The following is a 121896-nucleotide window of genomic DNA, read 5'->3' as shown; positions in this document are numbered from 1 at the left end:
GAGTAAATGAATAAGTCTGGGCATGACTTCAGCCCACTTTCTACCCCAGGTGCAGAGGAAAGAAAATAGGATTTTCTCATATTATTGGATAAGATGTCTGTCATTTGGAAACATTGTGGTCCATGGACTAAGACACAAATAAGAAGAAAAGGGCTAGGAATCTTAGCTAAGTTATTTTGAATAAGCAACAATATACACAATGATATACAATCATTTGAAAAAACTATTGTTTATTTAGAAAAAAAGGTTACATGGGTAGAATTAGATAGATAAAAAAATTTCCTTTTAAAAATGTCACTGTGAAACTTTTCCAGATGAAAGTTCAGCAATACAAAGCTTCTCTAACTGTAGAATTAAAACACATTTTTATTCCCCCCAACCCCTTGGTTTTTCTAACATAATTACAAGAAAAAATGGCAAGGGACAAGTGAGTGCTGGTACCATTTTTTTTTCAAACATGTTTTAATGTCGTACACGAACTATATAAAATGATTCCTAGGCATTGCATAAGACACTGCTCCCACTTTGTTTTTTTACTGACTAAATATAAAACAGGCCAAATAATAAGTTAAAATTGAGTTTTTAAATGAGGTAAATTCAAAATGGTTCAATAATTGTTTATTTTCCATTTCAAACAATAAAAAGGAAGCATCTCATATTGAAAAAAAAAAATAAACCCAGGCAATATTTAGTTACTCTAAAGTGAAATTCTGTACATATGTAACCTTATTTGCTTGTTGGAAACTGTATGCAGCACATTGTGCTAAAAATATGAAACAGTTAACACTTTCAGCCATTTACTGAAAATAAACATGTAGAAACTAAGCAACAAGTTAAATACAGTAATGCACAACTCAACAATTTTAAGTTTTCAGCATGGAGCAATAAAGCAGATAACTGAATAATTTAAGGAGATGCAAATGGGCCCTCTTCATTCATAATTCTTGGCAATCTACTCAGGAAAATAAATTTCTGGTCACAGCTGAACAATTCATTCCAATCTCACCTGAAAGAAACAAAGTGATTATATTGATAGATAAGAAAGGAAGCAGGGTGAGAGAAGTGACGGATGGAAGGCAGAGGAAGGACAGACCAAAGGAGAAGGGAGGAGAGAAGGAAGAAGGAAGAAAAAAGAGAAGGAAGATTTAAGAAAGAAAATCAATGAGTTCTGTGAATAACCAATGCTTGAATTAAGTTCCTAGATAAGGATAAAATATTTGTGTATTTCTTATTGCCTACTTGGCATACTATGATAACTTGTATTTTATCTGAGAGAGAGGAAAGAGGGGAATGGGGGAAGGGAGGAAGGAAAAAATGAAATAGAAACAAGTAAAACATTCCACTGGGACAAGCAATAGCTTGTCAAAAGTAAACAACACATAGCAATGAAAAGGAACCAATTTTACATGATCAATAAAAAGAAAAATGACATCACATTTTTTCATAAGGACATGATTTTAATAGTTACTTATATTAAGATGCAATGTCTGCTAAATTATAAAAATTGCTTTAAAAATATATTGACTTAATTATACTCGTTTCCTTTATGTATTGACATTTTTCAAATACTGCATATTTGAAATAAATCAAAACATGATTATTACAACATGTGGCAAATAAGTTATCTGCCTAACATTGTTCTCATTCAAATTTTAAATTAATGCTTAAGGCATTAAATTTTACTGATGAAATACTACATTCACACATTTCATAAAATCAGAGCTAGAAGGGTCTTAGAAAATAATCACACTTGCATGAAATGCTGACAATAATTTACATATCATTTCTATACAGCATTCTGTTCACATCATGTATAATCTTGACATTACCAATTATAATTATAGATACACATATGTTGAACTTACAATTAATTTTAATACTTAAAAATCATTGTTCCTGTTCATCACTGATGAATGGATAAACAAAATGTGGTACACATTCATACAATGGAATAATATTCACTTATAAAAAGAAAAAAAGCTCTTATACATGCTACAACATGGATGAATCTTGAAAACATGATGCTAAGTAGAAGAAGCTAGACACAAGAGGCCACATATAGAATGATTTCATTTTTATGAAATGTCCAAAATAGGCAAATCCAAAAAGAAAATACTTTAGTTACTTCCAGGGGGAGGGGAAAGAGAGAACTGGGAGTGACTCTAACAGGTATGGGGTCTCTTTTGGGGAAGATGCAGATGTTCTGGAATTAATGGTGATAGTTACAACATAGTGATATATTAAAAACCACGTTGGCAAATTTTATTTTATGTGAATTTAACTCACTTTTTTAACTGCCAAAAAAGTTCATGTTACAATAAAGAGTATTGTATAATAAATGGTATCAGTATAAGAAATGGGTTCTCAATCATGCTGCTGCTGCTGCTAAGTCGCTTTAGTCGTGTCCGACTCTGTGCGACCCCAGAGACGGCAGCCCACCAGGCTCCACCGCCCCTGGGATTCTCCAGGTAAGAACACTGGAGTGGGTGGCCATTTTCTTCTCCAATGCATGAAAGTGAAAAGTGAAAGTGAAGTCACTCAGTCGTGTCCGACTCTTAGCGACCCCATGGACTGCAGCCCACCAGGCTCCTCCATCCATGGGATTTTCCAGACAAGAGTACTGGAGTGGGTTGCCACTGCCTTCTCCATCTCAATCATGAAGCTGTCATAATTACTGGGCAAGGGAAATTTTGATGACACATTTAGGGATACATTAAAACATAAAATTGGTATCACTGTTAGAACATGTGAAGATGATCTTTCCCAGGAACTGAAATTAAAATTTTTACAAGAGCCAAAATCCTCAAGCAATATAATCATACCAATATTGTAAAATTCATAAAAGTTAGCACACAAATACAGCCTATCTACAAAATTAAGAGACTTGTTCCAGGACGTGATTTCCTCTCCTTTCTGAGAAAGAAGGATGACCTAAACAGTGACATTTTTATTAGATGCTGCTTCTGGATGGCAAATCTCAGGTAAAAATTGTATACACAGGGACCTTGCTGCAAGAAACTGCCTGGAGGTGAAAATAATGTTCTGAAAACCAGTGACTTTGGAATGTCTCGTCAAGAGGATGGTGGTGTGTATTCATCTTCTGATTTAAAGCAGATTCCCATTAAATGGACAGCACCAGAAGCTCTCAATTATGGGAGATATCGTTCTGAGAGTGACGCATGGAGCTTTGGCATCCTCCTCTGGGAGACCTTCAGCTTAGGGGTCTGTCCACACCCTGGAATGACAAATCAGCAAGCACAAGAGCAAGTGGAAAGAAGATACTGGATGTCAGTCTCTCAGCAGTGTCCAGAATGTATTTACAAAATAATGCTGAAGTCTTGGAATTACAAACTTGAAAACCACCCCAAGTTCAGGGAACTTGAGAAAGAAATGTCATCAAGAAGAAAGTCACACAGTGATGAAACACTGCTAAACTCAGACTTTAGGACTCTATCTTCCAGCAGAGTAATATTTTCTTCTCATTAACAAGTCTATAAGGTTATTTTTTTTTCAACTATTTTTAAGAAATGTGTACAGCTTTAACCACTGTAATAAGAAAGCACAGGTTCTAAATGCAAGAAATCCCACAGATCTTTTCACATCGAGGACTGCTGATATTTCTCAAAGAGTTTCTACTTTAGGCTCAGTTCAGAGTTGGCTGTCCTTGACCCTAGACAGCTTTCCTCTCCCAGTACTATAAACTGCATTGGTAATACCATCTTTGCAGGACACATTTCCAAAAAAGGTGGCCTTTCACTGTGCTAAGACAAGATTACATTTGTAAACATCATTTTCCATTGGGAATTATTTGGACATCCTGGGGTTTTTTCTTCTTTGCTTTTGCCAGAAATAGGCCTTGCTGTTTTAGTAAGGTTGTCATTTCCCTATGTTCCACCACACCCTTCTCCTTTGTCTGGGTATCAGAAAACTATGTATGAAATGCCTTCAGAGAGTACCCTTTCAGAGCTGAGGTAGCTGATTTTCAATGCAGTTACTTTATAGAGAGCTGTGGCAGCAAGAAGGAAGTCTGAAACATAGGTCTGGGTGAAAGAGCAGCTAAACTGTTGATCAAAGTAGAGAACAAAGACAAACAGAATATCAGCCTTGTTATCAGAGCTACCCCTTTATAAACACATACACACACTAATTTTATGATTAAATTCACCAAAAAGTCCTAAGAAATGTTTCAGTAGTTCTTCATAAAAGAGCCCTCTGGATGGCAACAAAAGTTATGAGGAGAAACTACATAATACAAGCCCAGCAAATTAAAAGCTTATTCCTGGTTAATCCTAGTACCTGTACATACACATACACACACACACACACACACACACACACACACACACACAGAGAGGCACCCACAAGCCAAGTAGAAAGGCACACATGGATAAAATTGACAGTTAAAAAGTCCAATGAACATTTACAAGGAAGAAAGAAGCTATAGGAGAAAGACAAAAGGACAGCCATCCTAAGCCCACTTTACTCCTTCACCTACCCTTAAACTGCTCCCTAGCAATTTTTATCATCACAAACACACTTCCTGAGGTATTCCAACTGGATAAAATGAATAGTTAAAACTAGGATTCTGTTGAACTGAATCTCAGCACATCCTGGGGTACCTCTCAAGATAAATGTGTGTATGGGGAGTAGCCACTCAGGGGTAAATGCGGCATTGGAGTCTTTGGGAAGTGCTCATGCCTGTGTACAGAGAAAGAACAGCACAGCACCTGAGTGAATATTTTGTCTGCCTTAAGTGGAAGAAAGGAAATGGAAAATCCCTCCTGTTCTCTCCAACTGTTTAGTGCCTATGAATATCAGTGCACAGAATTCAGTGATACTTTAAAGGATAAAAATGAAAAGAAAAATAGTTTGGGTCTATCATTTCAATCTCCTAACAAAACTTTTGTATACCTTTAGTGGCAGCTACACACAGACCCAGATGAAAGCATAATAAACATGCCCTCAAAAAATATGTTGCAGCGCATAAAGCAACTTCTTAAACAGTATACTATCAAATGTTATGAATAAACTGAACCTTCTATTGAGGGGAAAAAAAAGTCAATGATGTTTCTCAATTCCAAAAAGATACAGTTAACACTCTGAGTACATAATTCTTCATGTAAAGTTAAGAGTATCTGAAGCAGGTGGCTCAGTGGCAAAGAATCCACCTGCCAAGCAGGAGATGAGGGTTCCATCTCTGGGTTAGGAGGATCTCTTGGAGAAGGAAATGGCAACCCTCTCCAGTATTTTTGCCTGGAAAATCTCATGGACAGAGGAGCCTGGCGGGCTATAGTCCATGGGGTCGCAAAGAGTCAGACACAACTTAGCAACTAAACCAACACCCCTTGAAACATAGTAGGTAATAAAGAAAAATACTTGGTTGTCTGATTAGAAGGAACTGCCTTCAACAAGATCAACATCTAAGGAAAGGGATATGCAACACACTCATATATACATAGGAATCAGTGACTAGGATTCTAGGCAAGCTGATATACGCTTGTAAGCAGCGGGAAACTACTGAGAAAGTTAACTGAACACTCCCTACTCTACATATTCCTAAAATAAGCAATCTTTGAGCACTTAGGAGGTCAGTTTCTAAGTATGGACTGAAGAAGACTCAGAATGGGGATTACAAAATCAGTTGTTTATAGGGGCTACTATAAAGTGGAAACAAATGCAAGTGCCTGGGGCCTGATTGAGGCAAACTACAAAAAAAGACCCATTCTATTTAAGGGGGACAAGCACCTAGGCAGGTCCAGCTGATTGCTGCCATGCAGAAATGAGAACACAATGTTGCCAGGTGTGCCGGTTCTTCAATAGAAAGTAACATTTGGATTTTGTGTAACTATTCTGAAAATGTTAAATAACTATGCAAGGCCAAGAAGCTGCTGCTGCTGCTGCTGCTGCTAAGTCGCTTCAGTCGTGTCCGACTCTGTGCGACCCCATAGACGGCAGCCCACCAGGCTCCCCCGTCCCTGGGATTCTCCAGGCAAGAACACTGGAGTGGGTTGCCATTTCCTTCTCCAATGCATGAAAGTGAAAAGTGAGAGTGAAGTCGCTCAGTCGTGTCCCACTCTTCGTGACTACATGGACTGCAGCCTACCAGGCTCCTCCATCCACGGGATTTTCCACCCAGGCAAGAGTACTGGAGTGGGGTGCCATTGCCATCTCCAAGGCCAAGAAGGTATGTCTAATAATCCACATTCTGCCTAAGGGCTGAAAATTTGCAACCTTGGGTTTAAATGTTAAGAGTTAGGTTACACATAAGAGACAGAGATGACAGACAGACCTGAAAATATATTAGGCCTCGCTGGAGTGGAGTATTAGAATAGGAATGTAGTATACTACAAATACAGATGGGTAGCAGAGAGTTAATTGTTAATATTCTTTGAAATCAAGAATCCAGGATCGAAGTGCAAGTAGATTGAGTTTCTCAAAACATAGAAGCAAGTCTCAATTTAGCAATGTCTGGCTCACTAAAGGACTCTCAAAAGATAGCTGAACTCAATATTAATGAATTGAAGACCATATATATCAATTTAAAACTGAGACTCTAAAGAATGGTTCTAAGTGGAAATTTTTCATAGACAGGAATTTTTAAAGATTAAACTAGGGGAAAAGGTTAAAAGCAAAGAAGTTAGTTGTGTTCCAGAGACCAAATGAAAGAGAGGTAAGATGAATTTGGACAAAGACGTTAGCAAAAACAAGTAACAGGAAATACAGAGAACAGGCAAAAAGGATTTTGCAACTAAAAATTATGAAACAGGAAAAGAAGACTTTGGAAGGAATTTAATCTGGGTCACATTCATATATTGTATTTTCTTAACTCTAACATGATCATTTTAATGTTTCTGAAATCAGGGTGATACTTACAAATCAATGTCATTTCTCTATGTACTTTTCTCAAAAAAAAATAAACAAAAAACAGTTCTAGAAAGCAACAATGAATCTTACAATTAACGACATCTCTGAATCATGGAAATGTGACATATGTAGCAGTTCTCCTTTCTGTATAATATAAATTAAAAAGGGAGCAAGGAGCAGCAGATTTGAAGTGGCCTAAAGGTAAGAGATCAGTCCTGGGTGTTCATTGGAAGGACTGATGCTAAAACTGAAACTCCAGTACTTTGGCCACCTCATGCGAAGAGTTGACTCATTGGAAAAGACCCTGATGCTGGGAAGGATTGGGGGCAGGAGGAAAAGGGGACGACAGAGGATGAGATAGCTGAATGGCATCACCTACTCGATGGACATAAGTGTGAGTAGACTCCGGGAGCTGGTGATGGACAGGGAGGCCTGGCGTGCTGCAATTCATGGGGTCACAAGGAGTCGGACACGACTGAGTGACTGAACTGATACTGATACTGAAAGGTAAATGATGCCAATCAGAAATGATGAGAACTCTAAATGAAAAGGAACAGCATAAAGACTTGACCAACCCTAGAAGGTATCCAACAGAAGACAGCCAGAATAGCTTAAAAAAAAGGAAAAGTCTACCAGTGCTTCACAAAGAGTCTATGCAAGAAGAGAGATGTATAAAACCACAGTGACAGCTGTCAATGACAGTGACTGGCCCATTCCTAGTGAAGATACAAGAGGTAGAGCTTTTTTTTTTTTTTTTTTAAGTAAGGGGACCAGGTGACAGCAAGAAGTTAAAAGCAAAAAGCAAAATGCCAACTAAAAGGAAGGTTATGGTGAAGAATAAAAAAAAGATTAAGAGTTTATCGTTCATCAGGGAAGACAGCTAGTTGTTAGGTAAAGGGATAGCTAGAATTAAAGAATAGGTAATATTTCTTTTATAATCTTCCTAATTTAAAAAAATCTACTAAATTCTTAAAAGCTCTCTCACAACTCTCATCTTCCCTTCTATGCTACTACGTAGAAAACAAGCACAAACTAACAAAACAGAAAAAGCACATAATCTGTCAGGAAATTACCTACCTGGCAACCTCAAATCCCTGCTTTGTAGCCAAAATAAACAGAGGACAAAATCCATACTCTAAAGTTCACTGCTTTATATGGAACAGGCTCTCAGACATTTCTCACTCAAACTGTAAACAGCCTTGGTTATCTATCCAGTTTCATAAAAGATTAGAAGCAGCAAATAATATTAGGAGGAAGGTAGAGAATGTAAGTACACTTGATGTCATTAAGAAGTGACAGCTAATACAGAAACAAGAAAATTGGCTATAAAAGATTCAAAAACTTCAATACTGCCATCTCAAACCATTAGCTGTAGAGGGCAAATCATGCTACATACCTCAATAATCCTAAGGCATCAGCAAACAATAACTTTTCAAATGATGATCTGAGTGCTCAAAAAAGATCATATTAAGTGTTCTGAACACTCTGTCCACTTAGATGGATAAAACATTTTTTAAAATTCATATAAGGTATAACTACTTTGAAAACAAAATTGCCTATTTTAAATTCCAAAACTAAAAGCACAGACCATATTTTTGGCTTTGAAAAACATGGGCAGTGATAGAGAAGCAAGAAACTTTAAGACAAAAAAAATCTCTGAACAACATGTCGGCATGAAAGGCAAAAAGATGAGAGAACACTAGCAGGCAAAAAGATCTACGTTTATGTATTGGCCATGTCAGGTAATATCTCTGTCACCCCCTTCATCTTAACCTCTAAAGAGTCTCAGTTTCTTCCCCTGTAAAATGCAGATACCACCACCACCTATAAGGTACTTTAAAAAAGTGATTAATTATCCAGAGAAGATGGGAATGAGTGGTGAAGAGAAAGCCAGATGTTTTTAAACACATCTTGATGCTTTAAAAAAGAAAAAAAAAAGGCATGACTAATCAGCAAGCTTAAAATGAAAACAGCTTAAAAATAACCATGAATCTTGTTTCACATCTTTACCCAAAGACCTGAGCATTATATTTAGGTGAAAAACTATAGTTGTGTCTTGCAAAAATGGATCTAGTTTCTTCAACATTATCATATCTCATTTTATATTTCTATCTTTAAATGAAAAAGAGGTGAGAGAACACTCACCTTGATTGAAAGTCTTCATTATCTGTGCTTGTCCGAGGACTTATGAGTAGATGACAAATTAAGGGAAAACAACTTTTCGGGGGGGCGGCGGGGGGGATTGTGTCTCGTCTTTTAGTCCAATCCCTCAGCCTACAGGCCTAACTGACTCTTACCAGCCTGGCACTCTCAGACTCTCCCAGCTCTGCTCACCTGCAGCATCATCTTGCCCTGCCATTCCCCATGCCCCCAGCCCAAGGGACTCTGTTTCCTTTCTTCCTCTTGGTGACAGAGCCAGAGGGACTTTAAATCCCTTGGTGGCATAAAACCACCTCAGTTACCAAAGAAGTTTAAAAAAACAATCAAGTCTCCCATTTCCATGTTTTATACATTTGAGAGGGTTAACTAGAGAGACTATTTAAAAGGTAGACCATTTTAAAAAGTCCTTAAGCATTTAGACACATATTACAAGGGTACAATTCTAAATAAGATCAGTATCAAAGTTTTCCATTATACTGATTAAAAAGATCTATAAGATGAAAAGGATATTGTTTCTTCTCTTCCTTTCCTCCTGAACTGTCCCGTTTCTCTTTCTTTTCTATCTTTTCTTTATCATGCCTGGACTCCTATAACGAATGGTAAATTAGTTGAGGAAGGGAAAACCAAATATAAAAATCAGCTTAAAATCCCTTTTCATCACCCACCAGCCATAAATTTTTCTTCAGACTTATTTAATATAACACCAAACGCACAAGCAAAACAAAACTGGACTTCATCAAAAGTAAAAACTTGTATACATCAAAGAACACTATCAAGAAAGTGAAAAGACAACCTACAGGACAAAATATTTGTATATACGTATCTCATAAGTGTCTAATATCAAGACTACATAAAGAATTCTTACAACTGGGCAAGAAAAAGACAAACAATACAATTTTTAAAATGGCCAAAGCATCTAAATAGATTTTTTCAAAAGATATACAAATGACCAACAAGTACATGAAAAGGTGCTCAACATCATTAGTCATTAAGAAAACACAAAAACAAAATGATAGTGAGATACTAATTCACACCCACTAGGATGGCTACAGTAAAAACAAATAGAACAGAAACGGAAAATAACAAGTGTTGGCAAGGATGTAGGGAAACTGGCACTCTCCTATATCGCTGGGAGAAATGTAAGCTGTGCAGCCACTATGGAAAACGGTTTGGTGGGCCCTCAAAAAGCTAAACATAGCATTACCATATAACCCAGATATTTCATTCCAGGGTATATACACAAGATCACTGAAAAAAGACATTCAAACAAACAATTCATAGTAGCACATAAATGTTCATAGCAGCACAATTGACAACAGCCAAAAAGTGGAAAACAGGACAAAAGTCCATCAAGTGATGAATGGATAAACAAGTATCATATATTCAAACAACGGAATGTTATTTAGCCATGAAAGGAAATGAAGTACTGATACATACACCACCATGAATAATCTCAAGAACATTACACTAAGTGAAGAAGTTAGAGACAAAAGGCCACATTATTATATAGTTCCACTTATAGGAAACAGCCAGAGTTTTTGATAAGCTCATAAAGAGTTCATAGAGATAGTAAGCAGATTCAGAGTTGTGAAAGGCTAAAAGGAGGGGGAAATGGGGAACGACTTGATGAGTATGTGGTTTCCCTTTGGGGTGATGAAAATGTTCTGGAACTAGACAGACGATGAGTGCAAAACACTGTAAATATATTAAATGCCACTGAATGATATACTTTAAAATGGTTAATTTTATGTTATATGAAATTTTACCTCAGTTTAAAATACTTATTTAAAAGGAGCAGCCTCCCTTTAAAAACCATCACCTTATAATTTTCAAAAACTGCTTTGAAGAACTATGAATATATGGCATATATGTTGATTAAATATAATGATGCTTTGTAAACACCTTAGTAATGACTTGCTTACTTTACGACAGATGCATGGGATATATTCTGAGTATTCTCCATTAGTATCTAAGAGAATGCACACTACACTTAATTTTAAAATCAAATATAAGATGTAAACATAAGTTTACTAGGAGAAAATGTTATAAAAGTGTGTTGAAAAATGAGAAAGACTTTATAACAGTGTAATGATCAGGGAGAATACATGTGACCATATTTTAATCTCATGACTAAAGAGAAACTGTAATAATTGTTGTCAGAGAAAAAAGAAAACACACTGAAACTCAATGATAAGAAGTAAGTGTGAGTGGAATGGAGAAGAAAGGAAATTCAGAAGTAATCTAATTCTACCCTCCCAGCAATTTGGGACTAAACTGCTTCAAGTTCTCCAAGAAAACCTGCCCTCCTCCAAAACCTCCTCTTCCCACCCCCAAATAATTAACAGAAAACTATTTGACTACCAAAAAAAAAAAACAAACCTCAATATTGGTTAAATTTTCTAATGGGAGATTTTCTAAGAAAATGTTTCATTGTTCCTTTTGTTCTCATAATTTACCTTTTTGCCACCAGAGGAGATTTTATCCATCTTTTCAGATTTAAATGAGTCGCCGCCTTTTTCTTTGCCTGAAGATTTTGACTTATTTTTTTCCTTGTCTTTCTCATTTGGATAAGGAGACTCACATGGACTTTCACTTTTGTGTTTTGAAACCCCCACTAAAATGATAAAAGAGAATCATGAAAGCCTTTTTCAATTCAGTTTGATGACTACTCGGAAAGTATTAATAAGTCTACCTACTTGTTCCATTTTCCTCTTTCCGCCTCTTGGTTAAGTCCGGTGGCACTTCTCGGTCATTGTTTGAGTGATCCTAGAACCAAGAATTGTGAACTACGTTGATTGAGAGTTTTTATTTTAAAGTACTACTTTTCTACAAGAAGAGCATAGCTAACTAGCATTGGAGAATATCTGCAGTAGTTTCACATACTTGGTAAAATGACATGATAGGCAAGAAGAGCTGGTAGAGATTATTAGGCTGAAGATCCTTATACTGTAGAAGATTCAAACACACTTTAGGGTGAAAATACCAGTTAAACACCAAATAATAGACTGTCATGCAACAAACCAGTACTTTAAATAAGACAACAGACACACTACCGTACATGATAATGAACTTTCCAAACTAGTTTTTAAAAAATTACAAACCCTTTTCCGCTCTTTCCTGTCCTTTTCATCTTTTTTTTCTCTTTCTCTGGATCTTTCCCTTGACTTGTCCAAATCTTTCTTGTCCATTTCTCTCTCCTTACTCTTGGACAGTGGTGGAGGAGTATGATTAATGTAGAGCTGTTAAATTAAGGCAATATTACTAAAGATTATTAGTTTTCCAGTATTGACATTTGCTCGATTGTTTATTTAACGAAAGACATTTGGTAGTAGACCCAAAGTCAAAATTGGTCAGCTGTATGGACTATGAGAGTTAAAATAAAAGGGCATGGCACAAATTATGCAAAGACTTCAATTCTTGACCTGGTAAATGTTTATCATTTAAACTCAACCAGTTCACTCCTCCCTCAACTGAGATTTTTATTAGTAAATTCACAAGCTACAGGTCCTTATATAGTTCTACTGTGAAGACCTATAGCCACCATCATTACAAGGGTTCATGTGTGAAAAATAGTTACTGGGCTTTCTCTACTATTAAAAAAAAAAAAAAAAAAAAAACTCTACACAATCATGGGAATTTTAAAAAGTTTTACCATTCACTGATAAGCAATTGATGACAGTGAGGAAAATATAATATAAAACCTAGCTATGACTTTACTAATAAGTCTTTTCTGCCTCAGTATAAATCATAAATAGATTATTCCTTAATCACCGTTAAAGGCTGCATATTCTCTACTTCTGAAAGCACTCCAGTTTCTGTCAAGTAATCACAATTGACTGTAAAATTTGTCTTGCGCTGAGCTGTGTTTAGTCGTTCAGTCGTCTCCGACTCTTTGTGACCCCATGGGTTGTAGTCCGCCAAGCTCTTCTGATCATGGGATTCTCCAGGCAAGAATACTGGAGTGGGTTGCCATGCCCTCCTCCAGGGGATGTTCCTGAGCCAGGGATCGAACCCAGGTCTCCCACATTGCAGGTGGATTCTTTACCATTTGAGCCACCAGGGAAGCTCAAAACTTGTCTTACTGGCTCTAAAAAGCTCAGAAAGCCATATTGTCCATTGAGGTTGATGAAACAGACTGAAAAATAATGAACCAATGTTCTCTTTTGCCTATTCTTTCTCCAGTGAAAGGCCCATAGGCCATAAAATAGCCAAAGATCAAGGATGTGTTAATTCTAAAGAAGAGGTAATCTTACTTATACAAGTTGTAAATATGGAAATCTATTAAAAAAGAAAATATTAAGGAAATAATCAGACACCTAACCTTGTAGCATTTATAACTGTGCTATAAGCTTACATTTAACTTAAGACATTAAAAATGATTAGGCAGGGTACTGAACATAACTCATTACATAACTACACAATTCTAGATATACCTTGAGAATGAAAAGAACAGTGAGTCAAAAGTCAGATATTTTTACACAAATCCTTTGGTATTCAAAGGAATACACAAAAAAAGACGGCCAACAGTTTGAGAATTAACACTTGTTTTTTAACACCACCAAATATTTTCAATTCAATTTGCTCAGAAATACTGCGATAGCAATGCATAAGTAGATTCTTTAAAAATTCAATGTATAAAAGTTGATGATCAACTGAAATAGACAAAATGTTTATTAATAACAAAGAGCAAGAGAATGAGAAACAATCATAAAAGTGCTTGTCCAAAAGGTACTCTTGCCAGGTACGTGCCCTAAATGACACTAAGATTTTCTAACTGAGGAGTTTATTCACACCTTAAGTCAATATTACTCATGAAACTGACAAGACAAAGAAAGCAATGTTATTGCAATACTCTTAGTGTAGTACTGCTTAGTTCTTCCAGTAAAATTTCTGTTTGTGATTATAAGTAAGTATGTGCACGCATGCACACGTGTGCACGCAGGCATGCACACACGCACACTCCTCCACAAGAATGAAATGTACCTAACTTGAATTCTGTATTGCAAGGAATTGGGAAACCTAGAAACTCTTAGTTTAGAAATGTACCAGTTCTATTCCTTCTTTCTATCCTTCTAAGAATAGTTGTGATGACAATACTCTTTTCTACAAAAACAGTCTCTCATTGCCTACAGAATAAAATGCATATTCCTTAGCTTGAGCAGTCCAAGCTCTTCACAAGCTTTGCACAATTCTATTCTACTATGGAGTAATCCAATGTACTCTAGGCTGTGGCTGCTGCTGCTCCCTAACACCCTGTACTTCCCAGCAGGTCTCTTCACTGGAACAGGTGTTCATTTTTATCTTAATCTCTTAAACTACTTTGACTTCAAAAGCCATCAGCACTTCAACATGCCCTCAACTCCACAAATCACTGTCCAGTGAACTCTTATTTTATATTAGCCTTTTTAGTGGCATGTATTCCTAATTAATATCATGTCATTTACTTTTGTCCATAACACAGTTTACAGGACAGCAGGGAAGCTAATTTCCCTTTTTCTACTTTGACATACTTCCCAGTGCCCTGGACACACAGTGAGTACTCAATACATATGACGATGGCCTGACATGTAGGCTCAGGTTTGGTTGTAGACCCTTGTTTTAAGATGATGAACAGAATTAAAAGCTGAAGTTTATTTTTTGAGGGGGGTTACTGCTCCACTCTGAAATTACAGAGAAGCTTGGTTTAAAGGAGCCTGCTATGCATACTTTATCCAATGTAAGTGCTAAGATTGCTAAATAAAAACACAATGGACCAAAACTAGAAACATGCCAACTGGAAACTGGGGGTAGAAGGTGAACTGACAGAAAAGATTTGGATACTAATTCATCTTGAAAAGCCAGGTCCATGTATTACTTTCACTATGGATTGAAAAATGAAAATAGCAACTATTTTTTAAAAAAAGAGGACCCTGGACAAAGTATAACTAAAAGATGAAACTAAAGCAGGGCAACATTTGTACATGTACAATAACAAAGTGACCTGAAAATATAGACACACATCTTTCAAATCCTCTATAAAGTAAAAGCTACCACAGGAACAGTGAGTTTATTTATAGATCATTCATATTAGAAAGCACTCAAAATCCAGAAAAAAAAAATTTTCTAAGACATTTATATGCTAGTAAACTTTCCTAGACACACAAAAAGCAACATCAACTACCATTCAGACTAGTGAACTTTGGATGCTTTAATATGTCCAAAGGCATAGAAGTTCATTTTAAATATTTACTGAACATCTAATCATACTGTCAGGCACTAAGGATCTGAAAAGTGGTATGTATGAGTCACAATTTTTACAAGTATATTCATATGCCATTTCTAAATGTTCCAACTGAATATGGAATAAATCTATGAGTTTTAAATGCCCACAAAATCACTATCTTTTTTTTAAGGGGAACAGGATCACCCTTGAATCACTGTAATTTAAAAAATAAGACAAACACACAAAAGAAGTTAAGAACGCTTTCAACTACTATTGAAATATGGGTGCTAGGAATCAAGGAACTATTTTTTTGCAACTTTATTTTCATGGTGGTAAGAATACTTGAGGAACCTTAATTTTAGTACAAGTTCTGGTACTAACAAGTTATATGCCACTGGGAAAAGATCAGAAACTTTAGGCTGTTATTTGTTAAAAAAAGACACTGCTACTTGCCCTTCCTGCCTCACAACATCTATGATGAGTATGAAATGAGATAACATATGCTTATCTCATATGTTTTATTTTCAAAAGGCTTTCACAAAATGCAAGGAACCATAATCTTCATCATTGATTTAAAAATCCAGTTAAGTGTAACAGCAGGTTTCCAACTGCTTCAAAATATGTTCCAGGAAATATTCACAAGGTAACATTGTAAACCCATGAATTTAAAACAGCCCACACAAGCCACTGACGGTTAAGACTGACATACATACACAATCCCACTCTGGTTATAAAAATCTACTATACTGGAATACATAATCGATATAGCAAAATTTTTACTTTAAAAGAAACCATTCACATTTGATTAATACAGTATATTCTAAAAACAATGCTACAATTTCAGGACAGGCATATTGGCTAATCTAAGCTGTTAAAAATTAGTGCTTACTTGCCCAATATCCACAGACATTTCAATTTAAAGCTATAGTTCTAAAAGTGGTTAGTACTGTCAACTGGCTTTGTTCCCAAGATATAATTTTTTTTACTGGTCCACCAGTAAGGAATCATACTTAGCAGATATAAGAGGAGGCAAAGTAGAAAACCAAAGTGAAACAGGGTACAAATTTTATAATAATAAAGACAAAATAACATGAACATTGGACAATTCAACTATAATCATGAAATGAATGAACTCTGTAATAAGATACACAAACTGCACATTATTTTTAGTAGCAGAATATTCAAGAATAGGCAAGAATTAATACTGACATGTAAACACAACCATTGAGTTGAATATTCCCCTCCAAGAGAATGATTAGCTTACATTAACCATATTTTTTGATAATATGCCACAACTACCAAAAAGGTAGCTCGGCAGAAGTGACATAAAATGGGTTGACGTTTATGGGTTGAGATGGGCTCGGTTTTTAGAAGAGTTATGTGAATGCATCAGATATATCTTTTGGTCTTCTGGGTTATCTAAAAAAATTAGAAAACAGTCTGACAGATTTGTTTTGAGAAATTAAATAAGCCTACTCCCCCTTAAAAAAACCAACTCCCTCCGCATTATCTTAAACTTATTTTCAGATTTTGAAGCATAAAAGGATAAGGCATTAACAGCAAGCAAGGAGAGATTATAGGAAGGTTGCCACATTACATACATTTTGTAACAATTTCACTTAAAGGGATCATCCCCATTGTCATCCACTGTTTCAGTTTGTGATAGGTATTTTTAAAGGTTATTCCACTAGCTTACTGAATTTATTAGAGTGAGGGTATACTAAACAAATGAAGTAACGAATTTTTCTTTGTTTTACTTAGGCATGATGATTTTAAAAGACTCAAACCTTTGCTGAAGACTCCTTGAGTTCGATGAGACTGTCCTGTAGAAAATGAATGGAGATGACAGGTGAGCTGGCATAGTTCTCAGAACCCAGAGGAACTTTGGGAAGTATGGCTGTAACCTGGAAATAAACCATCTACTTCTTGTGAGGATAAATCTCGTGATGTCATTATTATATGAATATCAACAGTTAAAAAAAAAACTATGTAATGGAATTGTAATGTTTAAAAAAAACTCAATTATATGTACTCATTGTAACAAATAAAAATCTTTTTCTGCTCAGAATTTAAAAATAAATGTCAATGCCACATTTTTTTCAGAATACTGTATTTAAGCTACAGGTAACATTAAGCTTAAGAAAGCAAAATATTTTTTCCCCATAAAAAAGTTTAAGATAGTGGAGATCACAACATTGTCTTATATTTTCATACTTTTTCTTTAATAGAGAGGTTTCAATCTTTACTTGTGACTCTATCATAAACATACACAAATTTTATTCTAGGCAGAAAACTCAGTGGCATTACATTAACAAGAAAACAAAATATATTCTATAAAAGAGTAATTAACTCTTTTCTTTTTGCAAAGTGCCTCTAATTGTAAATCTCATACCTCCCACAAAAAAAAAAAAAAAAAAAAGACGTTAAAAAAAAAAAAGAAAATGAAATTACGGTATTCAACCACAGTGCTCTTGATGAAGAATTAGTTAACTTACAGGTTTAAAAGTTCAACGTACTGCAAATTCAAAGATTCCATGAAATTAGATGACTTTAGAATTAAAATTAAATATGGAGCAAGGAATGGCTACCCTGAGTCTTCAAGAAGGCTACACCCACGATTTTGTGCTGCAGTTGAATGCCTGGGGTTTCTCTTTGCTGGGTGGTAGGATTGGATGCCACATCTGCAAGGTTCAACTTGTTGGGAACCCAATGGGTATAAACAAACCTCCAAGGGAAGATACAACAGAAGCTGCATGCTCACTGAATATACACAACTACAGGAGAACTGATCACCAAGGAGACTTTAAAATGGAACTCCTTTCAAGACTCCTTCTTAGAAGGCACACATCGGTGTGATGCTCATCAAGAAGCTTGATGAATTCAGAGGTATCTTGTTTATCTTGTATCATCCAGGAAGTCTTCAGTGATATATATTCTTCAATATTTATGCCGGAAAATAGGCTTCATTCTGCTGCAAAGATTCATTTGCTTGTAGCTACCATTGCACTCCAAAAAAAGACTGCTTAAAGCAGTGAGGCACTTCTGGGAAAAATTTCTCTTGCACTTTGAAACACTACAAAATTAGTGCTAGGTCCTTGAAGTTTTAATATTCTTATAAGAAAAATACTTGATAGGAAAAAAATATCAGTCCATCAATATGTAAAAAAAAAATCATTTTCTAATGCAATATAAAACCTCCAGTGGCTCCAGTGAATACTTGGCACAAGACTTGAAGGAAGTCAGGACATGTATTCCAAACAGGTGAGCCTAACATGGACGCTGCCTTCCTCAGGCTATACTAACCTTTACTGTTGAGGAATGTGATGGAGAAGGATGGGTATCAATTTTGCGACGTTTCTGTTCTGTTGGGATGAAAAGAAATAGTCACAATTAAGGTATGTTTCCACTTTTCCCAAACACTTAAAAAAAAAACACCAACTTCTAAGATTCTTAAGTATTAGTTTCTCCCTTTAAATTACACCAAAGGTAAACAAGTAAAAAGAAAGACAAACTTAAACTTGCCCCTTTCAGGCTCTGTAATATCTGATCGGGGAACAGGTGATTTCAAGGACCCAGAAACTGGTGTTTTCTCTCCTCCTTTAACATTTTCCTTTGATTTCATTTCCTTTGCTATATCTCGTTCTCTGGATGGCTCCTTCTCTCTTTCCTTTTCTTGAGTTGACTTTGATTCTACATTCGGGACAGTGGTCTTGAATTTCTCATCTTTAGCTTTTTCTTCCTTCTTGAATTTTTCTTTCTCTTTGTCAGATTTAGGTGTTCTTTCCTTTGTCTCTCTTGCTTTTTCATCTTTATTTGGCCGTTCTTCCTTTGGTTTTTCTTTACCATCTTTACCAAGTACTCGGGCCTCTGGAGTAGTAGCTGGAGTCTTTTCTTTTTTCTCTTTTTCTTTCTCTTTTCCTTTTTCTTTGTCGTTTTCTTTAACAGTTTTGCTGCTTAAGAAGGAAAACATGAGATTTTAAGACAAAATGGCCATAAAATATATTCAGTTATAAATCATAAAGCCTTTTTTTTTTTTTTTTACTAACTTCAAAAATTTCAGAACTAAGAGTAACCCTTTGAAAACTAAAGGACAACTTTAAGACAAAAGGGAAGTACTTCTTTATCCAATAAATAATAACCAAATTCACAAACAGTAGATTAAGAAAGAGTAATTAAAGTGATGCTGGGCCTTTTTGTATATGTTCATAACCTTTGAGAATTAAAAGTAACAAAAACTATCCCATAAGACAACCCAGGGTGCTATGATCAGGAACTGGATCACTTAGTTGGATGGATCATTGGTCTAAATCAGTGTATGCTTCTCTCATATTAATTATTCTTACCTAGACTGTCCACAGCAAACACCCAATCATAAAAAAATTTTTTCAACTTCAACACATACATTCCCCTGCATATTCCAGTAGAGGAAACAAAGGCAGTTTCAACATTATAAAAAATGTGAGGAAGGTAAGCATATCATCAAATAGCAGTATATAGAAAATTTTTAAGTTCAACATAAATGAGTTTAATAGTATTCAACTATCATCCTCTTTCATTCATGTCTAGTGAGGTTGGTTAATCATATAAGAATTCAGAATTTTGGTCCAGAGCACAGTGTTCCTACCTGTTAGAGCCACTATTTCCATTACTTGAATTCCCTTTTGGTGTGGCACTAGAAGCTTTATTAACAGCTTTCACACCACACTGAGATCTCTCCCTTGATTTATCTGAAATAAAGGTAAAGCTTTATTTGACAAGCCCCAAGATGTAAATAAGTTACAATTTCACAGCAAAATGATTAAAGACTAGATAGAAAGAAACAAAGGAATGATCACTTCTTGGCAGTAACATACTCCTACTCAGGAAACAAAAAAGTAACACTAAGCCAGCATTTTACTTGTCATGGGATACAAAACATATCAGTTTCCTGGAGCAAAATGTATTACTTATAAATTCATACAAATAATAAGCATACCAGTGTCCTCGGTACTGCTTTCGTCTGACTTAGATACACTTCCGATCGACGATGAAGAAGGCCCACCACCAGGCCCATTTTGTACACTGGCAACTGCATTCCTCGGAGGGGGGTCTTTGTGATGAAACTCATTTTCAGGTATCATGTATGACTTTCTACTTTTCAACTGCCCAGAGTAGCTGAAAGTCGCACAAAGTGTTTAAATATACAAATACAAATCAAAAGGCACAAACATGGGGTTTAAAAGAATAAAATTAGCAAGTTATTCACTCTGATACTTGGTTCCAAAGAATAAAATAATATTAACTTTCAGTAAGTTCCTAAAGGTCTTTATGGAGAGCCTAGATGCTTTCTTAAAAATAAAAACCTCAATGTAAACTAATCCTTCAACTAAAATGCCTTTTTTCCACGACTGAAGAGCTGATAATTCAACTAATGATAAAACTGCATTTCCTTCAAGCCAAAATATGTTATGTATGACTTTTGAAACTATCATCCAGTACAGACCGGAAGCTAGTAATCAGAAGTGACAACTCTCACCAGCCTGTGGGAACATGATCGCATAATCTCCCATAATCTCCTGAAGTAAGGCAGAAGATAAACTTCAACACTGTAAAACATTTTAGAGTCTTCAGAATCCTTCTGTAATCTAGTCTCATAAATCACATTAAAGTATAATTCTGTTACCCCATAGCCAATGCATATAGATCTGGCCTCTTCTCTTTTTCCTCTTGGCAGATTTTATGCACTCTTCTTTCCAATGCCTGACCCAGATTCAAAACTTTTGGGTACCAAGGAAGTATTTTTGTTAGCACAATCAAGATATTCCTGATGTGAGTATATTCGCCTGTTTCAAGGCAATGTACCGAGGCCTACAACAAACATTTTAAGATCTGTTGTTATAAAAGCGTCAGGATGAAGGAGGAAAAAACACCTTTGAGAAGTACACATTTTTTCTTACCTTGGTTAGTTTGTAATGCCATTTGTGTACAACATGTCGAAAATTTTCATAGTCTAATTGATCAGCTTTATTTCCACCATCAAATCCAGTTGCTCGTAATATAGTAAGGAATCCTGGATAATTTCCACATTCCTAAGGGAGAAAATAGGCTGTCACTTTTAAAGAAAGATTCTGTCCTCCAAAACAGCAGAAGCTGAAACTGAAGTAGACTAGATTAATGATTCCATGGGAAAATATGACGTGTATCTAAATTATAGGTAGTTTTCACAGAAAGATTGTTGATTCAGTGACATTAACTTGAAATATTAGTTTGAGATAGGATAAAAATATAGCACTTTTTAATAATGAATGAACTGTGCTTAAATTTTAAACATTGTTTTACAACTGTATCTTGAACTCAGCTTCCCTTTTAAAACCAAACAACCCAGAACTTACTGGAAGTGGTCATTATATACATGGTAAATGGGTAAAATTTAATAGTCTTTGTTTCTCATACCTTTTCATATGTGGCTCTATCACTGTGCCACCTGGTCACAGTCTCTAACATGCAGCAAAGGAATCTCCCATATCGACTAGCTTCATTTTCAGTACAGCTTGCGACTGTGTAAATTATATCAGAGAAAACCTACAGAAAACAATGTGTGAAATGTGAAGACAGATCAAGTTCAAAATATTAAAAGACCATGTAATACCAATCATAATAAACTAAACAGGTAGGTTTAGTCTAAATGCATCATCCCCTCTTATCACAATTCCAAGACCTTTAAAGATTTTGGCTTTTGTGAAAAAATAGTACATTTATAAAGCAACAATAACAACAACAACAAAAACCCACTTTTATGAAGAAAGCTGATTTACAATGACAAAAGAAAAAAAATATCATTGTTATTACATCATAACTTTTTAACAGACTTAGCCATAGATATTAATGGGGTTACAGGGAGCAGTTAAGCAGGGTTAAGCAGAAGCAAGGCTGACAGAAACTAGAAATAGGCAGCTAAGAGGCTGTAACATAAATCAGATTTTTAAACCATAAAATGCAGTAATTTATTATTAAGAAAAAAGCCAGATGCAAAAATCTGTGAATGTGACCATACTAAAAAGTGTCCCGGCTTTTATATACGTGCAAAAGTGTAAGCTTTTTTGTTGTTTTTTGAGGGGTGAAGGTTAAGAATGCATAAACTCAAATGTAGAGTTAATGGATTAACAAGGGGGTGCTTATTATATATACCAGGCACTAATCAAAGTGCTTTTGTGTGTAATGACTCATTTAATCCTCACAACAATCTTATGAATCAGGTACTATTATCCCGTTTTACAGATAGAAAACTGAGGCACAGAGAGATTAAAAAACTTGCCAAAGATCATATAGCTAGAAAGGAGCAGAGCTAGGATTCAAGTTCAGGCACTTGGCTCTTGAGCTCATACTTTTAACTACACACAAATAATACCTCCACAGATTATAATGTTTAGCTATCTTTGTGTGAGACTTTTTTTAAAGGTTGCAATAAAAAGAACTTACTCGATCATAGCAAAGAAGTGTGGAAAAATTTGGAGTTTTCTGTTGATGTACCAATTCAACAAAACGAGCACAGTAAACAGCATCAATTGCTGAAAAAATACATCGAGGAAATATACACAGCTGTAGAAATTTTGTGATGGTCTCATTTTTGGTAGATTCTAAAAATAAGGGAAGAATATATTAAGTGGTAAACTTCTTCCTCAAGTGCCTCAAGGTCACTAAACATGACAACATTAACTTTAGTGTAGAGAATGCTATAAAACCACAAACTATTTATAGTTTGTAACCAAAAGGTCATGCCTGGGATAAGACTTTCATTTTCACTCTGTGGACATTTTTCTACCTATAATTTCTCCAGAAATAAGATTTTATACATACGAATTGAATGATAAGCTGCCAATATGATCAATTAATTTCATCACAAACTAAATCTGTTCTTTCAGTGAACATGTGAAGTCAACTCTGCATTAATGAATAACCAAAGAATGGGATGGGCTTCCCTTGTAGCTCAGTTGGTAAGGAATCTGTCTGCAATGCAGGAGACTCGAATTTGATCCCTGGGTCAGGAAGATCCCCTGGAGAAGAAAATGGCAACCCACTCAGTGTTCTTGCCTGGAGATTCCCATGGACAGAAGAGCATGGTGGGCTACAGTCCATGGGCTCGCAGAGTCGGAGACAACTTAGCAACTAAACCAAACAATGGGATAGTGAACACTGAGTTGAAATACAAACATAATACACTTCAGTACCTCCAAAGTTATAAACCTCTGCTTTTTTAATGTTAAGTGGCAGAAATGTAACAATTCCAACAACTTACTTGCTAAAAGCCAGTTGTCCTTTTCCAGTTTCAGTCTCTGCAGAACTCGCTGTACATGTTCCATCTGTTTCTTTTCTTCTTCAAGAAGCTTGTCCTGAAGGGCAGTACATCGCTCCTTCTCTTTTTTCTTTTTATTTGGAGGCTACAAAGTATAAGTTAGATACTTTTCTAACTATAGGCACATTACTTCTCCTTCTTTTAATTAAAAAATGTAAGGAGATAAATGCCAGTGTTTTATACTAATTACTTCAACAGGGATGTTTAGGAGTCCACTTGGATGTGCTTTCACCTCCAATCAATAAAGTCAGTCTTTGTACCCTACCAAAATAGGCTACCTTCTCAACAGGGGTACTTTTAGTCTGAGTCATAGAGTCATCTTGGATCCCTCCTTCTCTGTTTCAACATTCTAATTGCTTACAAGTCCCTTGCATTCCCACTACCTCCATCATAGTCTATGCTCTCAGTACCTCATAATGAATTACCCAAAAGCCACCTAGGTGGTCTACTGCCCCATGCCAATCCCTTGGCCTACCAAATGAATCCTTCATACCACTGTTATGAGCAAGCTTTTTAAAGTACCATTTTTACCATTATTGCTTCCCTGCTCAGGAATCTAAAATAGCTCTGAATTTGATCAAGCCTTCCTTTCTAACTTTCATTGCTCTACAGCACTGGGCACCATCCTAATCATTCAAATTTATCACTATAGTACAAATGGTCTCTTTAAACCTTAGATTACTTCACACCTTCGCTGAAGCTCTAGAGTCGCCAATTTGCCTCCATATTTCTAAATCTAACCTATCTTCAAGGCCTATTCAGTTTAAGACTCACCTCTTCAATAAAGTTTTCTCCTAAAGAATTCTCCTCTGGGGAATTCCCATTCTTCATGCAATTAGTAACACAGACCATTTTAAGTTGCTAGCACAGCATTCAGTAGAAACGCAAACTTGAATACCTTATGATTGATCATAACCTCCATGCACTCACCAAACCCCTGCCCCCACTCATGGAGAGATCATTTCTAAACCCACTTAGAAAAACATTATAAAATAACAAGATAGAAACCTGAGCTACTATAATTCCAAGATACAGAAAGTGTTGAATTAATACCATGAAGTTATTCTTCTTGAGCTACTAGAACAAAAACCTACCATTTCCTGATTGTCATCAATTGCTTTCATCTGGATTTTAAGTTTATTGACTTCCCGTTCATAGCTGGTATGTGGAACTGCAAGGTCATACATTGTCAATGACCAGAATGTAGCATAGAATTGAGGACTGATGTCATCCCAGACTTTGGAAACGTGTAAGGAAACCACTGCTTCATGAACAGGAGCCATCACCATTTCACATGATGTGATGTACTTATGGACTTTATGCTGCTGTTTACTTCCCTTCTCTGATTTTTTAAGTTCGTCATACTTTGACTGGAGATAAAAAAGTAAAAACACATACATACAATATTTATACCAATGACTTTCATAGTATAAAAACCTAGGTTCCCTTGAATGGATACACATATATATCTATGGCTGAATCCCTTCACTGTCCACCTGAAACTATCACAACATTGTTAACTGGCCATACTCCAGTAAAAAATAAAAAGTTACCAAAAAAAAACCTAGGTCCCCTTTTCAAGAATCAGAAAATAACCAATCAAAAATGTTGCAGGAAATCTAATTTCTTACCAACAACATTAAAGATAAATCATCCCTGGAAGCTGTTTCAATATTTAGTCCTATGATCTTACTAGGAGCTTTTCAGAAGATTCCTATTGCACAAGTTCCTGCTGAGTAAGTGAATAGGGTATGTGAGCCCCTTGACCGTTTCCTCCACTATACTCTTGCTGCTGCATCAAGGACTGAACAGGTGGGGTTTCCACTCCTGCTTTTGAAATATTCAAGGGAACCAAGTAGATGGTCTTAACACTAGGAACTAAGCAGGACAGCAAACCAAGACAGAATGTTTTATCACTACATGTAGCCCCTGTCATCTGTTATGATCTGTCAATTAAGAAGCTGGATTAACACAAAGAAAGGTTATGAGAACATTACCATAAGACTGCTAAGTAGGAGAACCAACTGTCCAGATCTCCCTGTGATTGAGAGGTTTCCAAGGATGCAAGACTGTAGTGCTGAAACTGGGAAAGTCTTGAGCAAACAAGGACCTACGGGTAATCCTATTGCTAAGCCAAATAAGATTTTCTCTGAATGACTACGGTATACTGAAGTTTAAAGCATATGGGAACTGACTTCCTAAAGCTTATTTTTTGGCTTGATTGGTTTGGGGGAGAGTCGGGATTAATTGTATGAAAAAAAGAATCTGTTAGTACAACAGAAGGGACCACATATTATCAATAGTTCATAAAATATATGCCAAGCATAAAAAAGAAAACAATACAAAGTAGAGTTGTTGCTACTGTCTCATGTCCTTCAGTTTAAGACGAAAGAGCTCTCATCCAGAAAACTGTCTGGGTTAGGCATCATCCCTGAAGATGAACCTAAGATGACATCTAAAACTAGCTGCTTCTTTATGCTAGAAAAGCACCTAAATCATTCAGTTTTTGCTAAACATGGAACCCAGAACTAGAAGGTCAGAAGTCAAAGGTCCTACTTCCAATTCTGCATCATGACAAGCAGAGTCTTGGCTCCTTACAATCCGGCTGCTGTTCCCACTGAGTGCTGCCATACTCTAGGCTCATTGGCTTGAAGGCACACCAAGTGCTCTTTGTTTCACAGGATATCTCAAGCAGAATAGAGAATCATACAATTATTTTAGAAGTGGGAAAAATTATCTCTTGTTATCCCCATTTTAGAGAGCACACTGATAACTACTGAGGCTACACATGACAAACCTATAAATAAAAAGAACATTACTTAGGAGAGAGGTCCCAATTACACCAGAAACCTGAGAGAATAGCAGCTGTGATAAGAAAGACTTTAAAATTTTTGATCCTACTGAAGTCCTATTGAAGTTAACTAATATGAACCTATGTGTGCAGAATGATATCTGCTGAGGTTCTAACAAAACAGAATAAAACAGTGCTGAAATTACCTGCATAAGATAGCTTATCTACCTGATTTGGTCATATTTAGAATATGAACTAGAGGGAAAGCCTTTCCTTGAGACCAGTGTTGCAAGGTGGGTCTCAACGATTAAAACCAGTATTCTTGCCTGGGAAATCCCATGGACAGAGGACCCTGGCATGCTGCAGTCCAAGGGGTGGCAAAGAGTCAGACAAGACTTAGTGAATAAACAATAACAACATGAGAATGTTATATGGTAGCCCTAGTCTCCCTAATCCTTTCATTCTGAATCTGTGACTTCTATTGCCAGGCACCCTCCTGGTTCCTATCTAGCTGAAAATAAAACAGGCTCAATCAGAAAAGATGGCTATACTTCATATTTGTTGAGGACAAATACTTCCTTGCCTAAAGTCAGTCTAACCCCTCTTCAAGCTCATATCTTCAGTCAAATTGATAAGTTTAACAGTTCTACAAAGTCACCTGAGGAACTAGACCTACGGAATAGAACTGATACTCACTGTTATTGCTGTTTTTTCTGGCTGTGCCTCATGGCATATGGGATCTTAGTTCCCCAACCAGCAACTGAATCCATGCCCCCTGCACTGCAAGCAGAGCCCTAACCACTGGACTGCCAGGAAGTCTCTGCTGTACCTCTAATTACTCTTTAACACTCTAACAATCTGAGCAGTATTTGGTTGGCTTAATTATTCCCAGGAGAGTCTGCAAGTAATCACTTTATGGAAGGGACCCAGCTGCCCTCTAATACTCATACTCTCTCATCAAAGGTTCTTCAAGGGGCTTCTCTGGCAGTCCAGTGGTTGGGACTTCACCTTTCCAATACAGAGCATGCAGGTATGGTCCCTGGTTTGGGAACGAAGATCCCACATGCTTCTCGGCATGGCCAAAAAACAAAATAGGTATTTTTAAGAGTGAGGGGTGGGGGGCGGTTCTCCAAGAGGGGCTTTTGCAAGAGGCAAAGTAAGGATCCCAAGGGAAGCTTGGCTGCCCAATCCTGTGCAACCAAGGTTGCCGAGGAATTCCCTTTCCAGGGGGTGGTATGTGGCCTACCTCTGACTTGGTTGTACAGCCACCTCTGTAGTTCTGAACTGTTTTCCTCTCAACCCTGAGAGGGGAATGACATTTCTTTGTTTAGATATTTTTATCTCTTAAGCAATATTTTCTACAGACTATGGAAAAAGTAGCTGTTGGTATGAATGATCTGCTCCATTTTCTGACCTGGAAATGCTTAGCCAACATCAAGCAACCAAGTTTTCCTCTTTGCTAGGGTTCAATATCACTGATTAGTGTGTTCACTTCTCAGTATAGTACACAGTAGGTCAGAACTTCTGAGATGAAGCAATTCTACCACCTCAGTCCCTCAAGAAATCAGGTCCTCTGTTGTATAGCTGAGACTGATATACTGGGGGTGGAGCAACAACACAAAATATACCTACACAAAGACAATATAAATTTTCTGGATTGAGAAGAGTCTGAAGGAGAAGCAACAACCCAATCTTACTCCCTTATTGTCTTTTTCCCTCTAGAGAGTAAAGCACAGTATTGCAAGCAATAGTTGAATCAATTAACATTTAGTTAGTTGTTAGAAGTTAAGTGTGAGACTGTAGCAGTTGATATGTAAACACTAATAGCTAGGTTTACAACTAAATAGGTTGATCAAATGATCAGTTAGATCCCAAATTTCTCAGCATGTTTTGCCAAACTCTAATATACAGCCCTGTATCCCTACTGGAACAAAGAAGGGATCCTAGTTAAAGAGAGGGGAACCAAGATCTTGCCTCAAATATGTAATGAAAGCCTTGCATAGTACAGACTTAAAAACAACAGATAAACAGAAGGGCCAGAATCCAAGCCTACACAAAAATGAAGAACATGCTTAGACTCTAGTCAGAGTGGAGAAGACCACAGTTTCCAAACAGAGGACTGACCATGGCCATGAGGAAAAAGGACAAGTAAATTCCTATTAGAGGTAATGGCTTTGAAGGGAAGAGTCCAGGTGGCAGATAGACAAGAAGAGGAAGGGCTTTCTCCTCTTACCCCACATCCTTACTTGATTTTCAGTACAGTCACTAAAGAGAGAACCTACTTGGGGGGACTCTAGTTTGCTTTTTGTTGTTGTTTGTTTTCATTTGTTTTTTATGTAGGTGGAGAGAAATAAAACAGGAACCATGAATATACCTTTCCTAGAAGTTACACAACAGAGAGTGCAGGAGTATTTACAATGTTTGGGGGTGGTTAAGTCTTTCAGTCTTTTCTTCCAAGGCAGTATGTGTAATAGCAAGTCAACTATCTGACAAGGATAACTGTCACTAAGGAAACTCACTAGGGGTGTTTCTCAGAATGATATGCCACATTCATCTGCATCAGAATCATCTAGTCTTATTTAAAAAAAAAAAAGCAAAAATTCTCTGGTAGCATTCAAATTTCTAAATCAGAATTTATGGACATGGGGTTAAGTTTTTAAGATGCTTCCCTGGTGGTTCTCTAATAATTTCCTGATGATCTGCACTAATGTTTAAAAACTATAGTTCTAGAGGATCTATAAGATATCAACTTGGACAACTGGTAGTGTAGTAACAGTAAAATTATAGAAGTAGAAGGACTTTCCTTTTTAAAAGGGTTATGTTCATTGACCACTGCTCAGAGCTGAATACTAACAAAAGAGCAACTCTCTAATAACCTATGTCAAACTACGCACTTACAAATAAAACAGTTAAGAAGTAATGTGGAATCATTCTTGAAATGGCAGCAAAAATACTTATACTTACCGAAATATGGTGTGCATACATTGGCCTAGACAGGAAAAATGCTGCATCATGAGGTGTGTGAAATTCATTACAGAGCACATCAATTGAAGGCACTCGCTTTATATAATCTTCTGTGCTTAGATTAGATGCTAAAAACCCACCAAACTGTACCAGGGTATCATGACACTAAATTTAAAAAATAAGACAAAAAACACAAATGTGCTAACATTTTATTAAACCAACGTAATGTTTTCCAAAATGACTAAGATGTTCTTTTTAACAATATTTTGATTAACAATTAAGAATTCAAATATTACTACTTGAAAGAACTTTGGAGATAATCCACAAACTTAATCATATAACCATATTACAAAAAATACACTCAGGTCCTGAAAAGTTGACTAATTTGAGAATTTTTTTAATATAAATTTATTTATTTTAATTGGAGGCTAATTACTTTACAATATTGTATTGGTTTTGCCATACATCGACATGAATCCGCCACAGGTGTTTTGATAGTCGACCAGGGTCTCAAGTTCACCACTTTTAGTGGTAAAATATATTTACCTAAATTTTATAGAACAATATTATGTATATACAAGTCAATTCTCTTGGCCCTTAAAAGTAGAAAATTTTATAAAACACGTGTGATTTTTTTATTACCTTGTAATATGGTGATAGTTAAACACATTTTTTAGGTTAGCCATAGGTTTTGGTGCTTAACGCATTATTGACTAGAGACGTATTACTACGTCTTTTGTCACCTGAATGTTATCGACCAGGAACACATCAATACATTCTTAGAGAGTGCTACAATTAACATCACTATGTAAAGTTGTTAAAGCTTAAAACTGATCAAGGGTTCATTGTACAATCTATGATTATCATTATTCACATTTTGTTAGGGTTTTGTTCTAAACTTGTGTATATTATAAATACAAGTTTATTACCATAAAATTTCCAAAAATGACAGAAAACCTTATACTATTATATCCCCTAGAGCCATCTCTTAAATATCATAATTTGCACAGAAATTGTCCCTATTTCTAGAATGTCTATTTTATATATACATCATATGCCATAATATATATCATATATAATATATACCATAATATATATATAAAATATATATACCATGGTATATATAATATATATGATGAGCAAAATGACATTTTTCAAATTACATAACATTCTATATTTTCCATTATCAAGATTTAAAAACCCACAGAAACACAAAGGCCACTTTAACTTGCCTGATCATAGAGTTTTCCCACAAGTTTCAAATGTTTCTCTCCACCTTCCTGAAAGATTACCCCATTCCTCTGCTGAGCCATAAGCAAGCAGAGAGGAAGAGCAAGATCATGGTCTAATAGTGCATCCTTTAATCTCTGGGAGGATTTTTTCGTGTTTCTTATCTGGCCAAAATAACCACCCTGCAAAAGAGAAGACATACATTTTACTAGCGTACCAGTACATAACACATACCATCTGATTTGAAAAAAGAAAACAGGAAAGGTTTGGTTACAATCCTGAAGATAAAAAATCTCACACACCTTACAATCCTTCCCTCTCCTGACAAATTTATTTTATTGACACTATTACTGCCACTGGCTTTAGTCACTGGCTTAAAGATAACTGCCAATTGTCTTTAAACTTCTACATATTTTCCACTTTCTACCATGTGGTTCCTTATAAAGGATTATTCTTTAGTCAGTTCGGAGCAGATTCAACAACAGAGTAACTATGCTCAGATTTATGCCAGCTGGAGTATCAAGGACCACAGAAGATTTGATATTTATTTCCTTTTAGATGTATTACTATCTTTTATACTTTGTTTCAGCTTTTTTAAAAGGTTTAAATAACTAGAACATTGCCATTTTTAAAAAGGAGGTGGGGACGATTATAAGAGAAGGGTATGGCTTTGACATTTAGCTTTATGTACTTATTTGATGTTTAAATTCTTTATTATGCACAAGCATACATTTTTATTACTGTAGCTTTGTAGTACTGTCTGAAGTCTGGGAGGGTTATGCCTCCAGCTTTGTTTTTTTCCCTCAAAATTGCTTTGGCAATTCTGGGTCTTTTATGGTTCCATATAAATTCTAGGATTATCTGTTCTAGTTCTGTAAAAAAAAAAAAAAAAAGTCCTAGATATTTTGACAGGGATGACATTAACTGTAGATTGCTTTGGGTAGTATGGCCATTTTAACAATGTTAATTCTTCCAATCCAAGAGCATGGAATATCTTTCCATTTCTTTGAATCATCTTCAATTTCCTTTATTAATGTTTTATAGTTCTCAGCATAATAAGTCTTTCATTTCCTTGGTGAGGTATATTTCCAAGTACTTTTTTTAATGTGAATTTAAAAGGTAGCATGCACCCAGTTTGAATTTTAAGTCACTAAACAAAAAGAGCAACTCTCACCTCAGCTTTTAGTTGCTCTCCACCAGTCATGGCTTCTAGTTGCTCCATTGTCATTTCTTCTGTAATTTCTATTCCTGCCATTTTTTGTACCACTTCTTTCAGTATAAGCAGGTCAAAACTATTTAGGAAAAATAAGAAACAGTCTACAGTTGAAACTTCAAATGTAAATCAGTTGTAATTAATACACTAAGAAGGAGGAATGGAGGCAGGGAGAGGAGAAAGGGAAAAAAGGAAGGAAATCCAAGTTCAAAGTTGCAATATTTGAGCCTAAGATGACAGTTTGGAGGTCTGCCTTAAGCATATTTATTACTGTGCCAACAGTCATTCATTTGAATTCTCTAAGTTTATGACTACTGATGAAAATGACACCTTATGACTTCTAAGATCTTCCTTAATTTGTTGAGTAATGAAGTAAAAACATACTTTTCTACAAAATAGATGCAGATGTGTTTCCAAAGAAAGGTAAACCTAAGCATACCCAAGATACAAGTTAACAGACAAAGGAACAGTGGTTTTTCTAAGACTCCTTTTTTCTTAGAAAGAAGAATGGTGGTTTTTCCAAGAGAGGAAGTGCTTACTCTCTCAACTTGCCTTGCTTCTCTAAACATAGTTTTTGAAAACAAGAGGGCCCTCATGCAAATTAGTATGCAACAAGTACCAATAAAATCTTTCCATTAGATGGTCACAAAAACTATATCACAGTACAGAAGACTGAACTAGAGATTTTAAAGTAACATGATTATTTTCCTGGCCTAAATAGTCACAGAAGAGTGAAATGTATGGGAATGGCCAACAGATCCTTAACATAGTTTTGTTTTTCTTTTTTAAATTTTTCCCTAAACCAAAACAATCTGTCAAGAATTACTTAGATAATACTTGTTTGAAGCACCAGAGAGCTTTACAGATTTGTTTGCTTTCTACCAGAAAGCTTTTGAAAATATTTTTCAATTCTTAGTCTAGTCAGTCTATTGCTGATGGGGTTTAATCTACATTCTAATTCAAACTCTAAGCACTGATATTAGTCCAGAATAAAATAATAAAACTGTTTATACAGAAAAGAGGACAGTGTCCAAAGATACATTAATGTTACCTATCTCTAAAGTTTAAATTCAAAAAATAGTTGTTTTAAAGATAGTACATACACCTTCAAAATAAACACATTCCTACCAAATGCTCAATGTAAAGGCTAATTCCTGCCCAGTAGCATAATCAATAGTGCAATATGTTTTGCCATAAGAGGATTTAAAATATATCAATCATTTATTCAAAAGTCTAATGCATAGTCAATATGAATTTTTTAATGAGTTACATATATAGCCAAATATTATAAAATTATAAAATTGTTTATATATGTAAGTTATAATTTCTTTAATTTCTTTTAATTAAAGAATTCCATGTAAATAAGTGAACAACTATTATTCTTAAGTCTACAACCAACAAATAGTTTTTCAAGATACTAGCAACCTCAATATCCCAATACCAGCAGAAGCAAATTAATTATTGAATTTCATTTACATATAATTTGCTATGAATACCTTTTGCCTGCCTTTAGCTGATTAGCCACATACTGAAGAAGACCAGCAAGATCAATTGGATATTTACGAAAAACTGCACCACAGAAACTAGCCAGACCTATATGAAAAAAAAAAAAAAAAGAAACAGGGCTTTTAAAAAAAACAGTTCGTAAAACAAAGAGCACAATATTAAGTGTCATTTCAACTAACTCAATTTCCAAAACAAAATGAGCTGGGAAAAACTGTTGCTGATGCCACTGAATAGAATTTTATAATTAATAATATTAAGGTTGGTACAAAAGCAACTGCGGTTTCAGACAGTGAAATTTTAAATCATTATAACTAGGCTCAAACACATCTTTATTAATCAAAATAGGAACCACTACAATCAACACATTTTTGCCAATGAGAAATAAGTTTGTTTATTCCTAAAGCATAAAATATCCATGCTTCAGGATTTGGCGAACTTCTGGAAAGCATTTTCTGCATCCTGCTGATTATGGAAGCATTTACCCTGCAAAAAGTTGTCAAGATGCTTGAAGAAGTGGTAGTCAGCTGGCGACAGGTCAGGTGAACATGGCAGATGAGGTGAAACTTTGTAACCCAATTCATTCAACTTTTGAAGTGTTGGTTGTGTGCCATGCAGTCAGGCATTGTCATGGAGAAAAACCGGGCCCTTTCTGTTGATCAATGCCGGATGCAAGCACTGCAGTTTTCAGTGCACATCATCAATTTGCTGAGCATAATTCTCAGATGCAATGGTTTCACCAGGATTCAGAAAGCTGTAGTGGATCACACCAACAGCAGACCACCAAACAGTGACCATGACCTTTTTTGGTGCAAGTTTGGCTTTGGGAAGTGCTTTGGAGCGTCTAGGTTCAACCACTGAGCTGGTCATCCCCAGTTGTCTTACACAATCCACTTTTTGTCACAGGTCACAATCCAATCAAGAAATGGGTTTTTGTTGTTATGTAGAGAAAGAGAAGACAACACTTCAAAATGATGATTTTTTGATTTGCCGTGAGCTCATGAGGCACCCACTATCAAGCTTTTTCATCTTTCCAATTTGCTTCAAATGCCAAACAACCACAGAATGGTTGACAGAGTTCTTGGGAAACTTCTTGTGTAGCTGTTAGAGGATCAACTTTGATAATCCTCTCAGTTGGTCACTGTCAACTAGATGGCCCGGCAGTGTGCTCCTTATCTTCAAGGCTCTTGTCTCCTTTCCAAAACTTCTTGAACTACCACTGCACTGTACATTCATTAGCAGTTCCTGGGCCAAATGCATTGTTGATGTTGCAAGTTGTCTCTGCTGCTTTACAATCCATTTTGAACTCAAATAAGAAAATCACTTGAATTTGTTTTTTGTCTAACATCATTTCCCTAGTCTAAAATAAATATAAACAGCAAGTAGTAAGTCATAAGCAAAAAAATAATAAAGTGAGAAATGCACATTAAAATGTTATATAACATCATTTTATACAAGTGTATAACCACATTTAAGAATGTATTTCAATATCAAATGGCAAAGTTCAACAATGCACAACTGCAATTACTTTTGCACCAACCTAATAGCTAATATTCATTGATCATACATATGCCAAGTAACTACTAAGCTCTTTATGTAATTATCTCATTTAATCTTTGCAATAATCATCTCAAGTTAGTATAAACCTATCAATAAGGAAAAGTCTGGAACAGTTATGTCATGAAACTAGCTAAGGGTCACAGAGTTGGGTATGAGGTAGAACAGTGATTCAAATATTTAGGCCTGATTCCACAACCTGTGACATGAATTAGGACACAACGGAATCTTTCATATAACTCAGACTTGAATGATCAACAAAACACTTGCCCCTCAAAAGTCTGAGTCACAAAAAAAATCTCACTTTATCTAGGAATGTGCCACCAGTTGTGGAGGTGCAAGGAAACATCACCAGACCAAGAAGCAAACAAAAGACCAATGTAGCCAATAGTCTTTATCACATTAGTAGGGAGAAAATCCCAGTCAAGACAAGAGGAGGATACCCTAGTGAAGTCAAGTGATCTGCATCCTTTTCAATAATTATTTGCTGAGCACCTAAAGGATAATGCACAAAACACAGGTCCTGGTCTCAAGGAGCTTACATTACAGAAAGATACAGAAAAGTAAACTAAAATAACTATGATGAATCAAAAGCTACACAACAGTACCAAAGAGGGACATTTTATTCCGACGTTTCGGGTGGGAGGTGTTAACAGGGAAAGCTTCCCAAAGAAAGTGACCTGAAATCTACTGAATAAGTAGAAGTGTGCTGGAAGAGATGAGTGGGCATGGATGTGTACCCCCAAGAAGAGGGAACAATATGTGCAAAAGGGCCATGGAAAGTGCAAGAAGTTCACTTTCCATGTGAACTAGAATATTAGGGAGGGGCAAAAGATGAGGCTAGTATAGAAAGAGGACCTGATTCCAAAAGAACTTACTTGTATGATATAGTACAGATTGCAGACTTCAAAGGGCAATGGAGAGTTACTGAAGATTCAGCTATTAGAGACACAACTGGTTGAAAGAAAATGTAAATGGCTGCTAGAAATCAAAGGCACAAGGGGAAAAAACCCAATGCTAGGGCTTTTTATGAAACAACCAAGTTTTTGTTCTTTTAAGGTAACTGGAACCTCAGGATAGAAAGGAGAGATGGAAGAAGAGTTCCCTTAAGATTAATTCTTCTAAAATAATAGAATGGATGGGAACTTTCATCTCCCAAGTAATGTTTCTCCAAATTCTATCACAGCCAATACTGATCTCTTGAGTTAGAAAAGGAATAAATACCATATGCACCTCCTTACACAACCGAGGACTTGAACCCTCTGTAGAACAAGCTGAGTGGTTAGACAGTCTCAAAAGCTCTTGACAAATAGATTCTTCTTAGCATAAGTAACAGAATACATAGCACGGCAGTTAACAACGGATGGAAATTTCATCCTTGGAAAAATAAAAATACTTACTCTGAAGCCAACTTGAGATGGTTGTGTCGTCATGTTTCATTTTCTCCTTTTCTGGATTAGCTAAAGCTTCAATGATACAATCTTTCATAAATTAAGAAAAAATTTTAAGTCATTACATCTCTAACAATGACTTTTAGCTAAGAGAACAATAAAATGCCACCCTTTGGAAAAAAAGTTAATTGTTAGCTTCAATTTATTACAAATTATTGAAAAATACACTCATTATAGTACCAACTTTTCTTTTTAGCAGCCTCTTTTCCATCTTTTAGCATGCAAGATAGAATCTAACTATATCAAAGATTTTTGGTCATCTTAACATTATCTTTCCCAATATACAACCCAGACACAAACTCCAGACTGGCCAATCTTCCAATCAGCCATCTGAATCAACCTCAGATGGTTAGGAAAGGAACTTAGAATGAAAAAAAAAAAACATTCACCACTACAACCTATGAAATGTAAAACCTATGAATTACTTCATTTGAAAGGATACAGGCCAAGACGTCATAATTCAACGAAGTGAGGTATTTCAATGAATCTACTACAGGTGTTATCAAGTTATCATACTTCTGTATTTGTGACAAGATCTGGAAGATGGCAACAAAGAATAAAAGGCATTAACTAATCAAAAGAGAACTTTTACTGTGCTAACTAAATAATGGCTAGTCTTTTTTATTTTTCAAAAGAAATAATACTTAGTTTCCTTCCATTGTTTTATTATATAAAACCTACTATTTTATCATTTCCTAAGAAAATATTTTCTTAGGACACATTTTCCAATTAGGAAATAATTCCAGGACATCCGAACTTGAATTTTGGAATTATAGAGGCTAGACTGACGTCAAATGTGTTTTAGAAATCACATTCTAAATATGAAAGTGTTACATCTGAATCGCAATGAAATGCTGTTCAAGTGTTTCTAAAAACTAAATCAACAAATAATGTATTAATGTATTTATTAATGTTTTTGTAACTCAAAATGTGATACATGAGACAATGTCAGAGAATCTGTTTATAGCAACAGCATTGTCACATATTACTAGAAAAGTAGATCAATGTGTTAAGTATATAGCATACTAAATTTTACTTTTAGAATAACCATACAATGGTTCATTTGCTAAAGATTTTTCCCCTAAAACTATCATTTTTTAAGCTACATCATTCTATTTCCACTTGTGCTAATTTAAAGACAACAAAAAGAAAAATCCCTGAAAATAATATTAACCTCAAAACATACATAATCAAACAAAATGGTTGGATTGCTGTGGCTCAACTTCCCAATTTGTCTTCCAGAAGGCTTCACATTTTCCTTGGTTAGACGCCTACAAGAGGAGAAAAAGGTGGCAGGGATCATCTTAAGTAATTTCCCTTGTAATGTTGGTAGCTTTGTTACACATGAAAAAAAATTTATTTCCCATATATCCAAAATGGATCCATGTAAACCACCACCCTCATCATATGCTTTACTGCAGGACTTGAGCTATTTTGATTAGGCATTCTCCAAGAGGGTATTAAACTTTTGTATTAATGCTTAACACTTATAATATACACATTTTCATTTTACAGTAATAGTCTAATAAGCATTAAAACTCTTAACGTACTCTGCTGCTGCTGCTGCTAAGTCGCTTCAGTTGTGTCTGACTCTGTGCGACCCCAGAGACGGCAGCCCATCAGGCTCCCCCGTCCCTGGGATTCTCCAGGCAAGAACACTGGAGTGGGTTGCCATTTCCTTCTCCAATGCATGAAAGTGAAAAGTGAAAGTGAAGTCGCTCAGTCGTGTCCGACTCTTAGTGACCCCATGGACTGGAACCTACCAGGCTCCTCCATCCATGGGACTTTCCAGGCAAGAGTACTGGAGTGGGGTGCCGTTACCTTCTCCGTACTCTACAAGTACATAAAACTCTTCTTACAGAGAATAATTATTTCAGATTTAGAAGGGCTCACGATCAGTTTAGGGATTAAGATAACAAATTTGGTGTAATACATTGAAATGCCTCATGTCATCTGTCTTAGTGACCCTAAAAGAGTGATAGCCAAGATTGCACTTGATACAGGAAGTTCTCTGATTTTCATATTCAAAGTAATCAAGTCCTGAAAAATTAATTCTACTCTTTCCTTTCTCTTTAATTCACCCTCTACTAAGTATTCTTTTACTAACATTTTGGAAATTTATATCTATGAAATGCTTACAAATTCAAAACAATTATTACACAGGATCTTAAACTCTTCTGATAAGACTATTACATAATAAATCTAGAAACTTGAAAAAATAACAAGTGACAGCTTTCTAGAATGAAAATATAATGAAGCAAATAATGAATGTAGTTGACAGTTCAAGGAATGTGACCATTCTGGAAGTGACAAACTATAATTATCTTTAAAAACTTAAGACAAAACTGATACATTAATCAAAATTATTTTATCAACTGCTTCCCTTTCCCATTCTCTATGCCCAGTTTCTTTTTTTCCCATAGAAAAGAATGACTCATCAGTTTTAAACTTTGGCTATACTCTGTTCCACTTTCAAGCTTACCACCACCTGCCCTTACTTCTAACCCTACTATTTCAGGTAGCCCTCCTACTTGACAAAAACAGCCATTTCTTTCCCATTTTTTTATTTCATTTCTTTCTGCTTCCTCCCTCCACCAAAAAAAAAAAAATTATAATAAAAGGAATATTCTCTTGATTATGTCTTCCCCTCAAGCAACTATGGTGCTTGGCATATGGAACACAATCAATGAGCATCTGTGGAATGAATTACTGGATGTCCTATAGAAAATTCATGTTTTAAACAGTAATCAAAACTGGTGAAATTCTCAAGTAATAAATTAATGATTTCATTCTCAAAAAATTCAATGAATACTAAAATCATACTGTTCAAGGCTAGTGTAACAGTTACAGCTAACAAAAAAAATCCAAATACATGAAAAATTCTGCACATATTGTTCTGTGATAAACATGTATATTAATTTACTTATTCATTAATTCATATTAATGTCTTCTATGATGGGCAGAGTGCTAATCACTAGAAATACAAAGATGTGTAACAGTTCCTGCTCTCAAGCTCAGTTCAGCTGGGGAGGTAGATTTAAAACAATTAAAAAAAAAGTTTTTTTCATAAACAATTAGAGCAACTTATAGAACATTACTTATTATACACTATCAATAGTATAAAAAGAGAGGGAATAATATATTTGTATCTATTTGCATATACATAAAAATATCAAATGATAAATAAGAAAGTAAACAGTGGCCACATTTTTTCCCTTGGGGGAACTGAGTGGACAGGGTGAGAGACTTTTTACTGTCTACTTTTTCATATCTACTAAAATTTAAAACATGTGAATGTATAAACTAGTAAAAAAAAATTAGATAATTTTAAAAAGAAAAATAATCATAGCAATATACATAAGCAGTATGATAGTATTTATATGCATATTTAATAGTGGCGGCACAAATAAAGAACAATCATCGGACTTCCCTGGTGGTCCAGTTGTTAAGAATCCGCCTGCCAATGCAGGGGACACGGTTCGATCCCTGCTCCGGGAAGATTCCACATGCCGAGGGGCAACTAAGCCCATGCACCACAACTACTGAGCCTGCACACCCTAGAGCCCGTGCTCTGCAACAAGAGAAGCCACTGCAATGAGAAGCCCGCGCACCGCACTAGAGAAAGCCCACACGCAGCAATAAAGACCCGGCGCCCCAAAAACTAATTAATTAAATTTTTAAAAAATCTATTTTGCTTGGTGGTATATGCAATGGAAGGCTTCACAGAGGTGACACTGGAGCCCACCATCCAAGGGTGAGGTCACCAGATGGAGAGAGGAAAAGAGGTAAGGGAAAATCTGTATGAACAAAAAAAATATATGCAAAGAAAAAGGAGACCATAGCACATTCAGGGAAACATACGTGGGGCTCAGTACAGCTAGAGGTAAAAGTGACAGGAAATGAGGATGGAAATAGTGAGAGACAGATCATGGAGGTGCTCTTATATCACCATGCCATGAAGTTTGACATATAACCTGCAGGCAATGGTTAGTCACCAAAGGATTTTGAAGAAAGAGAATAATACAAGGCACTATAATACTCCAGCTGAAAGAACTAAGTAAGCGGGGGTAGAGAGTGGAAGAGACAGATTCAGTATTTAATACATCATTAAATAATCCATATAAAGCACTTAGTTCAGTGTCCATCACATATAGTAATGGCTTCATAAATATTAGCTATTATTAAGCTAGAAACCCTACTTGGGGAATTCTTAAAAGTGGAACTCTTTCGGAAGGAGCAGTTCTTATATCACCTCTTAACATGCCTTCCTTTCCTAACTTCCATGAGGTGGAATAATTTGTTCTCTTCTCAATTGTCCCAGAGAACTTTATACATGCTGTGTAACAGCCATCTATTAAACCAGACTGTGATTGTGCACACACGTGTTTCCCTAGTAGACTGCAACCTAGGATAATATCACTAGGCAAAGAAAGTCTCACTGCATACTGTTTAATCTAGTTAAACTAAAATGCACTACTTCTAATTAGAATAACCATACCACTGCTCTAATGTAAAAGAAATGACAAAAAACAGCCTTGCTGAAAATCCTTGCAATGCAGCAGTGTAATTAGTATCTAAACCAGTACTGATTTGAAGTATACAATTTTCATAATTAAACTTCAGTTTACTAGGAACTAGGAATAACATCACTCATGTTTTTAGTGACATGAAAATAAAGCACACAAATTTAAAAAATGGAAATGTTTCAAAAGTTGAGTCCCTAAGGAGATAGTTCTGCATGACTCTACTAGATCTTCCAAAAAGGGGGGAAAAATGCTAGCAGAAATTCCTAGAACTTTTGACTATCTTGTATAAGCCATTGGATGTATTACCCAAATTGAGCAAAGGCCACAGTATGCCCTCCTTTAAAAAAAAATCCTATAATTCATCCTATAAAGGATTTTTATAGAGTTTGTAGCTTTGCAAAATGACACCTACAAAAGCTAATATTATAGTCAAAACAAGCTAAAAACCACAAAAATTGGTAGTCTATGGGAAGTATATAATCAGCTATACCATTAGTAAATACTCCTGGGCATCCTCAAAACTGAAACTCAGACAAGCTGGCTGAAAGAAAGTAAATCAGATCCAGATATTAAGAAGAAAAATAAATTAAAACTTACTTCATGATATATTTGGCTCTGTCTATTGTTTGAGCTTTAACTTTTACTAAAAGTGGATGACTGTTGTAAGTTTCATTCTTCCACTGGCCATACAGACGATATCTTTAAAAATGATGAGATGAAGAATTATGAAAAGTTAAACATTTCAAGGTTAGTGCACTAGAACTGTTTAACTAAAAATACAAAATATTATATATTTACCTATGCTGATATGGAAATGTTTTAAACATTCCCCATAGTTCCTCAGACATACAAGCATTGCAGTCCATCAAAGAAAGAGATGGAAGTAATACCTGGTCAGTAATGCTAAGCAAACAGCTAAGGATAACTTCCTAAGAAGAAGGGAAGAAAAGTTATTTCAGTAAGAGGTGCATACTAATCCCTCCCCCCAAAACAAATTTATGTGAGCCTTGGAAAAATTGCCATTCTTTGATTTCATAACACACCATATCTAATTCCCCACATTATCACTGTACTTTTCACAATGTATTTGTGTTTCTCTATCTAAGAAAGCAAATGAGGTGAGGGAAGGAAAGGTGTAGCAAGAATAAGGGACTTTTTATCCCTTTTCCTTTCTTGAACAAGGCAATCCTCAAAAACAGGAAGCTGTCAATCTTAAAAGATACTTTGTATGATAAGCCAAAAGCTATATTCAACATGTACAAGTATAAAATAGTTATTCGCATAGGTGATTAAAGCTTGTTCACAGTAAAATTCACTGTATGCTGTACCTAGACAAACATTAGACACATTGGACTTTTCTAGTCTCTTACCGTTTTTTCTTTATCTTCTTGTTTGCTTCCATCAGACTGAAACTAAAATTAAAAAAAAAAAAAAACTATAAATAAAATGCAAAAAGATTAAGATTATGCTGTTGCAACTTCATTTCTAATTCAAAAAACAATCAACTTGCATGTGGTTTTGAATTCTTTCCTAACTTGTTACACACATGTAGATTTTACATATAGCCATTATTACAAATTAACATTTTAAATTCTTATCTATATTTCTAACTTTCAAATAATTTGTAACATTCATGAATTTTAAATGCCAGATTTATAAGCCAATTTTTTCCTCAACCTCATTATCACAGACCTACCACATCCTAAAACTGATCTGAATATTTATTATAAAATTGTAGCAAGCTCAATTTGGTTATAATGCATTTACAATTCTCCCTCCAGACATTCTAGTTTTCTCCCTCAGAATTGGTAAAATCTAACACCAAAGCAATAACAACAAAAACTAAACGCAAAGAAAATTTAAAGCTACATTTTAATTCACCACTACTTAATCCTCACCAAGAAATAAGCCCAAAAATATTACTAACATTGCTGACAAAGACCAAACCACTTCCTAACTTAAACAGACTTGAACAAAATGGCCTGGGTCCTTATTTTATCAGGGATTTGCAGGTGGGCTGCTGAAGTGCCATGTCTGACAATGCTGCCTATTCATTCAAAATGAAATCATAACATTTGTGTGTGAATATTCAGATGGAGTGTTGTGGGGAGTGTGCAAAGGCCAAACGGACAGCTGAAGAACTGATACTCAAGGACAATCGAGATTTCTGGAAAGGATTTAGCTCAATATCCAGTGTGAGAAGGGGGAAAGCAAATAAGCAGCTCACATACTTTATTGGTAGATAAGTATATTTTGTGCATGTGTGTTTTCATGATTGAGTAATTTAATGGGTGTTACTACAGGGAAATCTAACTTCCATGCAACATTTTCACATAAGACTAACTCAGGGACAGTCATATTACTTTAACAGGAAAACAAACAATCACATTTTTTTAAATTGGCAGGGTAAAAAATATGGCTCCCTTTCACAGAAACAATTTAGGCATCAACATATATCCTGGTCAGCAAATAAGGAGTCTGGTTATGAAGAAGTGGCTTGGCAGAAAACAAACTAGACAGTTGCTTTTATTTTGTTGGGAGGAGGGGGGTAATCTTCATGGCATACTGGGTGTACCCTGGGAGGCAGAAATAAGGGTATGTCATAATTGGAAGAATTAGGTTTACAGTGTATTGTGTTGGGGATAAAGGCAGTTAAGTTACTCTTTTCCTAGCATCAGTTCAGTTCAGTATACTACAATTCAAATGAACCTAAAAAAGCTACATGCAGTTTTCTCCATACTAATAAGACATTTTCCTAGTTATTAAGCTGTCCTAATTCCCTTACTAGATACTTTCATTAGTTTTTAATGTTTATGTATCAATTCTCTGGATTTCACAAACAGGAAAATTTGAAAGAGAGAAAGAAATATGGAAAGCACAATGAAACTATCTACAAGAACAGTAAGAAAATGTTTCTATCAAAGGCTAGTTATAATAAAGATGAACAAAAAAATATCAAGATAGACACACAGGTAAAAGTGATTTTCTTTACACATTCCACTTCCTTGTTTCCTTTAGTTTAACTTAATATGCTTTTTAATTCAGAGCACATACAAAACTCTCCATTCCCACAAAAGAATACTAAAAGCTTTATTGAATGGTCAGGCAGAAGTGGGAGAAAGGATGGGGGTGGACAAAAGATAATCCATTCTTGCGTTTGTTTACTATGTTCCAGGCACTGGGAATTCAAAGACGAGCAGGAGAATGTTTCTATCTTTGAGGAACTGACAAAGATAGTTCTTTGAAGATCTCTTTAAGACCAAAACTAGGCTTACCAATGTACTATTAGGAACTGAATTTTTAAGTCTGAATAAAATTGAGCACACACAATTATGTCTACACAGACCATCAGCTATGAATGACCCCAAGCAGGTTTCATTCTTGCCCTACAACGACAGAGTAGCGGTCAGGGCTACATAACAGCACTGAGCACACAGCCCCCCACATACAAAACAATAGGTTCATCAAGAAGCGGCTTTTGGAGAGTTGAAAAATAAAGGTTGGGGAAAGTCGTAGATATAACTAGATAAATTACTTTTTTTATTACTAATGTACTATTTTTAGTACTTTTTACTCATGAATGTTTCAAATACTAAAGTAGTAGCATACTGGAGTATACTTTATCTCAAAAAAGGGAAAAAATGAAAAATACTTAAATTTAAGCCTAGATTAGAATTCAAAGCTACATTTAAATAAGTCATGGCATTATTTTCAACATCCTTATTTTTCTTGTTCTTATTAGCTATCATTCACTGAGTACTATGTTCCATGGAATGGGCTAAGAACTTCAGATTTGTCTTAAAACTACTCTATGAGAAAACCTTTTGATAGAGACTCATCACAGTAACTTAAAATAGGAAAATATAACCTATAAATTAAAAGTAATGGGAACCTGAGTTTATCAAGCCTGGAGAAGAGATAACTGAATCGTCTTTCAGTGTTTTGGTTCAAAGTCTTTTTAACTTTCAATCAGAAATTCTTAAAGACTTTACAAAACACTTAGTTAGAAATAATCCCTTAACTTTGATACTACATCATTTATGAAATCACAGGGTAGGATACTAAATGAAAAGTACTATCTTCCACCACATTTCTTTTTCAGTCAAGACAAACCTCTACGAAGATGCCGAACAATGTCTAATATGGTCACCCACACACAAGATGACGTAAGTGCTGGCTCAGTTTTTATCCCAGGGTAATTTTTAAATGTTAGCTCTCTTTTACACACTTTGAATTATCTTTTCTGAAACTAAACACTGAGGTTCAATTTCAGGAAACAGAGCGGAGTTACAAGAGTTAAATCAAGTGTTTGTTTACTGCATGCATGTGGTCCACACTAAAAATTCTACTTTCTTTTCTTGTATAAAACATAGTTTTTAAAATTACACTGTTTGTACATAAGAGTCTCCATTTGCCTACTAATAGATTTAAATGTCTGCCTCTCCTTGTATGTTTACATACCCCTCCCAGGTAAAAAACATAACTAATGGGAAAAATTAAGATCCTATTTGTAATTTGTTACATAGTAATTTATTACTATGATTCTATACCTTGTTTAGAATTGCCACAGATATTAATACCTAAAATGACTTCAGTTCAAACTAATTATTATAGGGGATAATACATATATAAACATTCTAACAGTTTTTCCCTGCTCAGACTCATTAAACAGCAAGGGTATTGTAGATCAAACTTATGCTCCAATTCTAGATTGCCAATGAGAGCAGTGTCTGTGTCCATTTGGACAATAAGAATTATAATGAAAAGTTCTGATTGTTTTTAAAATAGTTTACAAAATTTGTTTCTATTTTTAAATGGACACACGTCCATAACTACCCTTAACAAGTTCATTAAAACCCAGCAACAAAAATGTCCTTTATTTGAAAAAAATTCTTTGATTATTTATAACAAATCAACAATGAGGGGGGAAAAACATTTAATACTACAATGTAAAGAAGCTAAAAGCATTCCCATATAAAATCTGCTGAGGGAAATGAAACTGCTACTTTAAAGTGGCATCTTATATTTAAAGACAGAAATAGATTAAACTATATTTAACACTTTCAAAATTCACCAAAGACAGTGTAGCAATAGCTGACATAAGTGATAACTTATTATGATCTTAAAAATTCATGACAACTATTTTTAACTCTAAAATTGAATACCTAATTATTAGAATCTAATTAATGTTTCAGTTCAGTTCACTTCAGTTGCTCAGTCGTGTCCAACTCTTTGCGACCCCATGAACCGCAGCACAGTCCTCCCTGTTCATCACCAACTCCCGGAGTCCACCCAAACCCCTGTCCATTGAGCTGGTGATGCTATCCAACCATCTCATCCTCTGTCGTCCCCTTCTCCTCCTGCCCTCAATCTTTCCCAGCATCAGGGTCTTTTCCAATGAGTCAGCTCTTTGCATCAGGTGGCCAAAGAATTGAGTTTCAGCTTCAACATCAGTCCTTCCAATGAACACCCAGGACTGATCTCCTTTAGCATGAAATGACTGGATCTCCTTGAAGTCCAAGGGACTCTCAAGAGTCTTCTCCAACACCACAGTTCAAAAGCATCAATTCTTCAGCGCTCAGCCTTCTTCACAGTCCAACTCTCACATCCATACATGACTACTGGAAAAACCATAGCCTTGACTAGACTTTGTTGGCAAAGTAATATCTCTGCTTCTTAATATGCTGTATAGGTTGGTCATAACTTTCCTTCCAAGGAGTAAGCATCTTTTAATTCCATGGCTGCAGTCACCATCTGCAGTGATTTTGGAGCCCAGGAAAATAAAGTCTGCCACTGTTTCCACTGTTTCCCCATCTATTTCCCATGAAGTGATGGGACCGGATGCCATGATCTTCGTTTTCTGAATGTTGAGCTTTAAGCCAACTTTTTCACATTCATGTTCATCAAGAGGCTCTTTAGGTTCTTCTTCACTTTCTGCCATAAGGGTGGTGTCATCTGCATATCTGATGTTATTGATATTTCTCCCAGAAATCTTGATTCCAGCTTGTGCTTCTTCCAGCCCAGTGTTTCTCATGATGTACTCTGCATATAAGTTAAATAATTAGGGTGACAATATACAGCCTTGACATACTCCTTTTCCTATTTGGAACCACTCTGTTGTTCCATGTCTAGTTCCAACTGTTGCTTCCTGACCTGCACACAGATTTCTCAAGAGGCAGGTCATATGGTCTGGTATTCCCATCTCTTGAAGAATTTTCCACCGTTTATTGTGATCCACACAGTCAAAGGCTTTGGCATAGTCAATAAAGCAGAAATAGATGTTTTTCTGGAACTCTCTTGCTTTTTCCATGATCCAGCGGATGTTGGCAATTTGATCTCTGCTTCCTCTGCCTTTTCTAAAACCAGCTTGAACATGTGGAAGTTCACGGTTCACGTATTGCTGAAGCCTGGCTTGGAGAATTTTGAGCATTACTTTACTAGCGTGTGAGATGACATATCTCATTTGATTCACACTGCAACCCCAGGAGCTAGACAAGACAAATATAATTACCACCCATCTCTGGCTTAGAAAAATGACTCTCCCTCCCCTAATAGCTAACAAAAAACAATAAATATCAAGTCAAGATTCTAAAGTAGCTGCTTCATAAACTAGAACCAGTTTAAGGATGAATGGTATTAAGGTACAGTCTCCCCCTAGTAACCCAAATTTTTATTATGAAAACGTCTAAGCTTACATAAAAGTTGAATCAATGTATGCTATCCATGAACATCTATATAGCTCCTATGTACATTCAACAATTAACATTTGCCTTTTTTTCTCTTGACCAAAAAAGTTGCAGACATGATCTCAAAAAACTTCAGTGTGCATCTCCTAAGAATAAGGACATTCTTCCACATTACCCCAATTATCATTATCACAACTTCCTACTATCACCTACTGGGTTAGCCAAAAGGTTCATTTGGGTTTTTCTAGAACATCTCACTGAAAAACTGAAACAAACTTCTTGGCCAACCCAATAGTACCCAACCTGACCCTTTGACTCCAGGTTTCTCTATAAACTTTATCTGTGAATCAATTTAGAGCATTTTGGAGAAGGAAATGGCAACCCACTCCAGTACTCTTGCCTGGAAAATCCCATGGACAGAGGAGTCTGGTAGGCTACAGTCCATGGGGTCGCAGAGTCAGACACAACTGAGCGACCTCATTTTCCTTTCCTTTGGCTTTTTTTTTACCAAAGTCCAACATAAGAAACAGTCAAATAAAGAAACTAGTCAGACAACTGAATTAAGATAACAGAGTGAAACATAAACAGAACTTCTCTTCCCCGATCCCTAATGCAATAAACAAAGTATAGTTTACTTTTTTTTTAATGTCCCCAAATCACCACCAACCAAGCAAGAAAAGAGCAAATTATGCTGTTAATTTTAAGGGGATGCAAACACAAACACACACAAAGATTCTAAAGTACAGTCAATGTGGTATGGTGCCTGCCCTTAACCCAATCCCCAGAAACAGTACTGAGCAAGGAAGGTAAGTAAATAAAATCCTTTAGGCAACAAGACCTACAAGGTAAGTAACTAGCCTGAGGAAAAACCCTTCTGAGTAGCAGCCCAGCAGGACTCTGGGTGCTAAGGCTTGCTGTCTCTCAAAGGAACTGAGCTCAGACTAGGGAATCAAAGTCCAAGGGAGCTGGATACCCACTTGGCTGTGCATGCCTAGTATACAATGTGTAATCTGTCTCAGAAGACAAAACAGAGGTCCCCTATATGATGGCTGTACTCAGCCTCACGGAGCTCATTCACTCCCTATTCCAGACTACAGACAAGTCGCTCAGTCATGTCACTCTTTGTGACTCCATGGACTGTAGCCAGCCAGGCTCCTCTATCCATGGGGATTCTCTGGGCAAGAATACTGGAGTGGGTTGCCATGCCCTCCTCTAGGGGATCTTCCCAACCCAGGGATCAAACCCAGGTCTCCCACATTGCAGGCAGATTCTTTACTGTCTGAGCCACCAGGGAAGCCCAAGAATACTGGACTGGGTAGCCTATCACTTCTCCAGGGGAACTTCCTGACCCAGGAATTGAACCAGAATCTCCTGCATTGCAGGCAGATTCTTTACCAGCTGAGCTACCTGGGAAGCCCCATATTCCCCCTTTAGAAGGAACATTAAAAAAAAAGAAGAAAAAAACACCATGGTTAAATTTCAAGCTAGGCAACTAAAGTCTTTTAAACCTATAAACACATAATGATTTGTTATAGTGAAATATTTTTAGGGTAAAAAAATGAACCAAAATGCTAAGTCAGATCATTGGAAAGATGCACTTTTCCTACCACAACCTTAGAAATGAGAGAAGATAGATTTCTTTCCACACTGGGATCAAAATAAACTTTTTCACCTTCCCTTCTGCCTTTCTACCTCTGCAAAAATAGAGACTGGAGTTAGGGGCCAGGCACCAGGCACAACTGTGATAGAATGAAGACAAATGAGGGCTACAATGGAGACGGCGGAGAGGAAGAGTTTTAGCACCTGTGTATCTTAACAATATTGTATCTATATATGTTTATACATATGTCTACATATGGGACTTCCGAAAGTTTGATGTTTGAGCTCCTGCTTACAAGTTTATGATACTCATAGCCAGAGAAAGAATTTCAGAACAAGACATCTGAACATTAAGATTTTCAATGAAAAAGAATAACATTAGTGGGTGAAAGTAAGATGAGAAAGAGGCTGTCTACATTGTCTCAGAGGCTGTCTACATTGTCTCAAAGTATCTCCCCACAGGATACATATTAACAACAAAGGGAAAAAGAGTAACTATACACTGGAGAAACCTGGCAGCCATCACCTTAACCAAGTGATTAATGCTAACATCACCAGTAATGGGACAAATTGACTTTACATGCTTCTCAGTATTACACACTGGGGAAACACAACCCGTGTTCTTTGAACAAGCACTAGTTAACATGTCTCATCCTTTTCAGACTATAAGATCAACATAATGAAACACTGTTATAGTTCTCTTATATGAATATATGCTATATAATAAATATCATGTATAGTAATGAACTACTTAGCAGATTTCTTTAGCATACCTTTGTACAATATAAATTTGTTAATATTTAAAAAAATTATCTACCAGCTAAGTATCTAAAGCTAAATGAAATAGGTGTCAAGTGATTAAAACACAAGAGTTGTTAATTTTCTATGCAGTTACTGTTGTCAAAAATTAAAAATTAGGTGCAATCACCAAACACTGGAGAAAACCACATTTATGCTTGTAACAACTTCCAGATTTCTACAGTTTTTTGGTTACACTGCTTTACAACTGAAAAGAAATCACGCATTCTTTAAGACCTTGGTTAGGCAAAGACCTCTTAGAACACAAAGCACAAACTATAAAAGAGAAGTGCTACTAAATTGGAATTAATCAAAATTTTAAACTTTTGCTTTTCAAAAGACAGTAAACAAAATGACAAGGCAAATCGGACTGAGAATAAAGGACAACTGAATTTAAAATGGGCAAGAGATTTGAATAGACATTTCATTAAAGGTGATTATAAATGGCAAGTATGAACATAAGAAGATGCTCAACATCACTGATCATCAGTGAAACATAAATTACAACACAAAAGATAGCACTACACACCCATTAGAATGACTAGTATTTAAAAGACTGACAATACCAAATGTTGATGAGGATGTGGAGCATTAGGAAGTCATATACAATGTTCCCAGGAGTGCAAAATGGTACACACGTGTTGGAAAAGTTTGACAAAAAGTTAAACATACACTTACCCATATGGCCCAGCAATCCCAATCCTGGGGAAACAAAAACATACACTCCCCCAGAAAAAAGACTTATAGAAGAATATCCATAGCAGCTTTATTTACAATAGCCTCTAATTAGAAACAACTCAAATGCTCATCAACTAGCAAACAAATAAACTCTCGTATGTGTATATAATGAAATGTTACACAGCAATAAAGAACTACTGACACATACAACAACTGAGATGAATCTCAGAAGCACTAAAGGTGGAGGAAACCAGACAGAAAAGAGTACATTCTATACAAGTCCGTTTATGTCAAACTCTAGAAAAAGCAAAAGCACAGTGACAGAAAGCCTACCAGCGGTTGTCAGGAACCAGCAATGAAGGGAGGGAAATGATGGCAAAGAGGCAAGAGGAACTTGCTGGGATGATGAAAATATCCTATATTGTGATTGTGGTGGTAGACATACAACTATATACATCTGTCAAAATTCATCAAATTGCATACTTAAAGTTGGTGAGGTTTACTGTATATAAATTATAACTCAAAGCTAACTTTAAAATATAATAATAAGCCAAGACACAGAAGCAACCTAAGTGTTCATCAAGAACGAATGGAGAAAAATATGTGGGTCTGTGTATCTGTGTATGTACATGGACACATACAGACACACACACACACACACACACACACAATGGAATATTACTCAGCCATAAAAAAGAATGAAACAATGCCATCTGCCACAAAATGGATGGACCTTGAGATTACCATACAAAGTGAAGTAAGTCAGAGGAAGACAAATATAGATCACTTTATGAGGAATCTGAAAAGATGATATAAATGAACTTATTTACAAAACAGAAATAGACTCACAGACATAAAATAAATTGGGAGCAAAGGATGAACAGATGCACACTACCATATATAAAATAGATAAGGATTTACTGTATCTGACAGGGAACTATATTCAGTATCTTTTTAATAAACTATAATGGGAAAGAATAAAAAAATGGTATAAAGATATATACATACATATGTATAGCCAAACCACTTTGCTATACATCTGAAATTAATATAATATTGTAAACCAACTCTACATCAATAAAATAATAACAGTTTCCCTTGGAGTAGTGATTAGGAGAGCATCTAAGGAAAACTCTCAAGTGTTAGTACTGTTCTATCTCTTGATCTAAGTGGTAGACACATGGCTATTTAGTTTGGAAAAAGCCACTGAGCTATACAATTATGGTTTGTGTGCTTTCTGTACCATGTTTTACTTCAATAAAAAGTTTACTAAAAAAAAAAGAATGGATCCTGAACAGTCTGAAGTCTGAGGCTAAAGGGACTTCACACAAATAATGGCAATGATTCAAAACTGCAGCCAATAAAGTAAATGAGCAGAAGAAAAGCAAGAGGAAAGAATGTTCAAATAACCACAATTATAAGAGGATTCAAAAAGCAATCACATGTCCAAACCGTATTTTTCTATCTGGAGGGCTTGACTGGATTTAAGTTTTTATATATAAATGGTTGGGACACATTGACTTTGTCCAAATCTTACTCAGCATAACATTTTCTTAAGTTTACTTTCTTTGTATTTCTAGAGATACACATAACACAAATATACTCAGAACATTTTCATTCTATAATTTAGCTTTCTGCTCAAAAGAAAAAAAACTTACTAACCTCCTTCATAAATGACTTGCCTATCCGCACCACTTTTGCGAATAAAATGGGATCGTGAGAAAGGTGGGGACCAAGGTAACAGAACATATTGAAGACGTCTCTCCTCAAATCTTCAAAGCTCTCTGCTTGTTTTGGTGCTCTCTTATTTTGCAAAGCACTAACAGGTGAGCCTTTAGCACCTTTAGGAACGCCAACTCTACAAAAAGAAGAAAAATGTATATATACTATGCAATGCTCCATTTTAAGTTAACACAGTCATATTATAAAACTTTTCTTACTCATATTTGCTTCTTCTATTTCATTTGTGCTTAACTTCATTATACCACATAATTTAATTGGTAGAAAAAGACAAAAACAATACTCATTTGAAAAAACTCAAGAGCTTAGGAGACCGTTTCAAATTAAATGCATAAGAAAAGGAAATTAGAGTAGTGTAGGTTCCATGTAACAGGTAACATATTCATACATCACATGAACTTGGTTTTTAATTAAATTTGGTCAGGATCAGGAATTTGGATATGGGAATGGGGAACAAGGGATGGACCTCAGAGACACAAAGATGAAAGAGAAAAATATGGAGATAACATCACTGATTCAAGTCAATAAACATTTCTCAACCTGACTTCCACTACCTAGACTGAGTGTGAGGTAGGTGAGCAGCATCATGAAAGAGGGTATGTCACGCTAAAAGGACAGCATGCCCAGAGTTCTCACCTGCTGAGCAGGTGTCCCGCTGTGGAGTCACAGGGGTCACTCTCTGAAGAAGAGCCTTCACGGTCCACAGCCCAGCTGGCACTCAAGGCAGCAGCCAGCAGCTATGCACGAGTCACAAAGCTGGGGCTTTGGGGGCAGGCTCTGATCTGTGGGGCTGAAGCCAGCACTGCTGCCAGTACTGCTCCTAAGTATCCTACAAGTAGGTTGAGGGCTAGAGGACTGGTTGACACAGTAACCAGGGATGATGAGAGAGGCTGCACTAGCAATTTCCAGAAGAGCAGCCTATATGCCAGAAGAGACAAGGCAAGCAGAGTGGCACAGACCTCACTCAGAGCCACTCAACCCAAGATAGAGGAAAATTACACTAGGTAAAAACTTGAGGAATTTTCTCCTCCCCGAGAGAGAAGGAAAAGTCAAAAACAGAAGAATGGAGTTTTCACTCTCAGCGGAGCAAATCCAAACTAGAAATCTAACATGTAGTTTTTAGACTACACTGCAGCACAAATTTTGCCTGGTGTAGGTGACAGGAGACAAGTCACTGATTAATACCTGCCAGAAGGATACGCTCTGTGAACATCTCTTATCTTCTGATAAAACAATTTAAAATATATGCTTGATTGAAAAAAAAATAAATAAATAAAATAAAATATATGCTTGATTGAATTAAAATATATGCTTGATTGAAGGAGACAAGGTAAATATGCAGATTTTATTTTGTAGTCCTAAACTCTTTCTACCTCAATTAGTAAACCATATGGTAACATACCTTCGATAGAGAGGCTCAATAGTTATATGAATCAGCTTGCAAATAGCAAGGGCTATTAGTTTATGTGAAGCTGCATAGTATGGAGGCATCTGATCCATAATGCTCTGCGCATGCTGCCAATCACCAATCTTTAACAAGGCTTCCAACAAACCAAGTTTTTGGTTGTCAGGTGGCTAAAATGGAACAATTATAGCAAAAATACTCAGAATACAGACACCAATAAATATTTAAATATTTTTCATTTAAAAAACTAAGCCAAATAATACAATGTATGTCAACAACAGTTTCCATTCATGGCAAATTCAACAGTATTTTCTGGAAAGCACAATCAAGTTTTTTAGTGACTGAAAAAAGGAATAACAGGATCTGCTTTTTCATTTAGCAGACAAAACAACAGTTTACAGACTTAGAATTAAATTCAGTTCTACTTAAGGTTCTACTGTGCCACAGGAAACTAGAATTCATCTTTGAGAATCCCTTCAGGACTTGAGAGACACTATACACAGAGCACAAATATAGTCAATACATGTGTGATATTATCTAGAATACATTCTGCAATTTATATAGGAAAAAACATGACAGCCTCATTTGGGAGGTGCCAAAACCATGTTTGCAAATTAGTATTCCACAAACTAGCTTTCATCACAATCAAAACTAAGAAATTATTCTTCCACAAGTTGATTAACCATCACAAGTTGAATTTCATAATTCTAAATCCAGAAGACAACATTTACCAGAATAAATTATATACCTTCTCCACTTTCTCCTCTTCTTTTTCCTTTTCTTTCTCTCGCTCGTCAATTTTATCAGAAGACAATACAACCATTGTAAGTTTTCTAACGATCTGCTTAGCTTCTACAATTTCTCGTTTGTGTTCATCCATAATGCAATTATCAGCTGGAAGAAGCTAAAAATGGTTCATTAAAATTTCATAAAATAGCTAATACTATTTGCACATATAAAAAGCAAACACTACTCTCAATTGATAAAACTGTACATAAGAAGTCTGGTCTATTTATGACTATAATTTCCCTTCAAAATAGGTTTCCCCCTAATTTTCATATTAACCTGACAAGGTTAAATACCTGAATTTTGTACACTTTTTAAACTCAGGTAGCAATTCAAAGTTTCATCTCTTCTGTTAGAGGTCCTAAATTAATATAATACTACAACAGTAGTGCCTACCATTGGATTTATTAGTTTATCCAAGAAAATGCGTACCTGTTCAATTAAAAATGTCAGAGATTTCCCCTTTAAAGGCCAAACTCCAAATTAAATAAAATACTATATACAGATCCAATCTGGGAGAGGTAAACTACTGATTTACATAATGGGGCAAATTTGATTCCTCTAAATGAAAAATCTTAAGTCAAAAAATTATGAACAGCTTGACATCTCACTTTTCATTTTCTAGACACCTATTTGACTTAAGTCACAAACTAGTTTTTAGTTTATTACAAAAGAAAAAGTATCAAGTGGATAGTTGACCCTCCATTATGAAAAAAAGGATCAACTATCTCAAGTACAGCCATCTTGTATGAGTGGAAGATGGTTAATATGGACATTTCATAAATAGACACATATCCAACTAACCATTATTGAGTCATTTTTGCTAGGCACTATGATGATAGCTCACTATTCCTGCCCCTAGAAATGCAAAATCTATTTCAATAGATAAATCTAACACTAACTAAAAAATTAGTAAATAATAAAAGGAGACACAATGAGGGGCTTCCCAGGTGGAGTGGTGGTAAAGAATCTGCTTGCCAATGCAGGAGACACAAGAGATGCAGGTTCAATCCCTGGGTCAGGAAGATCCCCTGGAGTAGGAAATGGCAACCCTCTCCAGTATCCTTGTCAGGAAAATGTCATGGACAGAGGAGCCTGGTGGGCTATAGTCCATGGAGCCGCAAAGAGTTGGACACGACTGAGCACATGCACAAGGAGACATAGTGAAATATTAAACTACATACTATAGACTTTATCCCATCAGTCAAAAAAGGGGAGTGGAAGAAAACTCATTATGGACTGGTGCAAGGAGGTAAGCCAGACTTTTTCTCATTCCTTATTCTCTCCACTGCCAATCAAACCCATTTTTATTGCTCTACTTATATACCTATCATATATCTACCACAGATTCTCATCTTTTACCTAGTCTACTTCAATTGCCTCTGAAATCTCCCATTACAGTGGGTTAACTCTAAGTTTTTAATTATAGTTCTCTCCATTTCTAGTCTTGTGTATTTTGAAAATATGGTATTAGCTATATATAAAGGTTATAATGATTATGTCTTTCTAGTAAAAACAACTTTATTATTATAAAGTGATTCTCTCTTCTGTCTGACAAGAATAATTTCCCTGGTATATTTTCCCACCCTTTTACTTTCAACCTTTCTTTGCCCTTAGGTTTTAGAAGTCTCATGTAAACAATAAACTGGTTTTTAATCCCATCTGAAAATCCCTGTCACTTTAACAGGAATACTTTTAAACTCTGCTTATACTTACAATTAAGCTGAAAATATCAGTAATAAATCTATCATCACTTTTGTACTTTCCATTTGTTCTAAAGTCTACATTTGCCTGTATAAACTCATACTTATGTCTTCAGATTCTTCTTTTTCTAGCCAGTTTTTCATGTTTTCAGTTTGTACATCCTTGTCTACACTAAATCTTGAATGGCTGTCTACTATCAACAAGAAAAAAATCCAAACTCCTTACCATGGCCCCTAACAGCCCTTCACAGTTTGGCCTCCAGTCTACTTCTCCATCCTCATTTCCCCTACATATCATCCTAGGCTCCAACCACTGTGAGCGTCTCAGTGTTCCCCTAAGGGGATAATTAAATCTTTTCAAACCTCTTGCCTTTATATTCAGTTAATTCTACCGACAATGCTTTCCACCTATTTAAGCCTGGCCAACACCTACTCATCTATCAAGTTCCCAGTTGAATGTCAGTAGTTTGGAGAAGCCTTTCAAAATCCCTCAATGACAGAGATGGTCACTACCTATTTTGAGCCCTCAAAGCACTATGTGACTATTTCCAATAAAGTACTTATAGAATGCAAAATGTTTTCTCCCTTGCTAGACTATGACTGCTTCCAAGAGACTGATGAAATTTCATTCAGCTCTGTAACCATAATATGTAATGACAGGCAAGGAAGTTAGAAGTTAGAAAATGATTTCAAAGGCAGTGAAGATGATGTCAGTTTTGAACAGTTCATAGATATCCTAACGCACAACCTAATAAAACAAGAAATTCTATACTACAAACCTAGTGTTTTCAAACTGACAGGCTAAGCTGTTGCTAAACTAGAGGTCATCTATCACAACCACCTACACATTCCTCTAGATCCTGCAATAAAAGCACAATATTAGTCATCTATTATCCAGCAGTAAAAACACCAGAGAAGCTATCTTTTAAAAGTACATGAAAAGTACCAAATTCATCCTGAATCCTCAAAATTAACATTTAGAGGAAAAGGAAGAACTATTTAGTTAATCCCATATTTCCCATAATCCGTGTATAATATAGAAGTCTAAAACCACATTGATTAGAACTTGGCCTCTCTCTCCATGACATATGCCTTGATGACAATTAAGAACTTTAACTTCACAGTCCACCTTGAATTCTGTAGCAATGACAAAAGGTATTTCATTTCCATGGTTCCAATAAACTAAATTCATTCACTTTAAAAAGCAAACACAAAGCAATAATGTAATAGGGCTTCAAAAATTAAGACTTGAGAGTCTAGAACCAATCTTGGAGTGCTATATGGCTACCTCCTCCTCTTCCCCACCCCTGGGATGAATAACCAAATATTCTTAGCAACCCACTTAACTTACATGTACATAAAGATCATCTAAATCAATAAGGTTAAATTGTAGAAGTACGGCTGCAACTCTGTATAAAGATGAAGGAGTCTCTCCATTTGGTTCCTTGAAAAACAAAAGAAAAGTTTCTATTTAGTGCAAAAAGTACAACTAAAATCTATCTTTTTAATCTACCAATAATTAAGAACAATTAGACCAAATAACTCTAGGGCAAAAATAAGCTTCATTGCTCTTCCTGAACATGAATAACATCCGAATTCAGGACAAATATAATCATGTGACTATCTCTTTTCACATTGGTACAACTGATGAACACAAGAAACACAGTTTCAAAAATGGACACACGCTAATATTTGAATAAAATCTGAAACTTGTGAGATTTTATACTGCATAATACTTTGGGTTTCTGTTTATATGTGGGTTTTCTTAACTTGCTTTTTCAAGTACTTCTCAGTGGAGTTGCAGATAGACAAGACTGACAAATTTGGAAGTGTGGAACCATCTGTGTCTGCTTTATACTCTTCTCCCAGTTCTTGTATTTCTTGGGTTCTGTGCTAAGTATATCTGCTTGTCAGCTGACTTCCCCTTCAAAACGGGTGTCTGTACTTCTTCCCTGGTAGCTCAGACAGTAAAGAATCTGCCAATAATGCAGGAGACCTAGGTTTCATTCCTGGGCTGAGAAGAGCCCCTGGAGGAGGAAATGACAATCCACTCTGGTATTCTTGCCTGGAGAATCCCATGGACAGAGGAACCTGGCTGGCTGCAGCCCATGGGGTTGCAAAGAGTCGGACACCACTGAGGGATTAACACTGCTACTACAATATTTATTACACATGGATAATCAAACATTTTAAAACTAGGAATGGCCAATCCCAGGCCAGCTCTATTGGTCCTACAGAGAAACAGATGGATCTCTGTCATCAAGATGACTTGCGCTTAATTTTTAAATGGCTTGGGGTCAGATGAATAGAAGAATGAAGTGAGGACAACTGGCAATTACTAAATGGCCCAATGCAAATAAAAAGCAAATGGTGACAATACATTATGTTCTGCTTCTTTTGTTTTAATTTAAATTTATTTTATTGGAGGCTAATTACTTTACAATATTGTATTGGTTCTGCCACACATCAACATGAATCTGCCACAGGCATACATGTGTTCCCCATTCCTGAACCCCCCTCCCACCTCCCTCCTGTACCATCCCTCTGGGTCATCCCAGTGCATGAGCCCCAAGCATCCTGTATCGAACCTGGACTGGCAATTTGTTTCTTATATGATATTATACATGTTTCAGTGCCATTCACCCAAATCGTCCTACCCTCTCCCTCTCCCACAGAGTCCAAAAGATTGTTCTATACATCTGTGTCTCTTTTGCTGTCTCGCATACACGGTTATCGTTACCATCTTTCTAAATTCCATATATATGCGTTAGTATGATGGCTCAGATGGTAAAGCATCTGCCTGCAATGCGGGAGACCCGGGTTCGATTCCTGGGTCAGGAAGATCCCCTGGAGAAGGAAATAGCAGTCCACTCCAGCACTCTTGCCTGGAAAATCCCATGGACGGAGGAGCCTGACAGGCTACAGTCCATGGGGTCGCAAAGAGTCAGGCACGACTGAGCGACTTCACTTTCACTTTCACTTTCACTTTTCACTGTATTGGTGTTTTTCTTTCTGGCTTACTTCACTCTGTGTAATAGGCTCCAGTTTCATCCACCTCATTAGAACTGATTCAAATGTATTCTTTTTAATGGCTGAGTAATACTCCATTGCGTATATGTACCACTGCTTTCTTATCCATTCATCTGCTGAGGGACATCTAGGTTGCTTCCATGTCCTGGCTATTATAAACAGTGCTGCGATGAACACTGGGGTACATGTGTCTCTTTCCAATCTGGTTTCCTCAGTGTGTATGCCCAGCAGTGGGATTGCTGGGTCATAAGGCAGTTCTATTTCCAGTTTCTTAAGGAATCTCCACACTGTTCTCCATAGTGGCTGTACGAGTTTGCATTCCCACCAACAGTGTCAGAGGGTTCCCTTTTCTCCACACCCTCTCCAGCATTTATTGCTTGTAGACTTTGGATAGCAGCCATTCTGACTAGTGTGAAATGGTACCTCATTGTGGTTTTGATTTGCATTTCTCTGATAATGAGTGATGTTGAGCATCTTTTCATGTGTTTGTTAGCCATCTGTATGTCTTCTCTGGAAAAATGTCTGTTTAGTTCTTTGGCCTATTTTTTGATTGGGTCGTTTATTTTTCTAGAATTGATTAGGTCCCATTTGTTAATTTTTCCTTTTATTTCCAATATTCTGGGAGGTGGGTCGTAGAGGATCCTGCTGTGATTTATGCCAGAGAGTGTTTTGCCTATGTTCTCCTCTAGGAGTTTTATAGTTTCTGGTCTTACATTTAGATCTTTAATCTACTTTAGGTTTATTTTTGTGTGTGGTGTTAGAAGGTGTTCTTGTTCCATTCTTCTACAAGTGGTTGATCAGTTTTCCCAGCACCACTTGTTAAAGAGATTGTCTTTTCTCCATTGTATATTCTTGCCTCCTTTGTCAAAGATAAGGTGTCCATAGGTGCATGGATCTATCTCTGGGCTTTCTATTTTGTTCCAGTGATCTATATCCTGTCTTTGTGCCAGTACCATACCGTCTTCATGACTGTGGCTTTGTAGTAGAGTCTGAAGTCAGGCAGGCTGATTCCTCCAGTTCCATTGTTCGTTCTCAAGATTGCTTTGGCTATTCAAGGTTTTTCATATTTCCATACAAATTGTGAAATTATTTGTTCTAGCTCTGTGAAAAATACTGTTGGTAGCTTGATAGGGATTGCATTGAATCTATAGATTGCTTTGGGTAGTATACTCATTTTCACTCTATTGATTCTTCCGATCCATGAACATGGTATATTTCTCCATCTATTAGTGTCCTCTTTGATTTCTTTCACCAGTGTTTTATAGTTTTCTACATATAGGTCTTTAGTTTCTTTAGGTAGATATATTCCTAAGTATTTTATTCTTTTCGTTGCAATGGTGAATGGAATTGTTTCCTTAATTTCTCTTTCTATTTTCTCATTATTAGTGAATAGGAATGCAATGGATTTCTGTGTGTTGATTTTATATCCTGCAACTTTACTATAGTCATTGATTAGCTCTAGTAATTTTCTGGTGGAGTCTTTAGGGTTTTCTATGTAGAGGATCATGTCATCTGCAAACAGTGAGAGTTTTACTTCTTCTTTTCCAATTTGGATTCCTTTTATTTCTTTTTCTGCTCTGACTGCTGTAGCCAAAACTTTCAAAACTATGTTGAATAGTAGTGGTGAGAGTGGGCACCCTTGTCTTGTTCCTGGCTTTAGGGGAAATGCTTTCAATTTTTCACCATTGAGGATAATGTTTGCTGTGGGTTTGTCATATATAGCTTTTATTATGTTGAGGTATGTTCCTTCTATTCCTGCTTTCTGGAGAGTTTTTATCATAAATGGATGTTGAATTTTGTCAAAGGCTTTCTCTACATCTATTGAGATAATCATATGGCTTTTATTTTTCAATTTGTTACTGTGGTGTATTACATTGATTGATTTGCAGATATTGAAGAATCCTTGCATCCCTGGGATAAAGCCCACTTGGTCATGATGTATGATCTTTTTAATGTGTTGTTGGATTCTGATTGCTAGAATTTTGTTAAGGATTTTTGCATCTATGTTCATCAGTGATATTGGCCTGTAGTTTTCTTTTTTTGTGGCATCTTTGTCAGGCTTTGGGATTAGGGTGATGGTGGCCTCATAGAATGAGTTTGGAAGTTTACCTTCCTCTGCAATTTTTGGAAGAGTTTGAGTAGGATAGGTGTTAGCTCTTCTCTAAATTTTTGGTAGAATTGAGCTGTGAAGCCGTCTGGACCTGGGCTTTTGTTTGCTGGAAGATTTCTGATTACAGTTTCAATTTCTGTGCTTGTGATGGGTCTGTTAAGATTTTCTATTTCTTCCTGGTCCAGTTTTGGAAAGTTGTACTTTTCTAAGAATTTGCCCATTTCTTCCAAGTTGTCCATTTTATTGGCATATAATTGCTGATAGTAGTCTCTTATAATCCTTTGTATTTCTGTGTTGTCTGTTGTGATCTCTCCATTTTCATTTCTAATTTTATCGATTTGATTTTTCTCCCTTTGTTTCCTGATGAGTTTAGCTAATGGTTTGTCAATTTTATTTATCCTCTCAAAGAACCAGCTTTTGGCTTTGTTGATTTTTGCTATGGTCTCTTTTGTTTCTTTTACATTGATTTCTGTCCTAATTTTTAAGATTTCTTTCCTTCTACTAACCCTTGGGTTCTTCATTTCTTCCTTTTCTAGTTGTTAGGTGTAGAGTTAGGTTATTTATTTGACTTTTTTCTTATTTCTTGAGGTATGCCTGTATTGCTATGAACCTTCCCCTTAGCACTGCTTTTACAGTATCCCACAGATTTGGGGTTGTTGTGTTTTCATTTTCATTCGTTTCTATGCATTTTTTGATTTCTTCTGTGATTTGTTGGTTGTTCAGCAACGTGTTGTTCAGCCTCCATATGTTGCCATTTTTAATAGTTTTTCTCCTGTAATTGAGATCTAATCTTGCTGCATTGTGGTCAGAAAAGATGCTTGGAATGATTTCAATTTTTTTGAATTTACAAAGGCTAGATTAATGGCCCAGGATGTGATCTATCCTGGAGAAGGTTCTGTGTGCCCTTGAGAAAAAGGTGAAGTTCATTGTTTTGGGGTGAAATGCCCTATAGATATCAATTAAGTCTAACTGGTCTATTGTATCATTTAAAGTTTGTGTTTCCTTGTTAATTTTCTGTTTAGTTGATCTATCCATAGGTGTGAGTGGGGTATTAAAGCCTGCCACTATTATTGTGTTATTGTTAATTTCCCCTTTCATACTTGTTAGCATATGTCTTACATATTGTAGTGCTATGTTGGGTGCATATATATTTATAATTGTTATATCTATTTCTTGGATTGATTCTTTGATCATTATGTAGTGTCCTTGTCTCTTTTCACAGCCTTTGTTTTAAAGTCTTTTTTATCTGATATGAGTATTGCTACTCCTGCTTTCTTTTGGTCTCTATTTGCATCAAATATCTTTTTCCAGCCCTTCACTTTCAGTCTGTATGTGTCCCCTGTTTTGAGGTGGGCCTCTTGTAGACAACATATATAAGGGTCTTGTTTTTGTATCCATTCAGCCAGTCTTTGTCTTTTGGTTGGGGCATTCAACCCATTTATATTTAAGGTAATTACTGATAAGTATGATCCCATTGCCATTTACTTTATTGTTTTGGGTTCCAGTTTATACACCCTTTTTGTGTTTCCTGTCTAGAGGAGATCCTTTAGCATTTGTTGGAGAGCTGGTTTGGTGGTGTCGAATTCTCTCAGCTTTTGCTTGTCTGTAAAGCTTTTGAATTCTCCTTCATATTTGAATGAGATCCTTGCTGGGTACAGTAATCTGGGCTGTAGGTTATTTTCTTTCATCACTTTAAGTATGTCCTGCCATTCCCTCCTGGCCTGAAGAGTTTCTATTGAAAGATCAGCTGTTATCCTTATGGGAACCCCCTTGTGTGTTATTTGTTGTTTTTCCCTTGCTGCTTTTAATATTTTTTCTTTGTGTTTGATCTTTGTTAATTTGATTAATATTTGTTGGGGCGTTTCGCCTTGGGTTTATCCTGTTCGGGACTCTCTGGGTTTCTTGGACTTGGGTGATTATTTCCTTCCCCATTTTAGAGAAGTTTTCAACTATTATCTCAAGTATTTTCTCATGGTCTTTTTGTCTTCTTCTTCTGGGACTCCTGTGATTTGAATGTTGGGGCGTTTAACATTGTCCCAGAGGTCTCTGAGATTGTCCTCATTTTTTTTTAATTCGTTTTTCTTTTTTCCTCTCTGATTCATTTATTTCTACCATTCTATCTTCTATTTCACTAATCCTATCTTCTGCCTCCGTTATTCTACTATTTGTTGCCTCCAGAGTGTTTTTGACCTCATTTATTGCATTATTCATTATATATTCACTTTTTCATTTCTTCTAGGTCCTTGTTAAACCTTTTTTGCATCTTTTCAATCCTTGTCTCCAGGCTATTTATCTGTGATTCTATTTTATTTTCAAGATTTTGGATCATTTTCACTATCATTATTCGGCATTCTTTATCAGGTAGATTCCCTATCTCTTCCTCTTTTGTTTGGTTTGGCGGGCATTTATCCTATTCCTTTACCTGCTGTGTATTCCTCATCATCTTGTTTATTTTTCTCTTCATCTTGTTTATTTTGCTGTGTTTGGGGTGGCCTTTCTGTATTCTGGCAGTTTGTGGAGTTCTCTTCATTGTGGAGTTTCCTCACTGTGGGTGGGGTTGTATGGGTGGCTAGTCAAGGTTTCCTGGTTAGGGAAGCTTGTGTCAGTGTTCTGGTGGGTGGAGCTGGATTTCTTCCCTCTGGAGTGCAATGAAGTGTCCAGTAATGAGTTATGAGATGTCAGTGGGTTTGGAGTAACTTTGGGCAGCCTGTATATTGAAGCTCAGGGCTGTGTTCCTGTGTTGCTGGAGAATTTGTGTGGTATGTCTTGCTCTGGAACTTGTTGGCTTTGGGTGGTGCTTGGTTTCAGTGTAGGTATGGAGGCATTTGATGAGCTCCTGTCGATTAATGTTCCCTGGAGTCAGGAGTTCTCTGGTGTTCTCAAGATCTGGACTTAAGCCACCTGCTTCTGGTTTTCAGTCTTATTTTTACAGTAGTCTCAAGACTTCTCCATCTATACAGCACCACTGATAAAACATCTACGTTAAAGATGAAAAGTTTCTCCACACTCAGAGAGGTTCACAGATTTACATGGAGAATAGATGAGGGAGGAGGGAGTTAGAGGTGACCCCAGTGAGATGAGGTGGAATCAAAAGAGGAGAGAGCAAGCTAGCCAGTAATCACTTCCTTATGTGGGCTCCACAGTCTGGACTGCTCAGAGATGTTCACAGAGTTATACAGAGAAGAGAAGAGGGAAGACGGAGACAGAGGTGGCTAGGAGGATAAAGGGGGGAATCAAAAGGGGAGAGACAGATCCAGCCACTAAGCAGTTCCCTAAGTGTTCTCCACCGTCTGGAACACACAAAGAGATTCACAGAGTTGGGTAGAGAAGAAAAGGGGGAGGGAGGAAATAGAGGTGACCTGGTGGAGAAAAAGGAGAGTCCAAAGGGGGAGAGAGCAGTCAAGCCAGTAATCTCGCTCCCAAGTAAAAATGAGTACTGAAGATTGGGTTCTTAAAGGTACAAAATTGATAACAAATACCAAAAAGCAAAGATTAAAAATCTAGAGTAGAGGTTGGCTTTTCAAAAATACAATATTAAAGGAAAAAAAAAAGAAAAAAACAAAGTCACAAAAATTATAAATATATATATATGAAGTTTGCTTTAAAAAATAGGGTCTCTTTTTTTTGCAAAGTAATAGGTTATAAAAATGAAAATTAAAGGAGTAATAGAGGACTTAAAAAAAAGAATGATAGTAAAAATAGAAAAAATATATCTAGGACTTTCTCTGGTGGTGTTGTGGGCAGTGTGGGGTGAGTTCATTTTCAGATAGTTCCTTGGTCCGGCTTATATTTCTCAAGATCTATAGACCCCTTCCTATGTAGTCGGTACTAACTACAGGGTTTTAATCTATTGCACCTGTCACTTCCAAGGCTCTTCTGTTTGCTGGTCTCCAGTGTCTCATTTCTGCCCTAACACAAGGGGGACATGGTGGACACTTTTTTAGGCTCACTTGTTCAGTCACACTGTGGGGAGGGAGGGACGCTGCAAACAAATAACACTGGCATGTGCTCGCAGTGTCTCAACCACACTGGGCCTGCCCCCGCTCACGGCACATGAGCCCTCCCTGCCCACACTGCTTAGGCTCTAGGTTGCACCACTGGGAACCATCGGAGGCTTGCCCTGGGCTGCATGGACCTCCTAGATCTAAGCCACTCAGGTTCAGGCACTCAGGTAGTCCTCAGAGGTGCAGACTCGGTTGGGCCTGCGTTTTGTGCCCTTCCCAGGTCCGAGCAGCTCAGGTGTTTGGTGAGCGCGGTCGCTGCGACTTATTGCCTCCCCCATCCCTGCTGCTCAGGTTTTCTGGCTGTACAGCTGGCGCACCTTCTCAGGCGGATGTTGACCGTCCAGAACCCCAAGAAGTCTTAGTTAGCAAAGAAGCCTGCTTGCAGTTTGGTAGTTAATGTCTCTCTGGGGCTGTGATTGCCCCCTTCCAGCTCTGGCTGCCTGTCACCGGAGGGGGATGGTCTGCAGCCGGCTAGCTCTGCTCAGTCCTTTGTTCTGTGAGCAGGCCTGGTGGTGTCTAAGGTTAGGGCTTTTCGCGTGGTAGCTATCCCACAGTCTGGTTTGCTAGCCCAAGTTAGTTCCCTCAGATTGCTCTTGGGGCATTCAGGCCCGGTTCTTACTCTAACCAATGCAGCCCGGGGCCTCCCTCCCCAGCCCCTGCTTGCTAGTGGGGGTGCAGGCATCTGCACTGCTTCTCCGCTGGGGGAGTTACTGTTGGGCACGTAATCTGTGGGTTTTAATTATTTATTTATTTTTCCTCCTGGTTATGTTGCCCTCTGTGGTTCCAAGGCTCACCACAGTGAGAGTGTTTCCTGGTGTTTGGAAACTTCTCTCTTTTTAAGACTCCCTTCCCGGGATGGAGCTCCGTCCCTACCTCTTTTGTCTTTTTTTTTGTCTTTTATATTTTTTCCTACCTCCTTTCAAAGACACTGGGCTGCTTTTCTGGGTGCCTGCTGTCCTCTGCCGGCATTCAGAAGTTGTTTTGTGGAATTTACTCAGCGTTTAAATATTCTTTTGATGAATTTGTGGGGGAGAAAGTGGTCTCCCCGTCCTATTCCTCTGCCATCTTAGGACCGCCCCCCCATGTTCTGCTTCTACTCAACACTGATCTTTATGAGTAAACCTCCTCCCATAATTGTGATATGTGTTATGCACATATGAAGCTAATGAAACTAACAAATACATTTTAAAAGGCATTATTTCACCATGATTTTTAAGACAGATTAAGTCCTCAACTTAACAACAGTTTGATTTTAATTGTTTTTAAATGGCTATTTTAGTATCAAAACATTTTTTCCATGAAAACAAATGGTGGTCATGGTTTCAGAGCAAAACCACAAAAGCTCACTGACTTGAATCCACCAGGAATATTCACATTTCCCCCATGAACTCTGCTTAAGTGTGCCACAAGAAGCCTCCAACTCTCAGGGCCAAATGTCAATTCCTGTACTCTGATCTTCATATCGCTCTGCACAATCCCTGTTCTGTCCTCTCTCATGCATCCACATTCTTAAAGAACTTCTATGGAATCCTCTGGAATTCAGGACCCATCCTCAGCAAAACCCCCTATGCCTTGAAACTCTTCTCTAAATGTATCCTCTCAACCTCTCCTCCCCCCTTTCACCTTAACATTTGAACAGAGCCTAGCATTCACTAGGAACACCACTCCCACTGTAACCCAGTCAAGTGGTGGCTATTTTCCCTGGACCCCTCACAATACTAGGACTGGAGGTAGGGTATGAATCATCTTTTTTTTATATTTGTTTTCAGACTATTCTCCATCATGCTCCCTAAAGCCCACCCAGCTTTGAATTTTCTATTGCTCACTATCCTTCACTATTCTTGTGATCTAGTTTCATTCCGCTGTGGTCCAAGAAAATATTTTGCATGATTTCAATGTTATAAATGTATTGAGACTTGTTCTGTTGTCTAATATAAGGTCTATCCTGGAGAATGTTCCATGTGTACTAGAGAAGAATGTGTAATTTACTGTTGTCCAATGGACTGTTCTATATATGTCTGTTAAGTCTAACTGGTTTACAGTGTTGCTCAAGTCCTCTATTTCCTCTCTGATAATTTGTCTAAATTTTTCTATCCACTAATGAGAGTGGGGTATGGAAATATCCAATAGTTACTGTAGAACTGTCTATTTCCCCCTTCAACCCTGCTAATGTTTGCTTCATATATTTTGAGGCTCTGTTTGGTACATATACAGTTATTAACTGCTTTATGTTCCTGATAGGCTGACCCTTTATCAATATATGTCTTTTGATATCTATTATAAAAAAATTTGACTTAAAAGTCTATATAGCAACCCCATCTCTCCTGGATACTGTTTGCATTGGTTATCTATTTACATACTTTCGCTTCCAATATATTTGTATCTTTGGATCTTAAAGTAAGTCTCTTATAGATAACATATAGTTGAATCATGCTTTTTTTCCCTCTCATTTTATTACAATGAATTTTAACACTATAGAAAAGTCATGTGATCTTGGTGGGTCTGGATCTTGCTTTTTTATACATTCTGCCAAATGCTGCTTTTTAATTGCAAAGTTTAACCCATTTGCATTTAAATAATTGGTAATGAGGAAGGACTTCTGCCATTTACTGTTTCCTGTCTTATTTTACTGTTTCTCATTTCCTCCATCACTTTTTTAGTATTTTTTTAAATTCCCTGTTCCTTTCCTCTTCTATTTATTTTTTAAGTATTTTCTTAATGGTCACCTTGAGTGTTAACAATTAACATTCTAAACTTATAATAACATATTTTGAATTAATATCAACTTAGCTTCAATATTATACAAACTGTGCATCTATAAATCTCTATCCTTCCCCCCTTTATATTGTCACACATTGTGTGTCAACTAGATTATAATTTTTGTTTTATTCTTTTGTCTTTTAAATCATATCAGAAAAAAGGAGAAACTACAAATCAAAAATTACAATAATATTGGCTTTTATATTTAGCTATGTAGTTACATTTACTAATGTTCTTTATTTTTTCATATGGCTTGAAGTTACTGTCTAGTGTCCTTTCATTTCAATCCAAAGGACTCACTTTAGCATTTCTTGTAGGGCAGGTCTGCTAGCGATGAACTCCCCCAGCTTTTATTTTGGAATATCATAATCTCTCATTTTTGAAGGATAGTTTTGTTGGATATAGAATTCTTGGTTTCATTCTTTTAATACTTTACATAGTCCATTCCACTGCCTTCTGAAGAAATCAGCTGTCAATCTTATTGAGGTCACTTGTATGAATGAGTCACATCTGTTTTGCTGCTTTCAAGATTCTGTCTTTGACTATTTTATATATATATATATATATATATATACACACATATATAATATACTATATTATAATTTGACTATAATATGTCTCAGTATGGATCTGAGTTTATCCCATGTGGTGTTCCTCAAGTTTCTTAGATGTGTAGATTCATATATTTCATCAAATTTGAGAAGGTTTCCACCATTATTTTTTCAAATATGCTGTCCTTTTCTCTCTCTCTCCCCTCTGCCTCTGGGACTCCACAATATACATACTGACACACTTTTTTTTTTTTTTGGCTACACCATATATGGGATCTTAGTTCTCTAAACAGGGATTGAACCCAGGGTCACGGCAGTGAAAGCATCAAGTCCTAACCACTGGACAGCCAAGGAACTCCTCACATATTGGTATACTTGATGGTGTCCCATAGGTCTGTTAGGCTCTAATATTTTTCTTCATTCTTTTCTGTTTCTGCTCCTCAGACTATATAAGGCACCACTGGACACTGTGTGGCAGGGTATACCATTATCCAAAAGGTATTTTTAGGAGATTCCCATGGATGGGATCTTCCCTGGACTCCCTGGTGGCTTAGATGGTAAAGCATCTGCCTACAATGTGGGAGACCCAGGTTCAATCCCTGGGTCGAGAAGATCTCCTAGAGAAGGAAATGGCAACCCACTCCAGTATTCTTGCCTGGAAAATCCCATGGACGGAGAAGCATAGTAGGCTAGTAGGCTATAGTCCATGAGGTTGCAAAGAGTGGGACAAGACTGAACGACCTCACTTTCACCCTAGCCCGAGGGATGCTCCCAGTCAGGCAAAACAAAGACAAGCCCTTGCACCAATCCTTCAGGGAGTAGCCAGACAGGCCAAATTCTTTGAGAACAATTCTTTATATCCTCAGGCATTAGCAATCTGTACTAGGAATGCCTGCTTTTATCTTCACAGCTACCATCAATCTGGGTGTGAGATAGTAGGCAGGCAATTTAAAATGCCACAGAGCTCTCTTATCCCAAACAGCAGCTTCTTTCTTCACCAAATCATTTCTTGGTTGTTTAAGTTTTTACTAAATTCCAGAGTTCTGTGAAAGTTGACTGACAGTTTTTTTGCCAGTTCATCAGTTGCTTTTCTGAAGGGACAGAGCTCTGAGTTCTGTACTCTGCCACTTTTAGTTATGTATTATTGTTGTCATCTATGGACCCCTGGGTCACTGCCCTTTACTTAGCAATGAATGACCTTAGCTTTTGATTCAGTGTCACTTTCTCCAACTCTATTCCTTTCTTAATTTTTAGAGATTATCATATACATGCTAGTGATACTTCCAACATGCTGGTTTCTTAGTTCCTTGAATTCCACTCTTGCAAAGACCTCCTCTACTCTATTTTAGCCATTCACTCCATATCCTAAATTCTAATATTACCAATAGCTACAACTCCTCAAAGTACTAATTTCACATATCCACCCTCAAGTGGGTCCTTAATGTCACTGGCCAATTATACTCTTATTTCTCTAGTCCATTCACTCTCATACTCTCTTACGCAACTATTTCCTACTTTCTCTTCTAAGCTCCAATACCTCCTCTATCATTCCCTTTCTCATCTGATGAACTTGCTTTCTATTTCAGCATGAAAACTGGATCAATCAGCAGGACCTCTACAAATTCTCACCATCAGATCTATCCACCTACCATCAAGTGTACCCACATATGCTACCTTTCCACCTGTTATTATATGTGAATTCCCTGTGGTCCTATATAAAGTTCATCCATCACTTACGCTATAAGCTGCATTCTATCTTATTCAAGAACACTAATCCAATAATTTGCTCCTCTTTCTCCTACATCACCAGTTTTCTTTCTGTTCAATCATTCCCATCAACACATAAACAGTCTCTCTCCTATCTTCAAAGAAAATCTCGAGTTCACTTCCTCAGTTACCCCTCCATTTATCTGTGCCTCTCTGTAGCAACTCCTTTATAGAGTTGTCTATTCTCATTGTCTCTAATTCCATTCTTCCCATTCTCTTTTAACATCACTCAAACTCTACAAATATGGCTAGTTTTGAACTCCCTGCTAATAAATCCATTTTTCAGTCCTCATCTTAAATGACCTGTCAGAGACATTTAACAGACTTGATCACTCCTTCTTCCATTTAGCTTCCAAGATGCTATATTCTTGTTTTCCTCTTACCTTACATGTGTTCCTTCTATATCTCCTTTGCTGGCTCCTCCTCTTTTCCCAGGCCCTTTAACATCAGAGTACCCCAAGGCTCAGCCTTTGGTTCTCTTATCCAACTTAATGATTTCATCCAGTATCACAACTTTAAATATCATCTATGTGCTTTTGGCACCCACATTTCTATCTCTAGCCCTTTCTAGTTCAAGTGCTTTCTCCAGCACACCAAATCCAATATCCAGTTATTTGCTCAACATCTCCACTTGGATATCTGAATCTCTAACAGGTATTTCAAACTTAAGATGCCCAAAACTGAATTCCTGATTCCTGCCCACAGTACTCCAAACTCATTCCACCTGAAATTTACCCTATCTCAGTTGATGACGAAAACTATCTTTTTAGCTGCTCAGTCCAAAAAAAAAAATTTAGGACAGTCTCTAACTCTACTTTCTCACATTCTATATCTAATCCATCAGCAAATACTATTGGCTCTACCTTCAAAATATATTCAGAACATTATCTACTTCCACTACTACCATAACCATATTGATTCTTTGAAAACCTAAGTCAAAATGCATATGTACACACTCTTTTTGTCTCTCTTGTCTCTTTCTCACACACACATCACTCATGTCACCATTAGATGTGTCTACTAAAGAAACTCCTTACTCTGATGGCTAGTAATTAATGTGGGGGAAAAAATGAAGTATTTGTCTGTCTTTCTAGTAGGAACTGTACTGCAGAATAACCAAACAACTCAAGTTAATAAGGGACAACTGATGGCTCATAAATGTAGACGGCAAGATAAAATTAGTGAACCAACAATTTGGAACACCAAAGGAAATAACTGACTCAAAAAACTGCCATCCATGTAGTTACATTACACTTAATGAAAGATTGATGAAAAACTGGATATTCACATGTTACCAAATATCAACCTACAGATAACTTGCTGTTGACAAGATGGGGAAATGTCATTGTATAATGGAGGGATTATATTGTCATCAACTTACTGAAATATTAGAAGTCAGTATTAGATGCTATGCAATATGAAACATATAACACAACCTATGAAGTATTTTTGCCACTAATATTTTACCTGAACATAGTCGAGCCTTTAGCCCTAACTTCAAGCATATAAGAAAAACAGGGGATAAAGAACAAATTAAACCAACCACAAAAAGCAATTAGATAAATCCAAAAGGTGGAGTCCTCTTTGGGAATTTCTCTTCAACAAGTGACTGCCATTAATGGAAGGGGTGGGGGAAATTATTCTAAACTGAAAGAGAGTAAAAAAATCCCCAAAATCAAATATTATATTTGTGTGGTCTTTGACTGGATCATCATTTGAACAAACCAGGTGTAAAATGCATTTGGGGGACAACTTGGAAAATCTAAATATGGTCTGAGCTATGATAGCAGTCTAGTTAGATATAAAATTAGTATCATGGTTGTATAGAAAAATGTCCTTACTGTTAAAAAATACAAATTAATGTATTTAGGAGCAACCAACCATTCATGATCTGTAATATAAATTAACATTTCCCCCCCAAATTATACCAATGTGTTAATAAACATACTTCTAGGTGATAGAGTTAAGGGTATTCACACTATTCACTCTTTTCTATATGTCTAAAAATGTTCATAATAAAATTAAAAGGTAAAAGAAAAACAAAATGAAAAAAACTACACCAGATCATATCATTCAAAACCTCCACTGGCTTCACTGGGCACTGGAAGTCAGAAACCTTGCACCAGTCCACGTGATATGGTCCCTCATCTTTGACCTCAGCCACTACCGCTCTCCCACTCAATCACTCTCATCCAGCCACACTGGTCTCCTCGCTGTTATTCAACACATTAGGCATGCTCACACCTGAAGACTGTTGCCCTAGCTGTTCTCTTTGCCTGGAGGCTCTTCCAAATATCTGCAGTTTACACTCTCACATCATCTGTTTCTTTGCTTAAATAAACTCACCTTTTCAAAGAGGTCTACTCTTACTTTTTTGTTTAAAATTGCCACTTCACCACTCTAGTACTCTCATTCTTCCTTATGCTGCTCTCTTTCTTCTTTTGCCCCCTCTCATTGATCACCTTTGCTTAGAATATAAGCATCATGAAGGCAAGGATTTTTATTTGCTTACATATGTAGTCGCAGCACTTAGGACACTACCTGACACATAGGAGGTGTTCAGTCAATATTCCTTAAATGAGTATATTAGGGTTATAATAGTGCATAACACCATGGTACCGCTATTACTGTGTTCTGAATCAAGAAACCAAAAAGCTGGGACAAGAGTGAGAGTCATCATCTCCTTCCTCTTCCTGTGGCAAGATAAACCCAGCCAAGTTTGTCTTTCAGTATCCTCACACTTTCTAGTACTCCTTTCTTCTTGCCCTTCGTGCTGACCCTAAACCCTCTATTCCAGCAATCTCTGTTAAGGGAACTGAATCAGCCCAATTTTCCAAAGTCTGTTCTAAAACTGCTTATATCCCTACCAACTTTCCAAGTCAAGACATCCAGTACAGGTAATCCCAGGTTGAAATCAGAATAAAATCACTCTGACTTTATAGCAGAAATAATTACCTTTGCCTAGAAGTCCTAGCATTAAGGGAAAAAAATTAAAAGAACCCTGTTAATCCCAATAACTTCCAATTGGTGAAAATATGGGTTGTGGACAGGGGGAGTAAACATTTTCAGGAAGTGATGGCAGGGGGTTGGGGTGGGTAGACTTAGGCAAGAGACCAGTACACAGGGTGAGCATACATGCTTAGGAACCAATTCCCCAGGTTAGAAGCCCTCAGCAGTTCTTGATTTTCGTGGCTTTTCCTACTTTACCTCACCAGAATACAAATTATCTAAAATCTCTTACATTTCTTCCCCTGCCCTCAGTGGTCCTTAAGATTACAGATTCCCAAAATAAGATTGCTCAGGCAATAAAAATAAGCAAATGGTGTTATACAGAACAATACCAGGGTTACTCTTTCCAATAATAGGTTATTTCTAAATCAAATATTTTTTGGTTGGGCATTTCTTATGTAAGACAAAGGCCCCATTATCTACTTTTTTTTAAAAAAGGATCATTCCGTGCTCGCTTCGGCAGCACATATACTAAAATTGGGACGATACAGAGAAGATTAGCATGGCCCCTGCGCAAGGATGACACGCAAATTCGTGAAGCGTTCCATATTTTTTGAATGGATAAGAAAGCTGTGGTACATATACACAATGGAGTATTACTCAGCCATTAAAAAGAATACATTTGAATCAGTTCTAATGAGGTGGATGAAACTGGAGCCTATTATACAGAGTGAAGTAAGCCAGAAGGAAAAACATAAATACAGTATACTAACGCATATATATGGAATTTAGAAAGATGGTAACAATAACTCTGTATACGAGACAGCAAAAGAGACACTGATGTATAGAACAGTCTTATGGACTCTGTGGGAGAGGGAGAGGGTGGGAAGATTTGGGAGAATGGCAATGAAACATGTAAAATATCATGTAGGAAACGAGTTGCCAGTCCAGGTTCGATGCACGATGCTGGATGCTTGGGGCTGGTGCACTGGGACGGCCCAGAGGGATGGTATGGGGAGGGAGGAGGGAGGAGGGTTCGGGATGGGGAACACATGTATACCTGTGGCGGATTCATTTTGATATTTGGCAAAACTAATACAATTATGTAAAGTTTAAAAATAAAATAAAATTAGAAAAAAAAAAAAGGATCATTCCAACATTGGTTAACCCCCAGGGATATTTTAATTCAGTTCAAAAAGTGCTACCATTATGAGGAATAGTCTCATACAGAAAGTTTTAATTCTAAAACTGATATTCAACTAACAATACTATATTAAGCAGTAGGTCATCATTATTCACTGCAATAAGCCCTGAAACCCTCAGTCTCCAAAGTCCTAACCTATATTCTAATTAATCATGCTCAAGTTAAATTTCAGCTACCCTGTCACTTCAGCAGTTGGCTTCATGTTCTCAAATCCAAAACAATCAAGGTGCAATTAAACACCTGAACTTCTCTTTCTCTATACTAAGAGTAGACTCCCTGGCTGCCAGCAGGAATAGGAATGACTATCATCACTAATTTTTAAACAAAGGTGAAATGCCCTTGCCCCAAATCCTTGACACTTCTCTTGTTTGGTACCAAAAAGCTATATGCTTTTAGTTCTGAACTAAGTTATCTTCTGGAACATTATAGAGAAATGGAAAAATTAAGATAACCAAAGGCAGTAGGTGGATTATATTTGAGAATCCTAAAAGAAGCTGTCCTTCTATCCTGAACTTGAGCTCTCAGGGATAGGAATAGACACTCTTTTCCAGAGTATCCTCAGTGCTTAACACAAAGCAACAACATACCATAAAAACTCAGTAAATGAGTATTTCCTGACTAGTTGAAAATCCCAGGCAGGTAGACAAATCAGAAAAGCCAGACCAGAAAGACAACAGAGGCCTTATTACATTAAAATCCGCCACGCTATTGCGAAAATTATCTTCCTAAAACACAGATCATTCAACTTTTACTACAGGCTAAGCAATAAAATCAATCAAGAGAAATCAGTAAAATATAGACCCTGTCCTAAATGACTCACAACCTAGCAAAGGAGACAGACACAGTGTATTCCAATATAACCTGATAAGTGCTAAAAGTCTGAGTTAAGTTTTATGAGAACAGAATTTAAGAAGTGACTTAAACTCTGCATGGGTGAAGTGTCCACCAAAAACTTTTATAGTTCAAGAAGTACTTGATCTTAAAGAATAAATAAGAATTTACAAGATGAAGAAAAGACAGATGAAAGGGGTGGGTAAGTACATTTTCCAGTTATAAGGAACTGCATTTAGACAAAGGTCTATACATAGCAATGCCCATACCAAAGTTCAAGTAACAGCTAGTAATTTAATATGACTAGAATATTAGATGTGACTGGAAAAAAATTACTAAAGATAAGGCTGGAAAGAAAGAATGGGACTAGATTGTGAAGAGCCTTTTCTGCTACATTTAGAAGTTTGAATTTCATCCTGCCAGCAAAGGTTTTTAAGCAGTGTGTTAATTAGATCTCTTTCAGCATGTAACAGTAGTACATCCATAATATGAAAGATGGATTGAAAGAGAAATAATCAGAGACCACAGATCTGCAAGATAACTACGCAGTGGTTTAAGTAAAAAATGATGCAAGATAGGCCTCAAGAATTTATTCATATCCATAAAAAATTTCAATGGTAACTACCCATATGATAAAATTCTAACTCAACACAGCATTCAAGGCTCCTGACAATCTAAAGTTGTGCCAACCTTTCCAACCTCACTTCCTGTCCCTTTTTCCCCCATATCTTACAATCCAGCCACATGAGACTAAGTACCATTTCTTCAACTTGTTATATACATTCTGTCTCCCATGTCTTCATTCACACGCTATTTGTTACTTCTGCACAGACAACTCTCAACAAACTCGTACAGCCTTCAAGCACCAGGTTCCAAAAAAAAAATGTTATATCTGTAAGTCTTCCCTGACTCCATCTCTCTCAAGGCAAAAATTTATTAGGCTTTCTTCGAGACCTTCACATCACATCATTCATACCACTAATGTAGTTTCTTATCCCTTCTACTAAAATGGCTGAGCTGAAACCAATCGTTTACAAATAAAATTCAAAGTAAATTTGACATATAAAATCACAAAATTTATACACACACACATATACATACACACACATTTTTTTTTTACCTGATAAAACTTGAATTTGAACCCAAGAATATGACACAGTGTTTGCGGTTCACACATACTCATGTAAGATTCTAATAAAGATATAAAGAAGTCATCGTGTTCTGGCCTGCATTCAAACACTTCTAAAATGACATCCAGAACTCTATTGGGATCCAGATTAAAGCATCCTGTAACAGATGAGATATACACAAATTCAAAAGTGATTATACATCATTTCTAGAAAAATCATTAACTTTCAGGGACAACTTACATAAAATAAAGACAACTTCTTTTACAAGTTTGCCTTCTCTGCCCCAGAGGGAAATCTTCATTTTCAAGGTCATCAAGACAACCCCCCACATTTTACAGATAAGAAACATGACTTTCCCAGGATTACAGAGCAGATTACTAACACAGCTGAGCCCAGGACCCTGTGACGCTAAGTGAACCTTCTATGCCACATTATCTCATCAATTCTTGTTTACTCACACTAATGAAAGAGATTCACATTTTTAATTCTTATCAAAATATGAAAATCAAACAACGTGTTTTACAAGTTAGACAACTTTTATGCAGAACTATTTGGAATGTGGATAAACAAGTTAGAAGCTCAGGTTTGTGAAAGTAGAGCATCATTTTTAGAATCATATTTTAGTTTATCTTATATACACAACAAAGCTACAAAAAGTAATTATATATTGATAGTTTTTGGCAGTAATTCTAAAGGAAATCAGGTACACTGCTGATACTAAAGATATGAGAATACCAAGGGGCTGGGGACAAAACACAAGCAAACAGAGAAGTAAGAAAACAATCTAGGTAGATCAGGAAAGAGAAGGGAAAGAAGCACTTAATAGGGACTGATGGTTACTTACCCTTGCTAATCTCCTAGAGTAAGTTAAAAAGGCCAATAGACATGAATTTAATAAACATTCCTATCAGCCACTCTACTCTCAATACTATTATTACCTCTATTTGCATTCATCTTCAGCTGTTACTATAATCATATTATAGTGCAGTTAGACCCTATGTGCATTTGAGAATGCAACCATTTACACATAATAAACAATGCAAAATAAAAAAGACAAATCATTTAAATGATATAGTCAAAAACAGATCTTGCTGTGATTTATGTCATAGAGTGTTTTGCCTATGTTTTCCTCTAAGGGTTTTATAGTATCTGGCCTTACACTCCCATTGGTGGGAATGTAAACTGGTACAACCACAATGGAGAACAGTATAGAGGTTCCTTAAAAAATTAAAAACAGAACTATTAGGTTGGTGCAAAAGTAACTGTGGTTTTGCATTGTTGAACTTTGCCATTTGATATTAGAATGCATTCTTAAATAAATATGCTTATGTTCTGTATCATTTTAACGTGCATTTCTCACTTTATGTTTTTTGGCTAGTAACTTATTACTTGCTATTTATTTCATATGTATTTTAGACCAGGGAAATGATGTTAGACAAAAAGCAAATTTGAGCAATTTTCTTATTTGAATTCAAAATGGGTCGTAAAGCAGTGGACACAACTCGCAACATCAACAACGCATTTGGCCCAGGAACAGCTAACAAACATACAGTGCAATGGTGGTTCAAGAAGTTTTGCAAAGGAGACAAAACCCTTGAAGATGAGGAGCACAGTGGCTGGCCATTGGAAGTTGACAACAACCAAATGAGAGGATCATCAAAGTTGATTCTCTTACAACTACATGAGAAGTTACCCAAGAACTCAACGTCGACCATTCTGTGGTGATTTGGCATTTGAACAAATTGGAAAGGTGAAAAAGCTTGATAAGTGGGTGCCTTGTGAGCTGACCTGCAAATCAGAAAAGTCATCACTTTGAAGTGTCCATCTTCTCTTTTTCTATGCAACAACAACAAACCACTTCTCGACTGGATTTTGACATGCGACAAAAGTGGATTTTATACAACAACCAGCGATGACCAGCTCAGTGACTGGACCAAGAAGAAGCTCCAAAGCACTTCCAAAAGCCAAACCTGCACCAAAAACAGGTCATGGTCACTGTTTGGTGGTCTGTGTGTGCCAGTCTGATCCATTACAGCTTTCTAAATTCCAGCAAAACCATTACATCTGAGAAGTATGCCCAGCAAATTAATGAGATGCATGGAAAACTGTAACGCCTGCAGCCATCAATGGTCAACAGAAAGGGCCCAATTCTTCTCCACGACAACACCCAATTGCACAGCACACAACCAATGCTTCAAAAGTTGAACGAATTGGGCTATGAAGTTTCACCTCATCTGCCATATTCACCTGACCTCTCGCCAACCAACTACCACTTCTTCAAGCATCTCGACAACCTTTTGCAGGGAAAATGCTTCCACAATCATCAGGAGACAGAAAATACTTTCCAAAGTTCACTGAATCCCAAAGCACAGATTTTTATGCTACAGGAATAAACAAACTTATTTCTCACTGGCAAAAATATGTTGACTGTAATGGTTCCTATTTTGATTAATAAAGATGTCTTTGAGTCTAGTTATAATGATTTAAAATTCAGGGTCCAAAACCGCAATTACTCTTTCATCAACCTAATACCATAAGACCCAGCAATCCCAATCCTGGGCATATACCTGGAGAACACCATAATTCAAAAAAAATGCATGCATCCGAATGTTCGTTGAAGCACTATTTACAACAGCCAGGATAATGGAAGCAATCTAAATGTCTATCAACAGATGAATGGATAAAGATGTGGTACATATATACAATGGAATATTACTCAGCCATAAAAAAAATGAAATTGTGCCATTAGCAGAGACATGGATGGACCTAGAGGCTGTCACACAGAGTGAGTCAGAAAGAGAAAAACAAATATTGCATAATATCACTTATATGTGGAATCAAGAAAAATGGTACAGATGAACTTATTTACAAAGCAGAAATAGAGACAACAGATGCAGAGATCAAACATATGGACACCAAGGGGGAAGGGGGAAGTGGGATGAACTGGGAGACAGAGACTGACACATACACACTACTATGTATAAAATAGATAACTAATGAGAACCTACTGTATAGCACAGGGAACTCTACTCAAAGTTCTGTGATGACCTAAATGGGAAGGAAATCCAAAAAAGACGGGCTATATGTATATGTATAGCTGATTCACTTTGCTGTACAGTAGAAACTAACACAACATTGTAAAACAACTATAATAAAAATTAAATTTTAAAAATTAATTTAAAAAATAAATGATATAGTCAATTTCATCCACCATTCATCTCAAAATAATATATGCTGATGACCCAGAGTGAGCACATCACTCTGCTGTTCCCTCAGTTTATATCAGTTCCCTTATGCCTTGTGAATGGAATTCTTGTATTTTTAATAACAGATTTTTCATTAGGCATAGCCCCTAATACAAGCTAACCACTTCATCTGCGGCAAGCAAATAAACACTGATTTATTCTAATGCTGGAGCAAAAAAGAACACTGTCAATTGAGGGAGAGTTGTTGGATCTAATCACTGTACATTATGGATGACTTAGAGGATTTTTCAAAGAAAATTCTTATATAATGTATTAATGATTTCTCTATTAAAGAGTTACTTTTATTATCTCCACACTTAAGTGTATTAAATGCTATAAAGCTAATGTCTAATTTGCAGTATCTTAGCCATCACTTAGAAAACCAAACCCTCCAAATTTAAGTATTTCTTTCTTCCTTTTATGAAACCAAAGCTTAGAATACATTTTTCTTCCACTTCTCATACTAAAGAAAGAAAGGACCAATACAATGATCATCTTATAGAAAAGAGCTCGACTTTCATAAATTCTCCAGAGATGTTTACCTAAAGCTCTGGGAAGAAAACTTCTGAATATTTTTGCCTTTCCTTGCACCCTCAAAAAGTATGGTCTATGAATGTACTCCAAAATAGCAACTGGAATTTTTAAATGCTGCTGGTGGAAATATACAATGTAAAATAGTATGACTACTTTATAAAATCACCAGCTTCCTTAAAAGTTAAACTTAACACCTACCATATGACCCAGCCATTTCATTCCTAGGTTTTACCTCAAGAGAAAAAATGTTTATGTCCATATAAAGACCTATACACAAATATTCACAGCAGCTTTATTTATAATAGGACACTCAAATATCCATCAACAAGTGAATGGATAAAATGTAGTACAGTATAACTGTAAATATACAGTGGAATACTACTCAACAATAACAAGAACGACTAATACAAGCAACGACATGGATAAATTACAAAATAATTATGCTGAATGAAATAAGTCAGACCAAAAAAAAAAAGCTCACTGTATGATTTCATTTATAAAAGAACTACAGAAAATGTAAACTAATCTATAGTGTAGGAAGCAGATCACTGAACTTTCCTGGTGGTCCGGTGGTTAAGAAGCCACCTGCCAACGCAGGGCACATGGGTTCAATCCCTGCTCCAGAAAGAGTCCACATGCCATGGGGTAACATGGCATGCCCATGCACCACAACTACTGAGCCCATGCTCTAGAGCCCACAAGCCACAACTCTTGCTGCCTGCATGCCCTAGAGTGTGTGCTCTGCAACAAGAGAAGCCACTGCAATGAGAAGCCTGCACAAAGCAACTGGAGCCTGCTCACCACAACTAGAGAAAACCCATGTTCAACAATGAAGACCAAGTACAGACAAAATATTTTTAAAACTTTACAAATTAAAAAAAATGCAACAGCATTATAAAAAAGAAAGCAAGCAGATCATTGATTATTCCGGGAGGAAATAGGGAGTAAGGAGGAATGAAATACAAAGAGACAAGAGGAAATTTGGAGGGTGGGTGATAGAAATGTGCATTATCTAGATTGTGGAGATGTTTTCACAAGTGTATATATGTGTTAAAACTCAATCTGTACACTTTAAATACACACATTTTATTGTACATCAATTATGCCTAGATGGGCTTCCCTGGTGGCTCAGAGGTTAAAGCATCTGCCTGCAATGAAGGAGACCTGGGTTCGATCCCTGGGTCAGGAAGATCCTCTGGAGAAGGGAATGGCAACCCACTCCAGTATTCTTGCCTGCAGAATCCCATGGACAGAGGAGCCTGGTAGGCTACAGTCCATGGGGTCCCAAACAGTCAGACACAACTGAGCGACTAACACTTCATGCCTAGATAAAGTTGAAAAAAAAAAAAAAGCTTTCAAACTGCTATAACACTAACAATAGAGTATGGAAGTAGGATCTAGCAAACTTTCCAACCTTATAACTGCTCCTACATTTACTAAACATAAAAATTCACTCAACTAAATAAAAATGAACAATGCTCTATTCCATCAGAGAACAAAAAGATACATTGAATATATTTTAGAAAAAAATGTTAGCTTATAATTACCCATTTAAGCTACAGTCCACAAAACTTGTGTATAAGGACTAGAACAACAACATACTACATGGAAATGTTGTGTTTCATTCATACTGCTTTACAGTTTATATTTTCAATGTGTTACAGAATGGACCATTGATATGTTTTGTTTAAGAGTATTATTTCACAAAGGTTATTTTACAGTGATCTGTAATGTCAACCAATTTCTTTCTAGAAGCAATTTAAGGTTGTAACCTAGACGAACAGGACGCAACATTTATTTATAACAGATGACAATGTTTGCATCTCTTACCAAAAAAAACCTGGCTTATGAGTTTTCTGTTATATGTCTCAGGTGCCATAAGTTAGTCCAATCAATTGGAATGACCTATGCTACACAATGGGCTTTCCCAGTGGCTCAGACGGTAAAGAATCTGCCTGCGATGCAGAACAGGATTTGATCCTTGGGCTGGGAAGATGCCCTGGAGAAGGAAATGGCTACCCACTCCAGTATTCTTGCCTAGAGAATCCCATGGAAAGAAGAGCCTGGCAGGCTACAGTACATGGGGTCACAAGAGTCAGACACAACTGAGTGACTAACACACATATGCTATATAACAAAGAAAAATAAACCAAACGAAGGATTTAGAAAATCATTTTTTAAATGGCAGAGTTTTGCTAATAACAGTTAAGCTATTTCATATACAATTAAGATTTTAGTATCAATAAGTAAGCTTAAAATGTACAAAATAATTTTTTTTCTAATGGCAACTGTGGTAGAACAGGCAATCTTGTGCTCAAACATCTTAAAAAGGCTTTTATCTAGCCCAAGCATTGATAGTCATGTCATCCTGAGAAAGAGCATAAGCCTACCCGCTACCTCTATATCAGGTACATTAAGCAATACACACACACACGCACACACACACACACACACACACACACACACACACACACACATGCTTTTTCAGGAACAAACAGGGAACCATATGGGAAATAACATTTTAAATAGTAGACCTGTAATGGCCATGGATTCATTCCTTCATTTAAATAAACATTAAGTAACTACCCACTCCAGTACTTTTGCCTGGAAAATCCCATGGACGGAGGGGCCTGGTGGGCTGCAGTCCATGGGGTCGCTAGGAGTCGGACACGACTGAGTGACTTCACTTTCACTTTTCACTTTCATGCGTTGGAGAAGGAAATGGCAACCCACTCCAGTGTTCTTGCCTGGAGAATCCCAGGGATGGGGGAGCCTGGTGGGCTGCCGTCTATGGGGTTGCACAGAGTCGGACACGACTGAAGCGACTTAGCAGCAGCAGCAGCAGCAGCAACTACCCACTATGTACCAAATGCTTGTGATACAGAGATTAATAAAATGCCTTCCCTACCCATAACAAAAGTTCACAGATTTTGGATGATACATCTTCGGAAAAAATGCAATGAAAAGTAACTGAATGTTCCCCAAAGATGGATAAGATGGCCAGTATTAGAGCAACTAACTGCAATTAGAGGCAAAAAACATGACTAAAGTGACAATGGTTCTTTTAGGGACAGGTCAAATTGAGATTCTTAACAGAAACAGAAAGACCTTGGTAACACTGCAAACATGACTGGGAGAGACGTCCAGCCTATACATTTTCGACAATAAAACAGAATGATAGCTTCAATTATCATGTTCCTGACAGAATAAACCTTATAAGACAAAAAAAAAACCATGTTCTTAACAAAAGGACATGATGTAGCTCTGGCATGTAGAATTACTTAAGAAGCAGGCTAAGCGGTGGTCTGAATGTTTTTTGTACTTCCAAAATTCATGTTGAAATTCTAATGCCCAATGAAATGGTATTAGGAGATAGGCTCTTTGAGAGATGAATAGGTCATAAAAGTATAGTCTCATGAATCAGAGTAATGCCCTTAGAAAAGAGAGCTCCTTGCCCCTTTTACCACATGAGAATACAACAGTAAGTTAGCAGTCTGCAACCCAGAAGAGGGCTGTCATGAGAACCCAACCATGCTGGCACCCTGATCTTGGACTTCCAGCCCCCAAAAATGTGAGAAATACATTTCTTTTGTTTATAAGCCCCACAGTCTATGGTATTTTGTTACAGAAACCTGAATGGACTAAAACAGGCTAATGAAAACTTATGCTAGACTATTTCTAAGAAATAGTTTTGCAAAAAACTGCACATTTCAAGGCAAGAACCAGAGAAGCAAGATGCAGAGCAATGCATCCAACAAAATAAAAGTATAATAGTTAAAACAAAAAACTATACTTAAGAACCCCGATTGCTGTCTTCCTTTTCTTAGTAGAGATAAATGACTTCTTTGTAACTCATGTATAGGAAAGAAACACCAAAAAAGCAAAGCCTTAGGTAAAGGAAGCAGTCAACTGGTTTCTGCTTCCAAGGGATAGGAGAGTGTTGATACAATAAGAAGCGTCAAGGCTGAAAGGCTCTTATATGCAAACTGATCTGAAGACAGAATACTAAGTACATTCAAGACAATGTACTCAAAGGGGTTAAATGTCCCATAATCTGCCAAAGAATAAAATCATTTGACTTGGGGTTTTGTTTTTAATATTTCTCTGGTCACTTAACAAGCAACTAAGAGGGCTTGGGAGACTGGAGGAGGAGAGACTCTCACCCAACCCTTCCCACCTCCAGTCAGATTTACAACCTTGGACACCAGGTGACAAATGAAGGTCCTGAGGTTTGGCGAAGAGGGCTCTGATTCTGCATGAGAAGGAAAGGATCAGAGAGTCAAAGCCAAAAAGATCCTGGGCCACTAAACCCCAAACCAGCAAGAATCATTTTCAGTCTCCAAAACTAAACTCAAGCTAGCTCCATGACTAATTTTTAGACATAACTTTTTATTGACAGCAGCAATCAGCATACCACACCCTATGGATCAAACCCATTCGATTTTTGTAAGTAAAGTTGTGCTGTCACAGACACTCCTTTATTTACACGTTGTCCATGGCTGATCTCACACTACAATGGCAAAAGCGAGTAGCTGCAACAAAAAACATATGGCCCACAAAGGAAAAAAATATTTACCATCTCATCCTTTACAGAAAAGGTTTGCTGACCACTAATTTAGAAGAAAGAAAAGGAAAGAATACCTACTAGTTATTACTTTTTCTGAAGGGCATACAGAAGAATAGACATCTTATAGTTTAGTTCAGCAATCAAAGGAGTCCATCTCTGGGAGTTTCTCGGCAGTCCAGTGGTTAGGACTCAGCACCTTTACTGCTAAGGGCCCGGATTGAATGCCTGGTAGGGAAAAGATCCCACAAGCTGCTTGGCATAGCCAAAAAACAGAGAGTCCATCTCTGATATTCTTTTCCCTAATTTATAAAATATGCTTTTTGCCATCTTGATGTGAGGATCATCTGTGAGGCATCTATGACATGGCAGCTCAAAAGCCTAATAATCACTATACATTCCTATTAAGTTTCTCAAACTTACTGTCAGACTTGAAATTGCAACCACCAGATAGACTCATAACTGTTCCTAATCCTTGCTTGCTTGCAGTAAACAGCCCAAGGCTATCTGACAGAATATAAATACTGTTTTTCATATTTAGGACATAAAATTTTGATGTGCCAGAATCTTTTAGGGAGCAAATGACTACCTTTTAATTATAGAATGATAAATAAGGATTTCTCCTGATCAGACCAAGTACCCTGAAATATAAGTGTATCTAAAATGCAAGCCTCCCAAACCAGATACCAGTTCTGTCAGTGGCTGGTGAAGGAGATCAGACCTGAGATAGCTTAGGTATTATCTGTCTAGATTGCTCCTAGAGAGAAAAAAATGGGAACAAACAAGAGGAAACTCATCCAAAGATGTCATGAAAAGCAGGATGCTATGTTAGTGAACTCCTCTGGCCAGATGAGACAAGGACTACCTAGAGTCTGCACTGAGGAATCTGGTAAACTCTAACACTGAGAGAGTGAGTACTCAGTCTGAACTTCAACTATGAAAAATTTCTTTCTCAGACAATGGGGGAGGAGAGGAATCAGCTAGCCAAAGAGAAACAAACACTGAGCCAGGGAAATGAACTTTCTCAAATCCTCCATGTTGCGAGAAAGAGGCTAAGAATCAGTATAAGCTATCCTAGAAAAGGGGACGGAGAAGGCAATGGCACCCCACTCCAGTACTCTTGCCTGGAAAATCCCATGGGCAGAGGAGCCTGGTAGGCTGCAGTCCATGGGGTCGCTAAGAGTCAGGCACGACTGAGCGACTTCACTTTCACTTTTCACTTTCATGCACTGGAGAAGGAAATGGCAACCCTCTCCAGTGTTCTTGCCTGGAGAATCCCAGGGACGGGGAAGCCTGGTGGGCTGCTGTCTATGGGGTCACACAGAGTTGGACACGACTGAAGTGACTTCAGCAGCAGCAGCAGCAGAAAAGGGGAAACATTCATTTGTTTTTCAACTAGTATTTATTCAGCACCTACGTACCAGGCACTAAGGTTAGAGGTACTAAACGAAACACAGAAAAACCCTCATTCTCATGGAACTTACTTACATTCCAGTGGGGCTGTGGCATAAAATACAGCGCATATTATATGGTGCCAAATGCTCAGAAGGAATATAGTGAACAACAGGGAGTGTTGCGGTGGGGGTGAGGTAGCCAAAGAAGTCTACACTGCAGAGGTGGCATTTGAGTGCTTCTGGGCTATCGTGCTTAGTAGTACACCTGACAGACTAGAATAGAGGGTTAGCCCAAGAAATCAAATTCTTTAAACTCATGGAATATCCATGTGAGTCATGAGCTTACAGCTGTGATTGCCACTGTTCTTCAGATACAGTAACATAACCTGTTCTCTATGGGGATAAAGTTCAAGAGAAGAAAGTACACAGTGTATGTTAGTCTCAGTTAGATAAAAGCATACAAAAATCCCTCTTTGAAATGTTCCCAAAATAACAAAGAACTAATAAAGTATAAACTCAAGGACAAAAAATAGAAGGAACAAGACAGACAAGAGATGTCAACAAACAAGCAGATAAAGTTTTTAAAAATGTGAAGACCTCATACAGCACAGAACTTTTATGTAGGGAATACCATTTTGACAGTACATGGCAGGATACAAGGAAAGACAAACCTATAGCAAGGTAGTACTGACAAACACCTCAAACTAGATCAAAATGCTGCAGGAAAAATGTAGAGCCTACCCTGGAAAGAACAGAAAGGAAACCCTACAGGTGGTTTTTTTTAATGGGTCACTGCCACACAATTTAAGCAAGCAAGCGCCCTGCAGCCCTAGGGGATTACCAGTCTTGGTGTTAAACTGACAATAGAAGTAGCAAAGAGACTTAATCAGCTGCCAGAATAAAACTTACTTCAAAGAAAAGGGTAAATTTAAACTAAAAGCTCCTTATCTCTATACCAGTTGGTCACCAAAAGCCTAAGTTAAAAGCAAAGATAACTGTAGTAAATCTAGTTTTATCTGGATCCCCAGTGGAGAAAGGAGGAAAGGACTAGGATACCTCCTCTCTCTTAATCATACACAAATTTCAAAACCACAGAAAATAACAGAATTGAGCATAAGCATCCTCTAAATCCTCTGGAGAAGGGAATGGCAACCCACTCCATTATTCTTGCCTGGAGAATCCCATGGACAGAGGAGCCTAGTGGGCTACAGTCCATGGGGCCCCAAAGAGTCAGACACAACTGAGTGACTGAGTGGACATATCCTCTAATAAAATATAACCAGTGAAGGACTTCCCTGGTGATCCAATGGTTAAGAATCCACCTGCCAACACAGGGGGCGTGGGTTCAATCCCTGGCCTAGGAGGACTCCACGCGCTACAAGGCAACTAGGCCTGTGCACCACAACTACTGAACCCACCTGTCCTGGAGCCTGTGCTCTTCAACAACAGAAGCCACTGCAATGGGGGCCCATGCACTGCAACTAGAGAAAGTCCCATACAGAGCAACAAAGACTCAGCACAGCCAAAAATAACAAATAAATTAAATACATAAAATTTTATATAAAACTAGTGAAGCAGAAAATATGACTTCTCCAACAGGTTTCAAAACTTAAGACATCCAAGTGTTGCAAAATCTTCCTTGAGATAGCATAACACCTAACAAATAGCAAAAATTCTTTCCATTCTTGAAAAATCAGAAGTACCTTATTTTTCTATCATTCATTCCTCCTTTCTATAGAAGCCAACTATTTCTTCCAAATGCTCAATACAAAAAACAACACTAGGACTTCCATGAAGGTCCAGTGGTTAATAATCTGCCATGCAGTACAGGGGATACTGGTTCGATCCCTGGTCAGGGAACTAAGATCCCAACATGCCACCGAGCACTCAGCCTGCATGCTGCAACTACTGAAGTCCGTGCACTCTGGAGCCCGCACGCCACAACTAGAGACCTTGCACACCACACTCCAGAGTCCAAGCGCTGCAACACATGACCCAACGAAAACACCACATGCTGCAAATTCAGATCCAATGCAGTCAAATAAATTTAAAACCAGAAAGAACAAGGCTAAAGAAATTCTATTCAAAAGGTAGGGAAAATAATACTCTCCTCTTTGTTACTCTTTTACAACATCCGCTGCACTTACTTTTAACAGATAAAATGTGTATCAAAGTTGCTTAGTATTTTTAAAATCAAGTTCAAAAGAACTGAACATCTCCACATTTCAAGAGTTCACCAAAGATTTTATTAAAGTTTTACTTTTGCTTACTTTCTGCCCTCCATAAAATTATTGGAAAATATCTAAAAATTAAAGATAGAAATACTAGAAAGCAGAAACTAATGTAAACACAAGGGTAAGAGTACCAAAAAGATTTCTTACAAATGTTATCTCAAATTTTCTTCTGTTGATAATAATCTTAAAAGTACAAGCTGGACACTTCTCTCATTTCTTAATTTAAAAACAAAGATCTATAGAAAATGCACTAAGTTTGTCTTTATGAATATTCTTCAACAGTCAAATTTATTCTTAGTAACACATACCATATAATGTACATCTTACCTATTAAAGATTTGATATTTTCTAAGATTAAATCACTAGTAATATTTCCAGATAAATCTTGCCCCAATTCAGCAATCAGCTTGGCATAACCTTCATTTTCTTCTCTTAACAAATTAAATTTTTGCTGCTTATAACTGAAATTAGATAAACATCATAAAGCAGATAAAATTAATTTCAATTAACAGGCCTGCATAAGATTAATGTATTATTTTCATTGAATTTTCTTACTCTTATATTAAACCACCAAAAGAACAGTTGTTAGAAGTTTACCTCTTTGTATATCTTTTAGGATAGAAAATAACAGTGATTCATAAGAGACACCCCAATATGAATTACACAGGGGAAACCAGCTACACAAGGAAATGATACTGCTAACATAACACTATCTCCATCATTGACAAGAGTATACTCTAGGTGTAAATTATTTTACTGGTAGTAATAAAAATATCGATTATTTTAACTTCCAATAAGGAAAAAAAAATTAACATTAGTTTCACACAGGTAAAGTTCACTGCTGACTCAATAACCATAGGCCACTCTTAGAAAGAAAAAACACGAGACACACTCTAACAGCAAAAACAACAAAAGTCTTCAAAACACCTTTAAAAATTTCTGGTATTCAACATGGGAAGTAAAAAACATACACAGGCACTTGATCTGCAACATAAAAATGCATGTACTTACAAGAGTTTTGTCTTGATTTTAACTGACTTTTGATTGAATTGCTGTGATTGTTTGATAAGCCCTAACGATTCCAATGTTTCTGGATCCAAGCGTTCCTTTAGAACTGTGTCTGAAACTAAATACTGTATTAAAAAATATTAAAGGCCATTTATTCCTCAGCATTCCAACTATGCATCCACAATCTTAAAACATGCAAAATAATTTTCTCAAATAAGAATATTAAAATCATATTATATATATACACATATACAACTTTATAAAAAGGCTTAGAACTTCAATTTAACAAAAATGATGACTCTCAAAGTATTGAAAAATACAACACGTAGCTTTTTAAAACTTCACTAAAAATTATATGCATGCTCTCCATAGGCTACAAATGACAAGAACTACAGATGTAATTCTGATTAAAATTAAGTCTGATTAAAATTGAATTTTCTTTAAAATAATGCAGCACTTCAGCCTTCTTTCGTTTCTACTGTTTAAGTCAGATTCTAGTGCAGCAAAGACAAGGACATTATTCCAGATCTGAGTAATGCCATTCCTCCTTGGTTCTAAATTTATGAACATAAAATGGTTTACTAGACAATGATTATGACAAGTTCTAGAATTTATTATTTTTAAACTACCTCCATTCTTTTTCTCCTTGCTGAACAGTTTATGAAAAATCATTCAGTTTAAAAGCTGTCCACATCATTTCTACTCATCTGATAGATACTTACCTTTTCCTTAGTTAGAAATTTTCTAGATCAGGAATACCACCGAAGTTTCTATATGCATAGACAGTTTGATACAGTAGCATGCCTATTTCATAGAAATAGCATGTCTAATTTTACAAAGCATTCCATTTCAAAACCCAAGTCTCACCTGATAATGAACAGTCAACTGAATGTCAATATCCTTTTCCATTAACACAATTAATTGTGATTACAATCATTCCATAAAAAATTGAGAAATGGAAAGTATTTTTAAAAACTTACCAAACATGCTAATACCAATTGTGTAAAATAATCTCTCTTGCTTTTTTCTTCTAAACAATTTGTTTCAATATCTACAATGATGAAGGAAAAAAAGGTGAAAGTTTGATGACTGATTTTTCTAGACTACAGAAATATAACATACCTTGCTTCTTTAAAACTAGCTAAATTTAAAATACCTCATTCTGAATTGCGGGGAAAAGTTTAAACTGTGATAAGCATAAGCTGTCCTTCATACGAATATGAATAATTAGAATTAATTTCTCACGATATTGAAGACTGACCTTGTGACCAATGGCATATCCATAAAATGGTCAGTTGATTATGGAGCTATGTGCTAAGGCACTGGAAGCAACAAAGCTTCAAAAAACTACTGCTTTCAAAAAAAAAAATGGAAACATTCAGGAATTTCCTGGTGGTCCAGTGGTTAGTACTTGGTGTTTTCACTACCCAAGGCCTGGGTTCAACCCTTGGTTGAGGAACTAAGGACCCACAAGTCGTGTGGCATAGCCAAGGGAAAAAAAAAAGGAAACATTCAAGCAAAGTTTAAATGACCACGTGTCAGAGACAATAAGGTGGAAAATTGAACTGGGTGACAACAAAGATCTCTTCTAATACTAAAGACGCTATTATTCATGAAGATCAAGCCTTTGACTGACAACATTGGTACCACGTACCATGTTCTAACCAAGCTACTTGGTCACCAACTCTATGAAAACTGTATTAAAAGATTTTTTAACATCTTATTTTGAATTACAATTCTAATCAGCAAAGAAAAATTCAGTGAAGGTTTCATTTTCTTCCTACTTAAATATTTTTTTAAGAAAATGACACCTCCTTGAGCTTCAGTAAGTTATTCAAAGAATTTGTCAAACAATTTTCTCATCTAAAGTATAGAGGAAATAAACAATTAGTTCTAAACACTAAGCATCAAAAACTTCAACCAGGATTAGCAGGATTACCAGATTGATCTCAGAATTATTGTTTTAACTGATTACACACCATTACTTTGCTTTAAAAATCAACTTATATTTAAAATGTACTACAGAAAAAGGCACCCATTTTAGTGATGCAATAAAAATTCTCCTCTAAGAGTTCTAGGGTTCCCCTCAGACAGACATTGTATCACTGCTTTCCTTCAGTTTACTTTCTATTGACATCACTAAGAATCAAAAGAGAAGAGGATCTATTGTTAAACACATCCACATTTTCCTGGCCCTTCTCCACTTTTCCTTCTTGGAAAGTGCCATTTTCCAATATTCTGACTACTATAGCTAAGCACACGATCAGATCAAGGGTATTAAGGGAATTTCAGCGTGCTATTTATACACCCTGTAATGTACTGTAAATTGCAGTACAATCGCAATCCCTCAGTAAGACTTTAAATTCATGTGCATCTCATCAATCTTTTCCAGGGACTTCCAAGTGGTCTCCCCATTAACTGGTTTTCTGGTCCCTCCCCAGCCTAGAACTTCAAACACACTGATCTTGAGAGGTCAGGACTAAATTGGGCCTCTTCTTTAAACTAATATCTATCTACTCTCCAAGGCCCTACAGTCCCTAAGATCTACCTCCAAAGTCCCAAAAATGAGAGTACTTGGGTAGCAGGTTCATCTTCTACAAACCAAATATATTCTCCTCTTAGCCACCAGACCTGATTAAGATACAACTCTCTGGGTTCTGACCATGTTAGGAAATGCTTAATGGGACCTCAGTAAATTTCTTAGCTAAACTATCTCAATCATCAACACAGGAATCTATTATCCCAATTATGCGTTCCCTATTTACTTTATTCTTTCTATTCTTCTAACTCATGAAACTATTCCAATAAATTCATATACTATTCCTGACTCCTCAACCCCAAATCAGCATCAAAGTTCTCTTTAATTTCCCTCTGATTTTCTAAAAAGTCCTCAGTCATTTAAAACTCTAGGCCCACTATTACCAATCACCTAACCCAGCTCAGATGTCCCAACAGTGCATCAAGTTACATCACACTTTCCTTTTGAGTTAATATATTAATAACTCTCAGGCCCGTTCACCTTACACGATTAGTCTTTTAAAGGAAAATGCTATCTCAACCAGGAAAATACAGCACTGATTTCCCTTATAATTGTCAAAATATTAGAAAGATAACATGATGCAGTAAAAACATCATGGACTCTAGAACCAAAAATACCCAGGTTCAAACTCTGCCTTACTAGCTGTGTGGCCTTGAGAAATTACTTTCTTAAGCTTCAATTTTCTGATCCATAAACCTACCTTACCGAAAACATTAAATGCTTAACATAGAGAAGATGTTCCAAAATGGCACCTATATTATTATCAGTTATAATCATTATAATTATCATGATCATTATCATTAGAGATAGCTCGCGTTCTTACTCTTATTCCCCTATCTTGGTCTGGGGTCACCCTGGGATCATTTTTTTTCTGCCAAGGGTAGGAGTGGGTGAGTGAGGGGGGCAGGTGTGGGAAATTCTCTTTCCAAGTTTGCCATCCTAATCTTGCTTGTAAAAATGGACTGGATAGGCTAAAAGAAATTTCCCAAGAGCAACCAAACACCATCTTCATGAATTCATGTTATTAGTAAAAAGCACTGACTTGTAACAATAATTCTTATTACTACACAACTATGAAGAGAAAATATATCCTAACAAGTCAATAAAAAAAATTGATAAGCTGATAACTGATTACCCAGAGAAAGACAAAAATATATTTCTGACACTATCAAGGACTAACAGCTTCCACAAACTGATATCTACAAATCATTCTTTCAGGCTTATAAACGTATCAGTTCAGTTCAGTTGCTCAGTCGTGTCCAACTCTTTGCAACCCCATGGACTGCAACACACCAAGCTTCCCTGTCCATCACCAACTCCTGGAGCTTGCTCAAACTCATGTCCATCAAGTCAGTGATGCCATCCAACCATCTCATCCACTGTCGTCCCCTTCTCCTCCTGCCTTAAATCTTTTCTAGCATCAGAGTCTTTTCTAATGAGTCAGTTCTTCACGTCAGGTAGCCAAAGTATTGGAGTTTCAGCTTCAACATCAGTCCTTCCAATGAATATTCAGGACTGATTTCTTTTAGGATAGACTGGTTGGATCTCCTTGCAGTTCAAGGGAATCTCAAGAGTCTTCTCCAACACCGCAGTTCAAAAGCATCAATTCTTCGGTGCTCAGCTTTCTTTATGGTCCAACTCTCATATCCATACATGACTACTGGAAAAACCATAGCTTTGACTAGACAGACCTTTGTCGGCAAAGTAATGTCTCTGCCTTTTAATATGCTGTCTAGGTTCGTCATAGCTTTTCTTCCAAGAAGCAAACATCTTTTAATTTCATGGCTGCAATCACCATCTGCAGCGATTTTGGAGCCCCCCAAAATAAAGTCTGTCACTGTTTCCACTGTTTCCCCATCTATTTGCCATGAAATGATGGGACCGGATGCCATAATCTTTGTTTTTTGAATGTTGAGTTTTAAGCCAGCTTTTTCACTCTCCTCTTTTACTTTCATCAAGAGGCTCTCAGTTCCTCTTCACTTTCTGCCACAAGGGTGGTATCATCTGCATATCTGAGGTTACTGATATTTCTCCCGACAATCTTGATTCCAGCTTATGCTTCATCCAGCCTGGCATTTCTCATGATGTACTCTGCATATAAGTTAAATACACAGAGTGACAATATACAGCCTTGACCTACTCCTTTCCCAATTTGGAACCAGTCCATTGTTCCATGTCTGGTTCTCACTGTTACGTCTTGACCTGCAGATTTCTCAGAAGGCAGATAAGGTGGTCTGGTATTCCTATCTCTTGAATAATTTTCTAGTTTGTTGTGATCCACAGTCAAAGGCTTTGGCATAGTCAATAAAGCAGATGTTTTTCTGGAACTCTCTTGCTTTTTCTACGATCCAATGGATGTTAGCAAGTTGATCTCTGGTTCCTCTGCCTTCTCTAAATCCAGCTTGAACATCTAGAAGTTCTTGGTTCACATGTGTTGAAGCCTTGCTTGGAGAATTTTCAGCACTACTTTGCTAACGTGTGAGATGAGTGCAATTGTGAGGTAGTTTGAACATTCTTTGGCATTGCCTTTCTTTGGGATTGGAATGAAAACTGACCTTTTCCAGTTCTGTGGCCACTGCTGAGTTCCCCAAATTTGTTGGCATATTGAGTTTGAGTGCAACACTTTCACAGCATCATCTTTTAGGATTTGAAATAGCTCAGCTACAATTCCATCATCTCCACTAGCTTTGTTTATAGTGATGCTTCCTAAGGTCCACTTGACTTTGCACTCCAGGATGTCTGACTCTAGGTGAGTGATCACAACATCGTGGTTATCTGGGTCAGTAAGATCTTTCTGTATAGTTCTTCTGTGTATTCTTGCCACCTCTTGTTAATATCTTCTGCTTCTGTTAGGTCCATACCATTTCTGTCCTTTATTGAGCCCATCTTTGCATGAAATGTTCCCTTGGTATCTCTAATTTTCTTGAAGAGATCTCTAGTCTTTCCCATTCTATTGTTTTCCTCTATTTTTCTGCACTGATCACTGAGGAAGGCTTTCTTATCTCTCCTTGCTATTCTTTGGAATTCTGCATTCAGATGGGTATATCTTTCCTTTTCTCCTTATAGTAAAAACAATTTTTTAAATTGAAACTTGACTCATGTTGTATTTATTTGTAATATAATATCTTTAGCGCCTGCTCTAAAAATTAAAATCAATCAATCCAATAGATAGCAAAGACAAATACTTTATCATCTAAATCAGGAGTTTTAAGATTGACAGAAGGCACAATTAATAATTATGCCAGGGAAAACAAAACAGAAAGGGGACACACTGTCATCCAATCAATTGTCTGCTCTTTTCATTTATCACTCAGTCCACATACATTTTGACCTGTTCATAACATTACTGATGTTATAAAATCTTAAACATCATGAAGGATCAAGGACCAGGCATTTAGATTTGTTGCAAACAAATTCCAGATTCTCAGTAAGACAAATTAAGTAACCTATCTCATTCTAAGAGTTAAGATTAATGAGCTAAAGTAAAGTAATTAATTCCAGCCTGAAAAACTCTCAGAGAATAAGTCTTATTTTAAAGTGAATATTATAATGTCTGGTAATGTTTTCTAACAGATCAAAGTTACAGAAAGTTAAAGACTGATGTGGAAAACTGTGCTCAGATACTTTAATTCAGATTTAAAATCAGAGAAATATATTTGTAATATACATTATTTTTCAAATCCATGCTTCCCATGGAGGGATACTACCTCTTGTTCCAAGTCAAAGAAATTCTATTCTTATCTTGCACGTGAAAATGAAAGTCACTCAGTCGTCTCTGACTCTTTGCAACCCAATGGACTACACAGTCCATGGAGTTCTCCAGGCCAGAATACTGGAGTGGGTAGCCTTTCCCTTCTCCAGGGGATCTTCCCAACCCAGGGATTGAACCCAGGTCTCCCATATTGCAGGCAGATTCTTTACCAGCTGAGCCACCAGGGAAGCCCAAGAATACTGGAGTGGGTAGCCTATCCCTTCTCCAGGGATCTTGCATGAATTCTTATTTATTCTGGACAAAGAGAGAAGTTTTATTTCCAAAGCTGGTTTCTCATCCTCAAAAACAAAAGTATTTTTGATTTCTCTGGCTCTTCTTGCTCTTTTTAAAATTAAAAATCAAAAGAGTACAATAGCAAAGTAATTATCTCTTGAGTGTCCTAAGTTTGATATTCTGACATTCATTGATAACCTGCATTGAATAATATTAATTAGGTGGTTACTAAAATCTGAATAATTCAGACTAACTTCAAAAAACCTGGATTTTTAAACCTGAAATGACTTAACTTAGCTCAATTTTATACAAAGATACATTTGGAAAAATTCAAACCATTTAAATTATAAACTAGAACTATTTAAATATAGTGATTAAACTCACATTTGACTTACAATACTATATTCTCTATAAAGTAAAAAAAATATAATCTAGATTTGTAGAAACATTTGTAAAATCCTTAGCTTAAAAAAAAATATTTTATTTAACAAAGAACATTAATTTTCCAAACACTTTTTACAAGTGAAATAAATGGTATTTATAAGTGAAATTAATACAGGCTTATTAATACCTACCTAATATGCAGAATACATCAGCAAGAATGGAGGGCATATCCTCACGAAATTCCTAATTTAAAAAAAATATAATTATTCATAGTAAACCCTAGAATAGCACACTAGCAAGTATTATGGGTTCACAATAACACTCTTCAGTAAAACTTAAAAACAAAACCCTAATACCACTATGTTGACAAATAAAATTCTTCAAGTTTCATAATACAGAGAAAATTAAGACAGGGAGATAATGGTTAGAAAACCTGTTTAAATGTCTACCATGAAATAACTTAAGTTAAAAAAAAAAAAGAACCTTAAACAAGCACCTCAAGAAATAATAAAAAACACAAATGAGTAACATTTTTCCAATGAAGTTTCATGTCAGAAACTACTGGAATTTGGAGTACCTTACACCTATCTAAAGTAAGTGTTTAAAGTGGTACATTTTTCATCTAAAACTTTAAATGCTGTGCTCGTACCTGAGTCAACACTGACCTAAGCAAAAATCATAGTATTCAGAACAGAAATCTGAAAAATGCAATAAGTACAAGCAGTTGTCTCATAACTCAAGATTCTCTGAAGATGAAAATAATTACCAAAAAACTGTATTTTCCTTATGCACTGATGTTTGCAGTCTTTGGAGAAATGGATCCAACATTTATAATAGATTTGTCTCCTGACTTCACACTCCCATGCCCAATTTTAGAGCCATTTTTCATTAGTAAGGATCACTGTTCAATTACTGCAATTAGTTTGCTGGCACTATAGCAACACTAAAATTAGCCTATTTTCAGAGAGTAAAGAAAAGAAATATAATTCTAAAGGAAAACCTGGCAGCTGTAAGAGACACAAGATATGTTTCTGTGGCTAAGATAAGGGACAGTGCAATATGGGACTATGAGAATCTAGCCATGACAAAGGTTCCAGCTGCAGAAGTATATATATTACTAAGCACTCAAAGAAAGGGAAGCTAAGTAAGAATGAAACACATTAAGTTCATTTGGACTCTTCACTCTCAATAAGTGGGAAGAGTATTAGAATCAAATTCCATTAACACAATAAACCCTATACTCATGCTCAATTTACAGAATGAAATGACCTTAATTGCCAATCAGACATTAGTCTTTTCTTAAGGGCTATGAAATCTGGCTATGTCTACTTGAATGAAAGTGCTCCAAAATAATAGAGCAAGACAAGAGTTTTCAAACACAGAATATCACTTATTGAAGAAATAGACTACTTCTACATGAACTAATCAGACAGAGACAGTTTAGGCGTAAAAGAGAAACTCATACTGAACCTCTACTGCTCAAATATATCTCAATGGGGGAGGATGGGGGGAAAAAAATCACAACAACTAAACACAGAAATTCCTTAAGACTGTCCTTGGGAAAGCAGAAAAATCATACAAAGCTAAAGGCTACAGACATTTAAAGCCTACAGAAATTCATACGGATATCGAGAAACTCCAGGTACCACCTCAAAAATACTTATTATGAAAGCTGTTCTCAACTGTACATGTAATTTTATTTATACAAGTGTAAAACCCAGCCTAGTAAAAATAAAATATCACTTGTAAAAAAAAAATGAAACTTAACCCCTGCTGTACAATAAACATCTTTACAATTTGAGAGTTCATCTTTCAATTCAAATCCCAAACAACCACGAAAAGTATCTTGTCTGAATCTAATTTAACCTTTCTAGTAAACAAAAGTGTGTGTGTGTTAGTCGCTCAGTCGTGTCTGACTCTTAGTGACCCCATGGACTGTATCCTGCCAGGCTCCTCTGCCCATGGAATTCTCCAGGAAAGAATACTGGAGAGGGTTGCTATTCCCTTCTCCAGGGAATCTTTCCTACTCAGGTCTCCTGCATTGCAGGCAGTTTCTTTACCAACTGAGCCACCAGGGAAGCCCACTAAACAAAAGAGTGAAACAAAGGTTTTTTCCTCACCTTTAAATAGCCACTGAAAGGTGAGGAAAAAAATCTAGTTAGTATTTTCTAAAGCAAACATGAAAATTAGCATTAAGTTAGAACCATACAACTTCATTTTAAAATAATTTCATCCTCAGTTTTTAAAATATATTTAATTTCTAAACATAACCACAAACAAAAGAAAATGTCTTGTTATGTTAATATTGAGAGAACATTCTAACCAATTTTTTTTATAGATGTTTTTGCCCTCCCAGCTTACCTAATACTTTCTGCTCTACTCATAGCCACAGAAAAAGATTAAAATACCTATATAACTGTCCAGTAACAATGGCTTACCATTTTGAATAAAATAAAACACAAGTTATATACTTCAGTATCCCTTGTATCAAACACACAAAAAAATGTTAACAATTATCAAATTAAAAAACCATACGCATACTTACACTGATGTCACTAAGAACATTAGATGCCTGTTCATGCTTTAGATTTCCTTTAATGACGTGGTATGATAATTCATAAAGAGCTTGCTGGAAATCTGTCAAACATAAAAGAAAGAGTGTAAGGACACAATCTCTTAAACATGAAAGGTAGACTCTCTAAGGGAAGACCTATGTATTTCCTACTTTCAGATTATTATAAACACCAATAATGACTAAGAAAAATATATTTCTAATGCTTTTCTCTAGCAGATTTTTTCCTTTTATTTTCACAAAAACACAATACTTAAAGAGTAGAAAAAGGCATGCTACGGTTCATGGGGTCGCAAAGAGCCAGACACGACTGAGCGACTGAACTGAACTGAACTGAACTGACTGCACTACTGTAACATAACTACTGCCTGAGCACCTCCTTCCAATCCTTTTCTGTATGTCTACATATTTTACATACTTGCATTCAGAGTTCACATCATTTGGTACTCTGATTCCCCGACAAACACTTTTAAAAATATTTCCTCCTAGTACCAAAGTCTACGAAATTATTTTTAAGGACTGCATAGAACTCCAACAAATGAATATAAATTAACCATTCTTCTCACCAAGAGATTTTGCAGATTTTTCTAACTACATTCAGATTATAGTTAATTCAATCTCAGGGCTACACTGACAACAAACAGGTAAGGAATAACAGTAAATATAAAACCCATACCCTGTCAGAGAAATTTCTTCCCAAACCTAAACCTCAATTTTTCCTCTATTTCCATCAGAATTCAAACTAAAATATATTCAGCCCTCTGTATCCACAAATTCTGTACCCATGAATATGAAGGGCTGACTTTATTCACTGTACTATGCAATTTTATATAAGGGACTTGAGAATACTCGGATTTTGCTATTTGAGGGGGCTCCTGGAACCAATTCCCTGTAGATACTAAGGGATGATCATAATTACATATGTACATACAGACAAAAAAAAACAGCAGTCCTGTGAGAACTGTCAACCACAAGTACAGTTGTCTCATTCACAATTAGCATAGCCCCCCTTTCCTGGAGGAGTTTTGGGAGGAGGTAGGAGTTAATGGTCAGGTGAACATATCCTTCCAGCTACCTTTTTCTTTAGTCCCAAACACTAAAATCTTTATCTCCTTCCTCTCTTTAAAAGTAAGAAAATAAGTAACTCTAAAAACATTAATGTAAAACAAAGTCAGTTTATAACCCCCTTGAAGGAAATCAAAAAATCTTTCAGGGCAACACAGCAAGTTAGGAAATCAAATATTTAGGAGTTTCCCGGTGGTCTAGTGGTTAGGGGAGAAGTCTGCCATGTTTTCGACATAAAGTTTCTATTTTGCCCTTTGAAATGTGTCTCCTCGGGAGCTATTTTGAGACACTGGAATGCAAACAAGTTGCTTCTCTTGTTACTTGCGCCCCCCAGTTTTGCCTAAGATTTCAGTAATAGCGGTTGATACAATGTCAGCACTGGTGGTTTCGAGTGCTCCCCAGGGCGATTGCTTTCTCCTAAGAGCAATTGCACCCCACTCCAGTACTCTTGCCTGGAAAATCCCATGGACGGAGGAGCCTGGAAGGCTGCAGTCCATGGGGTCGCTAAGAGTCAAACACGACTGAGCGACTTCACTTTCACTTTTCACTTTCACGCATTGGAGAAAGAAATGGCAACCAACTCCAGTGTTCTTGCCTGGAGAATCCCAGGGATGGGGGAGCCTGGTGGGCTGCCGTCTATAGGGTCACGCAGAGTCAGACATGACTGAAGTGACTTAGCAGCAGCAGCAACAGCAATGGCACCCCACTCCAGTACTCTTGCCTGGAAAATCCCATGGGCGGAGGAGCCTGGTGGGCTGCAGTCCACGGGGTCGCTAAGAGTCGGAAACGACTGAGCAACTTCCCTTTCACTTTTCACTTTCATGCGTTGGAGAAGGAAATGGCAACCCACTCCAGTGTTCTTGCCTGGAGAATCCCAGGGACGGGGGAGCCTGGTGGGCTGCCATTTATGGAGTTGCACAGAGTCGGACACGACTGAAGCGACTTAGCAGCAGCAGCTAGTGGTTAGGACTCGGTGCTTTCACTGCCATGCCCTAGGTTCAATTCCTGTACAGGGAACTGAGATCCCGCAATCCATTCAGCTCAGCCATAAAAATAAAAAAATGTTTAAAAGAAATTAAATACTTAAAAATCTTCTCCTTTGGTCTACTTACTACTAGCCACAAAAAGGAACATAATAGAAATCAAAACTTGTATCAATCTCCCCTTAAACAATGAAAATAGTATATTATAATGAAATTAATTTGTTCACTAAATTATTCACAAAAGAAATATAGCCAGATTATTCCAATTCCTCATGAAGGATTCATTAAATATATTCTACCTTTCTCACAAATATGCCTTCATTATGCTTATAATAAATTCATAAAAACTAAAATGCAAAAGAAAAATCTGTTACTATGGTAGGAATATGAGGTCATTTTGATGCTTTCAATTAGCATTAATAAAATGCTTTTGTAACAAATAATATTCATTTGAAATTATCCACATAACTAAGATTTTTTAAAAAGCAATCACTCACCGAAGAACAAAACAGCTGAGCATCATAAACTAAATTCCCGTAAGAATATGGGCTCACAGGGGCTGAGGGAATTCTAACCTTAATCAAAGGAGATTAAAATAGAGAACAAATGGCCCAGGTCATTTTGCTGACACTGACACCAAAACAATCACAATGTAATCCACAAAGTAGCAAAGACAGTCCCCAATTCACATGTCATTTAAATACCCATTTAAATGACTAGGAACTCCTGCTGTATTTTATCCACAGAAACAGTACGTGATGTCTTAGAGACTACCAAGGCTAGTCCACAAAACCCTGCTAAATCTACACTAAAATTGAAAAACTTTAGATTTACAATGGGGAGGAAAATTTACAACTCTTATACAGAAAAGAATAAATGCTAACATTTCAGAAAAAGCAGCTTTAAGAACAGCCACAAGTAAAAGGGATTTCTAGAGATTCTAGACATTCTTTGTGAAATATGAGCATAGCCACTAGTTATGTCAAATATCACTAGGAATGCTCATGTTCATCAGCCATCCTTACTATGTTATTTTATGGGGGGGGAGGGGACTTATAAAAAGAACTTATAAAAGCAGCAGCATGTGCAAGGGAAACTGCCTTCCTGAAATGAAATCAATTTGGAGAGAGAAGCAAAAAGAGAAAAGACAGAAGGAACAATATCCAAAGTCAATGCCCCTGAGATATACAAAGGAAATTCTAAAGAAACAACATTCAGTTCCCTGCAAGTAGGCAAGAGCAAGAAAGAGAAAGTGAAAGTGAAGTGCTCAGTCGTTTCCGACTCTTTTGCTACCCGTGGACTGGAGCCCACCAAGCTCCTCCATCCATGGGATTCTCCAGGCAAGAATACTGGAGTGGGTTGCCATTTCCTTCTCCAGGGGATCTTCCCCACCCAGGGATCAAACCCAGGTCTCCCACATTGCAAGCAGACGCTTTAACCTCTGAGCCACCAGGGAAGCCCAGAGAACCCTCACAATTGAGCCAATGAGGCCACACCCCTACTAATTTGAGTTTCATATGTGAATCAGAACAACCATGCAAGTTAACAATAGTCTGATAGTTATTAAAGATCTAAATTGTTTCATTTAAAACTGTTAAGAGTAACCACCCTGTTATGCTATTTATAGTTTTGCTGAGAATGTTTTTTTTAACCCACTTAAGGTTTCAAACACAAACAAGATACAAGTTAACTGAGAAGTTAGAAACTTGTTTCAAACATAAGGAGAGGGAAAACTATCCAGTGCTTTTAAAAAGGACTCTTTTTTTTAGTTTCTTACTCTTCTGACAGTCAACTGACTTATTCAAAAATGGCATTGTATTAACAACCTCAAAAATCTTTATGAATGATCTGAAATTTTAAAAGCAGGATGACTATAAAATAACTTTGGGGATTGAGCAAGGAGTTTTAACAAGTCTTACCCAAATGACAGAAAGAAAAATGGTTCATTCACTCATTTGAAAATGCTTTCTACTCAAAAATCCAAATGTTCTTCAAAAAGTATATATTTTCATATTAAGATAATATTTAATTTTTGATAAAAGGAAACATTTACAGAAAATCAATAACTTATTTAAAATAGAATATTGATTATAAGTTATTTTTCCAGATTGGAAAAAAATGTCATTGATTATACCCCCAGTGAAAGCTACATATGAAAATGGTTTAAATTACTGGGCATCATTGCTTTTGTTTTTGCCCCTCCTTTTCTGAATCCATATATCTAATTTTAAATTCAAAAAAATTAAACAGTAAATCCTTTAAAATAACTAAAAATTTACATTCAGTTTAATTGCATAACACTTTACTTAATAAATCATATTTGAGATATGCAGTCATAAACAACTCCTTTGCTTGTAATGTTTTCCATGACAACTGCCTTTAACAAGATCCCCAGATACCACCTAAACATAACCAGCTTTAGTAAAAACACTGAACCTCAGTTTCTGCAAGTTTCCTAGCACAAACAAGATCAGAATTAGTTTCTCTTTCCATGCTAGCTCTTCTATTTATAAAATTTAATGGAAAACAGGGTATTTTATTAATTTTGACCAAGCCAAATCTCATAGCTATGATATTTTTAAAAGTCTTACCTCTATAAGTTGAACTATCGTGGCTTTTATTTTCACTGAGGATCCGGCATAAATGTAAACTAGAATAAAACAAATAATCTGTATTAATTTCTAATTCTAACACAGATAATCCTTATACAGCAAATTCTATCAACTAAAAACATCTGGAAATGTATTACACATTTTAAGTCCATTAGTTTATAATTTAAATAAAATAAACCTAAAAACCATAATTGGAAGATGCTAATGAATCAAGACATTATTTTGAATGAAAACAGGTAAATAAAAGAATGAAAATCAAGCACTTATTCTGACTTTTGTATACAAACGAACAGTTGATAAGAAATGCCTCTGTTAGTATTTCAGCTAACAAAGGTATGATAGAACAGCACCATTTTTAAGTCCCTAATAAATTTAAGGATCTAGGCATCTATCAATGGCTGTTCACATCCTAAGACGCAATCAGATATTATGTGCCTCCTGATCCTAATGCAAGAATACACCACCACGTATGAAGTTGTCTTTGAGGAGGGGGAGCAAAACTTAAATACAAACTGTGGGAAACTCTATAGGACAATGGCCCAGTCTCTTCAACAAATATATTACAAGGAAAAGATGGTGGGGGAGCCTCAGGGTAAAAAAGGCTTAAGAAGTACATCTATTGCAATGTATGCACTTCCCTCGTAGCTCAGATGGTAAAGAATCCGCCTGCAATGCGGGAGACCTGAGTTTGATCCCTGGGCTGGGAAGATCCCCTGGAGGAGAGCATGGCAACCCACTCCAGTATTCTCGCCTGGAGAATCCCCATGGACTGTAGCCTGCCAGGCTCCGCTGTCCATGGAATTTCCCAGGCAAGACTACTGGAGCAGGTTGCTATCTCCTATTCCAGGGGATCCTCCCGACTCAGGGATCGACCTGCTTCTCTTACGTCTTCCGCATTGGCAGGTGGATTCTTTACCGCTGAGACACTTGGGAAGCTCCATTAAATATGCACAGATATATATATTGAAAAATACTGAAATACATCAAGGTTAACATGGGTTTATTCCAAATACACAAAGTTGGTTCAAATTAATTTACCACATTAAACTTTTAAAATCACAAAATAGTTCAGAAAGTTTCTATTATTAGTTTTCTGTCTTTTTATGCATAAACATTTGACAAAATTCAATAACCATTCACTATTTTAAAAAAACTTTTTAAAAATTAAGAGTAAGAAAAAAAGTTGTAACTTGATAAGTAGCAGTTCTGATAGTGTGGTTCACAAACCCCTGATCCCCAAGACAGTTTCTGGCATTCTGCAAGGTCAAAACTATATTTGTAATAGTACTAAGACTGCATTTCCCTTCTTACTGTACTGACATTCGCACTAATAATTCAAAAGCAAAGGAAGGTGAGACTGCTGGCACCTTAGCATTCATTAGGGTAGTAGCACCAAACTGTCTCACTGAATTCTTCACAATCAGGAAGTCAAAGAATAAAAAAACAATTTTTTTTAAGAAATCAAAGAATAAAGTCAGTCTCATGTAAGATGTCACCAAATTGTTTCATTACATCTCTCATGATCATTCACACAAACAAAAGCCAGTTTCACTTAAGAACGTCCTTGATGGGAGTGGCTCAGCAAGATGGCAAAATAGGAGGTCCCAGGCCTTCCTTCCTCCCATAGAAACACAACTCAACAATACATATCCACAATTCCCTTTATGAGAAATTCAGAAACAGTTAAGAGGCTCCTGCACCCCAGGCAAGAACTAAACCAGCTGCATGAAAGCTCCTAGGAAAATACATGATGCTTTTTCACCATGGTCCCTACTCCTGGCACAGCACCGCATGACTGGAAGGTAATTCCCAATTTCCAAATTCTCTCTGAGGAGGGAAAGAGAAGACTGGACTATATATACATCTAACGTTCTTCCGGGGGCAGGGGCAGCGAGGGGGTTCGGGGGGTCAGGGAGGTGCCCAACAGCTTGGCAATCTCTCCCTCAAGGGAGAAAGAGAAAACTAGAGCGTGTGCCCAGTATTCCAGCTTTGGGGGAGGGGGCACTACCTGAGAGACTGGTTTCTGTCTAGCCTGACTCGGGGCACTGATGGTACCCAGCATACTCTAGCTGCCTGGGAGCCACTAAGAACAAAAAAAAGCTGGGTGGCATGCATGCTGCTGCTTCAGAGGACCCTAGAGTACAACAGATGGACACCAGAGGAAGCGAGAGAGGGAAAGCTTGTAGAAAATCCCTCTAATCTGGAATCTACACATTAGGCCAGAGAAGACACATCCAGAGAAAAATTTGAGAGGCTCCCAGAATCTACAGCCAAGCTGATTGGTAAAGGCCTTTCCTTGCACTGAAGCAGTCCATAAAGCCTGGGATAAAAGAGTGTTTTTTCAAATGCAAAGATAACCAACACAAAACTACAAGGAACATAAAGAAACAGGTAAAATTGGTCCAATAAAAGGAACAAAATTTGTCTTCAGAAACTGATCCTAAAGAATTAGAGCTATGTGGATTATCTGACAACGAATTTAAAATAACCATCATAGAGATGCTCAGCGAGTTCAGGAAAATGATGCATGAAGAGAATGAGAATGACAAAAGGACAGAAAATTTTAAAAGAACCAAACAAATTCTGGCGCTAAAGAACACAACTAAACTGAAAAATTTGTTAGATGTTCAACAGCATTATGGACAGTCATATACAAAATAACGAAATTGGATACTTCTTACATCATACACAAAAATCAACTCAAAATAGATCAAATACATAAAAATAAGACCAGAAACTGTAAAACCCCTAGAAAAAAACAGGAAGAAAGCTTCATGACATTGGTCTTGGCAATGATTTCTTGGATGTGACACCAAAAGCACAGACAATGCAAGCAAAAACAGTCAAGTGGACCATCAAACTAAAAACTGTATGCACAGCGAAGAAATGACAAACAAAATGAAAAGGCAGGGGACTTCCCTGATGGTCCAGTGGTTGAAGCTCCATGCTTCTACTGCAGGGACACAGTTTGACCCCCGAGGAGCTAGGACGCTGCATGCCTCAAGTTGTGGCCAAAAAAAAAGAAAAGGTAACCTATGAAATAGGGGGAAAAAATGTTTGTGAACCATCCATGTATCTGATAAGGGGCTAACATTCAAAATATATAAGAAACGCCTACAACTCAATAGCAAGAAAACAACCTGATTAAAAAATGAATTGTTGTTTAGTCACTAAGCCATGTCCGACTCTTGCAACCCCATGGACTGTAGCCTGCCAGGTTCCTCTGTCCATGGGACTCTCCAGGCAAGAATACTGGAGTGGGTTAAATAGACATTTTTGCAAAGAAGATCTACAAGGGTCTTTCCCTGGTGGTTCAGTGGTTAAGACTCTGCGCTCCCAATACAGGGGGCATGGGTTTGATCCCTGGTTGGGGAACTAAGATCCCACATGTCGCAAGGCATAGCCTAAAAAAAAAAAAGGACAGACAAAATGGCCAATAGGTTATGAAAAGATGCTCAACATCACTTATTATCAGAGAAATGCAAATCAAAAACAAAATGAGCTATCACTCACACTTGTAAAAGTGGTCATTATCAAAAAACTGCAAGCAAACAAATGACATCTGATAAAGGACTATTATCCAAAATATACAAATAACTCTTAAAACTCAACAATAAGAAAACAACCAACCAATTTAAACATGAGCAAAGACCTTAACTGACATCTCATCAAAAGATATACAGATGGCAAATGAGCATATGAAAAGATGTTCCACATCATACATCATCACAGACATGGAAACTAAAACAATGAGATATCACTACACACTTATTAGAATGGCCACAATCTGGAACACTGCCAACACCAAATGCTGGTGAGGATGTGGTGCAACATAACACTCAATCATCTTTAGTGGCAAGGAAAAATGGGACAGCCACACTGGAACACAGTTTAGTGGTTTCTTACAAGAGTAAACATACTCTTACCTTACAATCCAACTCTCTCACTCCTTGATATTTACCCAAAGGAGAGGAAAACTTACGTCTACACAAAAACCTGCACAAGGATGTTAACAGCACCTTCATTCATAACTACCAAAGCTTGGAAGCAACCAGGATGTCCTTCGATAGGTGAATGGATAAACAAACTGGTACATCACACAATGGAATATTATGCAGCACCATACAGAAATAAGCTATAAAGCAATGAAGCTATGACAAGACATGGACATGGGAAACCTTAAGTGCACATTAATCAGTCAACAAAGTCAATCTGAAAAATCTACACAGTGTATGTTTCTAACTATATGTCATTCTGGAAAAGGCAAAACTATGGAGACAGTAAAAAGTTCAGTGGTTACCAGGGGCTAGGAAGAAAGATGAAGAGGCAGAACACAGAGGATTTTTAGGGTAGTGAAAATACTCGGATACTATAATGATGGATGCATGTTATTATGGTCTAAACCCATAAAATGTGCAACACCAAGAGTGAAAACAAAGGTAAACTATGAATTGGGGGCAATTATGATTTGTCAATGCAGATTCACCAATTGTAACAAATGTATCACTCTGGTGGGGAAATGTTGATAATGTGGGAGGTTATGCATGTGTGGGGACAGGGGGTAAATGGGAAATTTATGTACCTTTTTCTCAATTTTTCTGTGAACCTAAAACACCTGTTTTTAGAAAGTAACAGAAAATAAGTGTTAGGGAGGATATGAAGAAACTGGAAACCTTGTGCACTGTTTGTGGGAATGTAAAATGGTGAATAGTACGGGAGTTCCTCAAATAAGTAAAAACAGAACTACCATACAACCCAGCAACCCCACTTCTAGGTATTTACTCATAAAAGTTGAAATCAGGGTATCAAAGAGGTATTTGCAGTCTCATATTTATTGCAGCATTATTCACAATAGCCAAGAGATAGGAAAAAACCTAAATGTCCATCAAGAGATGAGTACATAAAGAAAACCTCATGAATATACAATGGAACGCTATTCAATAATAAATCCTGTCATATACAACAACATGGATGAGCCATGAAGATAGTATGCGAAACAAAATAGCCACAGAAGGATAAATACTACATGACTCCACTTATATGAGGTATCTAAAGTAATCAAGCTCACAGAAGCAAAAAGTAGAATTTCAGTGGTTGCCAGGGGCTAGAGGGATAGAGAAACGGGAACCTGCTGTTCAATGTGTATAAATGTCAGCCATCCAAGATTAAAAAGATCTAAAGATCTGTTGTACATTGTGCTTATCGTTAACAATACTGCACTGTTTACTTAAAAATGTGTTAAGATTTATCTGTTATATGTTTGTATCTACAATAAAGAAAATGTCCTTAATGAATTTTATTAAATCCTAGCCCTGAGAACATGTTTTTTTTAGAATACATATTTTTAATATTCTATGTGGCAAATTGGAACGTATACATAAAACATTTTTGTCACACACCAAAATACCATGGTTGTCTCCAGGAAAATCACTTATGCAATTGTTTGAATTGTGAGCTGAACTAGCTGCTTTTTCACATAACACCATTTTTACTTGAAAGTGAAAGTTGCTTGTTCAGTCGTGCCCGACTCTTTGCAACCCCATGGACTATACAGCCCATGGAATTCTCCAGGCCAGAATACCGGAGTGGGTAGCCTTTCCTTTCTCCAGGGGATCTTCCCAACCCAGGGATCGAACCCAGGTCTCATGCATTGCAGGCAGATTCTTTACCAGCTGAACCACAAGAGAAGCCCTTTTTACTTGAAAGAACTGACAAACTATGGGTATTCAGATTTGGGTCTTTGGCCGGAGTTTTCTCAAAAATGAACCAAGTGAGCCAGTCACTTCAAGGGAAAAAGCTGAGAGTGTCTGTTGCCAGTGATAAAAGGTAAGTTTTCAAACAAAAATTAGAATTTTGGAAAACTTTAATCTGGCACCATGGACTTGGCTAGTTCACAATTCATAAAAACTTCCCTGATTAGTTCAGTGATGATACTAAAGAATGTGGTTTTTTTATATTATACAATGCATTGTGTCATATTTGGAAGTGCCGCATCACTGGGTGAACCAGTATTTTCCAACTGACCAATGCATGATTCTGCAAAATAATACATGGGTAAAACAGATTCCAAGTAAAAGAGAGACAACTGGATTTCAATATAACAACATACAGGGAGTACACAGATATGATTTTAGGTTTGGCATTGCAACAAACCATTAAGAAACTACCATTTGACAAATTTTGACATGATATTAAAAAATATCTACAACTGTCTGAAAAGACTACTAAAATTCTCTTCCTTTTGCCAACTATTTAAGTGTGAGGCTGAACTTTCTTCATATACATCCACCACGACAATATATTGCAACCCCCTACTTCACAGCACACATAAAAATCACCTCCAGTTAGGTAAGACTTAAAAAGGGAAAGCAACATAATGTTTCCAGAAAAGTCATAGGGTAGTTCATTAACCTTAGAATGGAGAGAAACTAGTAAACACAAAAAAGTACTACTCAGAAAGTAGAAGACAGATACATTTAACTACATTAAAATGAACAACTTCTACTCATTAAAAGTCACCACTGTACAGTGGAAATACAAGCCTAAGAATAACAAAAGAGATTTGCCACACACAGTGTAACCCACTGAAAGAACTACAATTTATAGAAAGAACTACAAATCAATGAAAGAAATGCGAACAATCCAATCGAAAAATGGAAAAAAGATATAAAGAGATCTTTACCAATAAACCAAAGTCCAAATCACCAATAATATACAAAAAGACGCCTATATAGCACATGGAACTCTGCTGAGTGTTACAGGGCTCCCTAGATGGGAGGGGAGTTCGAGGGAGAATGAATACATGTGTATAGCTGAATATTTTCACTGTTGTGAAACTATCACAACATTGTTAATTGGCTACACCCTAATACAAAATAAAAAGTAAAAAAAAAAAAAAAAACAGATGCCTATGCTACAAATGAACGCATATGCAAAACAGACTCAGACACAGAAAACAAACTTGTGGTTACCAAAGGAGAGGTGTGGGAAGGAGCAGTTTAGGACTATGGGATTAACAACTGCTATGTATAAAGTAGTTTGTTAGTCATAGTAGTATAAAATAGCTTCCTCCCTGGTAGCTCAGCTGGTAAAGAATCTGCCTCCAATGCAGGAGACCCTGGTTCAATTCGTAGATTGGGAAGATCCTCTGGAAAAGGGTTAGGCTACCGACTCCAGTATTCCTGGGCTTCCCTGGTGGCTCAGATGGTAAAAGAATCCGCCTACAATGTGGGAGACCTGGGTTCGATCCCTGGGTTGGGAAGATCCCCTGGAGAAGACAACCGTTACCCACTCCACTACTGTTGCCTAGAGAATTCCAGGGACAGAGGACCCTGGTGGGTTACAGTCCACGGGGTCACAAAGAGTCAGACACAACTGAGTGACTTTCACTTTTCATGTATAAAATAAACAACAAGAACATACTGTGTAGCACAGAGAATTGTAGCCATTATCTTGTAATAACCTGTAAATGCAGTATAATCTGCAAAAATACTGAATTACTACTTTGTACACCTGAAACTAATAATGTAAATCAACTATACTTCAACTAAAAAAAATTGGAAAAAATGCCTATGAAAATGTTGAAGAAAATAACATTAGATATGCTGCTGCTGCTAAGTCACTTCAGTCCTGTGCGACCCCATAGACGGCAGCCCACCAGGCTCCCCCATCCCTGGGATCCTCCAGGCAAGAACATTAGATATATACATTGACAAAAAATTTACAGTGTGACAATGTTAGATGTTGGGCTTCCCAGGTGGCACAGTGGTATAGAATCTGCCTGCCAATGCAGGAGACACAGGTTGATCCCCGGGTAGGGAAGATCCCCTGGAATAGGCAATGGCAACCCACTCCAGTATTCTTGCCTGGAAAATTCCATGGACAGAGGAGCCTGGAGGGCTACAGTTCATGGGGTTGCAAAGAATCGGACATGACTGAGCAACTGAGCACATAGCACAATATTAGATGTTAGCCAGGATGTGAAGGTGAACTCTCATACACTGCTGATGGGAGTATATTCGGAAATAGTATGGCAGTATCTAGTAAAGTTGGTGTGTGTGCACCTGTGTACACCAAAATACCTGTATAAGAATGGCTCTATTGGCTTTGTTGCTAACAGCCAAAAACTCAAACAATAAACTTGTTCCTCAGTAACGTAAGAGATAAAGTATGGTATAGTTACACAATGGAGCATCTTATAACTATGAAAATCAAAGAACTGCAAATACTCGCAAAATACAAATGAATCCGAAAGACATAATGTTGATCAAAAGCAGTCAGGAACAATTAGAACACATCCTCTACGATTCCACTTATATGAAATTCAAAAAGAACAAACTTAAACTTCTTTGGTAGCAAAACTGTAAATAAAAACAAGAGAAAGCCATAAACGTCAGTTACCACAGGGGAGGTAAAAGAGTACAAAAAGGAAGGGGGATTATGTTGACTAGAGCTGGGTATGAGTTACATGAGTGTGCATCTTAGTGATTCTTTGAGCTCTACATTTAAATTTTAGGCACTTTTCTGTATTCTTTTAATTTCACAATTAAGAAAAAGTAATTGTTATTACAAGCTGTACAAAACTCAAACAAAAAAAGGAGAACCAACGAATGCATATGTTTATTTTTTTAAGTCTAGCAATCCAGTCAATAAAGCAAGTAACTATAAAACTGACAGAATATGCTTATATATCACATCTAAGGTGAAATATGATGCCACATTACAACCATCCGCAGAGGGATTATCTACTTTGCAGATTATGCATGCCCTTGCAGTTCACCTCTCTTGTGTCTTTTATTTCACGACTCCATCATCAGGATAAGCAGGGTAAGGTTCAATGGACTTTTCCAGGTCAAAAATTCATCTGTAGGGCTCACAAAATTATTTTCAAAACCAAAGAATAAAAATGCCTTGCCAACAGACAACTATTAATAAATCTGCATAGTTTGAAAATCTCGTTTAGCTGTTAGTTTTTAATCAACTCCTATTAAAAGAACAAAAATTTTCGGAGAGCACCTTAGAAATGGTAAAATAAGGCAGTTTAAGTTTGACTCCAAGTACTTTCAACTATTTCTCCTGAGAACCAGATAGGCCTTCCAATGTGCTAAGACAGTGGGTAAGCTTTTAATTTCTCAAAGTAAGTTAAACCTACAACGAGCTTATCTCAAATATGAAACAAAATCAGTCTTCATTACATTAGGCAATACAAAAATATCTGCTTCAGACTAGCATCAGAGAATATAACCTAAAAATGCCTGACACCTAGCTCCTTTTTGTTCAGAGTAAATATGTAAGAGAGTGCATCAAGGCTGCTTCAGTATTTGCCATAAAGTACTGAAACAATCCCCGCCCCATCCCTCCCCCCTTGGTTTTCACTGTCCCCATAGGTTCAATTCCCTTTAGAATGTAGTAGCAGGAAATATTGCATCTTTGACAGAAGAATGCAAGGAAATCCTGTAACTCATCTTTCCCTTTGTACCCTGGCTACTAAAAAGCAAGGTCAAATATTCTTTCTTACAGTGAATCTGTCTGCTTATTCACATTTTCAACAGCTTCATTTTCTATTTGTTTTAACAAGCTTAATGCAGATGTCTTTTGCTATAATCCTTCCAGAGGGGAGGGGCAAATGTCAGTGTACCAAATCCCACTTAATCTAATGGTACAGTCATTGTTACATAATTTTTAAAAATAACTGAAATGTAATTCCATCTTGTCAGTCACAAAAGCTACAAACATATTCATTAGGATGCAGATGATAATGTCATCATGAACTATTAATTACCATCTTAAAGACTCACTCAAACTGTGTAAGGAATCACTGATGGGTTATTACATTATATAAAGCAACTTATTTGTGTAACTTTTATTTCCCTAGTATAAAATACTTCTTCCCTAGTTGTTGGAGGAAACTAAAAACTCACTAAGAATGTTCCCCCCATCAGTAGATTTGTCCCAGCTTTTCCCCTAAGTTCTTCCACTAACAGAAGATCATGAAGTACCCTTAAAGGGACAATCCTGTTTCAGAATGCTGCACGTCTTACTACACCTCTTGTACAGTTTAGTACTCTATCCTAAATCTTAAAAGAAGAAAAACAAAACTTGAGCAGTTGCCCATTTTAATATGGCTTTAAAAATAATCAAATATTCTGCCTTGGAAAAAATTCAAATGACTATTTTAGTCCCTTAATAACCTCCAAATAATTGGGTTTACCATTTTTTCCACTTTTATGACAGTTTGGTGCTACAGTGGAGATGCAACCTCAGGCCCCTGAGAACAAAGAGTCTACTTTTTGTCAAAGATATATGAAATTTAAACGGAATAAAATGTCTTAAGTTCTTCCAAGGACTTAAGTATTTTGTGAATACTCTTTAACATGAGTATTTGACTGTCCATCTTACTTGATCCTATTTTCCAGTAAAGAAACACAACATAAGCCTGAACTATTGGATTATACGCAACATCTCAAAGCTGGTTCTACATATAAACAATTGATAGAGATCTGTGCTTCAACTAATTTTTAAAACAAAACAAAAGGTGGCTAAACTTTGTTAAGCAAGTGTTACCTCTATTATCATTGACAGGAGACATAACCGCAAAAAATGAGTATTGGGACATGTAGTGTTATCTCGAAACATGTATTTAAGAAAATGAAAATATGCACTTACGAGGAGGAAAAGGAACAGGAAATGTTAAAGACAACAGAAGTTCCTGCACACAAGTACATTAATAGCACTCATGCTACCTTAGTTAAAGAACAATTTTTCTAACAAAAAAAGAAAGCAGTAGCCTGGAAAAACCTCCTGATACTGCTACATTTTCTGAAGAATGAATTTCTCTTACAGGGAAATAGACCAAGACTTATACTTGCAAACACAGGTCAAAATGAGAAAACGAATGCCAAATGAAGACTAAGACATGAAGAAATGGTTTCAGATAAAGCTTCAGATGAACTTAGAGCACGTTTTGAAGGGGAAAAAAGACAAATACTAAACAAAAAATTTCTTAGACTGTTGGCTATAAACTCCCTCCTCCTACTTTGCTCCAAAAAATTCAGGTCAGACAACATTTAATGAACATCCAAATGCCCTTCCTTAAGTTCTGGAATATGTCAAATCATCCAGTAGCAGATGAAGAAAACAACGGCAACCAAAACATTTGGCCATTAAATTTTAAAACTGTATTATTGCCTGTGGGTGTGTGTGCTCAATCATGTCCAACTCTCCGCCACCCCATGGACTGTAGCACACCAACCTCCTCTGTCCATGGAATTTTCCAGGAAAGAATACTGGAGTGGGTTGCCATTTCCTCCTCCAGGGGATCTTCCCAACCCAGGGATCAAACCCACATCTCCTGCATTGGCAGATGAATTCTTTACTGCTGAGCTACTGAGGAATAAGGTAACACCCAACAAAAATTTGTTTGATATGTAAATTTTTTTAAGAAAAAGAATCAAGTTATTTAAACAAATACATGATATTTAACAAATGTAAGTATTTTGAAATAAGTATTGACAGGAGGCTAACATCTTCAGATTAAGAGCTTGGAATATAAATCCTCCATTAAGGTTGCTTGTGACACAAAGAAATGCTGGGCTCACTGTGTTAAAGATGTCTACTAGAAATAAAATTCTCCCCTAGATCCACCAGTACATGCAAGTTTATTAGCTTAATCATGGCAAATCCTATGATAATATGAAATAATCAAGAAACTTAAGCTCTAATTCCAAAATTAAAGTGATTAAATCCGTATCTTGCATATGTCACAGAATTTCAAAGAGTTTGCATTAAGATGTGAAACTTAGAGTAAATCTAAGTGTTACTGCAAAGGACACTTAATTATGTTTTCAGAGTCCTTTGTGCTTTTGCTATCTCTTGGAAAAGATCACTTTAAGAGTTCTGTAATTTACCATTAAAAACATAATCAGTATCTCTGGAAATAGGTTAGCTAGTTATGTGATGGACCATTCACATGGGCAAAATACAGTTTTTCTTTTTTCCCTAGTTATCTAACAAAACTTACTCTTCAAAGCCAAGACTTTCCATCTTAATTGACAGCTGCTTTTCTTTTCATGAGGCACAAATAAGAATTGCCCTCTCAATGTTATAAAACGCCCCATACAGCTCATATGTCCCTTTAACACTGTGCTGCTGAACTTGATACAACTCCCAGAATACAGACTTATAGAAAGTAACGGACAAGAAATGAACTTACACCTCATGAAAAATATCATGACTTTTGGTCAACTTAAAGCTCATCTGTTAACTTTTCTCATTAAAAAGGAAAAATCCACTGAAGATATAATTTTAAATACTGATCAATCTTAAAAGCCAAATATGTAAATGGATTCACTAATAATTTGGTAGCACATTATCTTTTTAACATTTCTGGTTGCTGGTTCATATTTTAAGAAGCTGTTTCCAGAGAAAGGAAAAGATTTTTTTGTAATATATTTATAATACCATTTTTTATAATAAAATGAAAATGCTAACTCTATCGTTAGCAAGATAAAAAACTCCAAAGTTAGACTATATGCAATAAAGTTTCCAAAGAGGGAAAAGAGGTCAAATGAAGACTAAGTACTGGATGGTGATGAGTTTGACTATTTAAAGTATTTCATTATGTCACCCAACTATTTAAAATACTTCATTAATGTCACACGACTCTCTTCATGTAACAGAACAGTTATAAAACTGACTATACTGATCTGGATCTACTATAATTCAAACTACATTCCACAAGCCATGCAATAACTTCATACACCTAAGTTCGAATAACAGTTTTGAAGCAGCTCTTCAAAAACACAGAAATTACAATGGGTAGCATGGATAATGTAAATATGCATAAAGTGAATCCAAAATACCAATTCTGACTAGATACTTCGAACTCCTACATGACTTTTTCTTCAACCATTGCCAGTCAAAAGCCAAGCAGAATTTTACCTCCTAGCCCTAATACCACTCACTCTAAGATGGGAATAACAGTAAAACTGTCAAAAACAGCTGGAAGGAGCAAGCTAAGTAGTCCACAAAGATGACAATCCCCAAATAACTAAGTTGACTTTAAGAGTTAACAAAGTAACAATCAACTGTGTACCCGTTTGCGTGGGTGGGCGTGGGGGGTGGGAATGGGGTGGTTATCCTACTCTCATATAGATGAAAATGATGCTTTGCTTTGGTAACTTCTCATCCTGCCTTCCCCGCACACAAGGCACTTTAACAGCTACTTGTTAACTAGCACGTACAAGGATGTGCAAAATGTTCCTAACAGTTAAAAGTGAGTGGTTATCAAACAGACTTCCCTGTCAGTTCATAAAACAATAAGCTCCCTAAGCAGACGCTAGAGCGGCTGGAGGGAGGGGGATAGAGGACGGGGACGGGAGGGTTGACCCAAAAGAAACGTGAGACACAGTCCCCACTCTTAAAGGATCACTCAATTCGTTGGAGTACAAGAGATTACATGAAGAATCAGAGACGAATTAATTGCTAACCTGAGTAGTACAGACTTTTAAGTGCAAGATCTGTTCAGAGAAGTTGAAATATTAAAGACTGCAATAATAATATTACTTGTAATAGTAGTTATCACTTGAGCACTTACTATAAGCCCAATGCTTTACAGGCATTAATCTTCGCAACAATCCTTTGAGTATTTATTATTCCCAATTTACTCAAGGGGAAACGGTCACAGTGGCTAAGGAACTTACCCAAGGTCACCTGGCTAGTTAAGTGGCTAAAACTACCGCCTACCCAGGCGATCCAATTCTAGCGCTCACACTAAGACTTCGAAAGTAACGCGAGTGCGGACGGGGGCTGGGGAGGGTCATGAAGGCTGGCGCGAGTCATGTAGGCTGGCGCGATTACACGCGCAAGGTCCGGCAACACGTTCCCCGCGTTTGGTCCCGGTACCGAAGTTCTAAAAACCGTATTTTTCGCACGGGCAACCGTAAACTGACTACTGGGCAGGGAGGGGAGGGGAGGCGGGGGGGCGCAACCACGCGGAAAACAGCTAATGAAGAGTTAATCTCATACCCGGCTGAGCTTTAACTAATAAAGCGATCCAGAGAAAGACATTCGCAATAAGTCATTTGTTTTAAAATCTGGGGTTTGTTCCGCCGCTTAAACGAATTTTCCCCCCGAGACAGACAGAGCCGAAATTTGGGGCAAGGAAATCACGGGTTATGGCAGATTACGGTCTTCTGTGTTACGGAAAGAAAGAAAGAGGAAAAACACCCAAGTTTTATGACTACAGGAAACACGTTATTCTAGGTACCCGAGAACCTTGGAGAGTTGCCAAAATTAGTTGCAGTCCCAGGACAAAATGGGGTTTAGGAAACATTTAATGACGAAAAAGTTGATTCCAAGCCGAAATGGCCCTGAGATGGAAAGACAGAGCAAAGAAATGCAGGTAGATCTTGGAGAAAGCGGCGATGCTTGCTACACTTCGCCCATGGACAGCGGCGCCGCGAGGGGCCGGGACGGTCTGGGGACCGTCTAGGAGACCGCTCCTCAGGAGGGCGAGAGGTGCCAAGCGGGGTCCTTCTCGATGCCCTGGGCGGAAAGGAGGGGAGGGAGTCCGGGACAGTCCGGACTTCGGGCAGAGGAGGCGCCGGGCTCCGAACTGCAGAGTCGAACGGGTGCAGAGTAAAGAAATGGGACAGAGAGAGACGGAAAGTCAGAACCCTCCTGGCGCGGCCCGGTAAAGAGAAAGGAGCCAAGTGAGCTCAGCGAAGAGGGGGACAAAAAGAGACGGAGCGAGAGCGCGGGGACCCGCAGGGACAAAACGGGGAGTTCTGCTAAGAGGCTAAAGAAAGACAAGCTCTGGCGGGCAGCGGGGCTTTAAGAGGAGCCCAGGAAAGGTAGGAGATCGGCGGCAGTTACCAGCACCTTTCCTCCCCGAGTTCGAAACTCCCAGTCAAGCATCCACACCCGTCACCCAGATGGGGGAGGGGACACCTCTCCCCCCCCACCTCCCCCCAAATGTGAGAGCACTGCTGACGCCCAAGCCCGGCCCGGCGGAGCGCTCGCCTCCAGCCCGGACACTCACAATTCGCCTCTCCCTGATTTCTCCCAGTTCTTTATCCACTCTACGGGAACCACCACGGTTGCGGCCGCCATCTTCCCCTCACTAGTAGCAGAGGCCCGGATGTGTAGCACGCGAGCGAGGGGTCAAAGGGGAGCACCGCCCACGGGGAATGCCGGGAGCCGCGAGTTCGGTTTTTTTATTTCCCGCCCCACTTTCCACCCCACCCTGCGGAAGCCCGAGGCTCTGCCACCAACCAGGTGGCTGGGACCCATGGGTCCCGTCGCAGAGTGACTACGCCGGCCGCGCCCTCTGCAAACCTGGCCCCACTTCCCTTTAGAGCAGAAAAAAATGCCATCCCCAGGCCAACTCGTAGCCTTTATCTTCTTCCCTCGTCTCTACTCCAGACCACTAAGTCAAACTTGTGTTTTTAAAGCACCTAATGTGTGCTAGACACTGGGGATAGAGAAATAATAAGCCATGATTCCTACCCTCAAGCAGCTCAGTCTGTGGGGAAGACAAACATATAAGCAGATCAATTACAATACACCCTGCTGACAGCTGAGATCAAAGAAATTAGTCGGGGGAAAAGGCAGCCGATTACTTTGCACCAGGCATTTTGCTGTTGCTGCTGCTGCTGCTGCTAAGTCGCTTCAGTCGTGTCCGACTCTGTGCGACCCCATAGACGGCAGCCCACCAGGCTCCCCCGTCCCTGGGATTCTCCAGGCAAGAACACTGGAGTGGGTTGCCATTTCCTTCTCCCATGCACGAAAGTGAAAAGTGAAAGGGAAGTCGCTCAGTCTTGTCCGACTCTTAGCGACCCCATGGGCTGCAGCCTTCCAGGCTTCTCCGCCCATGGGATTTTCCAGGCAAGAGTACTGTAGTGGGGTGCCATTGCTGTTACGAGGGTTATAATCTTACGAGAGAGCAATCGGCCTGGGGAACACTCGAAACCACCAGCGCTGACACGGAATCAACCGCTATTACTGAAATCTTAGGCAAAACTAGGGGGCGCAAGTAACAAGAGAAACAACTTGTTTACATTCCAATGTCTCAAAGAAGCTCCCGAGGAGATACTTATTTCAAAGGGGGAAATAGAAACTTTACGGTCGGAAAACATGACAGACACCCTCCTAATTCTGATAAAAATAAGCATTCCCATGCATTAGACAAATGGGCGTCATATGCCTCCTGATAAGGTGCTAAGAAAAACTCTAACCAATTTTGTAGTATTCATCATACCAAAATTCGCATAACCTGAATTTAATCACGAAGGGCCATCAGGCAAGCCCATATTAAGGACAGTCTAACAAAATTATTGGCTTGCATTCTTCAAAATCATCAAGGTCACTAAAGACAAAGACATATTGAGGAACTCTTCCAGATTAATGAAAACAATAGAACTGATCCCCAACCAAAAAAATTATTTTGCTAAAAAGGAGTCAATTGACCAGATTAGAATATCTGTAGATTAAGTAATAATACTGGATAAATGTCCACTTAATACTCGTTTTGTGGTTATGCGCAAGTCCTTAAGAAAATATGACATATTTAGAGATAATTGGGGCATTGTGCTGCAACTTTAAAATGTTTCAGAAAAGAACGAAGGATGATTAAGCAAATGTAAAATATTAACGTTTTAGGAATGTGGGTAAAGGACTGAACAGATTCTCTGTTCTGTTTGTGCAGCTTTTCAAAGTAAAGAGGTCTTTTTAAAAAAAGTGCTTGAAAATTTAGAAAATACAGACATAAGAAATGAAGAAATTCTACCATACATGTATTAATGTATGAATTTTAGAACTAATATCTTCTCTATTTGGCAAGTTTTATCAAATGAACCAGGTTCATTTGCATTGAAAACCTGTTCAAGGGACAGGCTGTATTTAGTATAAGTTCAGGGAAATGCTACATTGTTCATTATGAATGTTTTTCATCAGCTATATCTAGTCTCCTACTGTCTTGATTCTGAAATTCTAAAATACACCATTCAGTTTCAATGACATCTCCAAAAAAAGAAAAAAAACTTTTGCGACTTCAAGGAGATTCAGCGATATGAGCTCCCTCTGAGCTTTTCATTTTTCATTATTCCCAAAAACTAAGAAATATTTTTAAAGTGAACAGAGTGGTATAGTGAATCTTCATTGTACCATCATCCTCCCTAAAAAGTTTAAAATCATTGTTACAGGATGGCTTCTGTGATCCAAGAAGAACTATTCTGTTGTTGATGTATACTTCACTGTATAATCTACAGCAGTGGGCAGTATCCACATTTAGGGTCAGATAATTCTTTGGGGAAGGCAGGAGGAATCCTGTGCATTGTAGAATGTCTAGCCTAGACCCACTAGATGTCAGTCACACCTCCCACACCAGTTGTTACAACAGTATTTCCAGACGTCACTCAATGTCTCCTGGAGTATAAAATAGCCCCCTGTTGAGAGCCATTGAGCTATAATATTCTGCCATATTGTGGTTTACCTTGCCACTGTATCACAGTGATTTCTTCTTCCAAACACTGAACTGTGTGCAGCATGCATATTACTCAGTATCCCACAAATGTGGTATGATCTGACTCCAGTGATGTCCTTTGAGAGCCTGAAGAACTATTTTTACATGGTATGATGACTCCTTTAGGAATTGCTCACAACTAATTGCCTTTCTTGCTCCATAAGACTGCAAAGCTATCACATCTTTCACATCCTTGTTTTGGCTTGCCTGTTCTTTGCTATCAGCATCTGGCATTGTCTCAGCAGCTGGGAGTACTGTTCCCTGGTGATCTCACTGGTTCTTGGGTACCAATGGACTAGACGGAGAGTGAGATCTATGGTGAAGGCTAGGGATTGGGTAATTTCAATATTGAGAGTCTGATGCATGGAGTGACTGGTTGCTTTTAGGTAATTGTAAGGTCAAGCAATTTTTTATCATCTCGGTGACAATAGATAATGGGACCCAGAAGGAAGCACATGAAAGCAAAACAAGACAAAATAAATAAAATAATCAAAAAATGAATGCAAAAGCCATGCACTTTGTGGGACTGTCCCATGAATGCTGAGTATTAGTAATGGGTTTTTATTAACTGAAGACTTAGTTATGTTAAATATACATATTAAATTTCTAGGATAACCACTACAAACATAATCATATTGTTTATCTTCCAGACTATCAGAGGGGGGAAAAACTAAAAGAGAGAAAGAGAAAGAAACCAATCAATCCCAAGAAGGCAAGACAGGAAGGAAAATT

The 121896-nt window shown here is 37.0% G+C and overlaps 1 protein-coding gene, 1 non-coding gene and 1 pseudogene across 28 annotated transcripts; 2 read left to right on the top strand and 1 right to left on the bottom strand.

The window, feature by feature from the left end:
- Nucleotides 1–205: 205 nt before the first annotated feature.
- THOC2 (THO complex subunit 2) lies at nt 206–118780 on the bottom strand. Of its 27 annotated transcripts, none has more exons than XM_086388173.1 (39): nt 118684–118780; nt 103623–103681; nt 98957–99048; nt 96603–96654; nt 90484–90554; nt 89507–89628; nt 88823–88956; nt 76515–76681; nt 57540–57632; nt 54448–54603; nt 53697–53869; nt 52217–52412; nt 42164–42205; nt 41592–41722; nt 41391–41492; nt 37442–37538; nt 36710–36803; nt 36217–36297; nt 33253–33349; nt 31718–31835; nt 30546–30725; nt 29314–29478; nt 24653–24928; nt 23502–23643; nt 22685–22842; nt 21659–21787; nt 21163–21294; nt 20889–21073; nt 20202–20380; nt 19851–19953; nt 18749–19179; nt 18530–18588; nt 17014–17145; nt 12126–12263; nt 11721–11790; nt 11481–11638; nt 9535–9611; nt 9010–9055; nt 206–3235 (listed from the first exon to the last, which is right to left on the bottom strand). In XM_086388173.1, exons 1-38 carry the CDS (start codon nt 118752–118754, stop codon nt 9028–9030), a joined length of 4890 nt encoding a protein of 1629 aa, XP_086244299.1. In that variant the 5' UTR covers nt 118755–118780; the 3' UTR covers nt 206–3235; nt 9010–9027. The 27 variants fall into 27 exon arrangements, 25 of the variants coding, with proteins under 25 accessions (XP_086244299.1, XP_086244301.1, XP_086244303.1 ...); XM_086388175.1 differs by having other exon boundaries at nt 206–1006; XM_086388177.1 differs by having other exon boundaries at nt 9010–9050; nt 9536–9611.
- Nucleotides 2672–3486, top strand: LOC147341488 (tyrosine-protein kinase Fer pseudogene; annotated as a pseudogene).
- Nucleotides 73867–73973, top strand: LOC147341487 (U6 spliceosomal RNA). Its single transcript, XR_015159968.1, has one exon. It is a non-coding gene; the product is annotated as a U6 spliceosomal RNA (small nuclear RNA).
- Nucleotides 118781–121896: the final 3116 nt, after the last annotated feature.

Source organism: Bos grunniens, chromosome X (genome assembly GCF_055505025.1).
Source record: "Bos grunniens cultivar Pamir isolate PY7600 chromosome X, Bosgru_T2T1.0, whole genome shotgun sequence".
NCBI lineage: Eukaryota > Metazoa > Chordata > Mammalia > Artiodactyla > Bovidae > Bos > Bos grunniens.
This window is presented reverse-complemented; position numbering and strand designations above follow the sequence as displayed.

Bases quoted from the DNA above. Each gene is read 5' to 3' on its own strand.
- THOC2 (XM_086388173.1), bottom strand. From the start codon at position 118,754: ATGGCGGCCGCAACCGTGGTGGTTCCCGTAGAGTGGATAAAGAACTGG. The intron at 36,804-37,441 runs GTTAATATTATT...GCCATCTTCCAG, and splicing joins TTGATTATGTATGTTTTGAG to ATCTTGTCACAAATACAGAA. The intron at 11,639-11,720 runs GTAGGTAGACTT...TTATCATTTTAG, and splicing joins GAAAGAGGAAAATGGAACAA to TGGGGGTTTCAAAACACAAA.